Consider the following 143867-nt stretch of genomic DNA (forward strand, 5'->3'; position numbering starts at 1 on the left):
ATTACTTTCATATATATTTCTTTTCTCAACAAAACGGATCTTTTTTTTTTCACCCCCTCCTCTGTAGGTCAGATGACTTGCATGTGTTTGATACTGAATGTGAGGTAATAGAAACTGCAAGAATCATACCTGGTGATACCTGGTTCAAAGTAGGAAGTATTGCTCTTGTCCTTAGTGGATAATATCATATTTTATTGTATTATACTTAAGTGAAGACTATCAGACCTATAAAAGTATTTCTCTCTCCTTTCACTTTCACACATAATCCCTACAACCCCAAGCTATTGTTCATGCAAATAATTTCTACTTCCTGAGTGTTATTATAAAATAGCACATGAGTCATATTCTTGAAGAAAAAAACAATCATTGTAATACTTCAAATTCTGATGTTTTTATTGTTTAACCTTTAATTTCACAAATATGAAAGTTAAGGTTTGGTATAAGATTTTTTAAAAAGAAAACAAAAAAAATAAAAAGAAAAAAGAAAACAAAAGGTAAAAGACCTCAGAATATGAGACTAAGGCAGTCACTGTTGTTGATACTAGAGATTTACATTTAATTTGGGGTAATTTTTATTAGTAAGAATGTTTAATTGTTCCAAACTTTAAAATTTAGGTTTCCAGTTGCAAGATTCTTTAATCCTTTTCCTTGGTTCTAACTTTTCCCTTCTCTTCTTAATGAACTATTTCTGCAAATCTGACATTAATTTTTAGTTCATTTTGACCCATTGCTTTGGGGACAAACTACTTGAGCTCAAGTCCACCTCTTCTGACTAAGAAAGTGGATGAAATAAAACTCAGGGAAGCTGCCTCACTGACCCAAAATGAGTCTCAAAATCTGAAAGAGATTGTAGAGTTGGAACATATTATTTACTTATGGTTATTATTAATCCACTTCTAGAAATAGAATCAAACCTTTCTGGAGCTTGCACATAAGGATAGACCAGGTGCCATTTAAAGATTTATCTTGAAATAACCCAAAGGAACTCTGAAGCCAGCAGCCTCTAGCAGCTGCAGAAAGAGTCAGGCAGTTCTCAGAAAACTGCCTGAGAGGGAGTCATCAATCCTGGTTTTCTGGGAATATCACATTGAGTCAACGTGCATGTGTGTGCTCAATCGCTCAGTCGTGTCTGACTCTTTGTGACCCCAGGGACTGCAGCCTGCCAGGCTCCTCTGTCCATGGGATTCTCCAGGCAAGAATACTGGAGTGGTTGTCATTTCCTCCTCCAGGGGATCTTCCAGACACAGGGATCAAACCTGCGTCTGCTGCATCTCCTGCATTGGCAGGCGGATTCTTTACCACTGGGCCACCTGGGAAGCCCATTGAGTCAATAATTCAATTCTATTAGGGTTTTGGGGGACCCATATATTGAAATAAAATTTCATGTTGGAAATAATATTCCATAGCTTGGGAGATTCCCTTACACCTCAGAGTTCATTGGTATAATCTCCCAGAAAGATGAGGAGTTGGTAAGAATTGGAAATTTCCAATCATAAGTCATTTATGTGTAACACAACTAAATAAAATCCTTGTCCTAGCTGATTCTATATATAAAACCAAACATTCCTTAAATGATTCCATAGAAAACCAGTTTGTTCAGATAGCCCCTATACTTGAATTCTTATATGAGATTTGGTGTGTGTGTGTGTGTTTCTACTGTATCAACTGCCCAGTGATATTTAAAACCTCTCATGCCGTTAGTTCAGCAAGGAGCCAAATGGAGTTGGGTTCATTCCATTCTCTCCAAACATAACTGCCTCCTTCTGGAAAGCAAATGACAAAATGTAATGAATAATGAAAATTAAAATGTAGGCAGAGGGAAGTGAGTTCTCCACCCAGAGTCGCCACTGAACACCCACACAAGCAAGAGTTTGGCATTTGCCTGTCATCTGCTTTTCTGACCACAGGGAGCAGCTCGAGTGACAGGCACCCAGATGGACGCCTTGTGTGATTAATGGCATCAACCAGGCCTGGTGGTGAGGATGCTGGAGATGGCGACAGACATGAGCTCGTCCCCTTTTTGGTTTAACAGTCCTTCCAAGGTTTGAAGTTGAGAGGGATTAGGAAGAATTCCAGCCCCATTCTTTTTAACTAGAAAAACCTGAAGGCACCCCCTCCTTCTTTCTCCAGCGTCACTTGCCAAGACCAGACCTTTAGTAGGGAGCTATACCAGCCTTCAGAATGGCCCACCAAAATTACATTCTCCTTCCACTTCCTTCCTTAATTTCCTCCTTCCTCTCTCTCTCTTTGTTTTTTTCTCCTCCCATCCCACTTTTTTTTTCCCCGCCTCTTTCTCCCATGCATTGTCTCATTTCAGCAAGCTCAGGATACAAACTAGTCCAGCAGAATGGGCTCTCCAAAATCTCTGATAAACGTGCAGATTTGAGCAGGGCCAGAGTGGGCAGCGTGAAGCCCTATCATCACTCCCAACCTAAGACCTTCTGACTCTACCCCAGCCACCTTTGGTCCAAGCAGGTGGTTCCTGAGCATGGCTCCTCTGTTGCATCAAGAATACAGGAGACCAGGACTCCACCATTCAAAATAGGCCATAGCCCCAGGATCATACCTAAAGTTGAGAATTCTTTCCTTAGTCACTCAAATGTGTCCAATTCTTTGTGACCCCATGGACTGTAGCCTGCTAGGCTCCTCTGTCCATGGGATTCTCCAGCCCAGTTAGTGGAGTGGGTAGTGATTCCCTTCTCCCCGGGATCTTCCCAACCCAGGAATCGAACCCAGGTCTCCAGCATTACAAGTAGGTTCTCTACTGGCTAAGCCACCAGGGAAGCCACTATTCTTTCCTTTACTGGCTTTTAACTTTTGATTTACCTTGAATAGACATGCAAAAGGTAGGACAGGGAAAAAACACTCCCTCCTGTCTCCCGGTCCCTCCCATCCAAACTCACCGAAGTCTTTTTTTAAATTAATACATTTTTGGAGGAATTTTAGATTTATAGAAAATTTGAGTGAACTGTATAAAGAGTTTCTGTATATCCCTTCATATCCCTTCCCAACCTTGCCCTCCTATTCCCGTCTTGCTTTGGTGTGGTTCATATGTTGCAATTGATGCTCCAACACTGATTCATTATTATTAGCTAAAGATCATGGTTTACATCAGGCTTCACTCCGTGTTGTATGTTCTGTGGGTTTTGGCAAATGCATAAAGACATGTATCCACCATTAGGCATCATAGGGAATAGTCTCACTGCCCTAAATACCCCCTGTGTTTGGACCTCGGTGTTCATTGCAGCACTCCTTACCATAGCTAGGGCATGGAAGCAGCCTAAATGACCAGCGACAGATGGATAAAGATGCCATGACACATATACACAATGGAATATTACTCAGCCATAAAAAGGGACACGTGTGAGTCAGTTCTAGTGAGGTGGGTGAAGCTAGAGCCTATTATACAGAGTGAAGTAAGAGAGACAAATATCGCCTATTAACACATACATATGGAATCTAGAAAGATGGTACTGATGAACCTATTTGCAGGGCAGCAGTGGAGACGCAGACACAGAGAACAGACTTACGGACATGGGAGGCGGGAAGGAAGGAGAGGGTGGGAGGAATGGAGAGGCTGCCATGGAAACATACACATTACCACGTGTGAAATAGATGTCTAGCGGGAATTTGCTCTATGACTCAGGGAACTCAAACCTAGGCTCTGCAACAACCTAGAGGGGTGGGAAGGATGGGAAGTGGGAGGGAGGTCAAGAGGGAGGGGACGTATGTCTACCTATGACTGACTTCTGTGGATGTGTGGCAGAAACCAATGCAATATTGCAAAGCAATTATCCTTCAGTTAAAATTAATAAATTTAAAAGTGAGAAAAAATTAAAAAAAGAAAACAACTGTGTTCTACCTATTCGCCTTTCTCTCCCCATGAAGCCTCTAGCAACATCTGGGGTTTTTTACTGTCTCTGTAGTTTTGCCTTTTCCAGAATGTCATATAGTTGGAATTGTATACAGTACATGTAAGTTTCCTCCATGTCTGTCTACGAGCGCATTTCTTTTTATTGTCTCATGACATTCCACTGTCTGGTTGTTCCATGGTTTGTTTATCCAGTCACTTACTAGGACAACTTGAAAAGTACCAAGTCTTGCCAACGATGAATAAAGTGGCTATATACGCTCATATGCAAAGTTTGGTGTGAACATAAATCTTCAATTCATGAATAAACATCATTGCTAGATAATACAAGAAGAGTGTGTTTAATGTTATAAGAAATTGCCAGACTGTCTTTCAACCCATGTGTCTCTTGTAGTTTTAAATGGTATATTAGTTAGGTCCTGTTACATAATAGGTCCTTAAGTAAATATGGAGACCTAGGCACTGCCAACAGCTCCTGGTGGACCCGAAGGAAGACGGGTCATCCCCATTAGGAGGAACAAAGAGTCTCTCTTAAGACCATTAACAAAACAAAACAAAAAAAAGACCATGAACTTGATCAAGCTACAGGGCTGTGTGTCTTGCCTTTGTGACTTACTTGCTCTGTGACCTCAGGTAAGTTACTTAACCTTTCCAAGCATCTGTTACCTCAACTGAAATTAACTTGGTAATAGTACCCAAATGCTAGGTTCAGAGGATTACCTGAGCTATCTCATGCATGTCTTAGTATCACTTGGTAAAAATGCTCAATAAATGTTCGTTATTCCTATATCTTATTAGGAAACATAGGGTCTCTTCCATCACTACCACCACCCCCCAGTGTATAGCCAGTATATTCTTTAGTGATGGATTTGTGTAACACTTCAGTCAGGTACACCAAAGACAGAACAGTGAAATCTCTGGTGAGGGAAAAAAAATGCAGCTGCTAAAATAAAAGGAAACCAAAACTAGAAAGGAAATATCTCTAAGTGCAGAGGTTTTGGTCCACAGAATAAATCCGCTCATTCTTCCCTAGCCCTTGACTCCCAACACTGTCTTGTTGGCTCAGAATCCTCTCGGGTAAGTTCTTGATTATGAAATGCCCTTTCTCTGGTGGCCTGCCAAAGCCTGCTCTGCAGACTCCCAGGCTACCCTGGCACTGCTGGTGGTGAGAAGCCTTCTAACCCCGAGGGCCTGACTAATGTGTGTGCATGTTCCTTTCTCAGACAGTTCTGCAGGCAGGCAGGAGGAGGGCCATTAAGCAATCCACGTGGTAATTTGTTTTTTCTATTTCTTTGGGCAGTTCTTCCAGGATGACATAATGATATGTGCTAACAATGAAAAATAAAGGCACCGCAGCTGTATCTCTTCATACTTGGGTTTACTTTGGAAATCAACAAACAAACAAAAAAGAAATTCTCTCCTGTGCTTTCTTGATGAATAATCCATGGCTCCCACAATGCCCTCACACCAGTGGAAATGGAAACATTTGAGGACTTCTACAAGCTGATTTGCCTTCATGATATCAGATAACTAGTTTTCCTGTTTTAACTGCATGAGCAGGGTTTAGGTGTCACGAGGTCGGAGAGCATGGAATTTTTTTTTAAACTTAGGGTAAACAATGAAACCCGATAACTTAGTCAGGGCATATGGCTGAAGAACAAGCAGTCACTAATATGAGTCATATCGCATTAATAAAGCATGACTCTAAGGGCATATTTGGATCAAAATATTTCAGAGAAACTGTAAAACTGAAATATAACAACAGAGCTCAGACTCCTACTTAGGAATTACTAAGAGGTAGGTTTGAAAAGTTGAACCGTAGGACATGTGGGTCTGCTGGAGTCTTCCACAGGGATGCCTACAGCCAAGCATTAAGTCTGTTTAGCGCATCAGTCCTGTGGGAAGAACAGGAAGAAGGCAGAAGATCAGAATGCGCAGAGTCTTTCTCAGTCGGCCCTCCCACACCCACTCAAGTGTCTTGCAGCGCCTGGCCGAGCTTAATAGAGTCATGAGAAAAAGGAAGAACAAAGAAAGAAGGAAAGAATTGGCCCCAAGGAGTGCTCTCCCACTCTAAATTTGCTTTGGATGTTCTGAGGCACAGGGAAATCTTTCTAGATTTTCTAGAACCTTCTGTGCTTTAAGGTCCGGCCTGGTGAGTTTGGAAAATGATTAACAGCATGGTATCAAGAATCAGACCATAGAAAACAACTTGAAGTTCTGGTTCCACCCTGCACTAGTCCCATGACACTGAGCCATTCCTCTCTAAGCCTGGGCTTTCTTGGTTGTGAAACAGAAATAATCACAGCAACGTACCTCCTCCAGCTGCTGTAAGGATCACAGAAAATCACAGTGCATGGCACAGTCTCTGATGCATAGTGAGTGCTCAATCTAGGTCGTTACTGCTCTGTTGTTGTCATCATTGTTATTTTGAGTCAACTACCCCAGTTATGGATACTTTTATATCTGGAACAGGAAATAGGCAGGAAAGAAGTTAGTAGGAGCAGGGTTCAGGCATGGACACACGCTGAGCATTTCAGCATCCTTAGATGCCACCAGCTGTGCTTGCTCCATTATTTAATTCGGTTCAGCAAGTGTGTTTTGAGTTCCTTCTCTGTAGAAGATTCAGGAAAAAGTTCTAGGAGTATTCTGGGATCCAGGGGACACGGTAATGTTCCTGCCTCACAAAGGGGTATTTCACAAATGTGTCTGTTCAGTTAGTGATGAAATTGGACATAGTCTTTCAAAATATCAGATTGGCCTTTTTGAATCTGAATTAACACACACATGATCCTGACCCCTATCCTCCTTCTCCCCCAAATATAGATAGATAGATATAGATATAGACATAGTATTAGTATGAAAAGTGAAAGTGTTAGTTGCTCAGTCTTGTCTGACTCTTTGCGACCCCATGGACTGTAGCCCCCCACCCCCAGGCTCCTCTGTCCATGGAATTCTCCAGGCAAGACTACTGGGGTGGGTTGCTGTTCCCTTCTCCAGGGGATCCTCTCAACCCAGAGATCAAACCTGGATCTCCTGCATTGCAGGCAGATTCTTTACCGTTTGCGCCACCAGGAAAGTCCATTAGTATAGTATTAGAATCATAAGTATAGTAGAGTAGGATATTATAGCTAGTATTAGTATAGTATAAAACAATTTCAGTTTAAAATCCCTTTTAAGTTAAAATTTAAATATCAACTACCTGCATTAAATATGTCTAAGCAAAAGAGTTTTTTTCCCCTAAATATCCTTTGAGAAAAACACGGTTCCAAATGTTTAAACACTATATCAACCTAAAGTTTCCCTGGTGGCTCAGACGGTAAAGTGTCTGCCTACAATGTGGGAGACCTGGGTTGGGAAGATCTCCTAGAGAAGGAAATGGCAACCCACTCTAGTACTCTTGCCTGGAAAATGCCATGGATGGAGGAGCCTGGTAGGCTACAGTCTATGGGGTCACAAAGAGTCGGACATGACTGAGCGACTTCACTTTCAACCTAAAGCATGAAGACCCTAGTCCCGTTCTGCTTGTCTCTGTACCTAAAGTATTTGTCAGCCTCAGTGAGAACATGGATGAATCATGCTTCTTTAATAATTTGGCATATAACTTCTGCTTCAATTTTTAATTTTTTTGGTATGAAAATTTTGGCTTTAATTTTTTTGATATAAAAGAATATTAAGGTCAGAAACTGAATGGTGGTCTAGGACCCTACACTGAGTCTCCCAACCAAATTTCAGAATATATTCTTACATTTGCAGACTAGAACCTGTATCTTAGATATCTCTCCTAACCACTTGCCTTCATTAGGCCAAACAAAAACAAAATTAGGGGATCAACTAAGATAGACAAGCAGGTCGGTAAACTGAGATGTTGAACTCATTCATGAAAAGTATATGGAAGATGACGGGGGCTCAAATTGCCTTCCTGATGTCGAGTGAGTCACAATGCCACATGGCAGAACTGTGCTGGGCTCCAAAGAGGCCTAGTCTAGAAAGCTGTCTTTTCCACTTGAAGCTGAATGGCCCTTGGTCTCCTGTCAGTCATGGGGACGTGGATGGATGGATGGAGATGCACTGGGCCTTTTGTCTGCAGGTGCAGTCAGAGCAATTATTTTCTGCACCAATGTGTAGATGGGCAGGGGGATCTTGACTCTGACCTCTATTTTTTAAATATTTTATCTTTAATTGGAGGATAATTACAATATTTTGATGGTTTCTGCCACACATCAACATGAATCAGCCACAGGTGTACACACATTCCCTCCCCTCTTGAACCTCCCCCTACACCTCCCTCCCCATCCCACGTCTCTAGGTTGTCACAGAGCACCAGCTTCGGGTTCCCAGCAAATTCCCACTGGCTCTCTGTTTTGCATATGGTCGTGTATATGTTTCAGTGCTGCTCCCTCAAATCATCCCACCCTCCCCTTTCCCCACTGTGTCCAAAAATCTGCCCTTTATGTCTGCATCTCCTTTGCTGCCTTGCAAGTTGGATCATCAGGGCCATCCTTCTAGATTTTATATATATATATGTTAATATACAATATTGGTCTTTCTCTTTCTGACTTAACGTCACCTGTATGATAGGCTATAGGCTCATCCACCTCATTAGAACTGATCCAAATATGCTACTGACTCTGATCATTAATTTCCACTCATCAAAAGACTGATCCTCCCCCTGTGTGGGAAAGCGAAAACGTTAATTTTTATGACTGCCGTGGCTTTTACCAGCAAAAAAAAAAAGGTTTGCAAGTTAGAATGAAAAGTACTACATACCTGGAAAGGTGTTTTCTGTGGTATCTCTCAGCTGTATGGGCCTGATGCCGAAAGGAGTGCCTTTAAAGAAAAAAAAAAAAAAATCTCTGCACCAAGTGAACCTCTGCTAGTTTCCAGAGAGAGTAAAGTCCATTACACCCAGCTAGTCTGCCCATATCCCATATTGTGGTCCCTATCTAGGGAGGGGGATGCATGGATATAAATGTTTGGTATATTCTTGAATCTCTAATGTCCTCTTTTCTTAAGTTCTGAAGCTACTTCAAAAGACTATTGTAATTATTTGAGCTCAAACTAATCTTGATGAGATTTAGGGAAAAGAACACCTTCTTTTCCCCAAATAGCTTCCCAGGTACCATCTTTCCTTCTGTTTCCAAAGCAGCCGCTGGCCCCCTGAGCCCTGGTGTCCTTCCTCAGGAGTGAACTCTTCCCTGGAACCCTTCCCCCCAGCCCTCCCCGCCCTGCCCGCCTGGACTTCCCTCAGCCTGTCTGCCACAAGCTCCGTCTGTTTCACAGATGACCTTTTCTCTTCCAAACTCAGTCTTTTTCCGGCTCACTTCTGCACATCCCTTGAGCATCAGTTTAAAAACGGCTCCTCACAGGAAGTCTTCACATCGTGGACGGTGGCTCTTCACCCATGCTCCCGATTCCTGGACGATGACTTCTCAGGCCCTTCATGCAATGCTTCGTGACTGCAGTTTTCCTGCTCTGTTCAGAGACTATTTCTGTTTTACTGTTGCATCCCAGAACCCAGCACCATGTGTACACATGATAGGTGCTCAATAATCTTTGATGGAAATAAAAGAGAGAGAAGATAGGAAGAGAGAGAGAGAGAGAGAAAGGAAGGGAAGGACGAATGTGAGAGAAAGGGCAAAAGAGCATCACTGCAGAGGCATTCCTGGTTTGTCATGCCTCTTCCTCTCTCATCTCCTCCTCACGGAACAGCCATTAAGTAAAGAAAAATTAAAATCATCCTTGCCTCAGTATGTACGCCAATTTGATACTTTTTTTTTGTGATCCTTCTAGGTCTTGCCTCCATGATTTAAATATACAATTTCAAAGCCAATTTACTCAACAAGCACAAAGCATCTTGTCTCTCTCATATACACCTCAGTAAATAAATGACAAAATATGTTACGATACAGTTTTTTCACTTAAGGTTTGAAAGTCTTACACAAGTTTTCTTGTCATCAGGTAAGTCCAGCTTGACAGTGGCATTACAAAACTAAGACACTAGAAATAATATTATTTGGGGGTGCAGGTGGAGATGATGTGTATCCTGGCAAAAATCTAGAGAAAAATGTGGAGTTTGAGTAGTTATACATTGTATTATCATTTGATTTGACTAGTAACTAATGCTTGAGGTCTCCATTTATTTAAAGAAATAGATGCCTAGTGTTTTAAATAAAAAGAAAGCTTGACACCGCCCCTCTCCCTGGCATGGGATGTAGAAATTAGAGCAAAGATGTGTCAAAGCCCCTATAGATCATTCTCTATAGGATTAAAAAAAAAAAAATCCCAGGGTGTATAACGCTATAAAAGAGAATATTGCACTGTCTGTGGATATGAACTAGATAAAAATTTTTCAAAGCAACTTTTTGTTGTCTTTCATGAATTTCCCTTTTTTGTGTGCAGAGAAGATAGATATGAGCGAGCACAGTGCCACAGCATTGTGGAGGAGAATCATACACAGCCATCTGTGATATCGTCTCTATTTCTCACTTTCTCACCTGCAGGCAAGTAGTTCAGGGAAGGTAGAGCGCCAGAGCAGGGCAAGAAACTGCATACTGGGTAGATTCACTCATGATGAGAGATTTCAGAAGTTAAAATTACAGAGTCAGGGCTGGAAAGTAAGAGAGATTTACTTAGGCATTAAAGATAGGTGCTGGGCAGTAAAACTGATAGATCCTTATTACATTGTCCCATAAGAGACTGGGCCACTCGGAGAAGTTAATGCTAAGGAAATTTAAAGCAAGTTAGAGGAAATACTTCTTCACCTGGTAGAATTCATTCTGAGGAATTTGCTGCCAGCAGCAGTCATAAAATCAATCACTGGGTTGCATTTTTCCAAAGGGTAGAATAATATATGGCCCACTCTTCTGACTAGTTGGGGAAGATAAAAGCAATCAATTCACCTGCTTCTAGAAGATCACAGTTGATTACAAGTGGGGTCAGCAAAAAGATGTCCCCCACACTTGATCAGGATAATTAAAGAGTGTTTGCCCATGCTCACCTGTCCTAGAAGAAATGTCGAAATAGGATGCAAAGCTCAAATGACCTGATCTAATATGACAAATGTTTGTTGACAGGGACAAAAAATTAAACAATGAAAAAAAAAACTATTCCAGGAACTAATTATAGATAGTCCTAAAATATTTTTCATAAAAACATTTTTCTGATACTATATATATGACATGATGTTTTTGTTTTTGAATCTGATTTGCTTGACTAGTACTCTCAGAATAAATCTGCCAAGTTTGAAAACAGTTAGCAAACATGACTTTCTTTTTCCCAATAGAGCATAGTTTAGTCAGAAGTTATACATGCACTGGAAATGTTAGCAAGGCAATGCTAATTCCGAGGTTGTCATGTAAAATATCAATAACAAATCCCCTGGATAAAGGCATCTCAGTTTAAAATTAGCTTCTTTTTTATGCAATCTGCTCCATTTTTTAAACTTTTTTTTTTCCTTGAAATTGTAGTGTATTCTCTAGAAATTCACTTTTTGCTACAACCCATGTATTAAAAGTCGTATTGTAACTTTGACATCCTCACATATGAACTTCTGAACAAGACACCTAAAAAGGCATTGTTGGAAGTATGGCTGGAGCCTGCATTTTCATTTGGGGACAAAAGTGTGTAATACAATCTAAAAAAAAAAAAGAGAGAGAGAGAAATTGTGCTAAAAACTGCAAAGTAAAAGAAAATCCTGAATATGTCATAATAAAAGCAGATCTTGAATTTCAACAAAGTGTAGCCATGCTGAAAAGGCAAAGAAAAGTCATCATTGTCACCTCCTGGAAACCAGGAAATGTTACTGACTTTAACGGACAGTGACCTGTCTAGTTTCATTACTCATGTTAAAAAAAAAAAAAAAAGCAAAAGTAAAGATAAAAGGTGTCTGGAAGTTCTTTCATGATAAACCTCCATAACTTGCAATAATAGTTATAAGTTGAGCTTAAAAACATCATTATTTTCATAACCAGGTCTTATTAAAACATTGTCCTGACAAAAAATTTCAACAATGAAAGAGTAAATGCCATATATGAATTTCAGGAGAGCTTTCTAGAGTGGCCATGGCACTGCTGGAAGCTCTAGAAGAATTCCTGAATCAGCTCACGGGACAGCTTACTGCTACAAGCGCTCCTTGTGGAAGGGACATTCCCTGGAGCCAGCCTCCCTCAGATTCAGTCCCAAGGAAGCCTTCAGCTGAGTGCCTTGGGCAGGTCATTTCTCTCCCCTTGTCTCAATATCCTCATCTATAAAGTGGGGACCACAGTAATGCCTGTGCCACAGGATTGTTTAAATAATCTAAAGTAACTAAAACTGTGCCTGGTATGTCACCGAGTGCTCAGTGTTATTTTCTTTCAATCCCTTGAAAATCTGGGTTTTAAAGGGAGTCATCTTTCCCCTGCTTCCCTTGTAGCTCAGCTGGTAAAGAAGCCACCTGCAATGTGGGAGACCTGGGTTCGATCCCTGGGTTGGGAAGATCCCATGGAGAAGGGAAAGGCTACCCACTGCAGTATTCTGGCCTGGAGAATTCCATGGACTGCATGGGGTCGCAAAGAGGCGGATATGACTGAGCGACTTTGACTGCACTATCTTTCCTCTGGGAGAGAATGGGACATCAGAGGTCATTTCTTCCTTTGTGGAGTTGGGTGTAGGAATGTGGAAGTTTCCAAGGTTACACTCTCTCCTCATTCTGGTCCCTATCCTTTTTTCTGCCTTCTCTCCTGCTAGTGTGAAAAGTGAACGTGTTAGTCACTCAGTCCTGTCTGACTCTTTGTGACCCCCATGGACCGTAGCTTGCCAAGTTCCTCTGTCCATGGAATTCTCCAGGCAAGAATACTGGAGTGGGTAGCCATTCCATTCTCCGAGGGATCTTCCTGACGCAGGGATCAAATGTGGGTCTTTTGCATTGCAGGCAGATGCTTTACCCTCTGAGCTGCCAGAGAAGCCAGCTTGCTCCTTAAATTCTGAGCTCCTTAATCCTGATAGATTTGCTCACTCCTCACAGTCCTTGCATCTCCTCGGCCCAGAATAGTTGCCTCTTTCCTCCTCCCACCAAATCCTGATATGGCTGATCCACACTCCTCCTCCAGCCCTCTCCTTGGATGTCATCACCCTGGAGAGTCCCCCCCACACCAAATCTGCGCTCGATGCTCCCGTCCACATGCTCACAGCCCTGCTCTCTTAGTCACCGCCTCTTATTTTCTGCTGACTCTCTGCCTCCACCATTAGACTAGAAACTCCCCTTGGCAGAAAGTTGGCCCCGCCATGGACCAGTGCTCTCGTCACTGAGCTCCAGTTCTGACACCTTGAGATGAAAGAAAGCATCAGGACCAGCAGGAAAGCCTGCCCCCTTCCAGGAACACACTTCCTATTTCCCTTCGCGTTTACTTGACAAAATCACTTGCTGATGAGGCTCTGCTCAAAAGAAATGGATGTTTTGGCTATCATACTCAAAGCCAGGTTACAGAAGAACCATGTTGGGGCTGCATGGAAATAATTGGCCTACCTTTATAAAACAAACACTGGGGAAATCTATAATGCAGCCTGAATTGGGACAAGTTCAAAACAAAGTAAAAGGGGAGAAATAACTTTCTTTGAGGTTTATTTAGTCTGAAAAACAGGACTCCAATGGGTGGTAGTGTTGTTTACATTAGTCTAAATTGATCATGTTGTAGAATTTATATTTATCTCCTAGAATATGCAGGATAGTATTAACCCTATAATCTGTTGAGTACAAATAACAGATACTTGGCTTTATAATGGATGATCAGAAAGGCAAAAAAGATAGATCAAGCAATTAGATGCAAGCATGGTGAGAGGGTAAAGCGTCTGCCTGCAATGAAGGAGACCCGGGTTCAATCCCTGGGTCGGGAAGATCCCCGGGAGAAGGAAATGGCAACCCACTCCAGTATTCTTGCCTAGAGAATTCCATGGAGGGAGGAGCCTGGTAGGCTCCAGTCCATGGGGTCGCAAAGAGTCCGACATGATTGAGCGACTTCACTATGTCACTATGTCACTATGTCATTATGGTGAGGTAAAAGACTGATTCAGGCAATTTGCTCTCCTGTTTTAGCCTTACCTAAAAGATGCAGTTAACAGAGGCATAAGCATGGAGCAATCCAGATGAATGAGTCAAATCTTTATTTCTCTTTGTGAATGAAGGTTAAATAAGCATTTAGAGATATAAGATGAGAACAATACCTGGAATATTGAAGCATGAATTTACATACAGAACCTTTGCTAAGCACTGTCCACGTAATATTTTATTTAATCATCACAAGAATCCTATGAGGTATGGAATGGTTAAAACAATACAGTTGAATAATTTGAGGCTAAATGATTAAGAAACTTGCCCAAAGTCATACAACAATCAGCGGTCAGTCTTAAAACCCTTGTTCACTTGACTCCTGAGTTTTTTTCTTGAACCTTCCAATGAACACTACAGCCTTCACCCAAATTCAGATGCAAGATGTAGTGGGAAAAACCTGAGGTCTGGACTCCAAACCTCACAGTAGTCATCAGTTTGAGCAGATCACTCCATCTCTGTTTCATTAGTTTTGATAGGAGAAAAGTAATATTCTTATCTGTCCTTCCTGCCTTCCAGAGCTCTCATGATGATCAAGTGAGATGGTGTACATGCAAGAACTTAAGAAGCAGGAGTGTGCTATACAAGTATCAGTTGATAGAGTTTATTTACAAGCATAGCCTGTTGATGGATTTGTATCACTTTACTTGGTATTTAAGGAATATTTTATGTATGATGGTTGCAAATGAGTTCCACCAAAACTAGATATGACAGGTAGATGAAAATGATGGACTTTGCCCACAGAGATAAATGGACATGATTTGTAGAAGGAAGTGGTTGTCCCATAACTGCACTCCAGGCTTGGGGTACCAGTAACTGGCATTTTTAGAAAGTTAGAACATCAAAGATAAGCTTCCTCTTCTGAAGGCAGTTGTATTTGGGATCAGCACTGCTTACCAATTAAGCAAAGGTAAATCCAATTGAATAACAGGGAGCCTGGGGATTGAAAAGCTATCTTATCTAAAGCGTAGACCAGCATCTCCAAGTTTATTTACCTGAAGAAGACTGATCACTTACAAACTTTTTTTTTTTTTTTCCATTTATTTTTATTAGTTGGAGGCCAATTACTTTACAATATTGTAGTGGTTTTTGCCATACATTGACATGAATCAGCCATGGATTTACATCTTACAAACTTTCAAAATTTTGTTTTATAGCTTATAGACATTCCCTCCCCCCAATATATTTTTCTATTAAAAAAATTGTGAAAATTATTATCAACTTCTATTACATGTGTAAAGAAAACTTCTATTACATCTGGGAAACTGTAGTGTTAAAGAGAAGAAGGTAAGTTGAGATCTGATTTCATCTATCAGATTTTTCCACCTGTCCTTAGCATCCTAGCTCTCTTTGCTTTCAACATAAAATAACACTCTTGGCGGTAATAATCTATGTTTCTCTCCTGCATTGGTTGAGTACTCGAGAATACAGTTGAGTACTGGAATAGATATCTGTAATTTTTCTCTGCGCAGCATCCATTCCTTCTTTATGTAATAGAAGCTGGATTTTCTGTTAAGATAACACCTCTTTTCTGTATCTCAGTCCTTAAGGTTTAAATAGAGCTGACTCCACCCACTGGGTGCCGTTGACAGATAACTGAGACCTGACCAATCAAAACAATGGTGACTTTTCCAACGCTGGGCATGAGACTCAATCAAACCTATGGTTATTAACCCTGAAATGTTTGATGCAACTACCAAGACAAAAAGAAAGCTAAACTACAAAACTATAATCTTTGAGGTACTAGTGGCCATCTTTGCTGCCACTTGAAAAGAATCTACTTGAGAATGACGTCAACACAAAGAAAAGCAGAATCAAAAGATAAAAAATCATTTCCTAGGGGTATTAGTTGCACACTTAGCTTTTCCCTCCTCTTTTCCATGACTGGAGGTAATATATTCTTTTTTGATCAAGCCAGTTTCTACCCTGGTTCTATTAGCTGCAACTGGAAGCAAGCATTATTATTTCTATTAGTTGCAACCATTAGCCCAATGTTCTATTCAGTTCAGTTCAGTTCAGTCGCTCAGTTGTGTCTGACTCTTTTCGACCCCATGAACCACAGCACGCCAGGCCTCCCTGTCCATCACCAACTCCCGGAGTCCACCCAAACCCATGTCCATTGAGTCAGTGATGCCATCCAACCATCTCATCCTCTGTCATCCCCTTCTCCTCTTGCCCTCAATCTTTCCCTGCATCAGGGTCTTTTCAAATGAGTCAGCTCTTCGCAGCAGGTGGCCAAAGTATTGGAGTTTCAAGGTTCTATTAGTTGCAACCATTAGCCCAAGGAGATGTACCAGTTGTACAAAATTTCTACATATGACATATACTGTCTATCAGTACTTCGAAAGCTTCTAAGGAATAGAAAGTAGATATAGAAAGGGAATTTGTAGAGCTGAGTTTACTTCATTTGTTTCATATTCCTTCTTTGCTCTTGATTATCCCAGAATATTGAGTAATAAGTAACAGCAAACATGCGTATAGTATATGGAATATGAGAGGCATTCTTTTAATCCCATGTCTTAGTTATATTATTATTCCCAACTAAGGTAAACAGAGCAAAAAAAGTCTTTGTATTTCAGAAGAGTATTGGAGACATAAGTTGAGCCTCAATGTAACACCCTCCAGATGTCAGGGTGTGTTATATTTTTCTCAACATAAGAATCTAGAAGAAGCATCCGAGGTTAAGAGTCAAATTATGCTCCTCTTCCTACCACGGAAAAGCTGTTGAAGCTTGGAGAAAGTAACCTGACTATTTATTTTACACCAGGAAATCCACAATGCTAGGAGAAAGGATGGAAGCAAACCAGCTTGTGCTTCAGTGCCAGTTTTGAAAATCACAGCTTTGAATTCTAGTCCCAGGGTCACCACTCACTGGCTGTGTGAGCTTGTATGCGTATTCTCATTGCCTTGGGTATCTGTAAAATTAAGTCAGTGACATGCAACCTCCTTATTTCTCATACATTATGTGTAAAGCACATGAGAAAAGATACTTGAAAATAACTTCAGAAGTTTCTGTCTAAGTACATACAGGATATTGTTACTACTTGAGTGTAAAAAAAAAATCATTTTTGCTTAAGAAAAAGAAAACTCTCTGCTAGTGAGATGTGGCCTGGAACTCCTCTAAGCCACAACCAGAGAATAAGCTTTGCCTGGCATATGATAGAAAAGGATCATTTAAAAAATCACAGCAAGGTCATCATTCTCCATTCACACCTGATGATTTACTCTACATGCGCTATGTGCTAAGTCACTTCAGTCATGTCTAAATCTTTGCAACCCCATGGACTGTTATCCACCGGGCTCCTCTGTCCATGGAATTCCCTCCTCCAGGGGCATCCTGAGGGTACCCCTGGATCCTGCCGAGGCTGGAGCCCGGCAGAACCCGTGTCTCCTGCGTTGGCAGGTAGGTTCTTTACCACCAGTGCCACCTATCCGTGTGCCATTATTTCCCACAGAGGAAGGAGTTAACTGCTGCAAACATAACAGCAGAAATAATAGCCGGTACCAAAAGAGCTGAGTTCTAGTACTGACTCTGTCCCTGGATTATTTTGTGACCTAGGACACAGCCCCTGCTAGTCCTTGGTTTTCTTGAAGGGATTAAATTTGTGATGTGGTAGACAACACGGACACTCACCAATATCCGGCTTTCTGCTGCTTTCCAAAAATAAAAGACTATATTTTCCAGACTCCTGGCAGTTATGCTTAGCCAGACGACTAGTTCTGGTCAACAGGGTATGAGAAGAAAGACCAAATGCTACTTCTGGTCATGAAGCCTTTCAGTAATCTCTTCCCCTGCTGCAGCCACAGAGGATGCCATTGATTCAAGTGAAAGCGTTAGTTGCTCAATTGTGTCCAATTTTTTATGATCCCATGGACCGTAGCCCGCCACACTCTTCTGTCCATGGAATTCTCCAGGCAAGAACACTGGAATGGGTTGCCATTCCCTTCTCCAGGGATTAATTCAGGGTGGTCCAGCAATAGATAGTAAAGCGTCCATCATCTTGGGCTCTGTGTAGGTACGTGGAACAGAATCCCCTTGCCAACCTGCCACTGATATGTAGAAAAAAGTCTTTGTTCTGTTAGATTACTAATACTTTAGTGCTAATTTGTTACAGCAGCATAATCTAGTTTACCCTTACAAATAAAATTATTTCCATGTTTCCTCTAAACTCTCATTGATACAATTGCCATGCCATATGTTTTTAATGCTGAGATAATGGATTTAGAGCAAAAAGAAGCTATGAATCCCACAGATCTTCTAGGATATTTTTCTTTATAAGTTGCAAGGAGAGATAGATTTATAAAGATAAGGAAAGGCTCCATGGAATTTCTCTACCCCTAGGAGGGGGCATTCTACAGAATTTTCTCGATTATGCTTTCCAGTTCCTCCCACCAGGACTTTTAAAAAGTTAAAAGGTGTGTTTTATCTTGCTAAATATCTAAAACAAATGGGAATCAAACTTGGAAGACACATGTTAATATAAAAGTGAACAGAACAAAAAAACAAACAAAAAATAATGAACAGAACAGAAATGTAGCTTTAATATCATTAGACGTTACATTTAATTTGTTCATCATATTTATTTGCAGATGTGTCCCAAAGGGCTTGAATAATATTCTAGTGGGATCTACCTATAAACTCACTTGTTGGGCAAATTCCAAAGTGCCTCTGCAGCGGAAGCACATAACAGGAGTAAGAAGAGAAGAAAGGAGGAATCAGCATAGCTCCAGGCCCATTCTGGGTTTCCTTCTCTCCTCCTGGCATTGTCTCTCACTAAAGAGCCTTGAAATCTTCTAGCTGAACTATTTCTGCAATGGTCCAGGTAGCTCAAACCTCAGAATGACCGCTTAGAGATATGCAAGACCAACCATCAAGGTCACACTGATGGTCCAGGAGGAGCCTCCAAATGCATTTGGTCTCTTCAAGAAACCAGTTAAAAGCTAGAACCTAAGAAGAAAGAACACCTAAGCAGAAAGCCACATGGAGCAGAAAGAACAGTAGCATGCGTGTTCAGCATCTTCTGTAGTGTCCATCCTTAAAGACTGTAGATGTGTCCAGGCTCCCTTTATCTCATCTTACCAGGCTCCTCCTAGAGTAGCAGATGAATCCAACCATGTCCTAATTATACTCCGTGACTCCACATTTTCAGATGACCTCAACACATCACACATAGTAAAGAACCTCATAGGGAGGATCATGTGAGCAGGAAAGAGGCCTAACCATGCAGGAGACATGACAATTCATCATAAGAAAACGAAATAACAATTCTTGAAGGATTTACTACATGCCAGGAAGTAGACTAAACCTTTCACCTGTTTCATATGTTTTAAAATCCGAGTCATACTCTTTGCTTGCTTACTGTGTGGATGAGATTTCAAAGGATTGAATGAGTTCCTTAAGTTCTCACAACTGGTAAATGGAAGAGGTGGGGTTCTGAGCCAGGTCATCTGACCCAAAAGGCAGCTCGGGGCACACCCACACCCCCCTCACTGTCCACACTCACTGTTGAATGTCTCACACTATTTATATCCCTCCGTTCACTGACGGTCTCATTCTCACCTATGAATACCTTGAGTTTGTCAGTGTAGAGATAACTGTTGTCCTCCTCCTAATCCTTCAGTTTTCTTGGTGACTTGTGTCTCCCCAACCCCAAACCTAGTTTTCAACTGTTTTAAACAGAGAAATTCCACAACCACTTCTTTTTAAAAGCTTGGCAGATGCTCCAATGGGCTCACAATATTTCACAGTGAAAGAGTTGTTCATTGACAAACAGTAACAGCCATGAATATTTGTTGAATGGCTGAACTTTTAATAATTGAAGAGACCCTTCTTAGAAACACTCTGGAGCTAGTCAAAAGGTTGTTAAATAATAGGGAATGCAAGGAAGGATCTAAATTCAATTTTTCATTTATTCATTTTAATTCATGCACTCCACAAATATTTTTTAGGCTCCTAGACAGCACCAGACACTGTGCAAGTTACTTCTGAGTGATGTACAAGCTATCTATTGTTGTATAAAATTAGCCCCAAACTTGGCAAGTTGCACAAACACTTGTGATCTCACACAGTTTCTAAGACTCAGGAATCTGAGAATGGCTTAGTGAAGTGGTTTTGCTTCTGGATCTCTTGTGAGGTTGCAGTCAAGCTATTGGCTGGAGCTCAGGTCATCTTAAGACTGACTGGAGCTGCAGAATCTGGCTCCAAGTTCACTCTCCTACTTGTTGGCAGGCTCAGTGGTTCACTGGCTCTTGGCAGAGACTTCAGTTCCTACCCTTGTAGACCTTTTTGTAAGGCTTCCCAGAGCCAGAGATCCAGAAGAGAGAGAAGCCTGCACCCAAATCAGAAGCCACGATTGCTTTTCATTACCTAATTTCCAAAGCAGTTCTATGTCATTTCTGGGAAATAGGTTCCATCCTTCAAAGACGAGCATCAAAGAATCCATGTATACAATTTGAAAACCATGGAGGGGTTGATTAGAAAAGAAATTATTAAAAAGAATTTTTTCATAACTTTTTAATTTTTTTGATTAATTACAATTAACAGATGCTATTTTGTAACTTCAGTTCAGTTTAGTTCAGTCGCTCAGTCATGTCTGACTCTTTGTGACCCCATGGACTGCAGCACGCCAGGCCTCCCTGTCCATCACCAACTCCCGTAGCTTTCTCAAACTCACGTCCATTGAGTCAGTGACGCCACCCAACCATCTCATCCTCTGTCTTCCCTTCTCCTCCTGCCTTCAATCTTTCCCAACATCAGGGTCTTTTCAAATGAGTCAGTTAATTTTCTACTAATAAACTATATAAAGCCATGTAGTTTCAACTTTTTCATAGGAGACCAAGAAAGTATCAATCCCACAAGATATCTGGTATCTTCAGATAAGAATATCATTTTCCATTCATGTGTCAGGAATTACACAGACCCAAAGTTCTAGTTCCTGGAGGATGGCCTGGCAACCCACTCCAGTATTCTTGCCAGGAAAATCCCACGAACAGAGGAGCCTGGTGGGCCACAGTCCATGGGTGGCAAAGAGTCAGACGTGTCTGCAGCTACTCAGCATACATGCATGCATCTAAACTTCTAGTCAGGCACCTCAATAGCTCAAAGAGAATGAGGAAAACTTAAGATGACATAGAAAAAGCTATCAGAAAGATCATCAGGGAACCTAGAAGCTGCCATCTAAATGTATTTCCCAGTGAAATTCATTTAACTTTTCAGTGGTCTGATTGTATTTTGACCCACTGCACTCTTTCAAAGATTCAAATTTTCACCATTATCTTCCACGTCAAATAATGAATTCTGAAGCAGAATTTCCATCTGTCGGTTTACAGAATGCTGCATCTCATCTCATCTCTGCATTGAAATCAAGTTCCCCTCACCTTTCAACAGCCAAAGCACCACTTCATCGTCAGCAGTGGGGAAAGCCACAAATCAATTAAACTCACCGTGGATTTGAGAGTACCCATGAATTGCACTTACAGTGGTCGGACAAAAAAAGATGGCAGCACAGGGTTCTCAGCAAAAGCACGCAAGTCAGGCAATGGCACATTTGGGGTCAGTGACACTTTCCCTCTTTGTCCTGTCTGTCACTCGAGCAGAGTTCTTCATTTTTTTTCCCTAGGGCCCACTGCCACATCAACATTGCAGTAGTCCACATCGCTTTATTTAAATCTAAGAAGCAAACCACATGCAGGTTTCTGAAGAGCCGCGTGTGACTAAGAAAGCCTGGTGTTGGAAGGCAGCGCCCGTAATCCCCTCCCAGAGCTAGAGAGGAAGCTACTCCAGAGAGGGTTCCAAACACAACAAATGCCCCTTCGAGCTCAGTTTTGCATTTCATTTTCTGCTTTAAAATCTCTATTGGCTGCACATCTGAGAAGGCTTAAGAACATAATTTATTCCATATAAAGTTCCCAGTAATTTATGCTCACTAAGTTGGCAGCATGGGAAGAAATTTTTCATTGGCTACCATGGAAGATTATTACAGACCTTCTCGTGGAAGTACAGATAGCACCGGCAGCCATACTTTATTATGTGTCTTCATTTACTTTTTTATTGAAGTTTAGTTGATTTACAATGCTGTGTTAATCCCTGCCAGACAGCAAAGTGACTTAGTTTTGCACATATATACATTCTTTTTTATGTCATTTCCCATTATGGTTTATCCCAGGATACTGAATATAGTTCCCTGTGCTATCCAGTGAGTTCTCGGTTGTTTCAGTTGCGTTGGATTCCTTGTGACCCTATGGACTCTAGCCCGTCAGGATCTTGTGCCCATGGGATTCTCTAGGCAAGAATATTGGAGTGGGTTGCCATGCCCTCCTCCAGGAGATCTTCCTGATGCAGAGATGGAACCCAGGCCTCCTGTGTCTTTTGCATTGCAGGCCGATTCTTTACCACTGAGCTACCCAGCACCACTGTTCTATACAGTAGGACCATTCTATATGTAATAGTTTGCACCTTCCGACCCCAAATTCTCAGCCCTTCCTTCCCCCACCCCCCTGCCTTGGCAATCACAAGTCTGCTCTCTATGTCTGTGAGACATAGGTTCATTTGAGGCAGCCATAATTTAAACAAAAGGAAATGTGCTAGCATCTCAAGTTTTAATCAAATGATTTTTATGTTTTTAATCTATAAATTTATAATTTCCCTCCTTATTAGTTCTTAGGAATGCACACTGAGAATAATAAATCGATATGTTAGTTGTAATAATTACTTAGATTCCTCTCTGTAGGGATACGGATGTGAAAACAGTTCTCCAAGATGGAAGAGGTTACTATAACATATTGGCTTTCTATCAAAATCTCAGAAGTGAAGTTTCTACTTTCTATAATCTTCACAGAGCCACCAGAATGCCAAGGGCTGGCAACTGACCTAAAATTGGATTTCCCATCCTTTGCATTTGTATCATATAATCCCATCTGAATCTCTCATCATGGGTTCTCTGGAATCATATTTTGATATTGCTAATAGGAGAGTTTGACACTCTCCTTGCCCTGAGAGGTCCACAGCCCTCAAAATTTTGCCTTTGTATGCACAATGTAATCAAGGTTGGATGATACTTGTATTGTACCTCAGCTGACTGGGTACCAAGACACGGTATCACTGAGATGATTATCAAGGATAACATAGCCTCCTCAACTCACAGCAAAACAAAACAAAACAAAACTATAAACTTCTTTACTGAAATATTCTACTGCTCCATTGAGCTAGGAACAACAATGAACATAGTGCTCAAAAATGTATTCTATTTCACTTATGAATTTCTTTGCACTTTGAATTCTAAAAAGAGAATTCACAAGAGAGAAGGTGGTGGGGAGGAATTTTTTTTTTTTAAAGGAAGAGTGTATTTAGAAAAGAATGAGAAGATGTCTTGCCACTAAGCCAGTGGGAATTTGAAATTACTCCAAGCCAAGGAGCCAATAGACTGGCTAAAACATAAGGTAGAATTCAGAGGGAGCTGATCATGTTTTGATCTCATTTTATGCTTTTCTTCATGCTTGTTTCCAAGATCTAATATGTTGGAAAATGTTAACACAGAGCAGCAGTGCAAAAGAAAGACATCCAAACATCTTTGATTAATGCCTCTTCCAACATAGATCTTGCCCTCTCCCTGAGTAAGTGGCCATAAGATATTGACTTTTAAGAACCCAGATGATTGCCATTCCTTGGATCATCTAAAAGTTATACAGAAACCTTGGGAAGAAGACGGTATCTTAACCTTTCTTTAGTCCAGCTATGAAAGTATCTTGGCCAATGTACAAGTCATACATGAGATGACAAAAACAACAACAGCAAAACCTATGCCAAAAGTGAGTTTTGGTTGTATGAAAGTTCACCATGACTCTGAACAGTAGGAAGACCAGCTCAGAGAGAACAGGTAAGTCAAACTGTCACGCTGAGAATAAGGAGAGCAACAGATTGGACGATGCTGATGTGAAGACTCTAGTACAGTGGATTTTCAATTTGTGGCTCTTGAGTGTCTTGTAAGTGAGTGTCCAAGGTCAAGGCAGGGGGTACAGTTTAATAACTATTGTGCTCAAATCTTTTACTTCAACAGGCTAGTTCCACCATGAATAAAAACAAGTTATTATCAGAACTAGTTGTTCCAGTGATTACTCTGTGCAATCACAATTAAAAACCCAAAATGATAAACCTAAAAAGATATTCAGAGTCTCCATCATGAACACCAACTAAAAGCCAACATCCTTACAGTTGCAGCATTCATTCATTCAGAATGGACTGAGCTCTTTTTATGTGCCTGGCGCTGTGCCAGGAGCTGGGACCGTAAGTGAAACAGTTCTACTCCCAGCCTCCGAGGGGCTTCCAGCCCCAGGGGAGAGAGAGACACACAGAGCTAACCAAAACAGCATGTTTCATCTGTTCCGAGAGAAGTGGAAGCACTGAAGAGGAAGCCGATGGTACCCACACTTCTGGCACTCAATGCAAAGTTAGGAATTCATTCTGGCAGGATTTTTTTTTTTTTTTTTTGTCACTATCCTCCTTATACTAATCTCCTCTGATATTTCCACAACCTTGTCCATGTCTGTGTGTCCTTCTCTCTGTCTTAAACCTTCAGGTAAATGCCCAAGGGACAAGGAGTTCAATTTATTCACTCAATTTATTCACTCCAGAAGGATGTGGCTCATCAGTTAGACTAAAAAGAAAATCATCTCAAATCCACTCCTTTCCCCATGGAAATGAAAGGGAGGCAGAAGACCCACTCTACTTAAGAACTATGGGAGAAACCTCCAGCTTCTTTATACAAGCCCCAGTAATCCAAGGAACAGTGAACCTGATTGTCCACCAGAGAAATAAGAACCCTGGTCTGACCTTCCCTACCTTTACTCTGTGCCTCTTTCCAGCTGAAGTTCCCGTTTCTCTCTCCTCCTTCTCCTTGCTCTGCCCTGCCTCCCATACTTTTTGTATACCAAATGAAATCACCTACACTGGACATCTGTCCCAAGCAGTTATCTTTCAAACTTCCAAAGCTCCTTGTTCACATTGTCAGAGAGTATTATGCCCTGTTCGCTTGCCTCGCTGCCTGCCGCAAACTTAAAAACTCCTCCAGGCCAGGGCCCATGACTTACTAATCTTTGTGTCTACAAGTGCCTCATACCACGCTGGGAACATCCTACCTGCTTAATAAGTGGGTTAACACCCACTTATTATGGGGTAAATGCAAAAGTGAGAAAGTTTCCATGGTGAGAAGATAATCACTCTTCCTCCTCCTCCAGGATTCCTGTATTTTCCATGCTACACTCACAGCCCACCCATGATCCCACCTCCTCCCGACACTCATGACCCACTTCCCAAGGCAGGAAGCACTAAATTCAGGAAACTGTAAATGCAGAAGCCTGCAGTGTCATCATAGAGGCACAGCTGATCCTGACTTAACAATATTCCCCCAGGACTGGCTGACCCAAGCTGACCACCTCCTTCCAAGTAAGTAACACACACGCGATGGTTCCTTCCTACAAGCTGAAGACATGAATATTATCTGTCATTTTTCTGTTTTGAATTTTTAAAAAATGACTACCTCAGTACACTGATTTTTTTCCCACATCGACCTTAAAACTATTGGATGCTTAGACTCATGGAGATGTAACTTGTATATGTGTATGGAAGGAGGGAAAGTGACATTATGGAGAGCATTTCCTTAAATTCACTTCACCCTCATGAGAAAACTGAGAAACAAAAAAAAAACTGAAAAAAGAAAAGGTGAAGTCAAATACTACCTACACCAATTTGACAGGAAAGTTTACGGTTCTCTATCAACACTACTATGTAAGTTTGTTGTGGTTATGCTTAAAGCATAGTATGCTTTCCTAGATGAAAAAAAAATAATCAGTTCTAAAGTCTGATTCCTCATGAAATGCGTGAAAAGAGCATGGAAATAGACTAAAAAGAAAACCAGGGTTAAGATGCTTTCCTTAGTGACCTGCAGTTGTTCAGTCACTAAATTGTGTGGACTCTGTGACCCCGTGGACTGCAGCACGCCAGGCTTCCCTGTTCTTCACCGTCTCCTGGAGTTTGCCCAAACTCATGTTCATTGAGTCTTAGACAACTCTCTGCTCTACCCTGACAACATTTTCCTGGGATCCCAAGAGGAAATGGGACTTCTTAGTCAGAGGGAAGTTCTCGTGACTGTGTTCACATCACTGTCTTTCCCCATCAGAACAGGGAGCGTATCAGAAAGTTTGAAATGAAACTGTTTATTCTGATGTTGCAAATCGTATTGTTTCCTGCCACCAACCTGTACTCCAACTCCCAAGATGAATATGCCCAAGTACCACAGAGGTTTTTTTTTTTTTTCCTTTTCTCCCCTCCCCGCTCCCCTGACAAATCCAAGTGCTCTTTTAATAAGCTCTTTAAAAGGGATAACGATCCCAAGCTTCTTTTGTGGGCACACATAACATAGCAAGCACCCCTGGTTCACCTTTGAAATACATAAAGTGCTGGGGGCATACTGTCTCCCGTCGCCAGAAGCAGCAGGCTGTGCCTTGAAGGGGAATCGCTGGCCCACCTGCTTGCTACCTCTCAGCTGAGTGGTCCACGGGCTGGAGCCTGCTAGAAAACCCTTTCCTGGCCCCCTGGGCAAGGAGAGATCACCGGGGGAAGCACGGCTTTGTCCCCGAGAGCAGCTCCATCTACCCTCCAAGTGAGCAGCTTTCTCCCCTAAATCCAGTGTGGAATGGAAGCTGGCTTCCAACAAGTTGGCCCGGTTCCATCCAGGCCTGGTCTGTTGCTAGTGGGCTCAACCTAAGGTTCTTAACTTCCCTGAAGCTCAGTTTTTTAGCAGCAGAGAGGAGACAAGGGCAGTTCCTAAGTCCGTGGGGAGGTGGGGTGGGGCGGCTTGTGGGAGTGTTAAGGTGCGATGCCTAGCCGCGGGGCAGGGCTCAGGGTTTGCTTCAGTCTTATTTCTTCTTCTTCTTCTTTTTTTTTTTTTGGTCCATGACTTTCCCTAAAGAATCTTTCTAGCTGTTGGCAATCGACTTTATTGCGCAAAGGTCAATATCCGGCGAAAATCACGCCTGAGCGAAGACTAGAGATGGGAGGGTCAAACCTGCAAAGTAGATGGATTTCAACTGGGCTTCGAGAGCAGATGGAACTGAACAACGCAGCGGAACTCAGTCGCTCACCAGCCCAGCCTTGGCTGAGCTCCCAGGTGAAGGGCAGTCTCCTACCAGCCAGACCACCCCCCTCCCCCGACCTTGCTACCCACCCTGGGCGAGCAGAACGAGCGCCCTTGACGCGCACCCTCTTCCGGCTCGCCTCGAAGCGGAAGGAGGCAGGGGCGCACCTCTTCCGTCTCCAAGATGCAAAGCGCAAACCTAAGAGCCCGTGGTTTTCGGCAGAGAAAAGCGGGTACCGGTTACAGACACAGGAGGTACCCGCTTTTCTCTCCTGCCCTCAACTGAAGCTTGAGTCCATTTACTCCCAACACTCCCGAGCCTCCCCCTCAAGTCACTTTACCGAGTTCTTGCAGATTTTTATCCCTTCCCCAACTCCACCCCAAACTGTTCTCAGCTTCAGGAGGCCATGGAGGACCAGGAGGCAGGGATTCGCCCCACCCCATCTCCTGCCCACGCAGGAAAGCCAGAGAACTTGGTTCTGCAGAAAAGTAGAGGTAGGCGGCTAAGGGTTGTGTGTGGCTGGGGGCAGGGTCATGCGAATGCGCCCCCACCTTGCAGGACCACAGAGCACATTCCTGCTTCCAAGGCTGGATGCCTCCAGGAGCAATAGACTTTTGGTTCTGGAGGGAACATTGAGTCTAGCAAGCCCGGGAGGGAGCTGAAGATTTCCCAGGAAAAGAGAAGGTTAACTGGAGCCACAGTGATGAGTGGCCCCTCCCCGACCATGAGTCCCTGTCACCATTACACACACACACACACACACACACACACATACACACCTGTTCAGTGAATCCCAAACTCAGGCCATAAAGCTTTCCCCACCCAGTGGCTCAGGGCCAGACCCCACAGCATTCCTCCTCCCTCGCAGGAGCAGTTTCTCCTTCTACACTGTTCTGCCCACTGGTTTCAGTCCCGATTCCTCCTGGACAGCCCGTTCAGCCTGATTCCCACCCTGCACAGCACTGGGTGGTTGGGGGGGCCTAGCGTGGCCACTGGTATCTCAGTTTCTCTGGCTGACCTGGGTAGACGAGGCTCAGACCCCTGGGTTAGCAGCCCCGTGCGCTAGTCCCACCCAGCCGCACTGGGCTCACCTCCCAGGGCCTGCTGAAACACAGCCCAGCCTCTAGTTCACGCCTTTCTCTTTGCCTAGTTTCTTTAAGCTAGCCATAGAGGTCTTACACGGTGGGTAAGGGTCGGGAGATCCCCTTGCACTCCTTCTACACACACACATACTTACGCACACTTCTATCAACCTGCTACTGCCCAGACCACCGAGCCAAAGGCTGTCCTGGAGCAGAAAGGGGTGGGGAGGAGGAGAGAGGGAAAAACCAATGAATCAAGTTTGCTGTCTCCACCTAGAAAGTTGTGTAGCACTCAAGAGAGGAGTCAGCCTGGAGGGAAGGGTACCAGGGAAAAGAGTTGGCTGGCCCCGAGGTTTCAGCAAGGCCACTGCTGCGGGGTAGGAGAGACAGGAGAAGGGCTGGAGGGATCCACCTCGGAAGAGGAAGGAGGCCAGGGCTGTTGCCAAGAGACTACAGGAGGGTGATGAATCCTGGGGCCTCCTAGGCTTTGCCGCAGCCCCACTTGGCCAAAATCGGACGCTGGGGAGGTCATGGGAGTAGGGTTGGGGGGAACACATGACAGGCTGTCTCAGCACGGGCCCCCAAACTCGGGTGCCTAGCCCTGGACAGGAGAGTTTCCTCTTTCTCAGGGCAATCAGGTACCCAGAGATGCCAGGCCAAGGCTGGGGGAAGGGCAGAGGGCAAAGGAGCACTGTCTGAACCACCCTTAGCTGCAGGCAGCGCCGGGAATCCGAATCCAGTGGAAGAGTGAGGGCAGAGGTCTTGGTGGCGCCCAGATTTCTCTGGATCGCAGGTTGCTTTCCCTAGTTTCTACAGTTCCAGGTCGTGTCCTCATCTTTTATTCAGACTAGGCTTCGGGCTCTGGCCCTCTCAGGGTCCCTGGCAACCTCAGAGTGCTTGCTGGACTGGGGACGTGCCCGTCCTGGGCTGGAGTCATCAGGGCCCGTGTCCCCAGTCCCCGAGGGGCAGCTCTGCCCGACGGGCGGCTGGTGGTAGCAAGAGCAGGAAAGGCAGCTGCAGGCCATGCACAACTTTTTTTGAAATGCATTGCTGTTCCCCTGAAAGGTGTTATAACAGCAATTCAATTACTGTAAATGGCGCACAGCGTCCTCGCAGCTGGAAAGTCGGTAACGAACTGTGGCCGACCGGTGCAAAGGAATGGGGCTAAACGCACGCTGTTTATTTCCCTCTCCTCTTTCTAATATCCCCTCTTTCCGCCTTTTCTTTGCTGTGTACTAATCATAGGTTAATTAACTACAAAGAGCTTAGTCTATCTGGACAGAAACACACTGAGAAATTGGCAGGCGATCCTAAAAACTGGAGGTGTGATCAAAAAGATCACCTGAAATTCCCTGCGTTTCCCTACAGGTCTGCAGCCTTGCCTTCAAGGAACAGACTTCCAGGCTCTAGTGGCAAACCGCCGGGAGTGTAGTCACCTGGGCGTGTGTGGAGTAAAAATATTCATGTCTGGGCTTAGATCGAGGAGCCGTGGGCACCAGGAGAGGGTGCCCACGAAATCCCACGTGGCATGGTCTGCAGGCACCCAAGGGGACGTGGGGTCTGTTGCTGGTGTGTCGCCACTTACAGGCCTCTGGAGACAACCCACACACTGGCCATTTGTGTCCTGGCCCCGTGCATTTCCGGCTAAACTTTAAGGAGCGGTCCATGAAATTAACAATATCAACAAAAATGAGGCAAAGTGTTGGGGGAGGCAGGAGGCAGGTGGGAAGAGCTGCCTGCTTTCCGGAGTGGCGCTAAATCATTACAGTACTCCATATGTTAAAATCTAGAGGGAGGGCCGGAGGAGGGGGAGAACCCCTCACAAGTCAGCCTGGCAACCATTTAAATAAAGGTAAAATTAACATTTGCTCCTTTGAAGTTAGAGAACAGACAGCTTAAAAGCAGATTTTATTTAGTGGATGTCATATCAAAAGAGGAAGAAAGGCGTTGCCTCGCCTGGAGTTTTTAGTTTCTTCTTTTTTTTTTTTTTAAATCATTTTTAGAAAAGGCCAAGACGGCAACGCGGGAATTCGAGTACTTTCTCACCGCCCCGCGGGGCCGGCCTCTCCCAGCCACCACGGGAGGTTTCCAACAGTGGAAACGCTGAGCTTTCCGAGCTCGTGGTAACACAGCCAGAAGATGCCTCTGGTTGCTCCCCTTTCCCCACCCAACTCTCGTGAAGGTTTGCATGTTTCACTCCTGGAGAGGGCAAGAGCGTGCAGCCTGGCAGAGGGGTTGAAATGGGGCCCCGCCGTGCGCGCCAGCCTCCAGCGCCGCTGGGCTCCCCCTCTGAGCCCCGAGCCCTCCCTGCCCTGGGCAGCGACCCCCAGAGCCACCCTGTCCGGAGGGGTCCAGCAGCTGCAAACAGGGGTGCACTCTCAGGGTCTCCTGACTCGAGGCAAGACAGGCCGAGGCGCGCGCGGGTCCCAGCCCAGGGTTTGCCGGGGGATGATCCTGGAGCAGGGTGCTCCGCACACGCGCTATCCTGGACGTCCCGAGCTCTGGCTCAGGGGCTAGCAGGGGCTCTGGGGTGGTTTTCGGCTTTGTTTGCTTTAAAACCTAGAGGCGCGGGTTCCTTTCCCGCTCCCTGAAGCCTCAGACCTGCACTTTGCAGTTCTCCGCTGTGTCGCCCTTTTTTTCTCCCCCAAGGCGAGGCCAGGACGGGTTACTCCTATCCACAGCTCCCAGGGCTGGAGACCTCAGAACGTGGGGACCCGGAGGTCACCCGCAGCCCGTGGTTTGGAGCGACCACCCTCTTCGCCATTCCTGAAGTTCCTGTTTAATAGGTTGCGGAAGGGGCAGTCCGCGCGGGTCCTTGGCGGGGCCGACACGCGGGAGTTTCACCTCCCCTCCAGGCCCTCTGTGGTGGGCAGGGCGGGCGGTCCTCAAAACCGCGTCCTCGTGGCGTCTCTTGATGGAGCCTCCTGCCAGCTCTGCATACTGCAGGGAAGACCCCCGACGTCCCGGTGAAGGCGCCCCAAGCCCTCTCCGGCCCTGGTGCAGCGGGGATGGCGGGCACTCGGCGCGCCCGCCGTGGCCTTGATCCCCGCCTAACCCTCGTCCCGCCGGGCCGTCTCCCCGCTGGGGCCCGGGCGCGGCTCCGGCTCGGAGGCGGCGCCGTTTCCTTTCGGCCGAGGGTGTTCTCCAGCCTCCCCGGCTTTCTGTCCGTTAGCCCGCCGGCCCTTTTTCCAGCGCTCCTCCTGGAAGCCAGGACAGGGCCCCGCCGTATTCAAGGACAAAAGCCCGGCTTTTAAAGCCCGGCTGGGAGCCTCGGTCCCTCGTAGGAGACAGAGAAAGGGCGAGATTGCGAACCCAGGGGGTCGCCCTCTTGCAAAGAGAAGGCTCCCCTTCGTTTGCATCTCTGGTCAAGTGTTTAGAAGTTATACTCAGGGCTGCTGTCTATTCCTTTCCTGTGGGTCTGGAAAATAGATCCAGACATATATATATATATATATATAGGACATGCCGATCTAGAAGAGCCGCCGCCCTGTAGATATAGGGCCGCTGACTCCCAAACCTCCGGGGCGGGAGGTTCTGCCCTGATAACCTGAGTGTCTGCCAAGGGTCTGGATGTGAGATTTGAGGGGCACTCTGCTTTTCCCCCGCCTTTCTTCCGGAACCCCAAATCCAGGGGGCCCGAAGCCGAGTCGCCCCCTCGGGCTGGTACAGGGGAGACTGTGCCTGCAGCGGAGGCCTGTCCCCCTCCCCAGCCGCCACCGGGGTTCAGCGCCTGCTCCCCAACTAGGAGGGGCCGGCAGCGGCCGCTGGGGTGGACAGAACCTAGAGCAGTCAAGGATTTGAACTTGTACAACCAGTTAGAGCAACTCTTAACACTTTTCCCTTTCTGCCCACCTGTTAAAGAACACATGTTTTTAAACGGTTTGACTTGGTAATTCAGAGAACAGGAGACATTCTTTACTCTGGCCTCCTCCTCCCCTGTGAGGTCACCGCTCTTAACACATGCACTTAAGAGAAGTTCTTAGGAATCTAACTTCTGCTCATCTTGGTCTCAGACTTAATGAAACCCAACGATAATTTAGATTATTTCCCCAAAGTACCTTGTTGTTTGTCTACGCTAGCTAGGTAAATAGGAAAACTGGCAAAATGATGATGAATTAGCCGTTCTTTTTTATCTTCCTAAAGTTGGCTAAACTAAGAGAAATTCATTTTAGATGACTCCCATTTTAGCATAGCTGGCATTACTTCTGCTTGTTCACAAAGTCTTTTACAGCCCGGACTGTCAAACCAGCTTCTTTGCGTCTACTCAGCCTGGTCCCATTTCAGAGTTCCTTAGAACTGTTCTCATAGGACCCACCCTCCCTGTTCCTTTATTTTCTCCCTGCACCAGCCATGGATCAATCAGAGAGACAATTGATTTTCCTGAGTCCTGTTTGAACCAGAAAATGCTGACATCTTGAGGGGTTGGATGCAATTTGAGGGGGCACGAAATCCCACAAAATATGAAGCAGCCAGGCCAATCTCCAGGTTTAACAAAGTTGTGTGTGCATATACATGTATATGTGTAAGTGTGTACTTATGTTTATCTATCCGAACTTGTATAAGATTGACAGTGGGAAGAAATTTAAATGTAATGTAGGGGCACAAGTTGAATGAGAAATCATCTTAATAATCTGGATAAATGAAGAGGAGACCCAGACCTAAATGTCTAGGAGTAAATCGCTAATTATGAAACCCAAAACTCTTTTGAGCTAGGGTCCTATGCTTGCCAGAAAATGGTCATTTTTTTCTCTCTTTTATTGGAAATAAGATCCTAAATTCCTTTTGACTGAAAAGAAGTTACGAGACAAGATGCAATTTTCTCTTTCTTTTCTGACAACTCTGTCATCCAAAGGATCACAGCCATGTCAGGGTGTCTGTCTTGGAAAGAAAAAAGGGAGGGGGAGGAGAGAAAGAGTGAGCTAGTGAGAGAAACGCTGCAGCCCGTGGCCATCTTTGCATCAAATTTTTCCAGACCTCTATTTTTGATTGTGATCCCACTGATCTGAGTTTGAAATGCAAGCACAGTGAAGCCCCTAAGCCTTCAATCGTGTGAAATTTTCAAAAGATCTCTAGAAGCAATCTCAGGCTGCCTGACCCCTGACAGGCGCCGATCTCTTTATTCCTCTCTCTGCCGGCACTTCATTTGTTGGAATATCTTTCAGATTTGCACCTCCAGATGACAAACCTGAGTGTTTATTATGTGTACATGAATCGGAAATCTTCAAGCCCGCACAAAAGCACCATCTTAAACATAATATTTAATTTCCCGGCCTAAGTGCCTGCTTCTTTATTTGCTTTTCATTAGCTTAAATATTTTTTCCAGGTCTCCCCATGTGTCACTTTGATATTTAGATGATTCTCTCTTTTAATCATCATTTCCCCCTTGAAAAAAAAAAAAAAAATCCCCTGTCGCCTGTGTCTGCGGAACTCACACTGCCACGTCACTGCGCGGCGGGCAGGGAGGCCGCGGAGCTGGACGCAGAGCGGATCGGAGTCTGGGGGGCGCCTCTCCGGGCGGGGTGGGGGGCAGCGGTGCTACAGAGAAAAGCTTGCTTTGTAGCCGGCGGCCAGGGCTGGGCTGGGACCGCTGACCACCTCGTGTCTCATTCCACCTCTTCTCCAAGCTTTTTTAGAGTCTTCTCCTTTTTTAAGAACAAAACAGAACCTCAGGTGGCATGGAAAGGTGTTGCTTTCAGCCGCCGGCAGTCGGGCCCGCAACTATGTCTTGAGCCAGAGCGCCGAGTTTAGACATCTCACCCCAATCATGCGGGCACTCCTTCCGGCCCCGCATCCCCTCCCACCAGGCCTTCTGTGGGCCCCAGATCCTGGGGGTTTGAGGGCGCTAGAGGCAGAGGGAGTGTGGGGGAGGGCTTCCTGGGAGACGATTGCTTTGTTAAACTTCCCTCTGTCGAATAATTCCGCGGACAAGATTTTGGAGTGGGGACGTTGCCCACCCTTCCCCCAATCTCAGCCCCAGAGTGAGCTTGAGAGCCCAGCCCGGCACCCAGGTGGACCGAGAAGGTACGGAGACTCACCCTCCCCTGCATAAGCGGGAGGTTGAATCGCCACCCACAAGCCCAGTCCCAGGTCGCGGAGGTGGAGGGCTGAAGCCTGAACGCCCCTCCCTCTGTGTTTGGATAGGCCGTGTTGCTATGATTAACTTATTAAACCCCCTCGTAATTATTTTAATTCGACTCGAAAAAATACTTTGGGCGGCAGTGGCGATGTGTTTGTATTTATCCATCCCCCCCATAAAACCTGTGTTAAAACAAATGTTACTTTTCTCTCTCTGTACATAGACCCTCCCTATTTGAAATAGACCGCAGGGACTGCCATTAGATCGAATGGCAAGTCTTTATGGAAAGTGTTTTGCATAATTACATACCAAAGCCAGAACAGTCACCTCCACATTTTATGGGTCACAAACCATCAACAATTGCCACATTATTGTCCAGGAAACCTTAGTCCCTTCATTGATGGAGCGGACTCCACTGCTAATCTAGAACGGGAAAGGATGGAAATTTCTTCTAATAAGAACCCGAGAAGATTATGTGCCCACTGACAACGTGTTTACATATAGTTATAAAGTTCAGAGGACCGACGGGGGAGAGGAAGGGAAATCGGGGGAAGCCTGATTAAGAGCCACGCATTGGTCTAATATAGATAGCGCATCAAAAGGAGTGTCTGAATGTCCTCCCCTTTTCAGATCCGACCCCTTCCTACCTTTGTCATGCAGTAATTAAGATATTCTTATTTAGACAGACAGCGTCTCTAGTAACTGAATAATATTAGCTCCTTTGATGTCAAACTTTTGACAGTTATCACACGAGCACTGGGCAATTTAGCACAAATTCCCTCCTTAAAAACACTCACACACATACACAGAAAACCCCCATTGGCTTTGAAGAAATCTAATAAGTGTGATCCTTATCACCAAAGATGTAAATCGCTGCCGACAGGCCGCTCAGCTATAAATTACATTTGGTGTTACATAATGAAGCCAAATTTGGGTTTTAGCTCATTGAGGCAGTGTTGGTGAAAACTGGGACGGCCGCCCCCGCCCCGGAATTCCTGTGTCCCCATTCCCGACTCCCAGAGCCTCTGTCCACTGTAAGAGCAAAACCTCACAAAATCGAAGGGTCAGGGCAGAGATGGGGGATCAGCCAAGGTGCGGGCAGCTGCGGGCGCGGAACTCAGCACCCTCGTTTCGGCTCCAGAGCGCAGGGCAGGTTCAGCCAGCCACCTACGCCCGGATGCCACTTCGCCGTGGCTTTCAGAGCTTGGGCGCCAAATTTGGGATTTGCCAGATGGCAGGATTATCTTCGCGTCTGTTATATTGTGTGTGCGCGCGCGTGTGCTTGTGGAGTGTCTCGGGGTCGGGGCGAGGATGGGGATGGAGAGCAGACACCGATCGGCCTTTGCCGGAGCTGCCTCTCGCAGCCTCGACCCGTCCCGGGGCTCGGGGCATCTCCGGGTCGCCCCGCCGCAGGCAACAGGCGGAGTCCCGCCACCCCGCCCGTACAGACCGAGGCCCCGAGGCCCTGACGCGCGGAGCTAGGGGAGGGGTGGAGAGAGCGCTTCCCTCGGAGGAGAAACGGGGGGGGAGGGGGGGGGCAGGCGAGTTGGAAGTGAAGGGGGCAGAGAGGGCGGGTAGAGAGGGCTGAGTCGGCGATGATGACACCTGGAAGGCATTGTCCTTGCGAGCGACACCTGTCAATCTCCGCTCCGGGGTCCCGGGGCCGGGGGCGGGGAGGCTGATGTCATCGCAGAGTCCCTTCCCGGCCGAGGGCGGGGAGGACTGGGGGGGAGGCGGGGGCGAGCGGAGCCAGGCGGCCTGGGAGACGGGTGGGGGAGGAAAGAGAGAAAATAAACAGCGGTTGCTCTCTCGCCGCGTGCTCTGCTCTGAATTTACACGGCCATCAATATTCCAACTTTAGTTATTATTTCTCATCTCGAAGGGCCTGCCTTGCCTTGTCGCTGGGGGAGGGGGAACAGGTCCAAGGCCACACAGCCTCCTCTATACCTGGGAGCACCCCGCCATCCCAAAAGCCTGGAGGGGGGCTGGCCCTCCTTCCAGACCCACCTCCCTCTTTGCCCGGCGGCTGTTCCCCGCCGGAGGCTGCGGGCTTAAGGAGGAAACACTCGGGATGAGTTGTGGAAAGTCTTGTGAGATTGCAGGGGGTGAGGGGAGAGTTAATTAACGTGGGGCTGGCTCTGCGAGTGGGAGAGCGGGCGGCGGCGTGGGTGGGCGGGCCGGGTCGAACGCGGGGATGCGCTCGGTGCGGGGGGCTTGTGATCTGGGGGCCCAGCTTGGAGGCCTCGGCTGGAGGGGGGTGTGGGGGGCGGGAGGAGCGATATGAGGGGTCCTCCGCGGGGGCTGCTGGCGTGCCCCGCGGAGCCTCCGGTTGGTCCCGGGGAAATTCTGATCTCCCACCTACCGAGCTGGCACCCCCACCCCCCTCAGCGCTTCTGGACTCTCGCTCTGCCTATTCTTTTCGGCCCGAGCTAATTAGCAGCCTGCCAGCGGCCTGATTTATGGAAACGCTCGGGCGGGCGGAGACGCGCGGCGAGCCGCGGTCGGGTGCCTCGGGGCGGAGAGGAGGAGGAGTCTCAGCGGCCCCCTCCGCCCGGCCGGAAACTGGGAGTTGCTCTCCTCGCTACCCACCCTCCAACCCCGGCGGGCCGGGCGCCCCCGCGCCCCCCGAAGCCCGAGCCTGGGACGCTGGGAACCCTGGCGCCAGAGGGGCGGGCAGGGGGCGGTGGCCGCCCGGCGGCCGGCTGGATCCCCGCCGCCGGGTTCCAGCTCGGCTGACCCGGAGGGCGGGCCGAGCGCGCGGAGAGTGGGAGACTTGTGCGCCCGGGTGGGGCACCTCCTCCCCCCACGGCGTGGTCTGCAGAGAAGGAAAAGGGACAGGAAGGGGGGAGAGGCCGCTGCACCGGGTGGGCAGCAGGCCCCCTGGCCGCGGGGGAGGGGGAAGCGTCTCAGGTCCGGGTGGGCAGCGTGGAGCCACCAGCCCAGCGTGGCCCCTACGTCGCTAGTGACTGTCCCCGGGAAGGGCGTGGTTCCTTTCCTCTCCCTTTCACCGGGTCTCATCTTCAAAGTCGTGCGAGTCGGAGCCTCCAGACTAGAATCGGAATTTGGAGCTGGGCGAAGGCTGGGGAGCGGGGAAGCACAGGAGAGGTCTAAGAGCCGCCCCCCCCCCGCCCCCGCCCCGGGCACTTGCCGGCAAACTCGGGCGCTGTCTCCTCGCTGGCCTTGAGTTGCGCCCGCTGGCCCCAAGAGAGAAGACGGGAGAGGTGCTCCCCAGGCTTCCCAGGTGCCCCCAGAAGTGAGGATGGAGAGAGCAAGGGGAGGAGGGTTCGGGGGACCAAGTGCAGGGACCTGTTGCTGGCGCTCCAGCAGAGTGGTGCCTCTCCCTGGGGGACAGGCTTCTCCACGAAGCAGCATCGCACAGGGGCAGAGGGAACGGGGGAAACCTCTGGGCCCTCCTCGCCCGAGAGAATTGTTGGAGGCAAGAGACCCTGGCAGACCTAGAAGGCTGGAAGCCCCTGGCATGCCCCTTCAGAGTTTGCGGGGCGGGGGTGCGGGGAGGGCGGGGAAGGGACTGGGGGTTGAAGTCCCTGGGAAGGGGACCAGTCCCCCCAAACCTGGGCCCAAAGTTGCTGTTGGGAGGAGCTTGAGATCTCCAAGAAAATGTGTCAACTTTCTTTTAAAACACCCTACCAGTTCACCTTCCTTAGAACTGTATCTCCGACCCTCTAACTCGGGGAGATGCAGAATTAAGACCTTTCTCCCCATCGCAAGACCTCCGGATGCCTGTCCCGAGGGTCACTGTCTTTTCCAGGTTCCCTCCTAGACAAGGCCATTTGATGTCAGTGAGAACCGGAAGGGCTCCCAGCACCACCCACCCAGGGCCCCTGGGAAATTTAGCTTTCTGCTCTTCTTCACCTTCCAACTTCTGCTACCAGTTCCAAAGGGTTAGTAGTATCGGGGGTCCGGCAGGCCCTGGTCTTTCTACACCTTGGCTGGAGGAAGTTGACACCCTCAGCCTGGGCTGAGCACCCATCTCTCTCATGCATAGCGTTTAGTCTCCTGGGTGGGGGTCCCTCTGAATTTCTAACCGTACTGAGGGCTGAAGTCACCTGCCCAGACAAACCGCGGTGGCCGAAATCTGCCCAAGTCTAAGCGTAAAGAGAGACCCATCCCCGTCAAAGTGTTGCCTTCAGGCAGGACTGCTGGGTCACCCAAGGGCCAAGTTTCAGTCTGAGGGCCTCACCAGGCCATGGCTCCCAGGGCAATCGCAGGCCGATTTCAGAATCTGCAGCCTGCCCAGCAAACGCTGGTGGTTAGGCGCCCAAGTAATATTCTTCATTCGTCTTTTTCAAAGTTGATTTATCGCAATCGACAGGTTAAAGCCTCATCTGACTTCATTACTTTTAAAAGCTGTCTATTTCACAACTGTCACTTTTCATCGCTTAACTCAAATAAATACTTGAAGAAATGAATTGGAAGAGACTTTTAGATCATGTTTATAATTCTTGGTCGCCACGTTAACATTCTAATGACCTGACCCTCTGAGTTTCTGTAGACTCCTAAATCGGACTGAAATTTCCTGCATTTATACCAGAAAATGCCAGGGAGGGTGAGGGAGCCGGAAATACGGACTAAAAGAAGTGCAGCTGGTGACAAGTTGGCAGCCGGGTGCAGCTTCAACAGAGTCTCCCCGATGGGGGCCAGGGCCTAGGCCAGGTACCCAAAGCCCCTAGGTAAGGGGGCAACTCTCCGGGCAGGGCTCCGGGAATCGAAATGGTGAAAAGAGGGCCCAGCCTACTGTCTGCGCCTGGAGCCCGGGTCCCAGAGAGCCCGGGGCAATCCTCCGAGGAAGTTCAGGCAGGATAGAATTTCTTTTCACCATGACTATTTATGACTATGATTATTTCTGACATCGTTTCCAAACTGGTTCTAATGGGCCCCACAACCGCAGGTTGAGAGTGACAGGGTGAAAGGCATTTCCTGCCCGTCGTCTTTGACTTAGAGCTGCGAGATACCCACAGAAGGCAAGTGTGGAAACGAAATCTTGTGGATGGGAATAGTTAAATAATTTGAAATAGTTTCTTCTTCCATTTTGCTATCATTTGCCCAATGCTGGGTCTTCTGGAGCTAGTGTTAATCTCTCTCTCACCCACCAACCCACAAGGAACCAGCTCTCAGAAGTATAATAGGTTGGGGGAAAAAAGAAGGGAAAACAGAAAGGGGGGGGGGGACACCAAAGGCGAGAAAAGTTTTCTTAAAAAGAGAGAGAAGGAAAAGAAAGAAAAAAGAAAAACTATCAAACTGGAAAACTGCCTAGTTTGGGGACAAACCAATAAGGAGAACATTAGATTTTCTTTCCTGTATTTTTTTTTTCTTAAAATATATGTATATGCGTAAATGAAGAAGAAGAAAAAGAAAAAAAGGAAGGCTCCCGAGCCCGGGAAGGAGCTGCCTAACCCTCCAGAGTGTCCGGGCCGGGGCTGACCCCGCGCGCGCTCACCGGGCCAGCGGACCCTGCGCCGCCGCGCCGGCCCCGCCCGGGTCCCGCTTTGAATACGAACTTCGCGGGCTCCCGGGACCACGGCGCCCTCAACGCGCCCCGGCGGGGCCCCGCCGCGCTCCCCGACCCCGCCAGCTTCGCGATCGCGGCCCTGGGCCTCTGCCCACCCCGAGAACCCGCAGGCCGAACGGGTCTGAGCGCTCCCCGCCTTTTGGCGCGGAGGCGAAAGGGAGGCGGCGGGAGTGACGCTCGCAGGCCGCTGTCTCTGCCGGAGCGAGGCCGCGGCGCTCGGCGCGGACGGCCGGGCGCTCTGCCGCGCCCTGGAGCGCCACCTCGCTGCGGAAACGGGAACTCCTCGGCCGCCCCGCGCAGCCTCCCGCCTCACTGGACCGTCAAGAGTTTTCCCTGCATAACCTAAACTTGAAGACAAGCCGAAACGCACAGGCCGCCTTCCCACCGATCTGTGACCGACATACCCCGCAATGTCTGCACTGGGTGAAAGGGAAAATCATAGGAGAAAGAGGAGCAAATATACAGCTACAGCATCACCGAGTCTAAGTGGTGATGTTGCTTTCATAGAAAACATGAAATAAATGAGCGGTGTCTTCTCGGAGGCCACGGATTTGGGCCGTCGTGTGTTCCAGGGTCACTCAGCTGTGGCGGCTGCGAATATCTCCCAGGAGGCGGGTGCTTATGAAGTCAGACCTTCCCAATTACGATTTCCACCCACAATCCACTCATTCTCATCAGATGGACATAAAGAGGGGCTGTGTCATGCCTGTCGCCAGCCTACTGAGACCTTGTTCCTCACCAACCCTCGTCTCTGCTGACAAAATAACCACAAAATGCCGCCCCTGACTTGCACGCCTGTAGGTCAGTGAAAACAGGAAAGGCAAGAAGTGCAAATCACAGCATTTCTCTTCAAGGTGCAAGTTTGACCCTATTTTATCCGGTTGGTAACTTAAGAGTTTTGTCCTACCCTTCAGCTCACACGACTAAAAATACACAGAAAATTTAACTCACTCACATGTGTATTTGTTCAATTTGGTGTTTCAAAGCGCACTGCCCCAGACACAGGGTGATTAGTAAAATATTTCACAACACAAGATTTTTTTCCTGTTAAAAGTAGAGAGTATTTACTTTAGGGGCCCGTGAAGATTTGTGTGGTTTCTTTGTTTTGAGGCAGGTACAGAACCTGTCTCTAATTGAGTTTTGACTGCAAGTTTGTTTTTGTTGAAAGGAACTTGGTGGGTCCCACATAGAATGATGGCTGGTCTGGGGACTGCGGGTGGGGGGAGACTGTGCTTGTGGTGGTGGGTAAGCCCTGGCATTTTCCTGCCCAGGCAAAGGCAACATGGAGAGTCTTTCCCGGAAACTCTGCCCTCCCTGAGTTGGCAGGGTGAGTTCTCAAAGGGCTGGAGGGAAAGGAGGGAATGCTCCTTCTCCCTGTAAGCAGCACTCCTCAGTGAAGATTAGGGGGCTCTCTGAGGGCCCTTGCTCGCAAATTACAGGGCTGCATCAAGAAAATAGCCACGTTGGCTTGCTGGGTGGTTGTTCCTTCTCCATCAAGCCAGGGAAGATTCCTGAGAGACCCGATGGGAAAGAGGCCCCAATTTCCTAGCAGGACTTGAATGAGGATTCCTCACCCCAGCCAGCTGAGAAGGGGTGGCCCAGCCCCTGGGAGTTCTGGGGCTTTCTCACCAGAAGGGATGCTACGTTGGGGTCGAAGGGAATGGCTGAGAGACCCTGGGAACTAGGAGACAATTCCTATCAGGGTTCAGGAGTCCACCGAGGGACAAGGATGAAAACAGGAGAGGAAAGCAGAGAAAATGATAGGCTTGAATCTATGTGCCTCTAGTTCTGAGAAGTCTCTAAATTGGAAAGCTTTTTCTTCTTTCTCCTTCCCTCCTTTTATCTTCTCTCTCTTCATTTCTCTCTCCACCCCCTCGGCTTCTCACATTCAGATTTTCTGTTGTTTTTTTCCCACTGAATAATGCCTGGAGATGAAAAATGATTTTTATTGCTATTACACTTCCTACCGCAAGATGCAGTGCAAGGCGGCAGAGTTTGTATTACAACTATGTCACAATGTTTCACTGATGCAAAACATGTAGCCAGAGGGTGTTGCTAATGACTCCTGGATTAGAGAGAGATTGAGACTGGGAGAAGGAGAAAGAGAGAGAGAACAAGAGAGAGAGGAAGGCAGGAGAGAGAAGAATTTCATTAAAGGAAAGGGGAGGGGGATGTCACCATATAATCAAGTCTAATAATCTCATCAGGATATTTTCAGATTTCGAGGTTTTAAGAGTGTGAACTAGAGAGAGAGAGCAGTATCCTTTTAAACACCATAAAGGTTGCCTTTTTTTTTTGCCTGTTAAACAACTATTAATTATGTTTACAGTCAGTTAAGTGAAGAACTCTCCTTTGGAAAGAATCAAACTTCGGAAAACCCTTAATATCAGATTAAAGGCTTTTCCAGGAGCCGCCCCGCTTGGAGGGAGGTGGGGACCCGGTAGTCACCCCGCAGTGTGCGGACCGCCGCGGGGCCTGCGGAGGCTCACCGCCCTCGCCCGCGGTCATGCACACACTTGCGCACCTGCCCCGGAAGGCCCGCCCGGGCCCGGGGCTCAGCCTCCGCTCGGTCTTGGCCAAACAGTCCCTCCGGGCTCGGAACTCCCCGGCGCCCTCCCCCGACACCCGCTCTACTTGGGGAAGCGGGAGGTTTCGAGGTTCCTACCGTGGCCCGGGCCGGTCCCACCGCCCTGCGGTCCGCTTCTGCCCCCCGGGGCACAGCGAGGAGGGCATCCCCTCGGGGCCGCGGCCCTTTGAACCCGTGAGCCCCGGGCTCCCGGCCGGCGGCGCGGAGCTCGCTCGGGGCCCGGCTGCGGAGCGGAGTGTGGGTGGCGGGCGGGGTGGAAGGGGAGTGGGGGAGGCGGAGGGGCGGGGGGCGGGGGCGGGAGCCGGGCGCTAAGCCTGGAAGCTTGGCTGTTTACCCAAACGATTTTCCTTTCAGGCCCGAGACACCAATGAGACAAGATCAAGCTCCCCTCTTCGGGATGTGTGTGTGTGTGTGTATGTGTGTGTGTGTGTGTGTGTGTGTGTGTGTGGCCTCCTCCAAGCGGGGCTTTGTGAATGGGGGCTCCGGGGACGCCGACGGGGAGGGACCAGAGGCCGACCTGGGCGCCAGCGCCTCCTCCCGGGGGCTGGGGGAAGCCGGGAAGAGGGCGAGGGGTCTGAGCGCATCGCAGGCGTCCCTGACGCTCAGTGGTCCGGATCGAGGGAAGCGAGCGACGGGGACACAGGCCGCGGAGAACCAAGGACTGCATCCGCCGAGGCCGAGCCGGGAGGCGCCTGGTCCCGCGCGCGCGCGCGCGCGCGTGTGTGTGTGTTGGGGGGAGCGGTGAATAATATGAATCACATCCTCCTTCTAGTCCCTTAATTTCCGATCCCTCCAAAGCCCCAATCTAGCTCCTTAGGCCACTGATTTCTTCCCGACTCCCTCGCTTGAGATCTATTAGCTGTAAATTAGGCCAAGGTTTTGGCGATTACGGTACAACGCAGGCCGTGTAATCCGCGCCGCTGGGCTTGCGCCTGGGTCCCTGCTCGCTCCCGGAAAAAAAAAAAAAAAGAAAATTGGAAAGCAGGAGGGGAGGGATGGTTTGTATTGACAAGGCATTTGTCATTTTTAAAGGGCTCCACATCCAAGGATATCCGTCAGCCTTGGGGGAGTGGGGAGGAGGCATGGGACGCGGATGGGGGCAAAGTCCCGGGCTCCGCGCAGCAGGTGAGCGCCTTCCTGGGCGTGGCTCCCGCTGCAGTTCCAGGGGACATCCGCCGCCCAAACGTCGTTTGCAAATAATAACAAGAATATTAGAGGTATTATTGATAATAAGAAGAATCAGGAAGGCGGGGTGATATTTAATTGGGGTCGTAAGATGAAATCTGGCCTGAAGGTGTCGTGTGTATATTTAGTGGCAGGTCTCCGACAGCTCAGCCCAGGCTCTCAGCCCAGGCTCCCAGCCCAGGCCGATGAAAGGCTTACCCAAGAACGTGTTTCTGGATGCAAAGGGTGTCCTTCCGATGCTTCTGACTCAGCTATTACTGCTCCTCCTGTCTAGGCCTGCCCCTACAACCCCCAAACCCCACACTGAAGATCGTCATTTTTTCTTGTTTGCTTTAAATATCGCCCCCCCCCCCAACATTTCCAAGGAAGTTCTTATTTAATAGAAGTTCCCATCTCCTGGCGCTGACCCGGGCAGAGCTTAGTAGAAACCGGGTAACACTTGCTTCGGGCCTCAGTGTCTTGGGTTCACGGTGGTTCAGACCTGGACAAACACGCTCCGAGAGGGAGGAAGGGCCGAGGCCCTCGGGTGCTCTTCCCGGGTGTTAGGGGTGGACGGCTGTGGCTCTGGGCTCAGAGGGGCCAGAAGCAGCTGTTGGGCATCTAGGTACGAGTTGGGGGCTGGGGGCCCGCGGCTGTGCTGTGGTTGATCTGGACTAAACGTGTATGAGAGAGGTGATGCTCACGGAGGAAGAAGTGCCCGACGATGCTAAGAGCCACAGCTAACAGGGACTGAGTGCTTACTGTGTACCAGACACTGTCCTTCCCCTGGGACACCCCGGAGTGGTCAAGGGTAGGCCGCAGAGCAGGGGGCCGGAGGGAGGGAGCAGGCAGGTAGCCAGGGAGGCGGGACCCCGAGGCGTCTTCTGCCCGAGAGCAGGGGTCGCGCGGGGCAGCCAGGCCCGGGCCCAGCCGGCCTCCCGCCCCGCCTGTGGTCCTCCCACGTCCGGCCGGCCCCGCGCGGCCACGCACTGAGCGGGGCCCCCACCTCCGGCCGGGGAGAAGGAGGGCTAGGAGCTCCATTGATGTGCCCACTTCTTCCTGCTGGAATTCAGGAGGCAAGGCGACTGGGCCGCGAGGAGGGCGAAGGCCTGGCGACGGCCGGGGCGAGCGCGGGGCGCGCGGAGACTAGGCCCGCGACCAGGCCCGAGGCCTCCTCCCGCCGCCCAGGCCCCGGGCGCGGCGGCGCTGCGGGCGAGGTACGCCTCCCTCGTGGGGCCGCGGGCGCTGCACCGGCTCCGAGGCCTCCGCCTTCCTCGCGGCCCCAGGCGCGACCCGGGGCCGGAGCTGGGCGCAGGCCCGGCCGCTCTCCACGCCCCACCCCGCCGGGGCGCCCCGGCCTCCGCTCCGAAGCGGCTCCGGGAAAGGGTTCCCTGGCTTCCTCCTGCACGGCCTCCCCTTCCCAGCCCCCCAAACCAGGGGCTGAGACTCGCCGGTGACCCCGTGCCGTGCCCCGCGAGGGTGGAAGAAAACAGACGCTGCGCTCTGTCTGCAGACAAAAGGCCTCCGCGTGCAGGATCGGCCCGAGCACGTTTCGCACCCGTCTCCACCTAGGCGGGGCAGGTGGTCGGGGTGGTCGGGATAGAGAGCCCCGACTGATCCCAGAAACGGAACACCTCCGAGGCCCAGGGAAGCGGCACGACCCGGGCACCTGCTCTCGAAATATCCAGTCTGCCCCCACCCGCCCCGATTGCCCCCACCCAGCCACTCTCCTATGAAAGCCACTCTCCATTCGCTCTTTTTTTCGGCTTCTGGTCTCATTGCGAATCACCTGGCAGCTCAGAAACACCGGCTCCTGATATCGACCAGCAGAGGTTACTTCTTTTTCTAAAAAGCGACTCTAGCTTCTTCTACTAGACCCTAGGGAAATTCACATTAAGAAGAAAAAAACAAAACAAAACTTTAAACCCTTTCTGGGTGCGAGATGTGGTGGGCCGCGCAGAGCTTCCGGTCTCCCAACGCTGACTCACAGCCGCACCTGGAAAGCTCGTCCTGAGAAGAAGAAATAGTCTTATCCTGCAGTCTATCATTTTGGTATTACAAGTAACAACCGTGGAGTGAGAAATACCCCCGGCCTAAGAATATTGATAGATGATAGTAGCGATATTCACAATCGATCCTTTAATAGGCAGACGTCATAAATCATGTTCAATTCCCTGACAGCACAGTACTTCACTTAATAATATAATTAAGATGAAAACTCCAGAGGTATTGGAGGCAGCGGGTATTGATAGCTTCAAAACTTGCATTCTGAATATGATGATGGAAGGGAAAAGGACTTTTGGAAAATATAAACCCCTTTCCCAAAGGGTGGGGTTTTCAGGGTGCTCTCCTCTGGGCAGCCCTTTTGACCTTTTCAACCTCCCAACGCTCAGCATACACCTTTTCCCCCCAGCAGCGATCCCTATCTCTGATTGGGTGGACTAGGGGTAGACCAGGTCTTTCTGAGAAAAAGGGTAGAGAAAAATAAGGAGAAATTGGGCTTGGCCTGGGTGAATGTCCTGTGTTTAGGAATCCTATAAAAATCCATTCCTTCAGCCTGAATCTGGAGGGAGAAAATGTTTAGGAGAACTAGGAAATGAGGCTGTTTGGTTGTCTCAATAAAATTAATTTCCTCAACAACGTTTTCAAAATTACACATAAATCACTGAACATACGCAGGTACCGTCCCCCCATCCACTCCATTTCTGCCGTTTAACTGCCTATGAGCTTTTCCAGCGTTGCTTTCCAGTCAGAATCATGGAGCTCAGGATGGAAACCACAACTTCACTTGAAAAGTAAAAGCAGAGGGGCGAGGTCCTGTGAGAGTGTGATGATTTGCTCCCTGCTTCATGAGTAGAGCTGATTGTAAGCGAGGCTAAAATTATTTCAAAGGACGGAATATTAATCAAATCAATCAGAGCTGACAAATGAGAAATATTTGAAAGTCAGGGGTAATTTACAACTTTGTTATTAGTTAAGAATCGCCTGCCTTGTAACAGTAATTAATAACACTTAGGAATGATTTGGAAATCCCCCTCCCATGCTCTTTATTTTCCTCTGTCTCTTAAGGAAGGAAAGAGAAAAAGGAAGCAAATGAGTGATCACTAGAAACAGGAAAAACACTGAGTCGTTTGTGGGGAGAACAAAACTGGATAATATAAAAGAAAAGGAAAAAAAAAAAAAGATTAGCCCCATGGGAGGCCATCAGGAAATAAAGAAAATACAGGAGGAGGGATAGTAAATCAGAAAATGAATTCTGTAACCATACCCCATGAGCAGGCTGGCTAAAGGTTGAATTTCAAATGGCCCAGAAACCCCATCAAAATGAACAGGGCTGCTAAAAAATCTTGAAAGTAGCTCAGCTCTGAATCAAGGCAGAGCTCAAGGCATTGTCTGTTTTGTTGTTGTTAACAATGTATTTCTTTATAGCCCAGGAGCAGACGTGTGCAGGCTCTTTCCCAAATTCTATCCCCGGAGACCAGACTGGCTTTCATGTTTCTGATGTTAACTCTCCTCTTGGTGCCTGGCAATCCCCTCCCCCCCCCCCCATCTTACATGGATTATTAGATTGTCTCAACCCCACCTAAACAACACACCAAAATAATGACTTGTTGAAAAACTATAAATCATTTCAGTGTCTGAGCTCGGAAAACCACTTCAGTCAACAGGCTTGCTGCGAGAAGGTAAAGAAATCCCCAACCTTCTGCTTAGGAAAAGCTGCTACTTCCCTGAAGTTTTATTTGTTAGATGGGGGAATTTTTCACGTTGGTTAAAAAGAAAAAAAAAAAATTGGAGAGGGGGGAGGAAAAAAAAAAAAAACTTTGGCAAACTTTATCTGGTCTTTATTATAAGCCCCAGTCTTGTCTCACTGAGCTCAGGCTGGGTCTACACAAGGTAGCTAGAGATTGAGATTTATTGGTCTCTAAATGAAAAGATTCATTTGATATAAGAGGTTAACTCAAAGTTTCTATACCGTGACTAGCTTCGGCAAATGTCTCTGTCGAGTCAGCACAAAAGCAGTTCAAAGAAATCTGAAAAACACACACAGATATAGACACACAAACACACTCGCCCACTTAAGCCGCAAATGCAATTCGCTTTTGTTGTTTCTTCTGTCATTACAAACCTTCAGCTTCTTTCTAGGTGGCTGGGATGGTTGGCTCCCCCCACCCCACCACATGCAGCTGAACTTTGCCATTTTGTATCTTTTGCTTTTACTAGCCCTGAATGAAAGGATAAGGGGAGGGGGAGAAAGTAAAAGAGGAGAAGTGAACTAATTCAAATAAAGCAGAATCGGTTTGTAAATGAGGTGCCTAGAGGAAAGAGAAAGAGGGGGGCAAAGAGAGGGGTGGATGGAAGACCGGGGCTCTAGGATGAAAATAGGCAAACTGTCTGAAAATGGATGAGATGGGTTTTCAGAGATTAGAGTCCATGAGCCCAATAGGAACCTGGCAGAATGTGAGGTTGTGAAGAGAGGTCCAGGAGAGCAAGCGAAGGTGCCAGAGACTTTTAGAGGGGAGCCGGGAGGTGACACATAGAGGACCCGAGCTCCTGGGCTAGAAGCAAACTATGGACATGCTAATGAGGGAAAATTAACCTTTGGGTTGGGTCTGTGACATGGGCCCTCTGCTGAATGCCTGACCCAGGGGCTGCAAGCCGCTTCGCTCTGCACCAGCGAAATGAGATAATCGCCCTGAAACCCACCAGCCTTGGTGCACACAGGCGCGGAAACACTGTTGTGGACAGGGCAGAGTAGCCAGCAGCTCCTCCAAAGAAAAGGAAAACAGAGGAGAAGCCACCAGAACCATGGCCAGGCACAAAGAGCAAACCTGCAGACCCTAGGTGCATCTGCTTAAGTCCCAAGCCCCTCTGGGCTGGCACATGGAAGAAAGAAAGGAGCAAGGCCTTCAAAAATAAGAAGTGTCTTTCTCTCTCTTGCTCCTGTCACCAAAAGCCCCAAATAACTGGGCCTTGGTGAAGCAACACAAGGGAGAGATGGACTTCATCTCCAGGAACGTGGCCGGTGGGCCCGAGGATTACTGCTAAGGCCAAGGAAATATATTGGGGAGGGAGGGGGCAGGGATGGAGAACAGGAAGAAGTTGCAGAGGACAGACTAAAACAGACCAACAGAAAAGACATGCAAAGGGACATTTTTAAAGTGGAGTGGCTGTGGTTACACGTCACAGACACTGAGACAGTAAAACACAGGGATTTTATTAAACAAACAAGCCAACAACCAAACGCACATCAAAAACACATTGGCTCCTGCTGTCACAGGGAGAGGGGATTTGAAATGATTGCGGGGTTCTGGTAGGGACCCTTATGGCCTTTACTGCAGTCTCTCTCTCTCTCTCTCTCTCTCTCTCTCTCTCTCAGGGTGTTCCAGAAACCCTGAAAGCCTCGGTGGAGAAGCGGCCTCCCAGAGGCTACGCAGGGAGGACTCCCCGTTGGAGGCGGAGGGGTCGTGTTTCCAAGTAGAGACGTCAACAAACCGCAATCTTAGTGACACTGACAGCGCAAAATTATGTTTAATGTTGTGAGGGGGAAAGGGGAAATATAAAATTAGCACAGAGAAAATGTTTCCCAGACCTTCCTCACAGTTAGGGCCACGGCATGGGGGTGGGCGCAAGGCAGGGTGGAAGCGGGAGGCCCAGGCGCCGCAAGGCCACATCGCTGAGTCCAGGCAAAGGTCCCTCTCTGCTCCGGGAGGAGTCCTCACTCCCTGGGAGGAAGAGCAAGGCTTCTGCAGGGAGGCTAATGGCATCCTGTCCCATCCCTTCCCTGGATTCAGAGCCTTTCTTTCGGAGAAGCGGGGAGGTTCTGGATGTCCCATCCTGGTGGAGATGACAGTTCAGGGACTGGCCTGCTCAATCCCAAGAGCCACAGGGTTTTCAAATCAGTCATGAAGCTGGCAAAAAGCTGCCCAGCCTAGAAAGCAGAAAAGAAAATGGGCGGGGGTGGGGTGGGGTGGGTGGACAGATGCAAAACCTCAGACACCCCCCTCCTTTAGAGAACCTGGGGTGTCTGTAAGGAGAAGATGCTAAGGGGAAGTAAGAACTATCTAATAAACTAGCAAGCTCCCCTCTGGAACTCGCTAGAAGCCCTGCCTCGGCTGCACCGTACAGGTGAGCTGGACCTCCCACTTTCTCAGGATGCTCCAGGTCTCCATAGGCACCCCCAGCCCCTGCCAGGTCCAAGGACAGGCAGACTGCCACCAGGTAGTCTAGGGGATTGGCCCAGAGACAGCCAGGGAGGTGGAAAAGCTGTCATTTTTAAGAAGGAAGCAGTTTCTGTTTAATGCAGATTATTTCCTAAACTGCTTATTGAAAGAGACAGAAGTGTGAATGAGAGACTGAGAGTAAGAGAGAGATAGAAAAAGGATGAGTCCCCTCTTCTCGTCATGTTGTAGTTATAAAGAACATAATTTTGTCTTTGTCTGGAAACCACTGTATTACTGCGGTTATTAAACAAGCCAGCTTCCCTTCTTTAGTGTCAAGGCAAGGAGAGAGGGATGAAGAGGGTGAGCAAGACAACTCATTTTCAAATAATACAAATTAAAAGTAAATGTGTTTTTTTAAAACTAAACCTGACTGATAAAGGCAGGAGATGTGAGATGGTAGTGAGAGAGAGAAACGGGAGGAAAAAACACGGAAAAGAACCTGAATTTTTTTAAAAAGACCAATCTGTGCAGAGTAATCAGGAAAAACAGCCTGGAGTGGAAAAAAGCAACTGCCATTTCCTATGTGGTAGCTCCATGACCTTAGGAAAAATGGAGAGGTAGCTTTACCTTGGGGTGGTGGTTTTACACTTTGATTTTAGCAACAAGTATCAAAATATCTAAACTAATTGATTGTCGAGTTCCTTGGCCCTTCTCCAAAGAGCAATATAGATTTAATTGTATGTTGTTTAAAACTCCATTTCTCGAACAGTGTGAAACATGTAATAAAAGTCATAAACCGTATCGGAGATTCCCCCCCCCCAACTCCACTAGCATAAATACCCGACTGACACTTGGAAATCTTAGCTAATACTTTTAATAGGCTAAAAAAAGAAAGAAAGAAAAAAAGGGCATCTGAGAGGGGTAGCCACATAATAAAATCTAAACTGTTAATCCATTTTAACTCATTCAAAAAGAACCTGTGGTTTTTGCAGAGGAGGGGTCGGGGTGAGGAGACCCCACGTCAGACATCTGATTTGTTCGAACTCGGTTCAGCTAAACCACACTACCCTGAAGCAAAGCAAGTAGTGAGTGGCCTTCCAGAAGACAACAGAAGGCTCTCTACCGGGGAAAACGGAGCTGAAAGTTGCCAGCGAACTGCCTGGCCCGAGCTCCCCTCTCGCTCACCGAGGTGGAGAAGCCGGTCGGCGGCCGTGGCTCTCCGCAGGCCTGGGCCCGGCTTCCCCGAGGCAGAGAGGGGGGCTGGCGGCAGGCAGGAGCGCTCCAAAGCGGCGCGGCCAAGTCCCCCCGCGGCCCCTCCCTGGCGGCCTCCCCGCATTGTCCGCGGTCATCCCCAACCCCCCCGGCGGCTGCTCCGGTCCACAGGCAGCCCCGGCGCCCCCCTTCCCGGCCCGGGGCATCTCGGAGGAGGGAAGGGAGAAGGGGAGAGCCCCGATCACGCCTGCGATGTGCTTCGGGATCGGCCGCAGCCCCGGGTTCGCGGCCGCCATGAAGCCGGCGGCGGCGCGCGGGGCGGGCCGGGCCCTGGCGAGGCCACGCGGGCCTGCTGCTGGCGGAAATCTGCAAAAATCCACGTGAGCCGCCCCCTCCGCCAGCTGCCCGCGGCCCCTGACACGGCGGCATTGAAGCCGGCCCGGAGGTCCCCGAGGTCTCCGAGTGTGACAGTACTCAGCATAGCGGGTAGATGGCACAATTTTCTAACATTTAGAGAGAGGAACCCACGCTGGGAGCAATAAGTCCATTTAAAAGCCCTTTATTTAAAAGGAACAAAGATAACTGACAAGCGAAGTACAGAGACATCTCAATGAAATTTCCAAAGAAGAAAGAGAAATCAGAGGCCAGAGCAAATGCGAACCGGGCTTGATGGAACAGGCCAGCACTTTTCCTCCCCTCTGGAGAAGAAAGATAAAAAGACAAAAAGAAAGAGGTGGTGGTCACTGGGGTTTGTGCGCGTTAATGATCACAGTCCAAACCAAATTCTATAAAACCCACAGCCACAGAAACTTTAAAATGGCCGGGTGGGCTCTGCCAGGGCAGGTGGGAGAGAAGCCAGACCTGTTCAGGGGAAAGACACTCAGAAGTTTTGCCCTCCGCCTTGGGGGCTCCATCCTAACCTCGGAAAACAGCCGCCTCTGCTTTGGCTTGGCTGGTCTGGGAGCCTGGGGACGGCAGGCCCGCCGGGCACCCACTCTGGGCACACCGGGGCCCTCTGAGGGCCTGGCAGCCCAGGCCTCTGTCCTGGAGCCGCCTCTCCTAGAACGGTGTCCAGGGCCCAGCGAGGATCCGAGGACCTAAGATGTGCTCGAAGGCTGGGGACTCGAGAGCCCACTCGCAGGAACAATTGCTATCTCTTCAAAACCGAGAGGAGCAAAAGGGCGCTCACTGATGTCACCTGGCAAAACCAAGACAGCCCACACTTCCTCGCGCGCTCTAACACTGCCATCACCCACTCCCCAAGCCCAAACCTGCAAGCCGGGTCCCCCGCTCGTCCCAAAGGCGAGACCGAGACCCGCAGGCCCGGAGGAGACAGAGGAGGGGCTAGAGGCCAGGAGAGGGGCGGCGCCGGCCTCGGGCGACCCTAACCACCCCACCCCCACCCCCCCAAGCAGGCGGCGGAAGAGGTGAGGTGGCTAATGCCCGCAGGGGGTCAAATGATTGTATTTGGGTGGGTGCTCGCCGACGTATTTGCTGAGTAAACCTCCCTTGCTGTGTTGAAGGCGAATCCCCGTTGATAAATCCATCATTACCGTTTGGATTCAGGGAGGCAGCCGCGCCACTAAATTCATCTTACATTTGTAGCGCTTTAATAGACATTTATTAAATGCTTTTAGAGAGAGGCATGGGGCGCGTGATTACATCCTAGTTATAGACAGAACATAAAGACCCACGTTAACACCCATTTGCAGGAAGGAAGGAAGAGGTGGGGAGGGGGGAGAAAAAGCAGAGGGATGGGGCGAGGGGAGATGGGGCGGGCGGGGGCACAGCGCCTGGGCGTTATTAGCCGGGGCTGCCTGGCGGGGAGCGAGGCGGGAGCCGCGGGAAGCCTCCGGCTGCGGGGCGGAGAAGCCCCCCGCTCGCCTCGCAGTTCCCTGGGCTCCTGTTTGCCCCGCACCCCGCCCCCCGCTCCGCCTGGGGGGCTTGTGTTCTCAGCCGCAGCGCAGGGATGCTCGCGCTGACTCCGCTGACCCTCTGCGGACCCCAGCCTCCAGCTCCTCCTTGACTGAATCCCAGGCCTCTCCAACTGACACTCCTTGGAGCAAGCACCGGCAGGGAAGCCCCGGCACTTCAGGATTCCGAGAGCGCCTTCAAAGCGTCCCCTCCGCCCCACCCACCCCCCAACCAGTTAGCCAAAGAGCTGAGCCAGGCCTCCCTCAACACAAAGCAGACAGGCGCCTCGGCCACGGGGCGGGAGAGCCCCGCTCGCTCCAAGGCGTCTCTGGCCCGACCTGCTCGGCCCGTGGAGCCCTCCTCCGTCCGGCGCCAGGAGGGAGCCACGCCACCTTTGCACCTCTGACCGTCATCCCGCCTGGGGGCCTGCCCCAGGCTGGCCTCACGGCCCTCGACCTCGATCTCAGGGAGCTGGGCCTGCGGGAATGCCTGGGCCTCCAAAGGGCCTAACCCTTCCTGAGAGCCCCAGGGCCTCACCTAAAGGCCCAGGCCCCGGGCTCCGGCAGTGCTGCGCGCCTCCTCGCTCCCCGGGGACGCGGCCACCAGCCCCGGCCGAGGGCAGTCTCGGTCAGGGCTCCTGGCCCTCCCGGGCTCTTGGTGAGGAACACTTCCGCTACCTCAAAGTTGCCCTAAGAAAATAAATACAAGTGACACTGTGCTGGGCCAAAGCTCATTAGTTCGTTGTCCAGGCCTAATAAAGAAACAGAAGCGCAAATTACAGAGTTCAGCTTCCACACACGCTCTGTCACCCGATATCAGCGGCCGGCGAGCCTGATTCCAATTGCTCCGAACTTGCTGCGCAGTTCGCCCCCCACCCCCTCCTCGCAAGCGGGAGGTTGGGTGGAAAAATATAGTTCCAGAGGGGGTAATGATCAAGCTTTTCCTCTCGGAAGCCTGCGCCACCTCATTTCCCATCAGTAATCCCAATAAAATTAACGTCGTGGCTGCAATTGAAAAGAGGAGGGCCCGCGACACTCCTGAAATAACACACTCTCCCCCAGCAAAAGGTAAAAAGCAAAACGGTCCTTTGTTCAGCTAATTAACGAAGGCCCAACTCCGAAAGCAGATGTGTTTGCTTAGCTAATCACAAGCATGTTTCTTTCAAGGAACGTCATTTCGAGGGGGCCGCCCCAGGGAATGGGAAAGGGGGACAGAGCATCCCCCCCACCCAGGTCCTCTCTGTCTCAGGGGTCTCTCACCCCCAGACTGAGATCCAGAGGCTAAAACCAGGCAGCCCATCTCTCACACCTCTCTCCCTCTTGGTCCAACCCCAGAGGCCCACTAGGCACCTCAGGGCTTGCCTGAATGCCAGGCCTGCAAGACGCAAGGGGGAAAAAAATGGAAAAGTTTTAATGACACAGATGCCATATTAAATGAGGCAGTTTTACAGTTCACTTTGAATAAGACGCTAACTTATTACAAGTCTGTTATCAGAAAGACGATAAGATTTATAACTCCAAGAGTCAGCTTTTCCCCTTAATGACAATGGATGTTAAAGAGAGGAAATCTGTTCTCTATTAGAGGAGATGAGAGTCCCTTCCCTGTTTTCGGGCATTTACAGATGCGTCCAGGAGGGCAGATACCAAGTCCCTTTGTGTCTCCTTGTGAAAAATTCTGCCTTTCCCCTTTAGCTATGAAACTCGGTCTCCTGGCTGGGTTAGCACCTCGCTCAGTCTTTCAGCTTGAGCTTGGCAGCAGGAAAAAGAGCGAGCGAGAAGGGCAGGGAGATAGATAGAAGTGGGGATGGAAATGGAGGGGGTGGGGGGCAGTCTCAGGCCTCCACGCAGGAAAACTATTTCCCCCTCTTTCTTTGCCATACAAAAGATAGCTTTCTCCTAAACCAACACAGTAAGCAAACTTTAAAAAACTGGGGTCCTATTACAAACCAACGCCCAGCACTAACTGCTTTAAAATTACTGCATAATTAGATTTAGTTGAATTTCACCATTAATTAGGCAGCCGCACTGCAGGGAGCCTTTGAAATCTGAGAAAATGGGAAAAAATCATCTGAAGCACGTTTTTGAAACCTAACTTCAATAAATCTTGACGAGGCCCGGAATTCAGAGAGGAACCTCGCTCCCCTCCCAGGAGGCTGAGGGTAAGGGTCTCCAGGCCTGGGCTGGAGCTGCAGTGGGACGTTCAGGGGCGATTCCCCCCGGCGGCGGAGAGCTCAGCCCGGGCCCAAGCCAGAGTCTCTGCAGAGGCCCTCGGGAGACCCTCTACGGGCGGCCGGATCTGTCCCACGGCCGACCTCCCCTGCTCTCAAACCTGTTCGATAAAGGAGATCCCCCCCACCACCACCACTGCAGAAGCGCTCCCGTCAGGGGTGCCGTCCACGCCGGCTCGTGCGTTTCTAGAGCCTGCGACCCCCTCCCCCCTCGCCCGGAGCCTGCCCTCCACCCGGAAAGCCCCCTTTCCTCCAAGTTTGCCACGGAAGGAGCAAGTTAGCTGTGCCCACGTCCTGCGGGGGGGATGGCCGACCGGTCCCCACACTCCACCATCCCGGCCCCCCCCCACCCCAACAACTCGGAGGGGCTCGCGGGGCGACCCCCCAGCTGCAGCCCCTACATTAACGAGCGCGACGACTGACCGAGGGCTGTTCCTATGGCCTCGCCCCCTCCCCCTCCCCCACTCATTGAAGACCAGCGGTTGCGGAGGCCGACTTTCTCTCACTCGGCCCTTGCTGAGGGGGCAGACCTGGAATAACCTCTCCCGGTCATGAGGGGCGGGGGGCGCACGGAGAAGGGGGCCACCGCGTCACCAGCGTGTCCCCTCGCAGTTCTGCCGCTCTAACGACAGGCACCACCGAGGCCCGCACTCACTCGCCGGGGAGAGTTTGAAAAGCGGGTTCTCTGCCTGCAGAAGCAGCGGCCCTTAGCCCCCCCACCCCCACCCCGCCCCCGTTTTTCTTTTCCCCCTTTCGGATACCCAATGTGTTTCCCATTAGCCGGCCCCGCCGCGCCTGGCAGCCCGGCGCTCGCGGCGCGCTGGGAGACGCCATGTTGGCTCCGCTCACAGGACCCAGTCGGGAGCGGGGCTTCGCGGCCGAGTTTCGCACGCGCGCGCGCCCCCCGCGCGCGGCCCGCCGCCTCACGCGCGTCCCGGGAGGGCGGCCCGGCGCGCCCGGGCCTTCCGGGGGGCGCTGACGGGGCCCCGCCGCGCGTCGGCGGGGGCCGGGGGCCGGGGGCACCTCTCCTGCGGCTGCTCCCGGCCCCCGGCCCGGCGGCCGGCCGGATGCTCGCCCCGGCATCCCGTCTCCGCCGGGCCGGCCCCGGGCGCCGCCTGCGAACTTTGAGCCCCGGCCCCCGGCGAGAACTCGCTGCTCAGGGGCCGAGGCCGGGCGACCGCGAGCCGAGCGCACGGGCTAGGATTCCGCAACCCACCCCCCTCCACCACCATCACCACTCCCCTCCCCAGCTTGCCCCGGGTTTGTTTGAGAGTGGCGAGAAGCAGCGGTCGCCCCTTTCTCTCTCTCTCTCTCCTCGGACCATTGTTGCATTTCGCGTCTAACTAGGTTCTCTCACACACCCCCCACCCCCGAGCACCAACAGGAGGAGGGGCAGCGGGGTTGGGAAAAGAAATAAAGCGAGCTCAGATCAGATGGGGGGGGGGGGGGGGGGGAGAAAAAAAAAAAAAGCAAGGAAAAAGAGACACTTAAAGGGAAAGAGTCGCCATGTTTAGCAGCTTTTTAAAAAAGATCTCGTCAATTTCACACAGAACGCACTCGCTGGGTCCCAGCCCTCGTCTTTTGTCCAATTCAGTCGCAGCAAAGATCTTTTGTTCTAACTCAGCGTGAAAAGAAAAACTTTCTTTAAATGCTATAAACTTAAACCAAACTCAAGACTCTAAACAGATCCTCCTCCGGCCACTCTAAACATATACAAGGGGTTTTGTTTTAACCGTTTGAAAAATTGGGGGTCCTGTTTTTCTGCCTCGCAGATCCCAAGCTACATTGCTGAAACTTAGAGAGAGAGGGAGAGAGAGATTTCCAACGTCTAGAACACATGCTTAAAGCAGAATAAAACAGGGACTGTCTTTTGCTTTGAAAATCATAAATTATAATTTAATGCCAATAATAATTTACAACAAATGGCTGTTTACAATAAACTAACACAAAACAAACAGGGCAAAGGGCCTGTGTTTTACTTATTAGAGAAAACTTCACACACTCACATGGATAGCACTTGCAAGAGGAGAAAATAAACAACAACCTATGAAACCTCAATCTGGAGGTCAGCAATGTTCTGTCATAAGAACATACTTAGATTTATGTATGTATATATCTACAGAAAGAAGCTGAGGGTCAGATGGAGAACTCTGCTCAGATGCACAAATCAGACAGATTTTTCTGGTCTACATGTATTGACTGGAACTGAGTATCAAAGTTTAATACACTTTACAAAATGATCCCTTTTCTTTCACATCCCCTTACCCACCACCCCCTTTTAAAATCAAACCACAACACAGTGATGTATGATGGTGGTGTGGGTGCTGCAAAGCCTCAGTAAGAACAAAAATTGCAAGCTCCCACACACTGAGCTTCCTTCAAACCAGGAAAAGAGAAAGAGGGAAAAGAAAACAACAACAACAACAAACAAACCTCCAAAACAAAATAGTTAATACTTCCAAATCCACACACCCTATAAAGTTTCCTTCTTTCTTTCTCTTTTTCTTTCTCTTCTTTTTCTTAATTTGGCTTTTAAGGACAAAGGATCCCAAGAGTAGTACAGATTGTATCTACACAATCTGAAATGTCAGAATGTCGCTGTGTTTTTATGTACAGAACTCCAATGGAAAAGATTCCCTTGACCTGTGGGCATGCTCTCAGAGAAGGAACGTACAGGGGGGAGGGGAAGGCAGGCCAACTGCAAGTTATCATATATACATTAAAAATAAACCCTTCAGCCACTCTAAGCTACATCACTGAATTTGAAATCCTCTCAACAACCACCCTAGATGAGAACCACAGAATATTTTTAAAAATCACACCTACTTAAGGAAAAACTCATTGCAAACAACTGCCTTCTATTGACAAGGCTGGATTTGCTTGCTTGAACCATCTTCTGCGTAACTGTCAGAAATGTACAAAACAGTATTTTTTCCTGATCATAAAATAGATACTGATCTCAAGATTTCTAATACTTTTCACAATACCTTCCCTAAGCAGGCACTTAAGTGTGACAAATATAAGGGCCTTTTTTTTTTTTCCTGGAAAATCCATTTTTAATTAAAAGAAGGATTAGGTGAATGGGGGTGGTTTACTATATCAGTATGGCACTTCCTAAACCATAGATAAACCATTAACTTCAGCTCCCCCCACCCCATCACACCCAAATTAAACAGGCAAATACACTAGTCTACCTTTGAACAAACTGGCTGAGGGAAGTGAACAAATAGAGCGAGCCCCTGGCCCAGCTCAGAGAGAGCTAGCTCACAGGGGCTTCTCGATGGAAAGACAGTGGGGACAGCCAAACAGGTTTCAGATATCAAATAATATTTTAATTTCTGAATACTTTCAATTTCCTTGGAATATAACACACAAAGACTCGACCAAACAGTTCAGTTATTATAACTTTTACAGTATACAGAAATGTTGCACTTAAAAAAAAAAAAACCTTCAGTTTTTTTTTAAAACACAAACTGTAAACTCTAAGATACTGAATCAATCACGTTACCTATAAGTGCCAACAGTGTTATTTTGTCATGCTGATTTCAATGGTATTTTTTAAAAAGGGAAAATATCAACAATTATAATACAAAGGGTTTGCAAATATACAAACAGATATAGGATTTTCATAACAATTCAAGAACTAAGCGGGACCCAATTCAAATTACAAAAGTTCACTTTTTATTCAAAACCTCAGCATGTGTCTTGGACACATTCCTTGGCTGCCAATAAATTCCACAGTTCATTCTCTTTCTTAAAATATTTTTAAAAAGCTAGGTTTGTCTTGGTGTCTTTTGCGGGGGGGGGGGGGGGGGTGTCAGGGTAGGGGAAGTTTTTAAGTGTTGTATGTGGTTCCTCCAGTTCTCAAATTAGAGTGCTCAACTTCATCTAAAATTTTTGGTCACCACTTGTAAGTGCGTTTCCATCATCTTTGAGTTGCCTTTTAAAGTTTTATGTCTTCCTATGATATTTTCATGGACTCAGTTTTAATTCTTGCAGAACATATATTTTAAGGATACACAGTTTTTAAGAAGCCAAGATTATATCAAAACTTATTATAGAACCACAGAATAAACTGGTTTGGAACCAGAAAAGTACAAAAAAGAACAGCTAGAGGTACATAGACACAGGACAATTAATAATTTGGAAAAAAAAAAAAAAGACTTACTTTCTCCATTCTGCTAATTTTCTCCCAATCTCCTTAAATGCACTTTTAGCAATATTTTTCCAAAATTTACCAAAAAAAGAAAAAAGACTAATTTCCTTTTTATACAAAAATGATAAGTAGCAAGTTGTTCTGACCGACACAGGAGTTTTTTTTTTTTTAATGCATTCTGTAAAAGTTCATTCGACAGTCTTTTTTTTTTTTGGAAATTCACAGTCCATTAAATTCTTCCCCTCTCTTCTTTTAGCAAACTTGTAACATCCTTTTATATCCTTTCTTAACAGAAGGAATTTAAGCAAACAAACCAGTCTTTTGCCTTTTCTTTCTCTCTGTTTCACTCCCCCTTCTTATTTTGATTGATTTATTTATTGAATTGCCATATACGGCCAGTTAAAACTGCTGCCAGACAGTAACATATCCCGGATGAGGGTTTCGATGGGGGTTTTACCTACCAAACGGACGAAAAACAATTGCTCTATGACTGAGGAGGAGACCGTGCGGAGGGAAGGGAGGCGAAGCAAAAGCTTTCCGAATCGTGTTGGTTGGTTGGGGTACTGGCTCCTAACGTATTCTTCCAAAGCACACTGGGACTTTTCCTGCAAGCTTTCCACATGGGCTACATCAGAGAGACCACAGGCATCTGGAAGAAAGTTTAAAAAAAAAAAAGAAGAAGAAGACGACGAAGAATTCAGTCATCAGATTAAGAGGTTTGAAATGGGTCACATGAAGTGTGTGTACAGTGCTCTGTCAAACTGCCCCAACCGGAGCTGGAGCAAATGCCTACGGACTGAAAACTTGGGGGCTGGGGAGGGGGCCACCGTGTGCGACGGTCCTGGAATATTAGCTTTAAAACAGAGCACAACTCAGCGTACTGCAGGCTCTCCATGTCCCAGTCCTCAGGCTTGGTGACCGGGAGGCCCAAGCAAAGTGCACTGGGTGAATCTAGCTCAGGTCAGTAAACAGACTGACAAACAGATGAAACCAAAACTACCAGTGCTCCGCCCCTCCTCCTCTGTAAATAATAGTTTGGCTTATAATTATATAGTGGGGGGGGGGGTGGGCAACAACCTGGCCCAGCCCCGGTAATGGCGCCCACGACCCAGACTCAGATTCTCCCCAAAGAGGGCGACTCATTTTTCTTCAGTCTTTGAAACTGATTTAAGTGGCCCTTTAAAACTGATCTTGTCAGTTTAGCCTATTGAAGGGCAGCCATGCAAACTGTGATCTCTCTGTTCATTTGAGCTGTTTCTTTTCCCTCCTTTTCTTCTCTCTCCCTTTTTCTCCTACCCACCCCCCTGATTTTTTTTTTTTTTTTTGTAAACCCAGGTCCCTCCGAGAAGAAACCCCCTCCCCGTTATCTTCAGGAAAACACGTTTCTTTTTCGGATATGTGAAAATACAATAAGTGCCTTTGAAATGAGAGGCTTCTCAGTGAAGGCGGTGCAGGTTGTGACCTGACCTTTGGGGGCTCCTCAGGCAAGACTGGGGCTAACACATGCATATTGTCAATCCTTAAAGTAGATATTCAAAAAAAGCCGCCACTGCGTCCACCCTAAGAACCAGAACCCACATACAACCTCCTCATGTGTGGCTCTAGGGCTCTGCATGTCTACAGAATGCATAGGTGTCTGTGATCAGAAATTAAAAGATCTGTTTGCATTGGACTCCTTCTCTCCACAAGCGCACTGTCTCTCTCAGAATCAGATAACAGGGACCTTTATCTCTTTGTGAGGCGATCTGCATTCTCCACACAGGCCTCTACATTTTACAAACACTAATAAATTAAACTGTTACAAGAGTATCAGGCATTTCTTTCCTTGGAAGACTAAGGTAAGTCTAAGAGCTAACAATGAGCTCAAGAAAGGAACCACCGCCTGGATGGTCTGGGAACATGGGCTGGGTGTTGGGTTGCAGGAAGGGTTGAAGGTGACTCTGGGTTAGGGGACGATCCTGTCTGTACATTTGCATCAGGCAACCATTCTAGTTGTGACAGGTCCCCCGAGAAAAATAATCCAGATCCAAGCCTCTGCATAGAGCCCTTCCTTGCCCAGACACTGCCCTTTAATTGATTACCTAAGGACTTTCAAAGGCAGAATTTGGGGGTGGCAGTGGAGGGGGTGGATTTTATGCAAAAAGCAGCAATATATACAAGAAAGTGGGTTAAGGACTCAGAACCTACAACCGACTCAGCTCAAGACGTGGGTCCCCAGATTTCCTTGGAACAATAAGGAAGAGACTGTGGATCTTTTTGTCTGCTACAGGAACTCCTCAGCTCTCCTGGTGTCCTGATTACAAGCTGCAAAACCTGCAGTGGGTGACTAGGTTCCAAGCCCTACCCAGGTCCAAATTTTGTTATCTTCAACTGGGAGCCCCCTTCCTCTCTCAGCCATGACAAAGGGGGTCAGCTGACAATTCGGAACAAGCATGTGGAAGGGGTGATTTCCACCCACCTGGGCTCTGCTGAGCTCAGCCTGGGGGGCCAGTCAAAAGGCTCAGGTGTGGCCCAAAGTGGTAAGCCAGACACCTTCCATGATCATTTGACCTCCAGAGTTAATTAATATTAGATCTATTACTCACTCAGGTTAAACTGCCTGCAAACTAATTAGATTTCATAATGCAGTCAGTAATGGTTTTATATCTCTGGCAACACTCATATTCAGCCCAGGTTGCACACACTTTGGGGTGTTTAAAAATTGCCTTAAGTGTTTGCCTGGGCAGGGGAAGTGACAGGCCTGAGTCTTGAACCCCCTGCAGACATCCTGAAGAGTGATGATGGCCCCTTTCTTCCTCCTGCCCCTTCCTGACAGCTCTTTCCCCTCTCTGGACAGTCTGCATTGTTTTAATAAAAAATATGCTTTTGAAAATTGCTGCCCTCAGGTTGGCCGGGCCTGGAGCTCCAACTCGCACTGAGTTAGCAGGCAAACTTTTCCCCCTGACGCCAGGGGCAAACCTTCCCCTGAGGGACTGATACCAGGACTGTTCCAGTGCCTACAGGCATCTCCCGGAGGCTCAGCCCGGGTGACAGAGAGCGCCATGGGGGTGGAAGAGATTCCCGCTCAGCTGGCCCAGAGTGCCTGAGGTGAGGGAGGAACAGGAGCGTGCAACCTAGTCTGGTGGAAGGGCAACAGGCCTGCAAGCCTTCCCCATGGCCCATTTTGAGAGAGTCAACAGTCTGAAGCATCCTTCCCGTGGCCCAGCCTTCCTCTCCTCTCCCCAGGACAGGCCTGCCAGGGCCCCACCACTAGGCAGAGTTCCCATTCCAAGTTTCCCTCGACAGTGTGGCCTGGGCCGGCTCTGGGGGCTCCCAAGAGTTTTAGGCCCTAACTCTGAGCTAGGAGCCCGGAGGCACGAAAGAGCAGGGCTCCTTCCTACCTGAGGTGAACAGGACTATGGCCTTGAGGCAGCTGTACTCGGCGGAGTCGACGTGCAGCGCTTTTAGCTTCTCCACTTGCTCTTGGAAGATCCGTATGTGGTCCATAAAGGCGACCACCCGGTCGGCGGACATGGGCGAGGCGTGGAGGCCGGCGGCGGCCAGGAGCGGGGCGACGTGGAGGGGCATGGAGCACTGGGCCGCGTTCAGAACGAACAGCTCGCTCCAGGTGAGGCGGAGCAGGGCCACCTGGTCGGTGATCTGCAGGTCGGGGAAGAAGGGGATGTTCCGGGCCCACTCGACGGCGCTGAACAGCATCCGCGCGGCCAGTTCGCAAATGTTCTCGATGCCCATGATGTTATTGGGCTGCATGCACTGGCTGCCGAAGCGCGACGTCGGGTAGGGCTCCGCGCGCAGCAGCAGGGAAATATATCCGGACAGGTAGGAGTGGCAGTTGAGGGGGTCCCCGTTGGTCAGCGCGAACTGCCCGTGGCTCGGCTGGGTGGGCGGCATCCTGCCCCTCTGCACGGCTGCCGGGAGGAAAGGAGACACTCCGCCGTTAATGCCCAGCCTCGTTTCCCCTGCTCCCCCCGGCAGGGTCGGCCCCAAGCCCGCCCCCCGCCCCTCACAACCCCCGACCCCCACTCCTCGCGGCGCAGGAACCCGCAGGCCTGTCCCTCTCTCCCCCGCGCGCCAGGGCCACCGACCCGAGGGGCGCCGGGGGCCCAGCCGCCCTCTCCTCCGACCACCACCCAGGCCAGCTCCGGCAATCAGGGCGGACCACTGGCCTCGGAGGCCCGCTCCGGGCCGGGAGGCCGAGCACCCAGCATGGACCACTTTGCTTCGGGGTCCCCGGCATGGTGGGAGGGATGGAGCATTGTGGGGGGCTTCTTTCTTCTTTTACTGCTGAACGGCTGATATATATATATTTTTTTTATTGATTGGAGGAGAGGGAGCGCGCGGGGGGGTGGTGGTGCCGAGGCTGGGGGGAGGGGGAGACGCTTTTGCAAAAGACACCGAGGAGCTTCACCCGGGACGGCCTGTGGCCACCCCAGCACCGCTCTCTACCCGCCCCCCCCGACCCCCAAGCCCGCAGTCCCGGCCCCGCGGGCCACCCCTGGCGAGAGGCGAGCCGAGAGCCAAGGTCTGGCGGCAGCCGACTCGTGCTCGCAGGAAGAGAGAGGGCGGAGAGACAGGCCGGCCGAGGCGAGAGGAAGCCGGGCGAGAGGCGGGGAGCCGGCGGCCGGCGGCGGCGCCGCCCGAGAGGGCCGGGGAGGGCCGGCGAGGGCCGGCCAGGCTCGGGCACGAGCGGTTATCTGACGCCGGACGGGGAGAGTCGCTCTCGCACAAACACAAAGAAACCCGGGCGTTCGCTCGCCGCAACCCGGAGCCCGCGCCCGGCGCTGAGCGCGCCATTGGCCGAGCAGGGCTCGCGGCGCTCGGCGAATTTCATATCACAAAGACCCAACTCGCGCAGAGCGAAAGCAGCCGCCCCAGGCCCCTCGCCCACCCTGCTCCTACTCCCTATCGCGCTCTCCTCCTTTTAAAAGTGAAAGGAAAAAAGAAAACAGAGGTATTTTTTTTTTTTTTTTAGCCGAATGTTAATCCACGGAGGGTCACATGAGCGCTGCCCGGGCGGCAGCGTTAATACGGCGAAGTGCATAAAATTGCCATTTGTAATTTGAACCTCCTGTACAAAAAGTACAATCTCAGGTTGATTTTTTTTTTTTTTGAGAGGGTGGGGGCTGGAGAGAGGGGTGGGGAGGAGGGACATATGTTGAACATGCAGGGAAAACAAGGAGAGAGAGAGAGAAACGGAGAGGAAAGAGAAGTAAACCAGGCTTTAAAACCACCACCACCACCACCACCACCTCCCCATCCCTTGCAGAAAGGCGAACTCGAATGAACTGGCCATCAACGCAAAGGAAATGAAAACAGCCCGAAGAGAGAGTTGAGGAAATCAGTCGGCCAAAGCATGCGGATTTGGGGGGGGTCTGGGTTCCACTGCAGAACTTGCTTCTAGTATAAAAACCCCCTTTCAGCTGCAATACGAAGAGCTTGGGGCGTCTGTGTCCTTACCCCGAGCAGGCTAGCCAAACGCACCCAGGGCCCCGGGACCCCGGGCGAGGGGAGGAGAAATGAGAGGCCGATACCTTCCCGTCTCATGCCCACTTTGAGGCACTTTTTGAGGCGGCAGTACTGACACTGGTTGCGGTGGTGCTGGTCGATGGGACAGTTCCGGTTGGCGCGGCACGTGTAGCTCAGGTTCCTCCGCACGCTGCGCTTGAAGAAGCTCTTGCAGCCTTCGCACGTGAACTGGCCGTAGTGCTTGCCGCTGGACTTGTCCCCGCACACCACGCACTCGATGTGCTGCTGCTGCTGCTGTTTGTCGCCGCCCGGCCCGCCAGGGCCGCCCTGGCCGCCGGCTGCCGTCTGGGCCGGCGTGCTGGCCGGGCCCCCTTGGCCGGGCGTCTGTGGCGTGTGCGGGGCGCCGGGCGGCGGGCCGGGCACGGGCGGCGCCTGCGAGGCCTGGCTGCCCTGAGAGCCGGGCACCTCGTCCTGGGGGTCGCGCCACGTGCTGACTACCATTGCCATATCTATGGGGGCCGCGTCCGGACTTCCTGCTCCCCTGGCTGCGGGCGGCGGCGGGCTCCCGGGTCTCGGGCTCCGGCGCGCCGCCTTTTGTGTGTGCAAAGGGTGCGAGAGGGCGCGGGAGGGCGCCCCGGGTGGCTCGGGGGGGCTGGTTGGTTGAGGTTGGTTAGTTTTTCCTTTTTTGTTTCTGCTTTATGCAAAGTTTTGTCGATGGCTCGTCTGGCCCGGTGTGTTTGTTTTGTTTGTTTCTCTCAGCTCAGCTCTGTTGCTTTCGGGGGGCTTTCCGTCGGGGAGGGGAGGCGAGGGGATGGGGCCGGGGGAGAGCAAGTGGGAGCAGAACGTGTGGAGAGAGAGAGAGAGAGAGAGAGAGAGAGAGAGAGAGAGAGAGAGAGAGAGAGAGAGAGAGAGAGAGAGGGAGGGGAGGGAGAGCTGCAAGTCGATTGTCTGGCTTCAAGACAGAAGTAGGAGGCAAAAAAAAAAATCTCTCCAAAGATCTTCCTCGCTCACTCTCTCCCTCCCTCTCTCGTTCACTCTCTCGCTCTCAGAGCTGGTGTGTAGCCGAGGAGTTGGAGGAGGAGGAGGAGGAGGAGAGGCGACTGTCCGGGGGCCAAGTCCAGGGCAGCCCACAGTCAGCCATTCAGGAAAGCCATCGAAATCGGGAGGACTCGGAGAGCAGAGGCGCCGGTCTCGGGCGCGCCCAGAGAGCCAGGCAGGCCGGGGCGGAGGCCGGCGGCCCGCGGAGTGGCCGGAGCGCTGCCCGGGTCCGGGGGAATCAGCATGAAAGTGGTCCGCGTCGGGCGCTGCGCGGCGTCGTCCTGGCGCTGGGCCGCCGCCGCCGCCTGCCCCGGGCGCCCCGGCGCGCGCCTCGCTCGCTCCGGCCGCCGCCGCCCGCTTTCGCCGGATAGAGGCCGCTCGCTGCTCCCTGCGGGCCGCCTGGGCCGCCGCCGCCGCCGCCGGAGCCGGAGCCGAAGCCGCCGCCGCCGCCGCCGAAGCCGCCGGGTCGGGCCCGGAGCCGCCGCGTCTAGCGCCGCCGCCGCCGCTGAAGCCTCTGCCGCTGCTGCCGCTGCTGCCGCCGCCGGAGCCGCTGCTGCTGCCGCCGGAGCCGCCTCACACACATAGGGAAAGAGTCAACTCGCCGGCGGCGGGGGAGAAATGATAAAAGAGAGAGAGGAGGGCAGATCACCACCTAGAAGCACATCCTTCGTGCGCAGAGGGGGGAGAAAAAGACGGAGAGAAAGAATGAAAGAGGGGAAAAAGGCAGCACGGCACCCGGAGAAAGAAGGCAACTCGGGGAGAGGAGGAGGAGGACGAGAAAACACACACGCGCGCACGCACACACACACCGCGGAGAGAAAAGAACAGAGAATCAAAGTGATCAAATATGCTAAAAAGGGGGGCGCGGGAGGGAATGCGATTTATAGGCGCCGGGGCTGGCAGAAGTGGCTTCTCCGCGATCAGCTCACTGAGCTCTCTATATAGTGAACTTTGACACGACTGCTGCAACTTAGCGCACGTTGCCATGGCGACGGCGCGCCTTATAAGGCAGCCGCCGGGGTTGGCCTGGCCAGGCGCGCGCGCGCCGCCCCCTCGCCGTCATTGGCCGGAGCGCGGCGGCCCCGCCATGGCGGCCGCGGGCTCAGCCCGGTCCTAGCGCGAGCGGCGTCGCGGCTGGGGCGCGGGGCGCGCGGGGGGCGGGGGCGCGGGGCGAGGGGGGGGGCGGGGCGGGGGTGGCGGTGCCCCCGCCGCAGCCAGGCGGGGGATGGGCCCGCGCCGTCCCCTGGCGCGCGGCCACCGCGCTCTGCGCACCCCGCACCCGAGGTTTCCGCCCCGGCGGGGAGACGAGCGCGGCGCGCGCGGAACGACGCCTCTTAAAGGCTCCGCGAGAGGCTTTGGATGGAATCGGGGACTTCGATTCTCACAACTTGGCAATGCCACCGGATCCGCAGCTCGCGCACCACCCGGGACTCCCGGCGCATCTTGGTGCCCGCGGTGCCAGAGAAAGAGAAAAGTTGCCCGGTTTCTTTGCAGAGGGGTAGTGGGTGAGGATGGGAAGGTACCTAGAGCCCAGCTGGCAGGCATTTTCCAAACGAACCAATTGGTCAAATCCGGGTGCATGGTAGACCCTTCCCTTACTCAAGTCTGATCACTTGGTTGGTTTGGTGGTTTTTTTCTTTCTTTTTTAAAGAAAAAGAGCCGTTCAGTGGTTCTTTTTTTTTTTTTTTTGTCCATGTAGGGTTAACATTTCACAGGTATGTGGCCTGACATTTTAATTGCTCAAATAAAGCATCTCAGATGCTGAGAAGCCGAAGTAGACTTCATCTCATTGTCATGACGCAATTAAAATCAATTTTCTTCAACTTTATTCTCTCTCGTTAGTTTCAGCTAACTCCCAAGCCAGCGAGCGTCCTGCCACACACCCAGTCGTGGGGAGAGGTGAAAAGACCTTTCTGCCGGCTGATGGACAAGTGGACGCAGCCTCCAGCGTCCCCTGTGCGTACCCTCTGTACACACATGTAAGCGCACATGTATCAGATGCGCATTTGTCAATGTACACAGACAAAGACTTCAGCGACTATGCTCCTAGGTCATAGAACAGTTGAGTAGGACTTCATTGTTCCTCAAGTTCCTTTTAAGCATTCATACAGTCATTAAAACACACACAGAGATTCTGCCCCAAATTGGCAATAATACCAAGTACAATTCACAGGAATCACTGCACAAGCCATATTCTACCTCAAGAGATTCGCTGCAATGCCTGTGCCATTCTGCTCAATGTGCTAAAAATCATCAAGCCGGTTGTATCTCTGAATTCTGGAGCATTTGGTTTTAAACATCAAACATCTAGAATTGTCCCCCAGAACACACTATACTCCAACACAGTAATCTTTCTGTTCGCTTTTGACCAGCTAGTGGATCATGACTATTCAACATTTATAGAACAAAATTGCGACTCCATCGTACACTCTTTGCACCAAGAGAAATCTATAGACTGGTAATCCAACCAGGTTTATGAACAAGATATTTTACACGAAGCATGCTGAGCCTCAGGAAACATGAACACACATAAAGAGTAAATTAATGACCACAGGAAAGCATCCTTGATAGTTTTAGAAATCGAGGCAATGAAGAATTTTAAAAAATAAATTGTACAAATAATTGACATGTGTAGATTGTACTTTGTATTCAACACCCTTTACAAACACGGGCAGAATAGAAGGTAAGTACTAAAGGAAGATATAGGCGGAGAGGGGCTTGGTTTTAGGGCAGGAAAGATCCTCCTTGCTTCATTCTTGAAACCTTCTTAACCCTCACCCTTTCTCCGCTGAAATCAGATATTTCACTAAAGCTGCAGGTGCTGGGATTATTTGGAAGTTTTTTTTTTTTTTTTAAACCTCCAGTGAACACTGAACTATCATGAACCTGGTGGGTAATGAGATTGCCGTAGAGCGAAGCCAGGCAGCAAATTTCAGGTTGATTATAGATACAATATAATTTTCTTCTAAAGAGGACAAGAAGGATGGAAAAGAAATCATTTCAGAGAAGGTTGTGTCTTTTTCTTCCTTTTCTTTTCAATCTCTATGATTTGAGGAGGAATTGCCTAATGCTACAGATGTCAGTAGATTAGGGACAAACTCAGCAAAGATGTGGTAGGGCTGGGGTTGAGATAGAAAATCTAATGGGCATCCTTATCTCAATTTAATAGAAGATAAGAATAATTGATTACAGAGAAACCCTAAACTCGCCTCTTGGGTGTAGGCACTTCTATGGCAAGATAACCTTCTACAAATATGCAGTGGGAAAATTTTGAGGAGCAAGAGTTCCCCCGTCCACTTTGAGATTTTTGGTATTTGAAGTACGCTCTGATGGTCTCAGATTTTAAATGAAGGATTTCCCAACCATCTTCAACAGCTCTGGAGTCTGCTAGGAATATGACCTCAGGGCTGCTATAGAGTCAGAGGTGTTTTACTCTGTATCTTAGGACTCATTGAGTTATGGGGGTGCTATTAAAAAGCCAAAAAACAAAAAGAAAAAAATGACTATCAATTGTAGTTAATTTTATTGTATAGAAGAAGAGAGAAGATTGCAGACTGAGAATGAAAAAGAGGGGAGCAGGTCTTAAAATGTCTTCTTCAGAGATGCTCATATTCTTTGAATAAAACAGCTCTAAGGCTAAAAGATAAATATCAATATGTTGTCATTTTTTTTAATCCAGCCCAGTCCTTTATTGCAGATGTAAATTTATTTTAATGAGAAGAATGGCAAGCTTTAATTTGGCCAGAGAAAGTTGAAAAAACATTTGTTTAACTGTAGGGGGGGGGACCCACCCAGGAATATGATTTTCTTGCAGAAAGTGGCTGTAATTCTCCACAAATTAAATCACAATATGAATACAGACCCCAGCAAATCTGAGTTTAACTCTGAACTCAGTAGAAACCAGTTCTGTCCACCAGGATTCATTGAAATCCTCCTTCCCCTCAATCTAGTCCGTGTGTGTTTTTCTCTTCCACCACACTGGAGCTCCATGAATAGGGAAAGGGGCTTCCATTGTGTCTCTCTGAACTTCCAAGTCAATGCAATTTTTAACCACTGGCTTGTGGTACTTTGAAAATCACCAGGGGCTGTCAGAGTTGGGTCCTCTGAAAAATTTACAGTGCTAAATCAGAGCATATGCTGGGAGGGAAAAAATTGCTTAAGATTGGAGCTAGTACAGTATCTGTCTGCCCCCTAGTGTAAGAGTCCGCGCTGCCTAAAATTCAACTTTAAAAGAAAAGAGCTCTTAAAGGGAAACGACTTTGAGCTCACGTAGGCATAGCAGAATGAAACTTCTGTACATTTTAATCTGAATAATTCTTCAGGATTTAAAATTAATTGGCTTTGACTTGGTTGGACCGGACTCAGATCTCGCTACCTCTGCGTTTCCCGATTCCCTGGCGGAGAGGTGATGATTTTTTTTTTTTTTTTTTTTTCTTCCTGAACTGGGTTTATGTGCGTCCCCCTCACCCCCTCCTCTCTTTTTCTTTCTCTGTCTCTGTCGTCTCTCTCGCTGGCTTTTTAAAAATGAGGAACCGTTCCTTGAACGTTCTGGATAGAGCACAGAATTGCTTAAGTCAGCCCGACGCGGTTGCAATAGACAGCAAAAAGGTAAACGTTTGCCTGAAATTCGCACGCCAGCTCCACCACCCCGCCCGATGGTGAGTACCCTTCTCTTCGCGATTCTCCTCCTAGCTTAACCGAACGCTCGCCTCCCCGAGCCGCGGCCGAGGGCGCCGGGCAGCGCTGTCTTCCCTCCCTGCCTGGCTGGCTGTCAGTGGCACAAGGTTGCAAAATGCAGCGCCGAGGCAAATCGAACAGTAAATTCTGACACTTAGTGCGAGCCTAGCAGCTCCTTTGCTAGAAAACCGAGTCGTCTGATGCTTGGAAAAACACGCTTATAAGGACTGGCTTCTAGTTTGCTCTAGCGAAGGAAATGAGTTTGAGGAGATGGGAGGCACCGCAGTCTTTACGCTTCGGTTTAATCATATTTTGGCAGCTTTGCAATTGTATATTCCCCCTCTTCCCCCCTCCACCACCTCTCCTACCACACACATGTAATAAAATATGGCAATGCATTGAATTGACTGTCTCCCCTTCCCCGAACCCCTTAAACCACAGTCCTAGGCATTTCATACACGTTAGCAATCCGATTTTTTTTGAAAACCCCCAAGTCATCCCCAACCCCACATAGCACAAGGAGAAAAGTGAGAAAGGAGAGAGAGAGAGAAAAAAAATACTGTAAGTAAACATACCAAAACCATATTTGCCTTGTTCAAGGTCCCAAACCGCTTGCATCTTCCTTCTAAACAGGAATAACTCTCCTTTAGTTTGGCGGGTGAAATAAACCGCTTTGTTGGCCCCCTGAAAAGATGTGTCTTTGATAATTAAAGAGAATCTCCTCCTCGGTGTTTATCTAAGCGATTGTGCAAACTGATAAAAAGTAGGCACTAGCCTTCAGGGAAAAAGAGGAAAGGTGAAGGGAAAGATCTTCCACCTCAAGGAAGTGCTTCCCCATGTATCAGACGCTCTCAGCCTTGGAAAGCCCTGCACGGTAACTTTAGAGAGACGAGGTTTCAGGGAGCTTTGTACATAGCTGCTGAGGAATGCAAGCCTCGCCTTTAAGAAAAAAAACCCCAAACCGTAGGTAGGAGATGTCTGGAGTGATCCTTGTCTCTCATCTCATTCCTTAGAAGGAAGAGTGCGTTGTTACACCTTGTTTGGGGCTGGAAAGAGGAGACTTTAAAAACACCCGTCCAATTGAAAAAAATCTCCCAACTTAATGAGTTTAGTCGGAGGCTGGGGCTAACGGCTCAGCCTCAGCAGAAAACCGCCAACAACTATAGGCGATAGTGCAGAGCAAAGACGACCCAAGGCACAGCCAAATTCCACTGTTTGGGGTCGAGAGGGATGGAGACTAATCCTAAAGCAAGTTGGGAAAAAAAAAAACAGAGGTGGGAGAGGAGGGGAAAACAGCAGCCTCACAGACTGGCAGACAGGCTCCCCTCACCCTGGATCAAAGATAGAACTTGAAACAGGAGGGCAACATTTTTCCTAGGAATCCGTTGAAATCCTCATTTTCTACTTTTAACTATCCCCCCCAAAGTGATTTTTCCCTCTCCCCTGCACATTCATGCCCCCCCCCTTTCCCAGTTCTGCTTCTAGAACTTTCCTGAAGCCGGAACCTATTTCTTTGGGGGGGGGAGGGGTTCCCCACTCCGAGTCTTCAGATAATGAATGCTTAATTCACCCCCTCCCTCCATCCACCTCCCAAAATGAATAAAGGAAGCAGGAATACAGTAACTAGCGAAAAATGAGAATCAACTATGTTGCCTCTCAGAGTTTAATGCAGTTTTAACTAATGGATTTTTGTTTTGTTTTAAGAGAAGAATAATGAGGGAAACACGGATCTTTTATTTTAGGAAACTGTTATGGTAAGATGTATGTCAGAATTAACAAATGGAACTAACGCTCTTCGGCTGCTTCTTGTCCTTGTCTTAAACAGGAATTAAGTTAAACACAGTGCTGAATGTTAATTACATGTTTACTGGCTAATGAAAATTACAAATGGTTTTGCCACCTCAAACAATGATGAAAACTCTGAAGACACTGTAATTATATACTTTGAGGGAAATAACTCAGAATATTGATCATAAGAAGTGTAAATCTTTTTTTAACTATTCATTAATACCATAAATATGGGCTACAGAAGTTTTTCCTTGCGGTTTGTCTCATCAGTTACACCGAGGGGATGGATGGTGAGGCTCCTCTGGGGAGGTGGTGAACTCATTCTCTTCGAGAAGGAGGCCACTTGTGTAACTGGGGGTGCCCCCCTCCCTTTCGCCCCCGCCCCCTTTAACCCCAGCAGAAGGTCGAGGGATAGCTGAACAGGGGGGCCGGGCTCAGGGCAGGTGAAGGTGATCACAGCCCAGCCTCTTCCTCCCCTCCCCTCTCCTCGCCCTCACCTCCCCTCGCCTCCCCTCCCCTCCTCCCTTTCCAGCCAGGTCTGACCGGTGACCGCCTTCCCCAGCCAGGGCGCCAGTCGGGTAACCAGGCGTTGAGCTCCTAATGGAGAACAACACATCGCAACCCAGCGAAGCACCCCTGACAACCCAAGTTCCCTCCTTTAGAGGTGGCTAGGGCAGTTCATTGCAAAAGAAGAAAGAAGAAGGGAGGGGGAAAAAAAAAAAAAGTTGAGGGTGGAGGTGTTTATTGGGTAAGATGGTTCAGGCAACCGAACCGGAACTGGTTTCTCTGGGTTTGGGAGTAGAGACATATTTTGCTCCTTGAACTCCGGCCTGAGATGTAGCTGCACTCCGCAGTGTAGCAGGGGTCAAAGGTGAGGTCTGCAGTAACCCTAAAAGGCTGGTCTGGCCTGGCCAGAAGGCCGAGCCGGCGGAGGAGTGGGCCGCCTGCCGCTTCCGAGGGGATGCCCGTGAAACCCGCACGCGGGGGACACAGAGCTGAGAGCGGGTTTTCAGTGCAATATTGAAGATTTCTCAAAAGTGCCCTAGGCTCGTGGGACTGGAGTCCTCTTTTCCCCTGAGAATTCCCAAGGCGCTGGTCTTTGTCTTGGAAGGAATGGAGTTTCTGAATGGTGTGAAAGCGACAGAGAGGGTCGCTTCAAATCGATTTTACTTGTCCTTTCTGTCTTTTCGGATCAACGCCCTTCAATGGGCACAGAGGTGCTCTTTCAACCAAAAACTTGTGCTACATTTTCTGCCTGTATTGGTGCTAAATACAATAAGCACTGGGCAGATTTTTTTTTCTTTGCTCTCCAAAGCCAGAAAGCACCCTAATTAAATTGTTTTATATGGACAGTCAAGACGGACCAATTAAGTATGCATTAGTATAAAGATATAGTCTGCAGATAAGGCGGTTTAGAAAATCACGTGTGGGACAAAGGAGAGAGGGCTAACACTGGGGAGGGGGTGCCTGGGCCAGCAAGGTCGCCCACCTCTCTCCCTGGGCTCCGGGGGATTTGAGGAACCCGGGCCTCAGGTGAGAGGGGGCCAGGGCCGATCACAGGTGGGCCGTGTTGGAGCTTTGCAGGCCCGCGCCCCCGACCGGAGAGCGGAGGAGCCCAGGGGCTTGACATCTCTCACCCTCGGCCCGAGGTGGCGGTCCCGCAGGAGCGGGCAAGGGTGGTGCTGTGAGTCCAGGTCGGGCCCAGGGCTGGTGTCTAGATCGTGGGCGCGGCCCTGAAATAAGGAAGGCGTGTGCACCCCGGGGAGGCCTGCGGGACCTGGGGGGCGCGGACAGAGCCGCGGCCGCAGCCTTCTGGCAGCCGGGATGAGGGTAGGAAGCCCCCTTCCAACTTGTCCAAGCCACGGGCTTTCTCTGCTTGTGAGGAAACGGGAGTTTCTCGGCGAGCAAAGTGAAGTTACCGCCCGACGCCAGCGGCCCAAGGGGCGTCGAGGGCCAGTCGCAGAAGTGGGGGAAAGACCGGGGGTCGGAGACGAGGGCGCCAGGACAGTAGCTCGCGGGCCGGGTCCCGCAGCCTCCACGGGCCTCCCCACACCCCCTCCGCCCTCGGAGGTGTGGGCGGACAAAGTGCAGCGCGCCCAGAGGACGACCTCCCGGGCCGCGGCCTGCGCTTCCCCGCGTCGCGGCGCAGGGCTGCGATAGGTGGTTCCTGGGGCGCGGGAAGGGCGCGCGGGGCGCACGGGGCGCCCTGGGTCTGGGTGGGGAGGGGGAAGTAGGGCGAGAATTAGAGCCTGGGGAGGCGGCTGAATGTCAAAAGTAAAAAGGTTGAAAAGCCAATTTTCCCGGCGCGCTTTCGCCCCCACCCCCCTCCCCTTTGCTGGTTGCTGAGGCCGTAAATCAGCGGCCGGCGGCGAGGGCGGGAGGAGCCCGCTCGGCGCGGCCCCGCCCGGCCCGTGCGCACCTCCCGGTGGGCCCCGGATCGATCCGAAGCCGAGCTGAGGATGTCACCGCACTAAATATTTACTGATCACACACAAATAGCCGGGGCTCCAACGATTTTCCTCTGTGAGGAGAGCTCAGAGAGAAGGGTAAATCATTTTATTAGTGTGGATAAAGCCCAGAGCACACTCCGGGCTGGAGTGTTTTAAGATGTGTCTTCAACGGGATGAAAAGAGTTAGGGAAATCGATACGGAGTGATTAGAAGCCCCCGGGGTGACCGAGGGGGCCGGGGCTTTCAGGGATTTGGCGAGCCTGAGAGGTGGGGAGCAAGCCTCGAGGGGGGCGGCCCGAGCCCCGCTGGGGAGCTCGCGGGCGCAGGCCTGCGTCCCTCCGTCCTCGACGGGAGACGCGAGGGCGCAGCCCGCGGCCCGGCGTCCGCGCGGCCCGGCTTGGCTGGGCCGGCGCGGGGTGAGCGCAGAGCCGGCCGCCGCGGGGCCGAGGGCTTGGGCTCTCGGGCTGCACGTCGCGCGGGCCGGCGGTCAGGTGGCCGCGGAAGGGGATCGCAGGCCCGGCGCCGGGATGCTGGCAGGTTGGCCACAGCTCGAGCGCTCCAGGCAGCCTCCTGGAGGAACCGTGTGGCCCAAACGGGTTGCGTTTCCCCTTGCCGCTCCACGTAGCATCCCCGAGCTTTCCCCTGGGTGAATTTCTGGACCTCCCCCCCGCCCCCGTCTCCCTTAGTGTTCCCGGAGAGGACGCAGCGGCCCAGCCCCGCGGGCTGCGTCTCCTTCCCACCCACCCATGGTCAAGGGCAGCCGCCGGGTGGCGGGACCCGCTGCGGACTGTAGGGCGAGTGGATTCGGGGTTCGGGGCTCCTGGGCAGGTGGGGGGACGTCTGAGGGCGAGCAGACAGGCAGAGGCGGGGTGGCACACACCAGCGACGCCCTAAGGAGGTATCCGTCCTCTCCAGGGCTGGGAAAGCAGCTTTGGGGGGGCGGGGGTCCCAAGCGACGGTCCAGCGAGGGAAATGGGTCTGTGGCCCCAAGGCGAGATGCAGGGGCCTGAAGTGCGAGGGCGCAAAGGCTTGCGGGACTCGCTGAAGTTAGGGGGGAAGTTTGCTGGGAAGAAGAGGAAAATCTTCTCCCCAAACTCAAAGCAGTAAAGTCCTGGAGTTTAAAAAAAAAAAAAAGGGCTTTTCACTTCTGGAAGCGGAAGAGGCATCGCTCTCTCCTGTGGACAAAACTTGAGGTTCCAAACAGCTGCAAATAATCAAGAAGGCACAAATTTCGGGGGGAAAGGGGGGAGACAGAAGGCGAGAAAGGGAAGAATCTCTTTCGTTTCTTCGTCCCTTTCTCGCTCTTAACCTTTCCCTAACAATCTGCTCTTCCTGAAGATGCTGATAGCTTGCTGGCTTATTTATTTATTTACTTTTCTTCTCCCCAAATTTGCTCGACTTCCTTGGCAGCTTGAGGAATTCAGTTCAGGCTGCCCTACTTGGCTCCTCGGTGCAACAGGAAATATAACTGCAGATCCAATTAACCGTTTTTCAGAAGGGAGTTTTTTTTTTTTTATATGAATCCCAGTGGATTGGAGTGATGTGTTCAGGTGTGAAGCGATTGGTGCCTCGAATTCCTTCCTCGGTAATCCTTTAATTCCTGCGATGGAAGCTCGAGAGCATCGCTGACCTGCAGGCTGTCAGGAGCCGGGTCTCTATTAACCCTTCTTGGTCTCGGCCAGAGCGAAGGTTAACTACACTAATATACCAAAGGGGCTGTAGCAAGGAGGAAGGAAGGGTGGAAGGAAGGAAACAGGGAAGAAGGGAGGGAGGGAGGAAGGACAGAAAGGTAAATTCACTCTAGCTGCAAGGATTTTTAAAGCTCTCACTGGTCCTCCCCCACCCCCACCCTTCCTACCAAAGCGGGTTTCCACTGAGACAGACAACAGTCTCATCCATCAAGGTACCTCACTCCACCGAGATGGACTTTGGGGAATAAGAAAACGCAATGTCGTGAAATATTTTCTTCTATTTAACTGACCACCCAGTTCACTTTAAAAATCATTCTAACATGTGAGCAGCAATTAATTATTTGGGGAGGGGTTAAGCACCCCCCCAAATCTTAATACATATTTTACCTTCTTTAAGTAAAAGCTAATTTAGAATCTTGTCAGTAGTCAAATTATAGCCATAAAATCCAGATGAGATTTGGAAAATACATTCTGCAGTTTTCATACCTGGTGGCCTTTTAATGAGTAGTTATATAATAGTTATGTGCATGAAGGTATATGCACATGGGTGTGTATATATTCTTAGGGTGGTAGAAGTTCCATGATGGATTAAAGGTTTATATACTCAAGGACTAGATAGAGGCTGTCACTCATGTGTATATGCTGGGGTTCTGGGGGAAAACAGTACAAAAAAGAGTTTTGAATGAGTTCCTTGGAATCACTATTGTTGAAATACAAGCTGAAGCAACTTAGTATTGGTGAAGCTATTGTGCCTTGCAGAATCATAGAAAGATACTTCAAAGTAAAAATGTCAGTTTTCAGTTTGGTAGCTTTGGCAGGGCATTTAAACAAAAGATGAGCATCTTTTGTCTAATATATTTATTTAAAAATTCAACAATACCCTACTGTTTATTTTACTTTTCAGTGAATTGAAGAATTAAAAGAGAATAGGCTCTAGCTAGAGATGATAGCATAAGGGATTTGTTGCCCATTTAACCAAGTCTGATGTAGTCTGTATATGCTTTTAATATTATTTTACAAGGCAACTCCTGTTGAAAAAGTTTTAAAGACATCTAAAGCCATGCGGACATCAGTTCTTATTTAGAAGTGGACAGAGTGAAAAAAGATTGTCTGATTCTGTATTTTTTTTTTTTTCTCTTAAGAGACTGGTAATGAATTCTTTAAAATGACAGTTCATTTTTGGTATGTCAAAAAAGGCATTAATCAAATGGTATCAAGTGCCAGTCATTTAAATGTGAAGGTGTTAGTAAGGCAAATATCCAGATAAATTAATATTGTTAATTAGCTGCATCAATGTACTTAGAGAAAATACAAAATAAAACAACAGAGGGGATTTATCTTGTTTAATTTCCTTTAGCCACAAACTCAAGTTGAATTTCAGAAGGAGAAAATAATATAAGGGCTAATTTCCATTCTCTTGGCTTTTAGAAGGTTGAAAAACCCCAGTTTTAGTACAAAGCATATAATCAGAAAAGTAAGTAAATGGACAAAGATATACTGCCATAATAGAAAAGCATAATGTATGAATTTAGAAAACATAATTAATTAGTTAATTATCAACTGTACTTCTCTTAAAAGGATGGTTTCTTGAAATGGTAAAGGTATGTATTAAGAATAAAGGACTACTGTGCAAAATTAAGAGGAGGCTGTTTAACATGATATTCAGTTTTATTTTTTTGATGGTAGGAAGTATTGCTTGAGGTTTTACAAGGTGTGATTAAATAAAATTTACACTGATCGTTTTTATTTTGAATACAGAATAGAGAAAGGTGCCTTTCCTATCTATTACAATTTATAATAAATTAGTCAACCTTATCAAAGGGATTACAATGTGCTTGACTGAGGCAAATTGACTGAGATGATATCACTTAAAATAGTTTAAAGCAAAAGTGAAAATGTAAAAGGAAGAGAATATTGACTTCAGTGAAAAATGTCACATTGGGTATTTCTTGACAGGACTACATTACATCACAGGTCAGGGAGAAGCTAAAAATTTAGGCACTCCTATTTCTCTGCAGAATGCATGTTAATAATAGATTTATTGACTCCAAAAGTTATGGTGGAAATTTTTACTTTTAATATATTTTGTTGTCATATTGCCATCCAAATAGAAAGAAGTGAAATTTAAGTGAGGTTTAAAAAATCTTAATATTTTTCTTTATAGTCTCCAAGAATTATGCTTATTTACTCATTGACTTTTTCCATATGATTTTGATTAATACCTTTTAAAATCATGTGATTTTAAAATTAATCATTTATTGTGATGAATTCTACATTGTTTTTACATTGAAAACAAATTTAAAGGCATCAGATCTTTCTCAGAAAGTGTAATTGAATATTCAGTTATTAAAGAGCTACTGTATAAATTTCCCAGGTTCTAAACACCTAAACTTATTCTTTCCTACCAACTTTTAAAATTACAACTGGCATGGCTGTGGATGAATATTTTATATAAGAGCCTTTATTTCTCTTCTTGTTTATCTGGGAAATGCCTCTAATTTGTCTTTTATGCTTAAATACTTTAAAAAAGCATTAGTCCATATGCAAGAATTATCCATCCTCTTGAAAAACAGTGAATAAAATTCTAATTATAGAGAAAAGGTGTGATGTTTATTCTGAAGTTTCAGGAACATGTAAAGTTTTCTTCATAAACTGGAGGAAAGTCTATCCTAGATAAATTTAAATAGGGCAGCTGTTGGGTATGGTTTATATTCGTGTCCTTCTGCCTTTTTGCCTTTGGCACTAAGGTATCTGGGCTCTTGTCTTCACACACTGTCTGTTGTTAGCAGATTTTGAGATTAAAATATTTTCAAGTTGTCTTTATAGCTCCATACATTATTAAATTGGAAAATAATATTCAGTTCTGTGTTCAAATTTGTATGTCCAGACAATAATGAGGACTTGAGTCTCTGCACTTCTCTGCCCCAAATCCAACAACAACAACAAAATCATTATATACACAAGTTAAAGAGGAAAAAAAAATAAATCTTAGGATTCAGTGTGTTGGAAATATAGAATCATTGTTTTTACAATGGAGGTCTTTATAAGACTTTTTTCGTCTTAACTATCTCCCAAGATGGGATACTTCAGTTTTATATATAATTTTTGAAGTCTGAGCAACTTTTAACACTATATCAAGTTTTAACAACGTATCACAGGCTTTTTGAACTGAAGGAAGATTTGAAAAATAAGCCTCCAAAGTAAAAACACACACACACACACACAGGTAATTGACAGGGCATGAGGCTTGTCTTCGTTTTTAGGGATGTTATGAAAGTTTTACTTTAAAAAATTACAATAACATGCTTTCTCATCAGGTGCAAAGCAAGTTAATTATAGGGAAAAAAGAAAAGATTCCCTCTCATTCTTTTCCACCAAAAAACCAAAGCACCAACAAAAGCCAAAACAAACCGCAATCCTAACCCCCACATAAGAAGCCCCTTACCACTTTAGGGAAAGTTTCTGCGCTAACTGGGGTCCTGCCCGAGCTCCTGGCTGGTCTACTTTTAAACTCGCCAGGCAGTGGTCACACTCCAGCCAGGAGCCTGGCAGCCTCAAAAAGGAGGCAGATTCTCTGAGCTCACTGCAGATGACCTACCACTTAGAGGGAAAGTTTGGAAAGCAACTGTTGAAAGTTAACCTCTCCTTTCCAAAGAAGGTTTTCAGAGGCAGGACTGTGAGAGTTGATATAACCAACTTTATTATTTTCTAAGGCATTCCTAACTTTTATGATTCCGCCCCCCCCCCCCATCCCCCTTCCTTTACTATCTGTCTTGTGCCTCCAGGGCCAGTGAAAGAGCAGGGTAGATTCTAGATTGCTTTCAGAGTTTGCCTTCTCTGATGATGGATTACCATGTCAATTTAAACGGCATAGGATTAATTTGTTTCAATGATTTCTCTTTAGGCTGAATGCCAGCCGTTTTTCTATCTCTCCCTTTGCTCTTCAGAACCACCACCACCAAAAAAAAAAAAAAAAAAAAAAAAAAAAGCCTTCTTTCCATATTCTAAGTTAGGAGACAATAATAGAAATAGACAAGTTAGGTGTAATGTTGCAACACAGTTATAGGTCTAAGTGTTTTTATCTTTGTCTAAGAGGCTGAAACACAGAGTCAGTCACTTTAAAATGAAATTGGACTCAACATTTATTCAATAAATACTTGTAGATAATCCAGTGCTGAGTGCTTTTGACACATAAAGACTTAATTTGTCTTGGATAACAAGTTATTAATATGGCACATTTAAACTTGCCGCCTACAATAAGATTTTTGAGATCTATAACAACTCAAATGATCATTGTGAAAAATAATTTGTGTGAGGGAAGGAGATCTTTTTGAGAATGACTATTACATGTGAATATATGTACACATACATATATATATGTAGCTACCTATACACACACACACACAAAGTAACACATATACATTTCAGATCATATGCAAACAAAAAGGCTCAATAAATTTAAAAAAATCCATTAAATATGCAGGTAGATCTAACCCTTCCAAACTAAGAATGTCAGCCAGTTTTCTCTTTTGATTGATTTCTAAAGTGCACAAGAAAAATGCTGTTCAAATGCACCTTCCTTGTAAGACCAAACCCATTATAAGGATGAAACGGCACAAAAAAAGCACTTAGGTGCAATCCAAAATCAAACACTCCCTCCACATTTTTCACCTAGACTAACCTTGCAGCTAAAGAGAGCATTTTGCTTGTAGATAGAGGCAATTTAAGTAAAATAATCTACCCCTAAAGTGATTATTGTATTTCTTTCCTAACGGAGGTCCTCCCGCAGATGCAAAGGAACAGTAGAGGGGTTTGATCCTATAGCTTGACTGTGTTGAGTACATGTGGCTATTTCAAACGCTGGGCCTCTTTTTCATTTTTTGTTCCGTTTTCATAATAACATCTCCTTTTCCCAGCATTCCGCTGCGCTGAAATTAAGCATCACAGTTCAGGAGACTGCCTTGAATTCCGAATATGAACACAGTGGCTTTTCCAGCCTTGCTGTTTTCCTCCGGCCTCTCAAGGCACTGGTGGCTGTATTTGAGCAGGACATATGTCCTTTCTAAGGACATACGCCATCAGAGGCCAGTGACTGTCAGAACTGGAATCTATATGCAATTTTAATTCGTAAAAAAGTTGTTGGTTGTTAACCTTGAGATTGTGCATCTCTAAGAAGCCAAATCTTTGAGTGCTCTCCCTGGGAAATGATGTTACACATGAGCAGAAAATCCAGGCAAGAAAGGCTAATTGAATGAAGAGAGAGAATTAGGTTAAAAAATAGAGTACAATCTAGTATCACATTTTCACTAGTGTGACTTGAAATGAAGGTGTCTTCAAGTCGCCAGTGATACCAGAGTGTTTAGATGTTGGCCACAGATGGGAACACCTATTGAAATGTGTCTGAAGAAGATTAATAGGGCTTGTCACTGTTGGGAAAGCACTGCTTTGCTGTAAATTTCTACCAGCACAAGATGAATTACCGATGAATGCTCACTTATCAACCCCATCACTATCGTTCGACAGTAAATCAAATTGAGAAGTTATCTGCAATCAGAAAATTTCTTTTTAAAATAGACATACACCTAAAGGCCCTGACTCTTTACTAATCCTACTCACAAAACAATTATGCATCCCATGATGCTTCTTTAGCTTAAACAAAACTGTATCTTAATCATGTATATACTTTTAAATTCACATGCAATGGACAGCTGGTCATTGGCAAAGTTTCCCAGTATTTTAACAGTCATGAAGCCTTCTTGGAAGTGCTCAATGAATATTTCATAAAGTATGTTTTCTTTACTTTGAGATATTTCTTTCTTTCCCTTACTTGAAAGGCAAAGAAGAAAGTGCTGTTTTCGGTGTTCTAAACCCCGTCTCTGTCACTTCAACATCTCCTAATTCCCTGGTAAGATAAAATTATGAGAGAATTACAAATTTAAGTAGAGAACAGTGGAACAGGACTAAGTGGATAACAGTGATAATTGAGGAAATGCATTTTTTCTTTTTGATTTCATGGTGTTGCATATATCTCATCTCTAAGGTGATTTATCTGAGAAACAAATCAGTGGCATTAGTTCCTTTATTACCTGTTAACCGGCTCGAAGCATCGAGAGGCCTTGTGACCTAGGAATAATAATGTTTTAATAAAACCATCAACCCTTGCATTTTTATAGGGCTCTAACTGTTTACAAAAGTTATCCTCACATGCATAACTCATTGGATTTTTTTACCAAAATCCTGCAAGACTGAGATTTTAAATTCCCATTTTGCTGATGAGTAAACTGAGGCTCAAAGACTTATCTAAGGCTATGGAGCTAATAGGGACAGTCAGAATTCATGCCTTGGTTTCCTAGGATCCTTTCAGGGCTTTTCACTACGTAAATGAAGAAAATGATGGTGATGCTAACAGCAGTCAACATTTACTATATATATATACACCAGAACTATGGTGAGTATAGACATGGATTATTATTATTTTTTAAATTAATTAATTTATTACTTTTGGCTGTGCGAGGTCCTCACTGTTTTCTCCATGGGCTTTCTCTATCTGCAGCGAGCAGGGGCTACTCTCCCGTTGCCTTTCGTGGGCTTCTCACTGTGGAGGCTTCTGTTGTTTTGCAGCACAGGCTCCAGGCACATACATGGGCTTCAGCAGGGGCTCAGTAATCATGGCACATGAGGTTAGTTGCTCTGTGGCTTGTGGGATCTTCCCGGACCAGGGGTGGAACCCGTGTTCCCTGCATTGGCAGGTGGATTCCTAGCCACTGCACCACAGCGAAGTCCTACACATGGATTATTTTATTTAATCTCTTATACAACTCTGAGGGAGATACTGTTGCTAATTTCCATCATCCATGAGAAAACCACCACAACAAAAGCAAACGGACACTAATGGAGGTCAGGAACTTGCCTGAAACTCACATTGTTAGTAAGCTGGGACACATCATTCAAATCCAGGAAGTCTACATTCAAAGCTGCTGCCCTAACCTATGTTCTTCTTCCCAAATGCAAGGAGTCTTCAGTTGCACTCCAGTTGAGTTCAGTCACTCAGTTGTGTCCGACTCTTTGCTAACCCATGAATTGCAGCACGCCAGGCCTCCCTGTCCATCACCAACTCCCAGAGTTTACTCAAACTCATGCCCATCGAGTTGGTGATGCCATCCAGCTATCTCATCCTCTGTCGTTCCCTTCTCCTCCTGCCCCCAATCCCTCCCAGCATCAGGGTCTTTTCCAATGAATCAACTCTTCGCATGAGGTGGCCAAAGTATTGGAGCTTCAGCTTCAGTATCAGTCCTTCCAATGAACACCCAGGACTGATTTCCTTTAGGATGGACTGGTTGGGTCTCCTTGCAGTCCAAGGGACTCTCAAGAATCTTCTCCAACACCATAGTTCAAAAGCATGAATTTTTCAGCGCTCAGCTTTCTTCACAATCCAGCTCTCACATCCATACATGACCACTGGAAAAACCATAGCCTTGACTAGACGGAGCTTTGTTGGCAAAGCAATGTCTCTGCTTTTGCACTGAGTAGTCACAAGAAATTCTACTTTTTTGGTAATATAAAAATTCCTCAGACTCTTGAGGCAGTGTGTTTTACAAGAATAGATCTTGGTTTGGAAATAGACCTGGGTTTAAATTCCAGCTTTGCCAGTTACCAAATATTTGACCTCCACTGCTTTGGTTTGATCCCTGGGTCAGGAAGATCCCCTGAAGAAGGGAATAATTACCCACTCCAGTACTCTTGCCTGGAGAATCCCATGGACAGAGGAGCCTGGTGGGCTACAGTCTGTGGGGTCTCAAAGAGTTGGACTTGACTGAGTGACTAACACTTTCACTTTCATTTGACCTTTACTTTCTTCATCTCTCAATGGGGTGCTTTGGTCACATGAAACTATGGGCATTGCTTTTGGGTACTTCCTTCTGTCTTGGTCTGTAAAAGGAAAGAAATGAGGAACAGAAAAGTGACAGGAGGAGGAGGAGAGCTGGGACCAGTGACATTCGAGGTACTTTGAGAAGGTGTGACTACTCTCTCTCAGACACCAGCAGTGGGGATGCTCAGCATTGGACAAGGTCCCTATTTTCTTCCTCTCTGCTGCCAGAGAGCACTGAATATTTAAGACAAGGATTTTGTTGTTGTTGTTTAGTTGCTCAGTTGTGTTGGACTCTTTTGCAACTCCATGGACTGTAGCCCGCCAGATTCCTCTGTCCTTGGGATTCCCCAGGCAAGAGTACAGGAGTGGGTTACCATTTCCTTCTCCAAGGGATCTTCTCCACCCAGGGATCAAACCCACATCTCCTGCAGGTGGATTTGTTACCACTGCGCCACCTGGGAAGCCCTAAGACAAGGACAGTTCTTTACAAAACCTTAGAATTTAAAACTTACAAGGAAAACTTTACCTCCCTTATTTCTCAGATAAAACCAAGAAGAAAAACCTTAGGTCTGGAGAAGCTGGGTGACTTCTGTAAGTTCTCTTAGCTGATTGGTGACAGGGTTGAAATTTGACTCCTTGTCTCTTGGTTCCTAAACCAGAAATCCACCCTCCTCCTATATCTTCCAAACACTATGTTCCTATTCATAAACAAAACAAAACAAAACAAAACAAATCATACTTTAGATGATCTGGTCATGTCCTTATTACAACTATTTCTCCGTTCTATTTCGATATGATAATTTGTGTGGGTTAGTACTGGTTGTAACATGAAATCTTCCTAGATCTCCACCACAGTAATTTTCCATAAAATCTATTAAGCTAGCCAGCCAAAGAGTTGAAGCTGCAATGAAGAATCACACAATAATAAAAATATTCTATAATCTCCATTAGGTCACTATAATATCCCAATCTGTATTTATTACAGCCCTCCTCTGATGCTTACATAACCAAAATTGCTAGATTTATATTCTCTAATGGTTCCCCAATGGGGAAAACCTGTGTTTTTTATCTTCCTTTTCCTGTCCCAAATCACCCTTCCACATACATTGGCTATTTGGGAAAACCCGTCTGGGTTTAATCAGAAGTTGCAAGACAAAATGTGCATTATTAAGAAATATAAATATTTTCAGAAGCAATCAAAGGGATGAAAGATTGATTCAGCATGTAGATTGGACCTAATTCGAAGCAGCTTTTTTCTAATGAAGGCTACTGGGATACAGAGTCAGGAGTTCTTGTGGCCACCAGTTGGAAACGCCGACCCATTAGAATAATGTCTGGATGTCTCCTGCTAGGTACAGTATGTTGAAATACTTTTTGCAAGGTGTATTCTTTAGTCTCTGGGCTGAGCCACCTTTCTTGCCACCCTTAGGGACTTGGAGTAGTTACCTTTGAGAAATTATGACTAATTCCTTCTCTTTAGAGTTTAGATCAGCAAGTATCTCCCTTTTTACAACTCGGAAGTTGGCTTTGCATTCACTTTCATAAGAACATTTTGGCCTGGAGGCATCTGTATTACAATCTCTTTCTTGGCTTAATAAAAGGTATCACATTATCTACCTGGTCAATCTCTATGAGCTTTCAAAACAGAGACATGGAAAAACTTAATAAGCCTCATTAAGATATCTGCTTTAAAAACAACAGGCTGCCTCATTTAGCGTGTTGCTTTGAAATGTCCCAGCAGAGCTGGGTGGTCATTGCTTGCATATAGGTATTGCTAATTTGGGAATTTTGTCAGTCTGATAGCTCTGGGGAAAAGAAAAGTCTAATGCGTAGGTAGAATTTTAATATACAAGGGATCAAACCCTGATTGTTGTATTTTGTTTTTGTTTTCTTTTTTTGTCTCCTTTAATCCCACTTTTTGTCCACAGGGCGCTATGTGTGAGAGATGGCTTGATTTTCTTGATATGGTTTACCCATCCACAGATGGAATTCCAAAGAGAACTGAAAATGTCTTTAAAATCAACACAACTCAGGGAACCCGAGTGAACAAGTTTTCCTTTGTTGTAGGGTATAGTATTATTGGCTGTAGGTTTTTTGATATACATTCTAAATTAGGCCTGCAAAGGCATGCTTCATCTTTAATTCATCACTCTCAGCTGAAAGAGATTAGCAATGTCTAGCACGCACCCCTCGTATGGTGCTGACCTCATCAAGTATGGCCTGAAATTAATTAGCCTCATTCATTCCAAATGGAAAAGGATAATGGAGGAGCATTTTAGAGATGACCATCACAAATTGTATGCAGCATATTTTAAAAGGCTCCTATTTTCAGTCCATGTAGATTAAAATTCTTTCCAGCGCTTACAATATGCCAGAGTTATCAAGGACCCAGAGCGAAACCCGAGCAGGTTTCGGGTGTGTAGATTTGTGTGTGCGCATGCGTGTGCCAGCGTGCGTGCATGCCGTTTGTTGTGTGAGTGTTCCAGCTTGGGTATAGATGGGTCCATATTTAGCTGACTTGCTGTCTAGGGTGATACCTGGAATACTTGAGCGACAAAAATCTGATGTTTCGTGCTGTTTTAAATGATCCGGTAATAAAATATGTTAAGTGGATTTTTTTTTTTTTTCCTTTTCTTCTTGTTACCATGAAGTGGGCATGCCAGCACAAACTTGCTGCTATTTTCCAGTTAGATGGTATTCATCCTCTAATTTAGAAACCAAAAGCCTCTTAAAGAGATGCTCGATGTTTCTATTCGGAGTTATTTTTGAAACTTTCTTTGTCGTTTCCCAGTCTTTACTGTTTGATCATATTTCAAAACACGATTGAGCACTAACTTGGATTACAGATTCACTTAAATTTATCATCTTTCTAAGATTAGCTGATTTTTTTCCCTCTTGGGGATTGACTAAGGAAGGCTAAATTTTTGAATATCAAAATTGCTTTCTTTTCTAGCCAAAATAATCTTTACTGGGGTTCTTTGGGATACTGAAAGATGTTGTAAACTTTATTTTTATGACCCGTCATTTGGCGACTACAGATCAGAGGAAGAAAAAAACCATGACTTTCTGTGTATGTATTTACAGGTTTGTTTTTTTTTACATAATATAAAATGTGATTAATTTATGAAAAGATATCAGCAGCACTTAGAGGAAATTTTATCTAATGCACAGTTCTTTAGGGAATTTTTTTTTTTTTTAATCCCAAAGTGACTTTGTTTAGTTCCATTGAAAAGTAGGTATTCCAAGTAAGGCAATTGCAAAGCTTCTACTTAACTATTGGAGTGAAAAATGCACTTTGAGGCGATCTTTATAGAGCTCATTGATATATTAGTCTCAATATGTAAGTTATTTAAGATCATTTTGCCTTAAAACAGAAACTGGAAGCATGTTACCCATATCTCTGAAAACGTAGGATTTGGAAATTCTCTAAGCTCACTCTTGCTTAATCTTCTCATCCCAAGGCCCCTTTATTTAATGGGTATATATCATTTATGTGCCTAGGATCATCAATCACAAACTGTGAACCTATCATTTTGACATAAAAGGTCTATCCTTAAATCCCCCCAAACATCTAGCATATAATTTGAGGAAATTAGCTAAAGTCTGGGCTTCTGACTTCTGGGGAGAAGATATGTAAAAATGGAGAAAGCTTATATTATACAAATTTGATTTTAAAGTCATGGTTTAGGTGAGCCAGGGATTAAAAACTGATGCAAGTGCAGATCTTTAAATGTTGACAGAAATAGATAATTTTGTTAATTATTATCTGGTCAACTTGGAATTTCATGGCTAATGAACACAGTATGAAATAAAGGAGAATATTTGCAAAAATAGCATGACTCATTAAAGCATATATTACCAAAACTATATTTTTCTCACAGTTATTTATTATTGAGACAAGGAAATTCATATGCTCTAAAATATTGCAATTTGCTTAAATATTGAACAGCATGTCTCAATTTTTATTTTAAAAATGTTTTTTATCAACTGAGGTGAAAATGGCAGGAAAACCATAAATATAAGGATTAAGGCTGCATGAAATTTGAGTTCATTCAAATGACAAACCCAAAGTAAAACTCAGATGAACCTACCAAATTTCATTTGGTATCCACCTGAAACTATAAATCCTCTTTTGGCATTTGAGAGTAGAAAGGAGGTTCACCTAAAATTCAAACCAGGTTTTCCTAAAGCTAACCCAGATTCACTCACTTTGGGGTAAACTATAGATGTATTTTGTGTTCATAATAAAACTTTCATCCCACTTTAGCTAATGATGAATAGATGATGGGCTGAGAAAGAGAACTAGATGTTTCTGGAATTACTGTTTTGTCTTATTTTATTTCATATTTCCTGTAAGGTTCTGAGGTAGGGGAGAACAGTATGCGAAGCTCATTCTCAGTGGTACATGTGGAGATATGACCACATATGAGAGACCAGAGGGGAATCAACAGTTAAATACATATATGATTTTTTTAAAAAAGGAAAATCTAAATGAAATATCAGTAACTTACATTTCTTGAGTGCTTACTATAACCAGGCACCATTTTAAGTACTTTGCATGTGTTAACTCAGCTGACCACAACAGTACCAGACAAACACTATTATCTCCATTTTGCAGATAAGGAAGACTAGGCACGGGGAAATTACGTAACTTGCCCAAGGTTACACTGCTCCTAAAAGGGATTTGAACCCCAGCGTGTTGGGTTCTGGACTCTCTGTCCCTAAGTACAGTGCTTTCTTGCCTCCCTGGAAAAATTGTAATTGCCATGTTGTTTGCAAAACAAACTGCTACAGTCATACGTGGCAGAAGTGTTTTCCCATTTTTAACTGCTGAAAACAGTAGTAAATGTAATGGCAGAAACCAAGGTAGAGAAAGCTCATTCTTGTCTAATCTCCTTATCCCAGAAGTAGGGAGGGAGTTGAAGGCTCAAATCTCCCTGAAGTCTTTGCTGAGCTTTCTACTTGGAATGCTACATATGTAGAATACTTGAATGCCACAGAGATGGAGATAAATGGGGTGGAATTCAAAGGAAAAAAAATGACAAAATGACAGGGTGAGAGGATGACTGGGGAGAGAAGATCAGAAGAACTAAAAAAGGAAAACTTGGAAAAGCAAGAGTTAATCTAGAACTCAGTAGCACTCTAGAGATATTTAGAAGAAAAACCAAGGCCTACAAATGTCACCAGGGAGATTAGAAATAGGTGAAGAGGAAGGTCTGAGAGAAAACAAATTAAGGGAACTCAGTTAGTTAGATTTTGTCATGTTCTTGAAAGACCAGTAATGAAAGCTATATATATTTTTTGGAATACTAAAGCCCAAGCCGGAAGTTTCACAGGAAAACAAAAATGTATTCCCTGCCTTGTGTAGGTTGAAGCAGAACGATGTTGCTGTTTAGCCACTAATTTGTGTGCAATTCTTTACAACCCCGTGGACTGTAGCCCTCCAGGCTCCTCTGTCCATGGAATTGTCCAGGCAAGAATACTGGAGTGGGTTGCCATTTCCTCCTTCAGGGGATCTTCCTGACCCAGGGATCAAACCCGTGTCTTCTGCTTGGCAGGCAGATTTTTACCCCTGAGCTACTGGGGAAGCCTGAAGCAGAAAGGTAGGTGTGTGTGTGTATATATATATATATATATATATATATATATATATATATATATATATATAAATACTGTTATATATTACTATGGTAATATATATACACACTATTACTATTATATATACTATTAGAACATAAAGGATTTTTAAAACCATATATATGGATTTTAAAAAGTGCTTGACATCACAATCACATGTAGGGAGTGAAAGTCTCTCAGTTGGGTCTGACTCTTTGTGATCCCATGGGCTGTAGCCCACCAGGCTCCTTTTTCCATGGAATTCTCCAGGTCAGAATGCTGGAGTGGGTAGCCGTTCCCATCTCCAGGGGACCTTCCCAACCCAGGGGTTGAACCCAAGTCTCCCTCATTTTAGGCAGATTCTTTACCGTCTGAGCCACCAGGAAGCCCAGTCATATGTAGCCTGCCCCATAACCTTTATATTCACTTTCCCATTTAATCCTCATGGTCAGTTTGTCAGGTTTACATTATTAGCCCCATTTTGCAGACATGAAAACCGAGGCCCCGGGAGGTTGTGTTACCTGCCCAGGGTCCTGCCCTGTGGTCCCCCCACAGTATCCCAAGCTTTGTCTCTTCCCAGAACATCACACACTGTCTTCTCTCACACAGCATCCCCAGGACTTCTCCCAGAAGATGATGTCACAGAACAATTGGTTTTAGGCCAAATTCACTGCGGGGCATCACTCCCGGGGCACACACTGATAAGAACATACTCTGCCGGAATGGGACATAGCCCGGTTTCTGGCAGACATCCTCTAAGAGCTGGCCTGTCTGCTCAGCTCTCACAGAAGCTGTGTGTGTTAAGTAAACCCTCCGAAGTTGGCTTGGATGGGGGGAGCAAACGATAGGTGGACGAACATTCGAACGTGGACTGGAGCGCTCCAAGCGGACCGCAGGCCTCCTGTGTTTACAGGCCCCCAAATGAAATCACCTGGCTGTTTATAGGAGTCTTAGTGCTGATGAAAAGGCTGAGTTACGCTCCAAACTTTTCCCTGCCAAAGGAGAAAAGTTCCAGGTTCTTTAAAAAGTATGTAAAGCATCTGATCTGAAAAGTGGCAACAACATTTGGGACCAATTACTCAGATTAAGAGGCAACAATGCTCTGTTTACACTTCGTAGCCAAGAGCCATTTGGCTCTGGCCCACAAGCTGGAGATTGTAAATTATAGAAATTTCAGCCTAACGTTGCTGTCTCTTTTGACCTGTGTGTCTGAGGGTAGAGAGAATCAGCTAGAAAAGCCCTGTTGTTACTTGCCTTAAAATGTCAATGAGTGGGAAACTGAATGTTGTCTTCCAGGTAAGACGTTTAACATAGATCCTCTGCGAGGAGAGCATGCATTTTCTCACTCAGGGAAGGGTCTAATTGACTGAGCATGCTGTGTCAGGATGTGGTTTTTCGGTTTGCTACTCCTCAAAAATTATTTTTGCAAAGGAAGTTAAAACTAAAGGCTCTCTGACATCTTTTGCTTCACTACCATTGCATTCCACTTTAACACTGTTTTCCAGTATGCCATAGATTAATCATTAACAAATGGGAGTTGGTGGCATTATGACCACGAGAACGCATAGACACAGCTCATGTGGGCAAAAAAGAGGCCTTAGTTGGCCAAAACGTGGAGGCTGAAAGGAGTTGGAAGCATTTGGGACTGAGATTTCCTTTTCTCCCTTCACTAAGGAGGCCAGCCCCCATTGCATGTAATCCTGATGATTCCAGAAGTTTGGGGAAAATTCTCGTCTTTCTTTTAACGTAATCCTGATGTTAAGGGCTTGACCTTGCCGGGGGGGAAAGGAACCACAGAGGTCAGACAAGAAGAAGAAATGAGAGGCATCTATTCCTGAAGCACAGACCTGTGGAAAAGACGAGTCATTATTTTACCAATAGCTGAAATGCACGTGTGCAGAGGTTTATAATTTAACCACTTTCAATATCACATTTAGACCATCAAGCTGGACACATTGCAGGCAGTGGACTCGCTTTTTGAAGTTCTACAGGTTGGATAGTTGTTTAGGTTAAAATGTGATTGGGTTTTGATTGTGAAGTATTATGGAAATCTTAGGATTGGAAAACTTTTTTGTTTTGTTTTGGAAAACATTTGTACCCAAGAATCCAGTGTCCACTTCCTGGAGGACTCTCTTCAGAGGCAACTGATATTTGAGGACATTTCAGTCCCCTTGGATGTCAGCATATATATGTGTATCTTTTATAAAAACCGATCAACAATCAACTGTATTCATTTTGGATTCTTCTGACCCTGGCTGGTCTATCTCAATAATTTACCGTTTTCTGCAGTGTCAGAGCTTCCTGACATCTACAATTAACTCACAAATTAACTTAGAAATGATAGTAAGCGCTCAGCCAAATGATATAGTGGCCACTGGGGACTAGGCCAATTTTCTAGAATAAGGTTAGGACCAAGTTACTCTGTAACAATGCTAAGGTTGGTTGTGTAGGAGTAGTTCTTCAAATGTGAACAGGAATCTAGGTGTGAGGGGGAGATGTTATCAGCCTCTAATTCTGTTGGTTACTCAGCCCTCTGATATTTCTTCATCTATGAAACAGGGATAACTGGTTTTTAAAATGCCATGGAAGCCTTAAATGAAGGCTCCATAATGGAATCAAGAAGTCACGGAACAGTTCCCTTGAAAGGAAGCTTGGAGAACACTGGTCCAACTTCCCACTAAAGACAGACATCTGGAAATGGGCAGATGGGCAGGCAGACACAGAATTTTAGGACTTGTAAACTCAAGTCAGGTCACATAAATATGTGAAGATCTGGGTGAAGCCTGCCAGTTAATCCTGACTGACCACCTAGACAGATGGTGGTCCTTTTTCTGAGGCTGCCACTACTGGGGGCTTCGTCTTTAGAAAGTTTTGTTCCTTCTATGGGAACCAAAGGGCTTCCCAGTTGGTGCAGTGGGAAGAATCTGTCTCCCAACACAGGAGATGCAAGAGATATGGGTTCGATCCCTGGGTCGGGAAGATCCCCTGGGGCAGGAAATGGCAACCTACTCCAGTATTCTTGCCAGGAAAATTCTGTGGACAAAGGAGCCTGGCGGGCTACAGTCCATGAGGTCACAAAGGGTCCACGGGGTTGCAGAGAGTTGGACATGACTGAACACACACAAATGGGAACAAAAACCGTGTCCCTGGAGCGTCTTTCTACAGAGTTGGAGTCTGTCCTCAGAAGCAGTACAGCTGAACCTCATCCCTATAGCATATGGCAGATTTTCAAACCCTTCAAGGTAACTTTCATTCTTCTCCCATCCCCTTGGCTAAATTCCCCAGTTTCCCATATGATATGGACTCAGAGTTTTGTCTTCCTGAGTTGGCCTTAGTTTCTGAGTCTCTTAAGAAGCATCCAGAAACAAAATATTCAGAAGTCTGTGTCCAGTTCTGTGTACCATGCCAAGTGACTTTAATCAGAACCCTGGTCAGGGAGGAATCCCATACTGTGGAGTCAGATCTCAATCATCAAGGAGCGTGTAAGGAGGGATTTATTGCATTTAAGAATGTCTCATGTTTATCCCCATTAAATTGCATTTTGTTTTGGCTTTTTGGTGGCTTTTAAAGTCTGTCCCTCTCATCTTTTGTTCCTTTACAAATTGCATTAGCATGTCTCTCACAGTTTTGTTCAATCATTGATCTGCATATTACAGAAGCCAGTGTTTCTGGGGTTTCTAGGTTCTTTGATGTCACTGGTAATTATGTTGAAAATAGTTAGAAAGTTTATCTCTTCGACTAGCTCATAAGCAGTGGTTAACAGTGGGACCTCTGCAAACTAGATTTGCCAGGATTTAAATCCTGGGTCTGCTGATATACCAGGAGCGTGGCCTTGGGCATGTTGATTTGACTGTGCCTCAGTTTCCTCATCTGTAAAATGGGCAGATAATAATATATGATTGTTTTGATGATTAAATGAGTTAATATATGTAAAGCACTTGGACTAGGTGCTTTTTCAGGTACATAGCATACACTGTTTATTTATTTTATTTACAATGAAAATAAATCAAGACAAAGTTCCTAAAGACAGGGACAGTTTCTCATTGATATCTGTATCTCCAGAGACTAGTACTGTGCCTAGAATATACTTAGGGCTAAATAAATTGGGTATATGGACGAGTGAGTTTCCATAGTGTTCTGGACACTAGATGCAGACAGATAATATAAGCAACGCTATGGTTTCCAAAGCTAACAGATTTTCAGTTCCATTCAGTTCAGTCATGTCTGACTCTTTGCAACCCCATAGACTGCAGCACACCAGGCTTCCCTGTCCATCACCAACTCCTGGAGCTTGCTCAAACTCATGTGCATTGAGTCCGTGATGCCATCCCACCATCTCATGAAATTGTACACTGTTCAACCTCGGGCCATCATCGGACTGGTTATTTTGTTCCTAATTTTTCTAGGAACGATCATCATTGTCACCAGAGTCTTTACTGATTCTAATCTGTCATGTCTCGGAAGCTTTAGCTTTAGCTCAGAAGACCAGAAAAATCAGACACTGAAGTTTACTCTCAACTCAGAAAAAGGGCAAGGGTACTGTTAAGTTTTGCGTGCACCAGTGGGAGAGGGGACACTGTTTTTAGCATGTAAAGTCTATTAACCCAAGAATCCTAATGCTCCTCACTCAGATCTTTGTGTTTAAACTTTTGTAGATTACCCAGCCATAGGGAAACTCATTCCAAAAGACATGCTAAACAATTTAAACGATTGAAACGGCATCCACAGCCACAGTGGAAGTTTCCGCATACTGCGTACCTTTCCATTAACATCCACAATGAAGTGCTAACCTCAGGGTAGGTCTTGATTTAAGTGCATAGCAACATAATGCCCGCCCCTCCTCCCGCCCTCCTCCCCCTTTCAGTTTCCGGGTGTTAAACCAAGTTCTCCTCGGGTTGCAAATTTAAATCGTTCAAAGATACCTTTTACAGGGAGTTCTCTTTGAACTTCTGTCCAGGCTAATTCAAACCCGTTCGGTATTTTCCTCCTTCTCCATTAATACAGTGGAGCTCAAAGAAGCAAATTCACCAGTGTTTTCGCCTTTGTACGTGTTCAATAGGTATCCCCGCAGCAATAACCTGGAGGAGGAGCCGGTCTGCGAGAGCAGGGGCCACTGGTAATAGGATCCGGGGTGGTTGTGTGTGTAAAGTGCTAACACTTTTGACAGCCACCATCCTAAAGGGGTGTAGCGAGTCATTGGGAATTTGTACACAGACTGCCCTATCCATTACGCATCGCGCATATCATACCCATAATCTCCCAAGGCAGAGATGCTATTACACTCAGCGGGCCAAGGGCTGCCCGCGCTTAGATACACACAACTCCCACTGACTCTGTGCTACCGACGAACTTCAATGGGACTTGTCAGCGGCATAAATTTAGCTCAGTACGGTCACCGCCGCAGCGGGCGCAGCCAAACAGAGAGACCAGGCTGTGTGTTAAAAAGGCTGAGGAAGAACAAAAAAAGCTGCCAGTTTTCATAGGGAATCTCATCCCGAGAGCACGAAGCACTGGAGCCTGACACCCGCCACACCACCCTCATCCCGCAACCTGCCGATTCCAGCCTGGAACTTGGAAGCAGCCGAAACAGAGAGGGCATAAAAAAAATAAAATAAAATAAAAAATGGCCTGCTACAGGGCATAAAACTGTGCTTTGCATCCAACCTGATTATGTGAGGGAAAAATTCCCCATAGATGATTCTCGGAACATTTATCAAAATTTCAAGGAACATCTTGGAACAAATGACCCTCTTTAAATAGAGAATATTTAAAACACATACCACAAGGTCACAAAGATGGCCCGCTCTTGAAAGCTGCCGGTCTATTTTGAGTCACACACAGGTGTCGTGGGCCTTGTGGTATATAGTATAGCATTTCTTTTTGGCCCTTTCATAATGTTCTTGCCATGTTATCTAATGTAATTCTCTGAGAGGTCTGTCTTGGCTTTTCAGACAACCCCAAATCATACCTGGTAAGTGATGAGGGTCATTGACCACAAGGCCAGCCTACAGTAAACTCCAGGGTTTAATCTGCATTCTGAGCCCTTGCCACTGCAGACAATGAAGTCTATTCATAATCACAGAAAGTTTGGCTAGCAGGGCCCGGGTGCCAGTCCATGCTTCGCATCACACTAATTGTGTGTCTTGGACGTATCCCTTAGCATCCGTAAGCCCCGGTTTTCTCACCTGTGTAGAGAGTACCAGAAAAGATGTGTGAAACAGCATGAAGCTCCATCAAATGGATGAATCCATGTGTCATACTGTGTGGTACACAGTCATACTGTCTGGGCTTCCCAAGTGGTGCTAGTCATAAGGAACCTGCCTGCCAATGCTGGAGACATAGGAGACGTGGGTTCGATCCCTGAGTCGGGAAGATCCCCTGGAGGAGAGCATGGCAACCCACTCCAGTACTCTTGCCTGGAGAATCCCCATGGACAGAGGAGCCTGGCGGGCTACAGTTCGTGGGGTCACAAAGAGTCGGACACGACCGAAACAGCTTAGCACACAGCACACAGGTACTCAAGAAAAGCCTCCTCCTCCTATTTCTTTTTCCTCTCTTCTTCCCCAAGACAGTCTAAGAAGTTACTGCTCATGCAAACCCAGGTCTATTAAGAAAAATAATGCATTTCAAGAAAATAAATATTACCCCACGAATGATAAATGGTCACATATGTAATAGAGCACATTTAAAGCTATCCTCATCCTTTGATAGTTGTTACAGAACAGATAAGAATAATCTATTCAAAAGGAAAATAAAAAACTAAAGGGTAAGGAAACAAATTAGACATTTACTTAGGTCTGATTAGTGGCTCCTTCCAGTGGTGATTTGAGCTGAGTTTAGGATCCCTGAACTGTTAATGTGCACTGCTGAGAGGTGACCATACTAAGAAGCTGAATGCATAATTCATTCAAAGTTCACATAGATTGTCTTAGTTTGGGAAAGAACAAACTCAGGTGCAATTCCATTAATGCAGCACAACTAGTATGTTTCATGATAACAAGTTTAGGTATAGAAAACTATCTTTCTCCTAGACAAATTTAGTTTCCTTGTCATTTCTTCATTTTTTTTTTCTTTTTGTTTTTTTCAATATGAGGACCCTAGTTCAGAGTAGAATTAATCATGTTAATCATGTGTTAAAAAATTACATCACTCCAAAAGACTTCCATTCACTCTAAAAAAGGTGGTCTTGGTCAGATTTTTATAAGAATGCATTCTTGAATAGGAAGAAGGGCGCTAGGTTAAATTCAAAAAGTATGAGTAATTCAGGAAAAAAATCATACATTTCTTTTTATGTTTTCCGATATAAAAATATTGCTCTACCTTTGTTAAGTAACTCCCATTGGCACATTTAACTCTCTGAAGGCTCTGATGGGAGATGCAATATCATGTTTATTAGAAGAAAGTAACAACTGAAGTTTAATAAGTTTGGAGAGAGCACACGAAACCAACTTTTTTCAATAATCTCTGGTTTGAAGTTTTGTAGTTAGAAGTGTTGAAAGTGAAAAGAAAAATTGAATTTGCACCACGTTCAGGGGATTTGAAGAGCTCGTATGTAAAAATTTGGTAGTGGTGGTGACCATGCAACCAGTTCTATTTGTGTAAGAAAATCAGCAGAAATACAGCAAGCTTTACTCTAAGTATAAGCTGAGGTCGTAAATCAGGCTGTAAATGGAAAATAAGATGGATATACACACATCCAAATATACATGATAAATTCTTTAAATTCTCTTTGTCTCATCAAAGAGAATAGAAAAATAATAATAAAATTAAGCTGCCTTCTGCCTTCCTCCCTTCATTGTAATAGTGGCCTCTTCAATCTGGCTAAACTTTGTGGTTAGTAAATTTTGTTTAACAGAAATTCTTTTTAAAAAACAAGGTCTGTCCCCCGTTCATGCACATTTGCCTCCCTCTGACTGATCCCTGCCGTCCGTCTCAGGCAGGTCAGGTCAAAGCATCACATCAGCCTGCGACGAATGGATTTAGGACATGAAGCATTTCCTCAAAAATAAAATTCCCTGTGAAAACTTTGCTAGACCAACAAACACATCAGAGACGCGTTATGGGAAAGAGTGCCAGAAGTCAAGCTAAAATGAAGGCCGAATCCTTGAGATCAGGGAGAAGGGGAAAAAGGTCAGACAGAGAGAGAAGTGAAAGGAAAAGCAGGGCAGGAGGAGAGAAGGGACCCAAATTAGAACAAGAGGCGATGCTTATTAATAACCTTGCTGACCCACGGGCCCCTGACACAGAATGCATTAAAGTATTGTTGGGACACTCTGCTCCGTCACTCACAGGAGGAGTGTGTGAAATGGTGTTGGAAGCTGCAAACTCTCGACAAGAGCCAAAAAAGCCAGGATAAGGTAAGGGCGTGGACTCACGGGGTTGAGAGGTTCCCTTTCTTCTCCTGCAGCATCCTCTCTGGGCAGCCTACCTCACACCTCCACGCTTCCAGCCAGCTAGGATTTAAAACACACACAGGAAACCATGTTTTTCTTGAATGCAAAAAATAGCACACGTCCTGGAATTCCCTGGCGGGCCAGTGGTTAGAAATCCGCGCTCCTACTGCAGGGGCCCTGGGTGGATCCCTGACTGGGCAACTGAGATCCCACAAGCAGAGCAGTGTGGCCAATTAAAAAAATAAAAATAAAATAGATACACGTTCATCGCAGAGCATTTGAAAATTACAGAAAAGCAAGAAGAAGTCAATAAAAATTCTTCTAGTCCTGCCGCTTGTGTATAATCATTGTCAGTATGTGAATACACATTTTCTCATCTTTTTCCTCTGCTTTCTTGTATGCATATATTCGTATGCTGAAAAAGTACAATTGAGGCCCTGGTGCCATCCACTATTTTGGAATCTGGTTTTCCTATCTGACTAGTCCTAAGAGATCTTTGAGAGGGTTATTAAAACTATTATAAAACACGATTTTTCTGTTGGCATCATAATTCCTTATTTGATGGTAAATTCATTTGACCTCTAGTTAGATATTCATGGAACATTGTAAATTTTTGCATTTTACAATATTTGTGTGCATCTCTGTTCACTCTAGAAATAACTGTGAGTGAGACTCCTTGGTCAAAACCTTTTTGGGGGGGCTATAATTTGCAGAGTTGCCCTCTGAAGTATTTATGCCAGTTTATATTCCCACCTGCCGTGAAAGAGAATCCAGAACTCACAAACGATCATTAATGCTTCACAAACTGAGATAAGAAACTTTGAACCTACTGTGATCCATATTTCCTTGATTATTTGTGATGCTAACTTCGTGTTTATTGGCTGTCTTGTTTTGTGTGCATGTTATTTGCCTGTTGTTTTAATTTCTATGTATTTAAAATTGGAAAAGTTGTATTTAATTTTTTAATGGGGTTAGATCTTTACATGTTAAGATGTAAAAGTTCTTTGCATAGTGCATTTATTAACCCTTACACTCTTGCCCATTGCAAACATTTCTCCATTCTGTCACTCGATTTTTTAAATTGTTAGTGGATTTTTAATGTATATGTTTATCAATTTAAATACATACCTATTTTCATTTAGTCTTTCTTCCTTTGCTTTTGTGCTTAAATAGGCCTTGCACATCTCAGGGTCAGAGAAATATTAACCTGTATTTTCTACTAGTATTTTTTGTGGCTATTGTTATTTAAAAGAAAAAAAAATACTTAAATCTTTCATATATTTGGTCTGTATGATAAGAATCTATTTCCTCACTGATCTAAACATTGCTATTTATTGGACCTATTTCTGTATTTTAGAATCGTATTCATTATCTTTCTGTCTTCATCACTTCTTTTGCCAAAACCCTCCTTTTTTTTTTTAATCACTATTTAAGGATATGCTTTCATATCCAGTGATGCAAGTTTTTTTTTTTTTCTTCCTCTTTACAATTAGTTTTCTGGGTTATGCCTCCCTGTTTGTTATCCCATAAGAACTCATCAAGTTCAAAATGTAAGAGGAGACAACTGATACATCAGTGTGTGAGGATTTGAAGTCTTTAATACTGAGTTTTCTCATTTAGAAGTAAAGTATGCCTTCTCATTTTTTTTTTCATGTGAACTATTGTTAAAGTTGTAGTTTCTTCATGTATTTTTCAATGTGCATGGTGTCAAATTTTTTCACTGCTATTGTGAATACAATTTCTCTGCTAAATCCTGTAACTGTTTTCTGAGGAAAATGACTTACTTATGCATTTTTATTTTGTATTTTCCTACTTTACTGGTTTCTTATTCAAAAGAATTTGCCAATGGATTCTTCTGAGCCATCTAAGTAACTATTATCATCTGCAGATAATAATTTTGTCCCTTTCCTTCAAATTATATAATTCCTTCATTTTCCCAATCTTTTTACAAAAGAGTCAACTTCCACAGTATTTAAATTATTCTTTATTCAGAATGCCTACAGTATTTTACTACCATGTATGATGGCCTGAATATAACGTATTTTGGAAGGGCTCTGGCTTTTAGAATGTGTTCAAGGCTTCAAGTTTCGATCTCCCTTCCTGAAGCTTCTGTCCACTGGTCTCACTCTATATCTCCCAGCCCTCTCTGCTCAGTACCGAAAAAGTTTTACACAAGTCTTAATACACAAGTGTTTTATCTCTATATAGACAATCTCATCACTTACCTACCTAGTCTAAACACCCACATTTCACTGTGGAAAAGTTCATCTTCAATTCTCAGACCAATACATCTAAACCACTGTTGTTTTACTTAGCGCCTCCCATGAAACTGCCAGGCTATTTTCTGCCAACTTAGAAGTTACGGTCTTGTGTAAGGTTTTTTTTTTTTTTTTTTTTAAGTTTGCATTTAAAGAAAATGCTAAACTATTTTCTTACATAGAAATTATCATTTCATTTGAATTTGCTGACTTTTTGCCAGTGAAGAGTAAAAATAACCTGGATTTTGCATATGCCATGCAAAAAGGCTTGGCTCCTTGGGTTCCACTGGTTAGAACAATGTGTAAAAATAAGAGTGAGGAAAGGAGGAAGAGTGATAGTTCCGGATCTTGCCTGGGGTTACGTATGGGGAGCACTAAGGGTGAGTCCCTGTAAGGTGGGAATGGAGCTGGTCTCTGAATCACCTGAGACTTCATTTCTTCAACTCTAATTTTGGGCCATCAACTGCCTTGCAAGCGAATACGGGAATGAGAGACAACATGTATAAGGCGTTTTGGAGGACGCTTGGCAACTAGTGGGCAGTTACTGAGACAAACTGTTGGCTTCTGGCTAGGTTTGAAGTGGAGGATTTGGGCCACATTATAGGTAACAAAATGGGAAGAAGATACCCTTCTTTGCTATAAATTTCTACATAGTTAACCCCAAGTCCACTCAAGGACTTTAGGATTTAGCAAACAGTCAGTGCTTACCTGGGAGTGCCATCCTTAAGCCCTGCCTGCCCACCACCACCTCCCAAGGAGACAGACACTGTTACGCGTTTCTTCTCTGCTGTCTGGCGTGGTCTTTGCCATGAATGCCAAATATCACCGGAATCACGCTTTCATCCCACCTCGATGAACCTGGGGCTCCAAATGTTTAGATTTCCTCTTCCACTAAGGGGGACCAGAAGGGCTCCTCGTTTTGATAATACAGTAGATAGCCCTTGTGGCCATGTGCCTGGCATTTAAGGACTTCCTTGTCAGCACACCTTCGCTTTTCCAATTTGTTAGCCTAGAGAACATGCTTATGAGTATCAAACTTAAGCCTTGCCAAGGCAGAGTGAAAACTTTCTTCTATCTTTCCCTAAGTGAAGCTAGAGATCTGATTTTTTTTTTTTTAACGTGGTGGGAGGTTTCTGTATTATTTTTGTTTAAAATCAATTTCCTTTACTCCATATTCTTTTCCTGTTGTTTATTTTATCTGTCCCTCTCTCCCAGAGGAGCAGCATTAAGGCCCCCATTTGGTTTTTATTAGTGTAATCAGTTAATAGCTGTTCTATAATGCTTTACTTATTGTGTTAATTTTCTGTACTTATGTCCAGAGGCAGCTTCCTGGAAGACCACATTTAAAAAAATAGAAGATCTAACTTACTTCTTCTTTAATGGGTCCAGTAGCCATTTATAGTTTCAGCTAAGGTTACTGAATACTGTTGATTTACAAGGTCGTTGAAAAGATATATAAACTGCAGCTACTATTTTAAATATATCTATAGGAAGCCTTAAAAACCCACTAGTTTGGTAAAGGTACAGACACTAACCTCAGTGTCTCTGTCTCTATGATTCCACTTCTCTGCCTTTGTCTTGAAAAAGTCAGAGCTCTGGGTATATAGTGTTCTGTGTACTTGTCAGTTTCCATGTTTTAGCCCAGTGCTTGGTGGGACCCAAGACCTGGGAATGGAGATTCTATTCATTCTCTGCTCCTCTTTCCTGAGACTCCTCCAATCTCTGTCCCTTGGGGCCCATGTGTTTACTGTGCCGGTCACTGCATGCTAAACTCTGGATCCCAGGACTACTGTCTGATTGTTGGGGATTTTAATGGAGTGTACCTTACATGAACTTTAGTATTCATGGGACTAGTTCTCAAATTAAAACACAAGCTTTAAAGTGGAGTGCAGGGACAAACTAACTTACCTGAAGGATGACAGAGGAGATATGGGTAATCCACGTGACAGGCTGGGCTCCCGTGTTAGGCTGCAGTCGGAATTAGGTGGAGGCATGGAAGTGAACACAGGTCAGTGATCAGCATCGTTGGTTCTGGATCTGCCTCTGGGGTGGAATTAGCTTTTACAGTTTTTAAGGGGCCTCGATTTCCTCCTCTGTAAAACAAAAGTTGGGAAGAAAGTTCTAAGGTTCCTCCACTTACACTCTAGGCAACGTCCAGTCAGTGATCTGACTGGGCATCAACTCAGGGAGGATGGATTATCAACAGGCGATTGGATCAGTATTAGACTGCTTCCCATTCATTGCTGAGTCTCTGTCTTTGATGGGCAAGCTCTTGGCACAAAACGGAGCCCATCCACACTTTTATCGTACGTTAGTTTTTATTGTGAGGCCAAAGTAAATTTCTATTTGAGACATGGTTCCTACAGTACTATGACTGTGAGTTGCAGAGGGGAACACTCTAAGGAAGTCTAAGTGCTAACCGTGTGACCAGGGGAAGTCAGCTCCTTTCTCTCAGTCTCTTCTCCTTCATCTGTCACATAACGTGTTTGGAGATGAGTCAGCAAAGAAGCTTCAACTAAGAGAGTCAGTGACCTTGTAAGAATTGCCTGTTGTGTTAAACAAGTGCAAAGGGTTAGATGTGCCCCAGCATCTGGTACCCACAGCCGGCAGAGCATGCTACCCGTGATTCAGTGCTCCCTGAGAAGCTGTACATCGCTAGAGGACAGGCTGAGGAAGAGAGGATGGAAAGGGGATCTGTAGGCAAAGGGTTGACTGGGAATTCTAAACAAACAAGGAAATGACACCTCCCGTAATTGCCTGTTTTTGAGCTGCAGAATGTATCAAATACTGTTTTTAAATCAGTACAGTGCTGGCTCTTAGCACCACGCCCCACCGGTTTTGTCTGTCTCTGTATCATGCAGGTGATGGTGATGTTTGAGGACTTTAGGCAACCCAGCAAAGTCAAAGCAAATTCAAAAGAAAGAGGGGAAAATCCATATACATTTCAATGGAAGTACTTTAAGGCATTTCAAGTAGGAGTCTGAAAAATAATTACAAAGTTTAAAAAGAAGAATCTTAACTTTGATCTGATTTTCTTCTGTAAAGCAATTAAGCACATCATTTTTCAAATGTGAAACTGAAAAAATTCTAGTGGTTGGACCCAAATGCTTTCATTTGTGTCTTGGGATTTCTATAATTCCCCCCTCTCCCCACCAAAAGTTAAAAAAGTTATTGAGGTGATTTTCTAGAGGGATTAATACATAAAGCATTTGCTGGTCAGCTCTCATAAAAAACTATAGCAGCAATTGACTAGCTAGATTCAAATCATGCAAGCGTCCAGTTAACTGCACCAAACTAAGAAATCTGTAAAGTTAATTTGATGGAGATGAACTGTCAAGGTACAATTGGAATATTCCCTTCCAATCATTGTTGGGGTTTTAATGGGAAGACACTCAACATGGACTTTAGAAATCCTGGCAGTAGTCCTCAAATTCAAAGAGAGCTTCAAAGCAGAACGTAGGGACAAACTAACTTAATTAAAAGATAACAAGGGAGCTAAATACAAAAAAGGAATGTGATAGATTGAGCCCAATGTTAGGTTATTTCTTCTCAAAACTTTAAACCCTAAATCCTCCATGAAAAGTGAAAGTGAAAGTTGCTCAGTGGTGTCTGACTCTTTGCGACTGTATACTCAATGGAATTCTCCAGGTCAGAAGACTGGAGTGGGTAGCCTTTCCCTTCTCCAGGGGATCTTCCCAACCCAAGGATTGAGCTCAGGTTTCCTGCATTGCAGGCAGATTCTTTACCAGCTGAGCACCAGGGAAGCCCAAGGATACTGGAGTGGGGAGCCTATCCCTTCTCCAGGGGATCTTCCTGACCCAGGAATCTGACCAGGGTTTCCTGTATTGCAGGTGAATTCTTTACCAGCCGAGCCACCAGGGAAGCCCGCCGTAGTTCCTGTATATAAATGCCAGACTGTCAGTTCCTTGATGGCAGATAAAAGGTCCTGTTCTCTTTTTGGTTCCTACCCAGGCTTCCCTTGTATCTCAGCTGGTAAAGAATCCACCTGCAATGTGGGAGACCTACGCTCGATCCCTGGGTTGGGAAGATCCCCTGGAGAAGGGATAGGCTACCCCCTCCAGTATTCTGGCCTGGAGAATTCCATCGACTGTACAGTGCATGGGGTGTCAAAGAGTCGGACTGAGCGACTTTCACTTTCACCCAGCATGTAGTTCTTCGCACATAATATATTCCTGTTAAATGTTTATGAAATAGTGGAATAAAAACACTGTGTTAAAATTAAAAAGGTGTGGCATATTTCCCCCCCAGTAACTAGATGTATTGACCACTTGTGACCCACTAGGAATCCGAGCAGAGTTGGCCTCTAGGTTGTTTGGCCAGTGCTTGCCTAACCTTCAGAAAGGGAGAAACTTCAGCTTCACACAGCAGTGTGGGTTTCTGGACTCTTGTGACACCTGAGACGTGGCAGGCTTTGGGCCACAGCTGCACGTGGTGACACTTAGCTGAGGCGCGGGAGCAGCTGCCCCCATTACTCAGGGTTCCTTCCAAGTTGCCACCATTCCCTAGCATATGACTCCAGGCCAATTTCACTTTTCTATTTACCAGCCTGGTCCACGGGACAGGCTCTCGGATCAGGAGGGAATTTTTGGTCTGCTTTGCATCAATGCTAGTTTCAAATGGAGTTAAAGATCTGAGTGTGGGCTTAACTGTTTTCTTGAGGTCCATGAAAAGAGAAGGCGCGCTTCTAGGTACTAGGCTTGGAGGGTTGGTCTTTCCTACGTTCATTGCTATGACTTCTCTGTGCTCCAGGGGCATTAGAGTGGTCTTGGAGTTCTGGATAATCCTCATGGTATCGGATAGGAGTCCACTGGGGCTCTAGTTTGTCAAAGCATATTAAAATGCAACATCCTCACATCATCAAAAAGCGCACAGCAGTCCATCTGTCTATGCCTTTCCTTTTGATATTACGTTTGTGTGGGAACTTTTCAAAATTACATCTGTTCTGTTATAGTGAATCAAAATGGGGAAAGAATGGAGAGTAAGTCAGAATAATGCCCATTGGTGAAAGTCCAATAATTGAAATCATTATTGCTCAAGATACCATTACTTTAATCAGCCCTATCATAAATCAATGCTTTTCACAAATGAAGGTTTAAAGTAAAGTGCTATTAAGTCAGGCCTCTTAAAAGGCATGATGCAATTGGGAAGCTCTGGAAAATGGCTAAAAAAGTGGTTTCCGAATGGATCCACTGGTTTGAGCATTTTATCTTCCACTTAATTAAAAAAAATATTACCTGGTCCTTTCTTAGAAATTACATATTGGAGGTCTGTAATGGCCAAGCCTTTAACCCATTAAAAAAATTTACTCCCAGGAACAGTTCATATTTGACATGTAATTGATTTTTCTTGGAGAGGAAAATATGTTTCTCTCCTTCCTTTCTTGATTGACTTTTCAAAACTCGCCTTGTGAGCTGTAAAGAGGGAGAGGAGTAATTGATTTTCAAAAACTCAAGTGCACATACACATGTACTCACATATGCATGTGGACACACGTGTGTATGGACATAAAGCGAAGTTGCTCAGTCATGTGTGACTCTTTGTGATCCCATGGACTGTAGCCTACCAGGCTCCACTGTCCGTGGAATTTTCCAGGCAAGAGTATTGGGGTAAGTTGCCATTTCCTTCTCCAGGGGATCTTCCCGACCCAGGGATCAAACCCAGGTCTCCGGCACTGCAGGCAGACGCTTTACCCTCTGAGCCACCAGGGGAGCCCGTGGACATAAAGATCTCCCCTAAAGTGGGAGCTGACACTTTCCTGATATAACTCTGCAAGGCCGGTGTTGCTGTCTCCATTTAACAGAGTAGAAACAAAGGCTCAGAGAGGTTCATTGCTTGAGAAGGATCACACAGGTAGTATTGATGGGAGGCTGAGTCTTTATCCCTTCTACCATGTTGCTTGCGTTTGGGTGCACTTCATACTCAGGTGTGCCGGCGTCCATGCCAGTGATCCCACCTTTGGAATCACTAATCCTTTTAGCTGTTTACCCACACCAGATTCTGGAATTTAACAAATAATGTTACACCATCTATAAACGTCAAAAGAGCCCAACTCTGATTTGTAGTTTTTCTGTGAATGTTGCATTGTGAGTGAGCCAGGAGATGCTGCTGAACTAACCTCCTAAGTGATAGCGTCTTAAAAGAGATTTCTTGTTGAAGAGTTTGGTGTGGATGAGCAGGGAGGTCAGATGTTTTCTTGTTAGAACAATGCCCACACAGATTTCAAGTGAAACTTGGGGCTCCTCAAGATTTGTTTAAAGAGAAACAGGGTGTCAGCAGGGCACTGATGTGGAAAGGGAAGAAGAAGTCTCTATTTGGTCCCCTTGAGTTAGAAAAGTTCCATTTCGACGTTGTCAGTCCCTCAGCTCTCACATGCAGTAACTCGCCACCAAAGGCCAAAGTAGTCTCTTTCTTTTCTTGCCTCTCTTCCCACAAACCCAGCTATTATGTAGTCTCTAGCAAAGCTGCACAAACCAACTGTTCCTCCTCAGATTATCCCTTTCAAGGCTCAGGTGATATGCCTCCTTGGATTACACCTTCCAGGTTTTGTGGTCAGATGGGGGCTGTGCCACTGTCCAGTATGCCACCTTGCAAGAAAATATTTACATATGAGTCTCACCAGGTCTCATTTCCTCTGGGAATGGTCCTGCGTGTAGTGCCTTCCTGCTAGTGGCGACAGCTGAATCGCTGGTTTTCATGGGACCACTGGACAGCTGGCAGGAAAATCAGGAAACTGCGCCTTCCCCTATGTGACTTTGCTCAGCCTAAAAACTACAAGGTGTGTGACTGTGGGCTGAAAAGTTCCTGAGAGGTTATATGCAACACTTTGAGAAAACACTTGGAAGGAAACTCGCTGCTGTTGAAGCAATGGAAATTTGTACCATTCACAGAATATTTATTTTCCGAGATCTGGAAACACTAGAGCTTGCTTGTACAGAGTCTTTTCATTATTATTTTTTTTTTTTTCATTTTTGTTACTGATAAATAGTAATTCCCATTGTTCACCAAAGAGTTGTGAAACTGACACTTCTATATGGCTGAGATGGGGGTATATTTGCAAAACCCCATTTGGAAACTCAATTGATCATATGTGTCAAGAGCCACTGGCTTTTTAAATAGCCCTTGACTAGATAATTTTACTTCTGGGAGTCTGTTCTCAGTACCAAAAAAATAATGCTTGAAGATGTTCATCAAAGTATTGCTTACAATAGTTAGAACCTAATATAAACCTACCAATATGGGAAATGGAAGTATAAAATATTTTCTTTATATTTACTGTTATGCAGCTGATATAATAATATTGAAATAGGATATGCATTCTTAATGATTACAAATAGGTAGGCAAAATATCCACAGTTATAAAGTAGATGAAATTTATTGTCTGCTTAATATATGATAGGCAATGTGGCAAATGCTTTATAGTCATGTCTCCTTTATCTGTTCATCAGATTAAGCCAAATATATTATAGCTCCAATTTGCAGATGAGGAAAGAGAGTCATAGAAATTGGTTTATCTGAAGTAACATTCTAGGGTGAAATTTGAACCCCATCCTAGTTGACAGCAGACCTTCCACAACATATAATTCCTTGTGCTATGCGATTAATTTCAGGTAAAAAACAAACATGAGCCACCAAAAATAGAGGAAAAAACACCTCAAATCAAAAACAACCCAACAGCAATAAACAAAAATCTGACAAGCCCTATTCTTAATGGTAATCACATGAAAAAGTAAGTAGGAAAACCTGAACCAGGAGAAAACAGCCAAACTTGAAAAGACTCATCCTGCACTAAATAAAATGACAGATAGCTGTCTAAAACAACCCTTAAATGTTTAAGGTTTTCCTCTGGGTGGGAATTAGATCTCATCTGTCTGATTTTCTACTAAGAAAATCTAAGTATTAATGATTGAATGTAAGGAAGCAAATCTTATGAGAGCAACTTTTGTACACAGATGGAAAAGATTGTGTCCAAAGTGACTTGAGAATTTTCTTGTAGGGTGGGTCCTTGTGTGAGAACATATTTGAAAACACTAATGATAACTACAGTCCATCTCTGATTCTCTCTCTCCAGAAAAAAACCACTAATATAGTTGTTTCTCCGTCTCCATCTGGGATAGTTTCCTGGATTTCTGAGGATACCAAAATCTGCAGATGCTCAAACCCCGTATGTAAGATGATGTAGTACAATTAGCCTTCCATCGCAGTGGGTACCAAATCCACAGATTCATCTAACTGTGGATCAAATTTTGATTGAGTGAACACACAGATGAGGAATCCGTGAGTAACAAGATCCCATTGTATTGCCATATATACATTTTATTGTATATCTATCTACTCTTATTTAGAGATCTTTGAAACCTTTTGGGTTCATTTCTGGTTTGAGGATTTAAATTAAAATTACCCTTTACGTTTTGGCTTGCAGAATGTTCTTTGTCCCGCAATATGGGAGGTATTCTTTCTTAAATCATTCAAACACTGATACCGTTTCTTCAGAGTCTTGTCTACACCTGCATAGCTAAGATTTGTAAAGTAAGTTAGTATAATGAATAATTTAGTTTTGATGTTTTCTTTAATGTGATCACATGTTATTAAGGAGACTTGTATTCCAATGCATGGCTGACAACTGCCTTTTTGGTTTTCCATGTTAGGATGAAGAAAAAACGGAGAATATGGATTTTAAGGGGATTCCCAAATGGCACTAGTGGTAAAGAACCCGCTTGCCATTGCAGAAGATGTCAGAGACACGAGTTCGACTTCTGGGTTGGGAAGATCCTGGAGGAGGTCATGGCAACCCACTCCAAGGTTCTTGCCTGGAGAAACCCATGGCAGGCAAATCTGTAGGGCTGCAAAGAGTTGGACACTACTGGAGCGACTTAGAGCACTCGCATGCATGCATTATAAGAATTAAAGGAAGTGCCTGGCAGTGTAACTGATTCTCTAACAAAGAGAAAAGCTTCACAATATGAGTGGACTGCGTTATGAACAGCTTTCCTCCCACGTCTGCAAAAATGCACTTTCATTAAACACATATGTGTTAAGTGCACACGCAGAAGGCGTAGTGTTAGATGGCTGTGAAAGATGGATGGATGATGCCATTTTCCCAGGACTCCTGCTGAGGTTTGGAATTGCACAGGTAGCCTCCTAGAGCTGTTGGCTATGCCACTAATAGGATTACAGCTAGAGTATGATTTCATTTTCTGAGATAGTTTCATCATCAAAAAGAAGAAAGTTATTTTTACCTTTTCTGTTTTCTGAAGTTGAAAATTTTTCAGGTACAAATCCCCTCCAAATTTATGTGTTTTCTCTACCTTCTATTCAGGACTGTATAACAAAAATACAGAAATAACCATGGTAAGAGGTCATTGGTCTGACTTCTGCAGAAACTTCCCCTGGGCAGTGGTCTCTACCCCTGTTACAGAAGACTGCAAAAATACCAGCCATTGTGCATCTGGCCAATTATGCAATGCTCTATCACAAGGGGAAATTCCTTCCTCACCCCAGCTGGTGAGCAGTTATGCCCTGGAGCCCAGGACGGACATGCCTTGTAACTTTTTAACCTAGTTAGTGTAACTGCCAATATTATTCCTATTCATATAAATGTCTAATCCTTTCTTGAATCTTGCTAGACTATTTGCCTCAATAATATCCTGCGGCAGTGAATTCCACAGGTAGATTATATGCTGTTTTAAAAAAGTGTTTCCTTTTATTCATTTTAAATTTGTTACCTTTTAATATCACAAGATGGCCCTTGTTCTTGCATTAAGTGGTACAGTGTACAGGCATTTCAAATTGAGCTTTAATTCTTCCAGGTCCTTTCTCCGCCATTATTAAAATCCTGTCTTCTTCATATACTTTCTATTTAGATGTGTAATATTGATTAAATTTTACGCCCCCTCGGACTGGGGCTGAGGCAAACAGTCTCATACTGCTTTGGACACATAGTAGGCACTGGAAAAAGTGCTCTGTGATTTTCAGTGTCATTTATTGCACAGATATTTTTAAGCACCTATTCTGGGCAGGAACTGTTTTAAGTGTTGGAGAGACAGCTTTGAATAAGAGAAGGTCCTTGCTCTGAACGACCTCATTTTCTAGAGAGAGAGAAGACAAGTAGTAAAACAGTGGATAAAGATAGAATCTACATCATTTCCGATGTCTTACACATTCTGGGAAAATTAGACAGTTGTCACTAGGAAAGGATGCCAGGGGCCACTTGAGGTTGTCTGGCCAAATATCCACCTGCAGAGGGGACATTTGAGATTGACCATCAAGGAATCATCTATGTGATATCCCCACGTAGGTTAATTTCAGCTCCTAGATCAAGGCCTGGCTCTAGTTGAGATTCAGTTGTGGCTGAGTGAAAAAATGAATCAAGACTAAGAAGGGAAATCTTAGTTACAGAAATCATCAGTGTATTACTAACAGACCCAGGAGGAACATTTCTTGAATCTCTGGGTTCAGTAACTCCAAAGACTATTAGAGTAGAAGGAACAGGGGATTTAATCAGATAGACTCAGCTTTTAAGACCTCTCCATGTCCCTAAATAGCCAACTGTATGACTTTGGCCAAGTCGCTGAATTTCTCTCATTCACCGTGTTCTCATTCATACAAAGATGACTAAACCTTCCTTTCTTCCCCAAGTCGGGAGGATTGGAGGTCAGGTTAAAGGACAGCCCTTTATAAATGGCCAAATGGTGTGAACATGTGTCTCATTCTTTCGGAAGCCCATCCTTCGAAGCACTCGGCTCTCTTTCCTTCTTGCTCTTATCCTTCTACTGTTCCCTATTTGGAGTTTTGCCTCTACCTAACGCTCATCCATGGCATCCATGTACTTGGCTTTCTGCTCCAGAGGTTAGCTTAAGAAAAGAGGAGGGGGGTACCTTTCTGACATTCTTGTCTATATTTTAAGGACTTTAAAGACAGAAGAGGATGGAGCTGGTTGTTGTTGGGACAGAAGACTGGAGGTGTATTGCCAACAGTGATTATTTGTTTTTATTTTGTCTACAGCTTAATCTTCTAGGGTCAGGTTAATCAAACTTTTGTATGTAAAGACAGAGGCCTTGCCTGAATTTCTGAGGACATCTTGCCCCAGAAATGGTGACTTTGCTTGAGGATGGTCTGATTACCTGCCTGTAGCTTCCTTTTGTGTTCCAGTCTGACATTTCCTGTTTCCTCTTGTTACTTTCTAATTGTCCCTTCATTTGTTCCCCCCTCTGACTGCCATTCCCCACCCCTTACCCCACCACCCTTTGGGCAATTTGAAGTAGAGGCGTATCCAACTCTGCATAATGATGTATTATAAAGGCATTTCAAGGAATGAATGATTTGAATTGTTTACATGCATGGTTCAGATTTACTGGCAAATCGCTCAGGCCTTGGTTTTACGATGTCGCTGCCAGCTAGCTTCCTTCTGGGTAAAACTCTGAAATAGGAGAAGTTTCCTTTTGGTATTCCTCACCAACACTTCCTTCGCCTTGTTCCACTCCTTTCAACACCTCCCTTCCTTTCCCGCCCCCACATAACTCCGCCGAGCTGTCAGGCCTTTTACACCTTCATGTGAAGACATATGGGTGCCCGGGTCCCTGCCCCCACCCAGACTGGCCCCCAGGGAAAGTGAGGTGTGCAAAGGAATAAATCTTCCATGGTATAATTTTAGACCCAGCGGCAACTGGGGAGGGTGGCTATTTTGGGCTGTGGGTTTTCTCCTTGACCTGAGATGATATTACTTTGCCTGCTGCTGGTGTGCTGGGCCAAGCCTGCACGCGCTCCTCGTGGCAGCGTGTTTGCCATTCCTGGGGGTGGCTTTTTCCTTTCTCTGCTGGGCCGCCCCGTGCACCTCCGGAATCCCCGAGCGTGCCTGCAGCCACACGGCTCGGTCGGTGTGCGCGCACGGGGGATTCCCGTAGGAGGTGTTTCCAGGTCGGGGCGCGGGCTGCTCCTTGGTGGGCAGCGCAGATGGACCGCACACCCTTGCGCACAAGGGGCGGGGGAATCTTCTGGTCTGGTTTGTGCCTATCTCTCACTTCCATTCCTTTTCAGCTGTTCAGTGACCGTTCGGGTGACACATTCAGTGCCTCCCCGGGTCAGGTGAGTCATCTCCAGATTACAACCTCTGAGCATCTCTCCTATGAGACCCCTTTGTAAGCGGCACTCAGCATCCTTATCACAGCCGTTCTGACCACCCCGCTTGCTGCCTTCCCCCTCAAGCTCCTCATGGGGCTGCTGCCTGCAGACCCCCTGTACTGCCTGGGGAAGCGAGCTGGGACCTCTGCAGCCGACAGGTGGGACAGCCGCAGGACGATCCCAAGGTGGCCAAAACAGCCGAGCTTTCCAGGTGTGGGTAAGGCTATAACCAAGAGCATCATGGCTAGAATAGCTTGTTCCTAATCTTTACAACCTGAAATGTACACCCAAGACTCAAAGATCATTGGAGAAGGAGGAATAAAGTCAGCAAAGAACAGGAAAAGGAGAACAGTTCTTTGTTTTGTTTTTTTTTAATAAAGAATTTGGGCTCTTTTACTCCAAAAGAGGGCTTCCCTGGTGGCTCAGACGGCAGAGAAGCTATCTGCAATGCAGGAGACCTGGCTTCGATCCCTAGATCAGGAGATCCCCTGGAGGAGGGAATGGCTACCCACTCCAATATTCTTGCCTGGAGAATCCTGTGGATAGGGGAGACTGGGGGGCTATAATCCATGAGGTCGTAAAGAGTCGAATATGACTGAACAGCTAACACACACACACACACACACACACATGCACGTACACTCCAGAAGAGAGGGGGAAAGTCCTTTTATAGGTATGAAGAGAAGCCTGACTTTCTGGATGCAGCTCTTTTTTCCAGAGGGAAAATTGTGGATTTGGAGAGAGAGAGAGAGAGAGAGAGTGAAGATATAAGGAGAGCCTGACTATAGAACAGAAAATAATGGAGAGTAAGACAAAAAGGGAGAAAAAGATCAAAAGACAACGTTGCTGTCCCTTATCTGCTGTTGAATGAACTGTAACATGTGTTTGTTGAGAACCAACAGTTCCCGCTCCAGTTATCTGTTTCTACATGACAGGTTCACCCGGACATAGACACACATAAAACCACAGCAGACACTTTATATTATCCGTCATGGTTCTGAGCGTTTGCTGGGTTCAGTGGGGTGGATCTCAAAGAGCCTTCCAGAAGGATGAGATGGCAGAGACTGGAGTGACTGCTGAGACCGCCCCGCTCACGGGTGTGATGGTTGATGCTGGCCCTTCTCCGCTGCGTCCTCCGCTGGGACTGTCAGCTGGAGCGCTTGGTCATTCCATGTGACCTGAGCTTCCTGACAGCATTGCTCTTACGCTCCTTTCCTGGCCTCTCAGGGTTCCAAAGACAGCATCCCAAGAGAACAAGGCAAAGGCTGCAATGTCCATCACTGGTCCACCAGTCACTCAACTCAGCTCAGGTTCAAGGCGAGAGCACATAATCCCCGTTTCTAGATTTGAAGAGGGTTAGAAAGCTTGTGGACACCTCTTAAAATTGCTGATCTCTCATCACAAAGTTCCAGTCTTCAGGAGCTTCCTGTCTAGTTGGACTTATAAAAGGTTCAATGAAGTACTTAGTGAAAAGGAATGAAATATTTATTCTCCAGGTGAGCAAGGTGGTAGGGAAACAGTTACCAGGTGATAGACAAGATGAACACTTGCCTACAGAAAGGCCACCAGCACAGCATGATTAGGGAGGCCCGTGGCAACGTACAATTTGGGGAGAATTGAAAGATAAGTAAGACAGCAGTGGATAACATTCCTGGGTGTTCTTCCCAGCTTTATTTCAGCCCAAATGTTTGTCCTCAGTACTTCATTCTCCGGTTACTTTTCTTTTCTTCTCCTGTTCCACCGTGGTTCCACAACTGTCCTTTCTTTCAAAGACTTCACTTTTCTGTGTACTATACCTTCTGTGGTCCTGTGATGTCTTACATTCCGTAAGACATTCGGGCCTTTCTTCTCTGCTCTGTCTTGACTATCCTAGGAACCATTAGCTCAGTGCGTAGTTATGGAACAATGGCCTTGGTGCAGTCAGTGCCTAGCATCTCCATCAAAAGAACAGCTTTTGTTTCTTCTAGAGATTTTTTTAAAAATTTGAACCATTTGTAAAAGTCTTTTTAAAATTGAATTTGTTACAATATTGCTTGTTTCACATTTTGGTTTTTTGGCTGCAAGGCACATGGAATCTTAGCTCCCCAACCATGGATCGAACCTGGTCCCCATGCATTGGAAGACCAAGTCTTAATCACTGGACCATCAGAGAAGTCCCATCAATACAACTTTACATCTTCAAGGTGAGGTCTTGCTCCACATGCGATGACTTTCAGGTAGGGTCTGCTGTTCAGCTATAATTTGTATCTGCTGTAGAAAACTTAGAATGCATAGAGAAACAAACATAAGGAGAAAAATGTACATTTAAACATTGTTAATACCTTGATGTGGATCTTTCCCATCTTTTCCCCACATATTTATGGTTTATGGTTTATAGTTACAAAATATAGAATTATTCCTTAGATGGGCAGTGGGTTCCTCCAAACCATTTACTGTTCTGCGGATCAGCTGTTAGAGAACTCTAGCCCTGGACCCCAGCTTAGTGGACAAGGGGGAAATCTCAGGCCCCAGCTGGGTTACACTGAGGTGGGATTACAGAAGAAGGTGGTTTGCAAGAGACAAGTAAATGAGACACAGGGTGCGAAGCAGAGGAACAAATGGAAGGATGCGAGAGGTACTCCTTGTATCTGACACTGGCCCTGCAGTGACTTTTGTGAGGTAGCCTTTCTTCTCACTTCAAATCCTTCTTCAGTGATGGAGCAGTGTCTGACAGATTTTGATATTTTCCTCTAACAATGCCAGAGCAAGATGAACCTTTTTTGTAACCTGCATTTTCCACTTTACATAAGCTTTTTCTGTATCATCCTATATTCTCCTAGATTATAATTTTAGTGACTTCACAGTGACCACAATGGATGTCAGTTATTTATAGGAGAAGGGGAAGATCCTGCTTAAGCTCTGGTATTGAATAAGCACTGAGTTCAAATGCCTGTGCTATGTGATTTGGACCAATTACTTAAACACTCTTGTGTCTCAGAGTCCTCATCTGTAAGATGGATACAACATTATGGTTAAGTGATAAAATGAACCCAACATTCCAAGTACATAGTCTGCCACATAAATAAGAGTTCAATAGATTTCACCTATTGTTAATAATAGCCATTAATAACAGCAAATTATTAGCAATAGTTTATTAATTAATAAATATTAATAATAGTAAATCCTCTATTACTGCTCATGTAAGAATTCATACATTTTTTCAACATTATAAACAAAGCTGCAGTGAATATACTTATAGCCAAGCATTTATGCATGATTATTCCCTGGTGGCTCAGATGGTAAATGAATCTGCGTGCATTGCAGGTGACCTGGGTTCAATCCCTGGGTCGGGAAGATCCCCTGAAGAAGGGAATGACAACCCACTCCAGTATTCTTGCCTGGAGAATCCCTTGGACAGAGGAGCCTGGCAGGCTACAGTCCATGGGGTCACAAAGAGTTGGACATGACTAAGTGATTGACACTTTCACTTTTCATTCCTTGAAGTAAGGACCTCATCAGATCCAAGACTGTGGGTATTCAAAAAGTTTAAAAAACACTGTCATTGCTTTTGCTGAATCTTCTGAGTTGTCCACATCTCAGTCTTTAACATTTTCTTCTTATCTACAGTTTCAGAGACAGCATGTCTCTGACCCAGCATTTGCTCTCTGATCACCTTCCAACAAAATTAAGACAGTGTCATGTCTAACCCTTGAGTGGGGGCTCTGGCAGGAAGATTTAGCTCATTCATTGAGTTATTCACTCACGTGCCAGGTACAGATTAATTTATATGTAGTCTGTGTTTATAGACTAGGCTTATATTTTCAGGGCTGATTCCAATGTTGCTAATCATGGAGTAGACTTTGAAACTTTGTAGGAAGAGTCCCAGACAGTTCTAAGGAAGTCAGATACTGACCGAGGCTGATGATATCTATAAAATCTCTTCTCTTTAGAAAGAGGGACTTTGGGAATGGGAACTCCTTGATTCTTTGACCTGCCTGGAACGACCTACCACCTGCAGACCCTACCCTGTCTTTCAGGCTTAGGAAACATCAATGTTAAATACTCTGAGATGCTTTTATGAGCCACTTCTGTAGGCATTGGAAAGATGAAGAACACCCAACATGTTCCTTGTCCTTCTTGGAGAAGTAGGTGTGCTAACAATTATAGGCAAAGAACGGAGGTGTGCACCTGTAAGGAAATCTCTAAGTCTGGTGACTCAAGAGCCAAGGTCTGCATACAGTTAGCCATTTGGTTCCCAGAGGGTTTTTTCCGGCCCGAAGTTATAGCATTAATAAACTTTTGGCGTGTGTGCTAAGTTGCTTCAATCCTGTCTGACTCTTTGTGACCCTACGGCCTGTAGCCCTCCAGGCTCGTCTGTCCATGGGATTCTCCAGGCAAGAATACTGGAGTGGGTGTCCATTTCCTTCTCCAGGGGATCTCCCTGACCCAGGGATTAAACCCTCATCTCTTCTGTCTCCTGCATTGGCAGGTGGATTCTTTACCACTAGTGCCACCTGGGAAACAAAAATCCTTTTAGGTGTCAACAATTAATGACTGGGGATTTCAGGTGAAAATGTAGGTTTCTTTCTTCCCTTGAAGCAGTGGAAGTTTTGGCAATACTGAATGCTCATTTTCTCATGGCAACAGTGAGGAGTGGCTGACCCTTTAGCCAGGGCAGGGGTTCTCCTTTTTGCCACAGTCCCCACCACTCCCTACGGCATCACCTTGTCCTGCTTCCCTTAGCTATGCTATCTGTGTGCACCCTGAGTTTGCAACCACTGGCCTCATAAAGGGAACACTTTATTTTTTTTTTCGTAGGATGTCAGGGAAGACAGAGAGATCTGCTAGAGAGCAGGGTCAGCAAGCATTGGCTGTGTAGGTAGGTGGAAGGTGAGGCATCCATGTCAGGCACGGTACCCTGTGCCAAGGTGCAGGGGCTGAAGCCCAAAGGCCTCTTTGGATGATGATAAGCAGACAAGGATGGGAGGAGAGTTGTGTGTTTGAGGGAGGGGATGGAGAGAAAGAATTAGAGAAACAGGCAAACACCAGCTCCTGAGCAGCCTGGCACTCCAAAATAAGCACACTAGATTTTGTTTTTTAAAAAGCTGGATCTGATGATTGATAGTAGAAGAGCTAAAAGAGTTTCCACCAACAGAGTCCTGACTTTCAAGCACATTCTGCGCAGACTTCATCAATTCCCGACACCAAACCCATGAGACCTGCACTTTGGTTATCCTCGTCCTACAGATGAAAAAATACAGGTTTGAAGAAAGTTGGATAAATGAATTCCTCAAGGTCACAACCAGTAAGTGACAAGGCAAGATGCGGACCCAGGCCAGACTAGAGAGCTTGCAACTTAACCAGCTTCCCTGATAGCACCAAGGCTTCAGAACCCCTGCCCTCGCAGGAAGACTGATGCTGAAGCTGAAGCTCCAAGACTTTGGCCACCTGATGCGAAGAGTCCACTCATTGGAAAAGACCCTAATGCTGGGAAGGGATTGAGGGCAGGAGGAGAGGGGGTGACAGAGGATGAGATGGTTGGATGGCATCATTGACTCAATGGCCATGAGTTTGAGCAAACTCTGGGAGACAGTGAGGGGCAGGGAAGCCTGGTGTGCTGCAGTCCATGGAGTCACAAAGAGCCAGACACTAAGTGACTAAACAGCAACAACCCCAGCAGCAAAATCAGGGTTATATTGGGAGTGGGTGGGGGGCGGCTGAGGGCAGAACTGCTGGGAGACCACTGCAGTGGCAAGCCAGAGAGCTGGAGGCCTTCACCAGGGCAACACTGGTGCATGCAGAGGAGGCAATGGGAGGCCTAGAGCAGGATAAGTCAGAGGGATCCTCCTTCATGGGACCTGCCAGCCCTAGGGGTTTTCTTGGCCTCCTTTAAGTCCTCAGAGTACTGTGTGTCCCTTTCCCAGGGCCTGCTTTGGCTGTGTCCCCATAACAGCTGTATGCATCTTATCACATCTTGTATGTTTAAGTTCTTAAAGGGCAGGAGGAATTATGCCTTATTAGCCTTAATAATGTTTTTTTTTTTTTTCTTTTTTGCATTGGGGGGCACAGGGCTTTCACAAATTCCAAAATTATCTCTTTCAGATCATTTCCCCTTCCGTATGCAGTTTAGTAGTTCATGGTGAGTTAAACACTTTTTCTTTAAAACTGAAAATAGTTTCTTTCCACGATCTGCTTTAAAATACACGAGGAAAAGGAAAGATTGGGAAGTTGTTTAAAAGCAGCAAACCCTTTAAGAGTCAATGTCACATTTATTGCTATAAAATATTTTTCTCTCTCTGTTAGACATCTGGTTCCCATTATATACAGTATTGGGTACTTGAGTTCACCAGCCATTTTGCATACCAAGCAGCGTGTCTGAGAAATCCCAACTGACATCAGCCAGTACGTATGTGCAGCGTACACTCTTGCTTTCCATTTACAGACAACCCTTCTATCACCAACTTCATTCCTACCTATATGCTTTAGAGGTTATTTCATTCTTCTTAACTCAAGGACCAAGGTGCCTATGTCTGAGAAGTGAAGAACTTCAAAACCATGGAATCTTTGCTTTATATTAATATTATCATATGGTTCAACTATCTCTAATCTAGCTCTAAAGTCAATGAAACAGCTAAATCTTAAGTCTATATTTCCTAATAACATTGACCCAGAAATGAGAAACAATATGGAATGTTTGCTAATGAGTCATGAATTTCATGATAATTGCTTCCACATTCAGGAGAGCTCCCTTAAACCATCTAATCTTGACATATCCTGCAACAATCCCATGTGTTGTAAATGATTTTGTTTTATTTCTAAGGTTACTGTTAAGGGCTTATTTTATGGTTCATTTCATTTTCTTAAAGAAAACCACACACATGTACACACACACACACACACACACACACACCCACACATCCCACAGGGGATTGTGTCTCAATCTGTACTTTTGAAATAAAATAATTACAAAACCAAAAGGAGCCCTTGTCATTTGGTTTGGAAATAAAAATAAACACAGTTAGGAAGAAAGTGGAAATATGGTCTATTTTAGAGTTCCAACTCAGACCTGAGAATGAAAGCCAGGGTGGAGCAATGCCCTAGCAAGTGGCCGTCCGTCTTCTCTGGACTGGAGACTCTCTAACTGACTGTATGGACACAGCTAGCATTCAGTCCAGTGATAATGGAAAATTAAATACGACTTTTAAAAACTGCTCGCATTATAAAGTGATCTATTAGCATTATATGACTTCAGCACTTAAAGTGACTGATTCTAATTGCACAATTTGGCCCATGGCAAGCATTAAAGAGCTGTAGAATCTTGCGGGTATTTTATCTCTTTGGGGATATTTTAAAGTGGATTTTCTTTGGAATAAAGCTTTGTTCCCACCACACAAAAGATTGTGTGGAAGAAATCTCTCAGTTCTGATAGAACCAGAGATAATTATAGGTTCTTCTTCTTTGATTCATGAAACAATAAGCCAAATATTAAAAACATTCTTGGATTTTCCCCTCCCTTTCTTTTATTAAGTGAAATTCTGTCTCTACAGCATGTGGCTGTTATCCTGAAGAAGTAAAGATGGATGCCCTTGTCTAATGAGCTTTTCCAGCCATCAGAGAGGCATTCTTCTTCTGTACCTGGTTTTCATACACGGTCCTTCCGCCTCTTTTCCAGGCAAGCCTGTGGGTTGCTAAGATGATGTCCCAGTGCCATCCCTGGAGCTGAACTTGATTTAAACAGGTTATCACAAAACCACAGGGACTTCTGAGCAGGTACTCTTCTTACATGTACCTATTCACAGGTTTTCAGTTTTCAGAAAAAAAAGAAGGATGAATAAATGGGGGAATGTCATTTATCTTTGAATTTGACTTTATGTTTATGGTATCTACAGGATTTTTCATAATTTTCATCATATGGATTTCTAGGAAGCTTATTAATTGAATGGTATTGGAAATTACAGATTTTTAGGCTGGGGAAGTTCTTGTTGACCTTCCATGTTTAAGCAGTGTAAGATAAACTGCAATTTCACCTTAATCTGTGTACACAGGGATTTCTTATTGGTGGTTTTCAGATCTTCCAATAGTAGGAAAATTGCCTACCATGCTTCAGATTTTTGCAGTCATGACCCATATTGTTATCCATGTAACTGACAGTGGACACTTGAAAATGTAATTTAAAAACTCCAGGAACACCATGAGAGTGTACACACTAAACATATTTGTTTAAAACATCTTTTTCTAACATTGACATTTTTTTTCAAAGAACGGTGCTCAGCAGAAGGAAGTTTAAAGGCACTCTGGCTTCCTGTGAGTTTTCCATGAATAGTTCCCTGTAGTCTGTAATTGCTCTCTATCTTCCAAAACCGGGGCTCTGCAGAAGACAGATACTTGTTATTGACCTGACTTAGGATAAAAGGAGAAGAGGAGAGAAGATCATAGCCGTCGGCACTTTGTTTATGAAACTACCATTTCGAGGATATGCTTAAATCAGGCAAAAGTAATGCTTCTTGTTCCTCTCCCAGCATATTTTAAATGCCAACCTGTCAGGACCAAAAGAACAGTGCCCAGAATTAGGGCATTATCTTTCCTGTTTGCTGGTGTAGTGTGTGATAGCATCATTTAAATCATTACATTTTTCTCAGCTATGCTCAAAATAGATATAAAATTAAAAATAAAAAATATAAAAATATATAAAGAGGTAAAGAGCAAAAAAATTAAAATTTGTTTTTTGAGTCATTATAATCTATTTTAAAACTGTTTTAAACTCACAGGAAATTGTGAAACGAATTCAGAGATATCCCCTGTTCCCTTCATTCAGCTTTCCCAAAGATAACATCTTATGTAACCACCATACCTTGTCAACACTGGGAAATTGATTCACTACTATTAACCCAGTTATAGACCTTATTTGGAGTTCAGCAGTTTTTACATGCATTCTCTTTTTGATTGCATATTAAAATGTAGAAATGCATTAACCGTCAGTGTTAAGGGAGCATCTTTCATCAATGAATACCGATGGTATGTAGGATTCTAGAGAGAAGGTTGGCATTTGTGAAGTACCTTCATATTAATTACTTTATCTACGCATTACTTAACAATCAATCCTATATCAAGTGCCAACTGGAGATGCAAACATGGTGACATTGCCCTCAAAGAACTCACAGAGGGAGATTGAAAAAAAATCCACAATGGCAACAGAGTGTTGTAGAACATAATACAAATGAAACAAACCAACATTACCGGGCACCTACACGTGTCCAGCACAGTATCAGGCCTGAGTGATCAGTGGTGCCTTAAGATCCCTGCTTCTCCTGCTCTGCAGATCCTCCTGCTGTGTGGAGGAAACAGACCATTAAGAAGCCCTGCCAGCAGAGTGCTCTGACAGGGAGATTCAGAATGGGTAGGTCCTGAGCAGTCAGAGGGTGCAGGACAGTGACTCAGGGGGATGTTATGTAGCCCAGTCAGCGTTTCAAGATTCTGAACCTGGCCGCTGATGGATCTTGGGACCTGTTCTCATCCATGTCATTCAGAGCCCGTGCATCATCTTCCAGGTTTGCGGCAGCGTTTGAGCAACTGTCTTGCTCTCCTGAGAACAGTCACTGTTTCTTAGAACGGACTCCAAAGTCAGTCTTTGGTGTCATCCCTCCTGGGCCAGAGCTCCTCCGTCAGCACTGGGACCCTGCTGCTGGGTTCACACATCAGATAGAGGGCTGTTTTCCAGCAGCAAAGAGGGCTGGAGAGATTGGAGAGGGCTGTGTTTTCCAGCAGCAAAGAGGCAGTGGTTCCCTAGAGCTCAGCTGGTACCAGGGCTAGAGAAACAAAACCACCGTGTGTTTCTTTCTTAACAAAGTGAGGTGTCTTGCTCAAACTGTGACATCGTCACCAAAAGCCCCTCCTGCTTAGAGCCCCTCAGTCGCTTTGCACTAGTTGAAGGTAGCATCCACAATGCTTTCTGGGGTCTACAAGCTGCTACACAGACTGCCTATGTCCTCAGCTTCAACACATCCTTTCCTTCCAGTTCTTAGTGGTCCAGTTGTGCCGGCCTGTTCAATGGCCCTTTAACCTGCTAAGCTGTGTTGTACTCCTGGGCCTTTGTTCATTCTGTTTCCAGGAATGTGTCCACCCCTCCCCCCATTCCCTAAACATTCATCTATAACCTCATTCTTCAGGCTTCTGTGTAAGACTTTCTATAAGGAAGCACTTTTCTGTATATCAAGATCCCACTATGAGTCCCCATCTTATCCCCATTTTATACTTCCCGTGTGTATTATAGAGTATGCAGTCTTGTCTTTTGGTGTGATTATGTATGTGTCTCCCTCACTTAACTGTGAGTTCCATGAAGGCAGGGATGATATCTGTTTTTGCCCTTGTCTCCTGAGGACTCAATAGTATTTGTTGGATGAATCATTGAATGAAGGGATAAATGACTAAACGAAATGATGACACATCCCCTCATTTCTCCTATAAGGTCAGGTAACGTCACATCTGGGATTTGGACATCATACTTACACATTGTTTGGGGATCCTTTGTTTTGGGCCCATTTCTGGTGTCTTCTCTTTCTCCCAGTTCAGGCAGGGATAGTTTTTTCCATAGGAAATCATGGCTGGTGTGATTTTATCTTTGACTTTTGCCTACTCCCGTAGGCTTCCGCTTAAGTAGTTTTATTTGAGAGAGTTGTCATCTCAAGGCCACTTCTATAAGTGGCAAGCCATTGGTCAGGTGCCTGTCTCTTATCAAACTGGTGACCAGTTTCTCTCAAAGAACCACCCAGAACTGCCTTGCTAAGCTCAGGGCTCTGAGTCATGAGCGTGGCATGTTAGGAGGGCAGGAAACAACAGATGAGTGAGGCACGCCCTTGAAAGAATTTGTATTTTCCGGATTCTGGGATGTAAATCCCATCTTCACTGGCTTCAGGGTGGAGGAGGCCTTTACTGGGATGGATGAGGCTTGCTTGCTGAGATCAAATCAAGGAGGTATTTGGAACAAGGGTAGAGATAGAAGTCAGTCACTGTTTCGGAAGGGAAGTGATCTTTGAGCTGATTCTGGAATGATGGTCAGGGTTGAGTTAGTTCTGTGGGAACGTGTAGCAAGGGATAAGGATGGGGCAGAGGGCATGTTCAAAGGCCATGGAGAGATGTTTGGTGAAAAGACTCGACCTAGACTTTGGAAAATTTGGATGCAAACCAATAGCTCTTAAAAAGAGATCTTTTGCCTTTGACCTTTGCTCTATGCCTCTAGAATTATTATCTAGATAATTATCTAGATAACTACTTCAGTTTTGTGGCTGACATCTCTCCAGTCTCAGCATATGTTTATAATGAAATATAGATTATTTATCTTAAATTTAGGTAGGGAAGTAACCGTGCAGTATGAATTCTACTCTTTTCTTTATTGGTGTTTATCAAGGGGTGTGTGTGTGTTTACATTCATTTTTCAGTCTTACGCAAGTATAAATAAAGATCGCAAGTTTTGTTTATGGTAAGAGCTATGAGATTCTGAAGAGCTGCTGCTAACGGCGACTTCGCAGCCAGAAAAGAAACAGCGTGGCCTGCCAGAAGGTGCTCAGATTTTTGGTGTTCAAGGCATGGGGACAAGGACCAACTTTGCATTTAATGATTGGTAACTTTTAGGCAGATGACTGAACCTCTCTGAACTTCACTTATCCCCCCTGTAACTTTGGGGTATTAATGAAATTATTGCCTCATTTATCTCAAAGCATTATTTATATGGTGTAATTTATATGAAAGAACTGCAAAAGCTATGGAGCAAGGTAAATATAAGTCATTATTGTTATAGAATAAACATACTCTTAAAAAATTGTGACAAGTTTCAGCAAGGAAGTGCTATGGAGGAAACTTTCCTAGACTTAATGCCACTGGAAAGTTTACAATAATCTATTTCCAACACAGCAGCGATGTGGCAGCTACACAGTCAAACATTTCAAGGAGCAATGAAAACGTGCATTTATTATGTTTCAGGTCTGTATTTTACACAGAGTTCAATGTTGTAAAAATTAAGGAGAAAACCTCCACATAAGGACTGATATGAACTTTAGATTTTTAGCAAGAAAGGTATCAAGTAAATTTTTCTGAAATATTTCTGAGTAGCTCATTTTGTGGTACTATTCAAAATTATGTAACATTAGTATCACTTTACAGGATATAGTAATAAACTTTCCCAAAAGGTTTTATTTAACCAGGAACTGGGAGGAAATGCAAACACATTTTATATGTAACAAAAGACTATCACAAACATTAATTTTAAAATATAACAAATCTAAATGTGCATGTCCACTTCAGCATTAAGAAGTCAGTGAGATCCTTTTGCTATAAAAGTGATTTTTTTTTGAGAAAAGCAAATAAGGTTCCCATTAAAAAGGGGAGGGTTGGATTGGCCCAGACTACACAAGCCCAGGAAGTGTTTGGTGGGTTATACAAACTGGGTTATTGATGAATGGCAGGAGATTGGAATGTGGAATTGAGACAGAAATCAACCTCTTGGTAAGTAACCCACCATAAACTATTTTCAACCAAGATAGATTTTTGTCTTGTTCTGTTTTTCCTTCTTTTCTCTTTCTGTCTTGCCAGTTGGGACACTTGTTTCTTCCTTTACTCCTGAGACTCTCATGAATGAAATAAAATAAATATTAAAATATTGCAACTGGAGAGCACAAACAGTTTTGGAAATGCACCAGCTGCCTTCCTTGGCTCGCTGGTCAAAACCTTTGTCAGCCGGCCTGTGTAGGAAGTTAAAGAATATTTTCTTGACAACTTATGACAGTTTAGCAACTTGAAAAGACAAGACTTTTTGTTGAAGGGGGGCTGCAGTTCACTTAAAGATGGTTGTACAATGAAATACATGGTGTAGGGCTAGCTTTAACCCTAGCTTTAACTGCTCTAACCCAGGAGCCTAGACTGAGCTGGTGTTCCAAAACCAAGCGGGGGAGATGAAACCCACATTTTGGCCACCTGGACGCTCCCTGGACACAGTCACCGCTGGACACTGTGCCAGGCTGTCCCGGCGTCTTCACTGACTCAGTGCTTCCAATGTTACCACCTCACCCACCTCAGAGCCAGCAGGCAGTGAGTCCCGCCCTCACCACTACCTGGGAATTTCTCTCCTCTTTAGTAGAGTTCTTTCCGTGGAGGTTAACCCAAAGTCAGGGGTTGCTTACCTCAAGCCTCAGAACGCACACACTGCATCTTTAAGAAATAGTTCACTTGTGAATCAGTAAATGCCCCAGACAAAGCATCCATTACTTATGCATTCCTGCATACCCGGGAAGGTGAAAATAATAGAATAAACATCATATACTTCATTATGATATCGGTTTACACTTCCAGGGTACACAAAAAGAGGCCATTTCATCAAGCTAATTGCCTGAAAGTAAAAGAGAGAGAACTTTAGCTATTAGTCTATTATGGGGCTTTTTTCTTAATCACAAATAGGGGCCGTGTGTCCCTGGGGGGATGTGTATTCTAATTTACAATTGAACTACAGATCAGAGCAATCAATCTTGGGCAGCACTTTTACAGTGTAATTGCTGCAACATAACAAATAAAAAAAAAAAAAAAAAAAGAAAGAAGAAGAAGAAGAAGGCCTGAGCTGCAGTTTGAGGTGGAGATATTTCCAGGCACTAGTTCGGGGTGGGAGGGAGAGAAGAAACGCCACGGACATGAATATGCAATGAGGGCTCATTAGCGGCCGAGTGTTGCCATGACGAATGGCATTATCCCCGGCCTGGTGCTGCCTAAACATGAATTTTATAACGACCCATTTATCATGACTTGTCATGGGCTTCAGTACTGTACTTTCTTCCAGCTCACACACCTTTCCCTGTTCTGATGGTGGAAAGCGTCCCTTTTATTATTATTGTTTCCTTTTGCATTGATTTCTGGTTCTTCACAGCAAGTGTTCATCACACAGAGCCACATGCTGATGAGAGGTCCGTGACTTCAGAAAGTTGAGGAGCTAAAACCCAATTCCTCATTCCACCTCCTCTATGGTCACATATTAAGAAAAAAGTTGGACTCAACTTTGAAAGAAATTTCTTAACGTGGCAGCTTTTTTGTACTGTGGTGTTCTGACGCTGTGGATTTTTTTTGTTTTAATTAAAAGTAGCCAGGTTTGTCTTCCTTGCATTTATTTTCTTCCCTTTCTTGGGAAGGACCCTTCCGTATCTTAAAAGTAGAACCCAAACGTTTTGAGGTTTTTTTTTTTCCCCCAAATCTTGGAGTCATGACAAAAAAGTCTAAGATTAGAATGCTTGAAAGGTTTTTAGTGTTTAGGGTTTTTACAAATGCATGAGCTAATTTCTCACTTAGAAACCTCTTCTATCATAGCAGGAAGGTTGGCCTATTCTTTGACGACAATTTTTCAGAATGCACGTTTTGCTAATAGCACAAAATCGTAAAAGCCTTCTCCCTTGATAGAAACCATGATGTCTGTTTGAATATTTAGCAGCCCACAAAATTACTATATGCAGATGTTTGAGTCTTTGCATTAGCCAGGAGGGTCGGTGAGTCCATTAAAGTTAAGTGCAACAGTGGGTCAAGAATGCGGTTCTAGATCGGCAGGAGTGCCCTATTGTAGTAGAGACCAAATCAATGGGATCTAGAATTAGTCTATTTAGTTACCTAAGAGAATATCCCTACAATTATTTCTCCATTTACCTAGATGAAGTGAAGGAAGGGTATAGACACACAGAGGAGTTTTAACTTTGCAGGGAGGAAGCCAATCTGACTCCACGTTGGAAACTGTTTCTTTGACTTGCTTTTATTATTATAATCATACTCATGGCTTGCCTGGAGGACCCTGCCCCTCTGCTTGACTATAAACTAAAGTGCCTTTGTTCAGCTCAAGGAGAGACAGTTTGTCCCTGCCCTGTGAATAGAAGAGATGAACACACCCCTTCTGAAGGCTGGACATCCCCTTGGAGATGTTTCACAGGACTGAAGACCCTTTCACTGTAGTTCCCCTTGCATCTCCCTCACTATTCTGCCTTCTGACTTTAGTTCCTCATTGCTTCTTTCTCTCTGATCTGTAAAAGAACCTGGCATCCAGACCCCAATAAGATGGTTATTGTGAGGCACTAGCCTGCTGTCTTCTGGGTCTTCTGGCTCCCCGATTAAAGTCTCTTCCTTGCCTCGACACCTTGTCTCTTGGATTCATTGGCCTGTCGTGAGGCAAGCAGAGAGAGTGTGGATTCGGTAATGTAATCTAATATTGTTTTGTACACCCAAGAATTATAGTCATTTCTGTATACAATTTGGAAACTGTAAATAGTTAATCAGATCTTTTTGAGTGGGTTATCTTTACTGTTCCCCTGGATTCCATATTAACAATGACAATCATTTTACCTATTAATACTTAAACACTGCATACTAAGTGGCTTCAGTCATGTCCGACTCTTTGCAAACCTATGGACTTAGCCTGCCAGGCTCCTCTGTCCATGGGATTCTCCAGGCAAGAATACTGGAGTGGGTTGCCATGCCCTTCTTTAGAGGATCTTCCCAATCCAGGGATCAAACCCGCATCTCTTACATCTCCTGCATTGGCAGGTGAGTTCTTTACCAGTAGCACCGCCTGGGAAGCCCCACTTAAACATTAGTAATACATGAAAATAATTATAAAATATTTTATAACTAACAATAATTTGTACCTGCGAAGCATTTTGCAGTTACAGATTTCTTTCATTAGATCCTTAGGTTAACTGAGGGAAGGGTTATTATTCCCATTTTAAAGAAGAGAAAACTGAGGCTCACAGCTTAAATGATGAGGTCAGGGTAACCCAGTCAGAATATGGAAGAGTTGAATCTCAATGGCAAGTCTTTCAAGTCCTAGGTCAGAGCTTCTACATTCCCAAAGTCACCAGAGCAGAAATTGTTCCTAAAATGTCATCTCTTCTGGGATTTGGGAAGTTGGGAAAGGAACCCATTGAAAAGATGGCCATCATTTACACTTGAGAGCCTGGGGTTCTGTCTCCTGTATACTTACTAGAATTGAAATTAGCATGTACCTGTCAATTAAAATTAAGTTGTCATTCCAACCATTTAAGCTGAATTGTCTTTCCTTATTTAAAAATGCAGATGGAAAGTGTTTTGCAACAAAAAGACTTACTTGGGCATCATTCTGGCTGGTGGTCTTGTGTTAAGAGTCTTCTGGCTGTTAAATGTTTTACTTCTTTGTGTTTTCCCCCATGAATGAATTAAACAAAAATTTTAGAAATAATATGGTGAAGAAAGGATCCAAATATTGGTAAATGATATTAAAGAACACTGTGATTACGACTGAACAGATTAAAAGTGTGTCTATATGACACCAAACATCTGGATGAAAATGGGAAAAAAAATAGTAAAAAACCTTGATGTTTTGTTTACTTGACACCATACATCTGGATGTTTAAAAACATCTGGGCTTTTAACTCATTTTCTCCCAGGTTTTATCTGGGTATTTGGCATCATGTACAGAAAGTTGAACAATTTAAAAAAATTAATATGGTTATTACTGAATTAGAGAAAATTATTGTATTTAATTAATCTGCAGATATTAACTAATTATTCTGTTTAGCATAACATTTAATGAGTAAAATTCTCCACCGGGCAAATAAATACAGAAAGATATAATTAGGTGATTTAAGAATAAAACTTGGCTTCATGCACATTGAAATCTTGGTCATAGTTTACTGACAGCAGTTTCCTTGGGTAGAAATCTTTTTAGGTCCTCAGACAACAATTTTCTCTTCTGTGGAGTAGTTTCCATGTGTTATGAGAATCTGTTAATTTACAATGTGTTTTGACAATAGTAAGATTTCGTAAACACTTAATAACATATGAGATACATCGAGTAATAGACGTTTGCTTTGCCAAGTGAATTACCCAGCCTGATAAAATCAGTGTAAACCCACTCTCTAAGCAGCCTTCTGACATGCCCGAGGCTGAACCCGAAGAGGAATCCACTGAAACGAACTTCAAAGACTTCATTGCAGGGAAAAGTACCTTATGTGACTGACATTTTTTTGTGATCTCATCTAAAAAAAGTTATCATAATTATTGAACATTTCCTCTGTAGCTTATTCTCAATCCAATCAGTTATAATGAAAATAGTCTGCTTGCTTTTCAGATTCTCAAGTTTTCGAAATGATTAGTGCTTCCTTGAGATATCCCATTAATTGGACACACAACCCAGATGAAAAGCCTGAAACCCAAGAGTATATAAAAAAACATAAGGTTGTTGCAATTTAAGTGCCTTCAAAAGATCTAATTTGATTTTTAAAAGCAATTCTGCAGATGTGAAAATTAAAGGCAGGCAGAAACAAGATATGGTTTAATGAATGTGTAGGTTAAGAAACATTTAGAGGTTTCAGTAGCCTTCCTCTGAATTTTTTTTTTTTTTTTTTTTAATTTAGCTGTTAGGTTGGAACGATTGGTCCCACCACACAATAGAAATTGCTGAATTTTACGATTTGCTATTTCCTTACCAGTTGCTCCATTTTTCTCACCCAGTGTATTTCTGAAGCAACATGGTTTTTCTGTGTACAGATGTTCAGTTCTCCTACCTGTCAATCAGATTTCAAGTTCTAATAAAGTTAAAGGCTCTCTTCACTGGGTTCTCCTTGGCTGTTTCATCTATGTCCCCATCCCCCCCCTCGCCCCTCTCACCAGGAGCAAATTGTGCACTTATTCTCAATAAAAGAAGGAAAGAATGAAAGAGAAAAAAAATTACAAACCCTTCTACTGGTTCTAATGACATCTTCAGTCATTAATGAGTAAATAAAAATCTCAAAGTCATCTGGGGCTAGATAAGAGGAAGAAAGGAAAGTATTGTACTGTAATGACAGGCTCCCAGACTGCCCTCTGAGATGTCATGAGTCAGTCATGTTAAGAATGCGTGCGTCCAATCATCTGGTGATTTTTATCAGCAAGCCCTCCAGCGGGAACTGACAAGGGCCAGTTTGGGAGTGACGATGAATAAACAATGACTTTGGGGATTGTTGGGGGCTGTGGGATAGAGTGAGGGGTTTATGTATACTAAAACATGATGACATTAGCAATCAATATACCAATTACCAGACAAGTTATTGGTCGAGGCATTCACGGGTCCTCGGCCTCCGTGCACTTTGAACAGGCCCGGGGCACGGAGGCTCCGCGGGCCAGACAGGCGGGGCGCCCAGGACCCAGGGCCCTGATCTAAAAGGCAAGCCCTGCTTCTCTGGCTGAGGTAGTCCAGGCCTGGATGTTTCGAATGGCTTTGCAGCGTTTATTATTATACAAATACAGACTCTCAGGTTTCCTTCCTAGAGATGCCATCTCTGGAGTCTGGGGTAGGGCTGCTCTTTGGTGTTTGCAAGAACACCCCCAGGTAACTGATCAGGCAAGTTGGGGAGTTGTGGTCTAGCTGGAACTCCCCCAGTGCGGTCCCAGACCAGCATCGCCAGGGCGCTCCTTAGCCCCGCCAATCCTCAGGCCCGTGCTCAGACCCACTGACTCATTTCTGGAGCCCTTGTTATTTCGGTGTACAGACATTCAATCAATCAGACTCTGAAGGTGTGGCCCCAGACCTGTTTTTTTTTTTTTTTTTTAAAAACACAGCCTCCAGATGGTTTTGATGCTTCCTCACAGTTTGTGAGCCAAGGCTGTCCAGCCAAGATCCTTGCCAGGGGTTTGTCACCTAGCGCTATCAACCATCTCCTCTCAGGCACCTCACGGGTGATTTTCTACCCATACAAGTGAGGAGATTGAAGTGTGCAAATGGTTTACTTAAAAGAAAATTAAATGAGGGCAGATCCAACTTCTCTCCATAATCACTGTCACTATCATTCACTCCCACACACCACTGGGTTTTCTTGAATGATCTTGATGTCTGAGTGACTTTGATTACAGAAAGGAAAGGAGAAACACTGGCTTGTGGCTTATATCTAAAATAGAACAGGGAAGTGTGTTTATAAGAAATCTTAGAAAGAAAAATCAAGGCATGTGAAGGATTTATTTACTAATAAATACAACAAATATTCACCTATATAGCATATTAAAAAGCAGAGACATCACTTTGCTGCCAAAGGTCTGTCTAGTCAAAGTTATGGTTTTTCCAGCAGTCATGTATGGATGTGAGAGCTGGACCTTAAAGAAGGCTGAGCACTGAAGAACTGATGCTTTTGAACTGTGGTGTTGGAGAAGACTCTTGAGAATCCCTTGGACTGCACGGAGATCCAACCAGTCAATCCTAAAGGAAATCAGTCCTGAATATTCATTGGAAAGACTGATGCTGAAGCTGAAGTTCTAATGCTTTGGCCATCTGAGAGAGCTGACTCATTGGAAAAGACCCTGATGCTGGAAAGATTGGGGGCAGGAGGAGAAGGGGACGACAGAGAATGAGATGGTTGGATGGCATCACTGACTCAATGGACATGAGTTTGAGCAAGCTCTGGGTGTTGGTGATGGACAGGGAAGCCTGGCGTGCTACAGCCCATGGGGTCACAAAGAGTTGGACATGACTGAGTGACTGAATAGCAATAGTCATCTGGGCATTCATTCAGTGCCCACAGGTGCTTGTGTAGATTAGTCAGATCTACTTAAAAAAAAAAAAATAAGGACTTCCCTGGTGGTCCAGTGGTTAAGAATCCACCTTCCAATGCAGGGAATTCGGGTTCAATCCCTGCTTTGGGAAGTAAGGTCCCACATGCCTCGGGGCAACTAAGCCCGGGTGCTGTAACTACTGAACCTGCAGGCTCTGGAATCTTTGAGCCACAACTAGAGAAGGAAAGGAAAGACTGATCTCAAGGAGAGATCCTGTATCCTGCAACTGAGACTGGACAGAGCCAAAATTTTATATATCTATACAGCCACGCAACTGTGCCAATTAGGAGAGGAAAGTGTGCATGATTCAAGGCTGGTATATGGCAAGGAGGAGGCCTTCTTATAGTGAGGTTAGAGATTTCTCTTATTTTGCTGGAGAGTCTTACTGAAGGGGCATTCCAGAACTTGTTAAACTTTCAAACGAGGTGGCCCAGTCTGCCAGATATGCAGTATGTTTAAATTAGTGTTTCCCACAAACAGCAATTCCCAGGTTCTAAGCTTAATACAAAAAATAAAAAAATATCTCAGGTCAAGTGAGAAGCTGTAGGTACACTGAATAGATAGGATTGTTTGCAACAGGGGTCCTAACACTTTCCTGTGTGTTACGATTCTCCCAAAGAGTGTTGCTTCCCTGGTGGCTCAGTTGATAAAGAATCCACCTGCAATGCGGGAGACCTGGGTTCGATCCCTGGGTTGGGAAGATCCCCTGGAGAAGGGAAAGGCTCCCCACTCCAGTATTCTGGCCTGGAGAATTCCAAGGACTGTATAGTCCATGGGATCACAAAGAGTCAGACGTGACCGAGTGGCTTTCATTTCAATGTATTTGATCAACAAAACCCTTTTTATAAAGAATGTGTGTGTGCATGCTTGCTAAGTCACTTCAGTCATATCCCGCTCTTTGCGACGCTATGGACTGTAGCCTGCTATGCCTGTCTGTCCATGGGATTCTCCAGGCAAGAGTACTGGAGAGGGTTACCATGCTGCCCTCCAGGTTTATAAAGGATAACCTTGTAGAATCAGTGTTCTAGGGAGTAACCTTTAGGAAGCATGCATTCACATCTTCTAAGATGGCTCACACCCGTGGAGAGAAGCTAGTTATTCTCTGTGTTGTATAGTAAGGAGTCTCTTTGTTATAATTTATTAAACCCTGTATGTCTGGCATCAACATTAATTATGTGGTGGCTTGAAGCCAACAAGAAGGTTCATGTAGCCATCACCAAAGAGTTAAGTAAGTTGTCCAGCTGTTGATGGTCTGGTTAAATCATCTCTGAGTTGTTGGCATATCTCCCAGAACAGGTACTCATTAAAAAAAAGAACAAACTGGATTTTACTGCTGAGATCACACTGTGTTTTTACAAATGAGGGGTAGTTCCATTGTAATTCCTTGCCTGTACCCAGAAATGTCCCACAAAAGCAGATGTGTACCTAAGCTGGTGTTGGAAAGTCCTGTCCTCCGCTCCTCCCCCCATTCCCCATTGAGGTGTGTCTTTGCTCAGTTGTGTCCGACTCTGCGACCCCGGGGACTGTGAGATTTTTCAGGCAAGAATACTGGAGTGGGTTGCCATTTATTCCTCTGGGGGATCTTCCTGATCCAGGGATCGAACCTGAGTCTCCTGCACTGGCAGGCTGATTCTTTACCACCGGGCCCCCTGGGAAGCCCATCCCATTGACAGCAGGCCCTACCTGCTTCCCACCACACTGAGGTCCAGATGGTGGTGGCTGTGGCAGATCTTGGCTCCTCCTCTGGCTAATCATGATGGTGACAGGAGGTTGGGGGTGTGTACCACAAAGGTCAGCCCAGCAGGGATCTTAAACATACCCTTGCTTATAAACGTCTCCTCTTGAAGCTCTTTCCAGAGCTGTGCATTAGTGCCAAATGCTAATTCTTGCTGGGGATGTGATGCCTTATAAACGTTATGAAAGAATATCATCTTTCTTGTAGAAGTGAAGGTACTTTTAAGGCCACGTTGGGCAAAGGATTAGTTTCCCAAGTCACATCGATAGGTCACGTGGTTGCCTACCAGTGGCTTCTTTGCTAAAAACCCCACCCCGTCCCCCTCTGGTGACACAAGAGTTGGGAGAAACTCTCAAATGGAAGAAAGAAGAGAACTGACATTTGAAAGATGGGGAGAGATGAAATACACACAAACAAGAAGCCTAAACAGAAAACAATCCCATCACCCATGCTAACATTTGTCATCTTTTCTCCATAGTCCTGCAAGTCTGGCCAAGACACGGGACTCACTGGGTTGTGTCTCTGAACTAAAAATAATAGAGCGGATTCAACTTTGGGAGGTCTCAAAGCCTTTTTTTCTCATTTCCTTTGTAAACATATTGTTGACACCATATGCGTTTCTCAGCTTTGCAACTACAAGGCGTTTAGCCGGAGGGAAGGGCTTCAATCTCTGCTCTTGGAGGAGAGAACAGAAGTTCAGCAGAGTTAACCAAGGTCTACCCACCGCTTGTCTGGTTTGTTATGGAGTTGAATATTTCTCCCCTCTCTATTCTTTGAAATGTTTTGAATTAAAATAGCTTACTCAAGGTCACTGAAGGCATATGGTCCTGCTCAAAACTTTAAACAAAACATTAGTTTTTACAACCTTTTGTAATTTGGTATTGTATACAACATGGTTATATGCAGAGTTTCTGTAATCTTTTCAGTGGGTGACAGAAATATGAGAAGCAAATTTATAAGCCATTTAGTGAAGCATTTAATCAATTTCATGCATAGGAAATAACTCCGATGGCTTTGCTTTATCAATCTTTCTCTCCAGGAGAACTCCAGTCCACATGATCTCCAAACGCCGGCTGGGGGTGGAGGTGGGGGCGCGGGGGTGGCAAGGAGCAGGGTCAGGGCTGAGGAGGGGAGGGAGTGTTCGCACATCTTGTGATGCTCTTCAAATGTCAGGGATGTCTGAAGTCTGCCTAACAGCGTTGCCAGCATCTCAGCTTTCTGGAGGCTGTTAATGTATTTCCAAAAGTAAGCACAGGTCTAATGTTTAGAGGAAGTTTTCAAGGCCTTTTACTGCAAAGTTATTCATTAAACACCCTTTTCCCAGAGTGACCCTCCTGTGCTCACAGCCTGGCAGACTGTTCAACTTTTCGGCTCAAAGAAATATTCAGTGGCGATTACTTTCAAACACATGAAAAAGAAAACAACTTACATGAAAACTTACTTCTGAGACTTGAATGAGTCAAAGCAAGGTGACCAAAATAACTGAAGACCCACTAAAGTGGACTGTTGCAGTGGAGGTAGTCGAGCATTTTTCAGAATACTTGAGCTGTCTTTTAGGGTTCAAGTTCTGATGCTCTTTTGAATTGCTTAAGAGATTAATCCAGCTCTTGGCTGCATAGTGGGTTGATATTTTCTTTTCCGTTATGTGCTAGAATCCCTCTTACAACACTTTACCATAAACACCATCAAGTTTTTTAACTGAAAAAGTCCTAAGGGATCAAAAGAAAATCTTGTGATAATCACTATCTGCTAAACTATATTAAAATTGCATCAGCTCTACCTTGTCCTCAAAAATTAGAACTGATTGAAAGGTACTGTAGATGTAGTTTCTAATTTGGAAAATGATTTGCTTCCACTTACTTCTAAACCAAGAAAAATATTTGAGAGAATAAATTCCAGTCTAGATTATTTGGAGTTGATTTCAAATCAGCTCAATTGCTGGATTTCATCTCAGGAAGAAATAATATTTCACATTCCCTTTTAAATAGGACATAAATGAGGATGTTCCTGCATTGACGATTCAGTGGCGTGTCCTTGGATGTTTATTTTGCCAAATTATTTAATCCATGGCACCTGTACCATTATTTTGAGAGCTAATTTGGTAATCCTATGTACATTTGGTAGCTCTAACAGAGTCTGCCAATGCGGGTTCGCTTGTCTATCATCTGTTGCTATTCAACCATTAACTCCTGGATTATACCTCACTTGACTTAAAAAAAAAAAATGAACTATTTTAGAGGAAAAGATGTCTTTGGTATAAAACATTTGTCATATTGTAAATATCATTATGCTCTTGATTTTTTCACTCGTCAGTGTGTTGGAGAGATTACCTTGTTAGTGGACAGATACAGATCATTCTTTCTGTTTCTAGAGCCCCATGTTATGACTAGTAAAATAGCTGTATTATTCCCATATATTAGAGGTAGATTCCCTTTGATATTATAAACAGCCCTGCAGTGAATATACCCGCACACACTTCCTTATGAGTCCAAGTATTTCTCCTGTGTTCCTAAGCATATTATTCATTTGCTATGAGTATTTTTCTAGCATGGCTACTTAGAGTGAAATTGCTGGATGTGCATGTTTTATATTTTAAGTTACTGGCAAATTACTTAGCAATTTTAATTTTCAGTGAAAGTCCTACCAGAATCTCTGATACAACTTTTCTCAACTCTATTTAAACCCACATGTACTCAGCTGCTTTCATTTTTCCTTTGCCTTTGCTTCTCCAAGAAGATGGAGACTCTCCACAGTGCCTTTCACTGAATTTCCTGTCTTCTAGGGCAGGTAGGGCCAGGCAGCTTAATCACTGTTGCCAGATGTTTAGTAATAGGGCTGTGCATGTCCACTGAGGTGACGAGCCATTCAGAGACTGGGCAGCATCAGTCAAAAAACCAAACCAAATCACACTGTTGGCCCTTTTCAAATATGGTCACAAAGTCAGCGACACATTTCCATTTCAATCACGACATTGGTGCCCAGGTTCAAATGATTGTTTCAGCCAGTTTTATACCTGAGTCTTATAGACTTTTGCTATTTTAGAAGATGGCTTTGTAAAATCTGGTGTTTGCTTAGGACATAGGGAAGGAGATTGTCCAGATAACAACTTTCTAAGAATAACTCTCCCTGCCTCCTTCACCCAGTGATTTTTGTTCCTCTCTTATTCCCATGTCCGTTCCTTTCTTAACTGCCGCCTCTTTATCCAGACCCTTCTCACCAGCTCTTAAGCATTTGTAGCTCCGTATTTACTTAGCCTTGGCAGGCCCTTCTCTCTTCCATCCACTTCACCGAGCTAAATCTTTACAGAGCACAAATCTGGATCTGATTTACTCTTGCTTAAAATAATCTCTTATTATCCAGACTCTTTGTCCTGTCTTTCAAAGTCCTCTGTGACAAGGGCTCCTCTGGCATTTTTTGTTTGTTTGTTTGTTTGTTTGTTTTGCTAAGTAGAAGATCTAGGCAGGAGAAGGAGAAAATAAATTTTAAAAGATAGCTTGTCCCCAACCCCAAGTTGGGCTTGTGTGGCTTCTGCTGTCTCCCTCATGCTCTACCAAAACCAGTGTCATTGTCATTGGTGATCGGGCGGAGGGTGGGGGGACAAGGACAAGTAATAGAATAGAAAAGGGAACACAGAAGTCAGATGTTGGGCCAGCTCACAGTGCGATGGCTGGATTGAGTGTAGTCAAATAAAGGTTAAACAGATTTTAATGTGTTTTCAATTCTACAGTCTAAAACAAAAAGTGAGAATGCAATCAAATTACAGCTGCATTACAATGTTAGGCTGCAGCAAATCTCTAGTTGGCTCTACCCAAGTGAAGGCATCTAAGCAGGAAGTGGCCGACTATCTAACCCATGAATTGTTTGTAACTCAGAACCTTTCGGTGCAATGAAGCCAACCCTGTATATATTAATAACATACTTCATCTATATTATTTATAGTAAATCGTACGTGAAAAATGATACTTCTGGGTCTCTTAGTAGAACATGTACATTCAGCTGATTTTTAAGATAAAACGGATCCATTTTATATAGTTTTCTTTATACTTTTCTGCCTGGTCGCCCCTGTGACTAATGATATACACTTATGAGTAGGCTAATGGAAGTTAGCAAAGTAATCCTGGCCTTGGGCCAGCTTCTTCTTTTCTTTAAGGATAATTGTTCAATATTGGGATTGAATCTCTCAAAATCTCTAAAATTAGCTTTTAGAATGTGTTTCTCAAAATGAAAAATTGGAAGCCAACTGGATGTCCAAGAGAAGTAGATTGATTCCATATACATAGACTATCAAGATTGCAATGCAAGGCTACGAAATCTGTAGCCATATTCGAAAATGCGACATACTTTTGAAGAAAGTTAAAAAGCAAATCCATATGTAAGCTTAGCTCTACATGTATATGGACCATGAACTTGTCAGGGTGGTAGACTTGAGAGCAATTTTATTTATTTAAAATTTCTCTTAATGTTTTAATAATGAGTTACGCTAGCTATGGAGCTCTTAGTTGAGTGGTGAGAATTGGACCAGTGGAGGATAATTCCTTCTTCCCTTATCCCAGGATGGAGGCTGGAGGGGTTTCCCCAAGTAATTGCAAGCAAGAAACTTCCACCGGTGCCCTTATGGAGCCTGGTTTAAAGGAACACTTGTATGAGAAACCTGAAGCTTCAGCATAGGATAGAACTCATCATAGCTTCCTCAGATACTGTGAACACACCGGGCTCTCTGAATCCAAAGGATTGATTGTCATATAAGGGGGCAAAGAAAGCCAGCAGATGGGATTGCCCAAGGGCTTTACTTGGCAAGAAACTGTGGCATTACTGGGAAGTTAGAGGATTACTGGGAAGTTAGAGATGTGCGTGTGTGCACGCTGTCACTTCAGTCGTGTCCGACTCTTTGTGACCCTATGGATTTTAACCCACCAGGCTCCTCCGTCCATGGGATTCTCTGGGCAAGAATATGGGGTGGGTTGCCATGCCCTCCTCCAGGGGCTCTTCCCTACCCAGGATCGAACTTGCGTCTCCTGCATTGCAGGTGGATTCTTTACTGCAGAGCCACCAGGGAAGTCTTTAGAGATGTGCAAATGATGATTTACTTTTCAGATATTTCAAAGGTGAATTCGGGAAATGCTTGAAACTCTCGATAGTTCATGAATTAGATATTGAATTTCAACCAAAGTTGCGAGAATATCTGAGTTGGTATTTTATAACCCTTGACCAGAGGGTGATGGACATGGAGAACATTAGACTGGGAAGGAAGGGGGAGAGAGAAGTTGGGCCGGCTTGGAGTCCTTTTGGGTTCACTAAGAGCACTATACCATATTGCCTGGTTTTCTCTGATAAGGTGAAGGTTTAACAGGAGAGGGATATTGTAGACCTGTGCTCTTCAGACTTGAAATGTGGAGAGAACTAACTTAGGGATCTCCAAAGTTTCTGATTCAATAAGCATAAGGCTATTTTCCTCCCAAGATTCCTCATTAAATTTCTTATGCAGTCTCATAAAAACAAAACAAAACAGCAGCTTTAGACATTGCCTCACCAATCACAAGATTCTTAGAGTTTTGATTACAACCCAGATATATTTGCAATTAGCTGGATCTAGATGAAGTTAATTACTTCCACTCCTGTACAACAGAGTCAGACATGACTGAGAGACTGAACTGAACCGGACAAGCTCCATACCCTGCACGGACTTCTATTGTTGCATTTCTCAGTTTCTATCCTTGTGTGCCTTAGTTTCTCCTGCCCACGCCCTCCTCACCCACACACCCACACTAGGCTTTGTATGCCCGGTTTCTCCTTAAACACTGACTTGTCCTGTGTTTCTGACCTTCAGCTCTCATTCATCCATGGACATGGTATTACCTTCTCCATCTCCTTCGGCGAGGATGAAATAAGAAGCCTGGAGGAGGGTCCAGACTCTGATGTGAACTGGTAAGCTTAGGTTCTGGGCTGTTTTCTGTTAAACCTGATGTGACTTCACATCAGTCATCTGAGGTCTCTGACTCTCTCTGTCTTTCACCGATAGCAAAAAGGTTTTTAAAAATTATGAAATGCAGGGGATAGCATGAAGGGAATAAACTAAGAATTTGGAGTTATCAAATATATATTCAGTTTAGTTCAGTTCAGTCGCTCAGTCGTGTCCGACTCTTTGCGACCCCATGAATCGCAGCACGCCAGGCCTCCCTGTCCATCACCAACTCCTGGAGTTTACTCAAACTCACGCCCATCAAGTCAGTGATGCCATCCAGCCATCTCATCCTCTGTCGACCCCTTCTCCTCCTGCCCCCAATCCCTCCCAACATCAGGGTCTTTTCCAACGAGTCAACTCTTTGCATGAGGTGGCCAAAGTATTGGAGTTTCAGCTTCAGCATCAGTCCTTCCAATGAACACCCAGGACTGATCTCCTTCAGGATGGACTGGTTGGATCTCCTTGAACTCCAAGGGACTCTCAAGAGTCTTCTCCAACACCATAGTTCAAAAGCATCAATTTTTCGGCACTCAACTTTCTTCACAGCCCAACTCTCACATCCATACATGACCACTGGAAAAACCATAGCCTTGACCACACAAACCTTTGTTGGCAAAGTAATGTCTCTGCTTTTTAATATGCTATCTAGGTTGGTCATAACTTTCCTTCCAAGGAGTAAGCATCTTTTAATTTCATGGCTGCAGTCACCATCTGCAGTGATTTTGGAGCCTCCCAAAATAAAGTCTGACACTGTTTCCACTGTCTCCCCATCTATTTCCCATGAAGTGATGGGACCAGATGCCATGATCTTAGTTTTCTGAATGTTAAGCTTTAAGCCATCTTTTTCACTCTGCTCTTTCACTTTCATCAAGAGGCTTTTTAGTTCCTCTTCACTTTCTGCCATAAGGGTGCTGTTTTCTGCATATCTGAGGTTATTGATATTTTTCCTGGCAATCTCGATTCCAGCTTTTGCTTCTTCCAGCCCAGCGTTTCTCATGATGTACTCTGCATACAAGTTAAATAAGCAGGGTGACAATATACAGCCTTGACGTACTCCTTTTCCTATTTGGAACCAGTCTGTTGTTCCATGTCCGGTTCTAACTGTTGCTTCCTGACCTGCATACAGGTTTCTCAAGAGGCAGGTCAGGTGGTCTGCTTTCCCATCTTTTTCAGAATTTTCCACAGTTTATTGTGATCCACACAGGCGAAGGCTTTGGCATAGTCAATAAAGCAGAAGTAGATGTTTTTATGGAACTCTCTTGCTTTTTCAATGATCCAGCAGATATTGGCAATTTGATCTCTGGTTCCTCTGCCTTTTCTAAAACCAGCTTGAACATCTGGAAGTTCTCGGTTCACATATTGCTGAAGCCTGGCTTGGAGAATTTTGGGCATTACCTTACTAGCGTGTGAGATGAGTGCAATTGTGCAGTAGTGTGAGCATTCTTTGGGATTGCCTTTCTTAGGGATTGGAATGAAAACAGACCTTTTCCAGTCCTGTGGCCACTGCTGAGTTTTCCAAATTTGCTGGCATATTGAGTGCAGCACTTTCACAGCATCATCTTTCAGGATTTGAAATAGCTCAACTGGAATTCTATCACATCCACTAGCTTTGTTTGTAGTGATGCTTTCTAAGGCCCACTTGACTTCACATTCCAGGATGTCTGGCTCTAGGTGAGTGATCACACCATTGTGATTATCTGGGTCGTGAAGATCTTTATTGTACAGTTCTTCTGTGTATTCTTGCCACCTTTTCTTAATATCTTCTGCTTCTGTTAGGTCCATACCATTTCTGTCCTTTATTGAGCCCATTTTTGCATGAAATGTTCCCTTGGTATCTTTAATTTTCTTGAGATTTCTAGTCTTTCCCATTCTCTTCCTTTCCTCTATTTCTTTGCATTGATCACTGAGGAAGGCTTTCTTATCTCTTCTGGCTATTCTTTGGAACTCTGCATTCAAATGGGAATATTTTTCCTTTTTTCCTTTGCTTTTCACTTCTCTTCGTTTCACAGCTGTTTGTAAGGCCTCCTCAGACAACCATTTTGCCTTTTTGCATTTCTTTCCCATGGGGATGGTCTTGGTTCCTGTCTCCTGTACAATGTCATGAACCTCTGTCCATAGTTCATCAGGCTCTCTGTCTATCAGATCTAGTCCCTTAAATCTATTTCTCACTTCCACTGTATAGTCATAAGGGATTTGATTTAGGTCATACCTGAATGGTCTAGTGGTTTTCCATACTTTCTTCAGTTTAAGTCTGAATTTGGCAATAAGGAGTTCATGATCTGAGCCACAGTCAGCTCCCGGTCTTGTTTTTGCTGACTGTATAGAGCTTCTCCATATTTGGCTGCAAAGAATATAATCAATCTGATTTTGGTGTCGACCATCTGGTGATGTCCATGTGTAGAGTCTTCTCTTGTGTTGTTGGAAGAGGGTGCTATGACCAGTGCGTTCTCTTGGCAAAACTCTATTAGCCTTTGCCCTGCTTCATTCCATACTCCAAGGCCAAATTTGCCTGTTACTCCAGGTGTTTCTTGACTTTCTACTTTTGCATTCCAGTCCCCTATAATGAAAAGGACATCTTTTTTGGATATTAGCTCTAAAAGGTCTTATAGGTCTTCATAGAACTGTTCAACTTCAGCTTCTTCAGCGTTACTGGTTGGGGCATAGGTTTGGATTACTGTGATATTGAATGGTTTGCCTTGGAAACAAACAGAGATCATTCTGTCGTTTTTGAGATTGCATCCAAGTACTGCATTTCGGACTCTTTTGTTGACTGTGATGGCTACTCCATTTCTTCTAAGGGATTCCTGCCCACAGTAGTAGATATAATGGTCATCTGAGTTAAATTCACCCGTTCCAGTCCATTTTAGTTTGCTGATTCCTAGAATGTTGACATTCACTCTTGCCATCTCCTGTTTGACCACTTCCAATTTGCCTTGATTCATGGACCTAACATTCCAGGTTCCTATGCAATATTGCTCTTTACAGCATCAGACCTTGCTTCTATCTCCAGTCCCATCCACAACTGGGTATTGTTTTTGCTTTGGCTCCATCCCTTCATTCTCTCTGGAGTTATTTCTCCACTGATCTCCAGTAGCATATTGGGCACCTACCGACCTGGGGAGTTCCTCTTTCAGTATCCTATCATCTTGCCTTCTCATACTGTTCGTGGGGTTCTCAAGGCAAGAATACTGAATGGTTTGCCATTCCCTTCTCCAGTGGACCACATTCTGTCAGACCTCTCCACCATGCCCTGACCATCTTGGGTGGCCCCACATGACATGGCTTAGTTTCATTGAGTTAGACAAGGCTGTGGTCCTGTGATCAGATTGGTTAGTTTTCTGTGATTGTGGTTTTAGTGTGTCTGCCCTCTGATGCCCTATCGCAACAAAGGAGCAGCGGCTGCACTTTGCTGGAGCAGCCGTGAAGAGATATCCCACGTCCAAGGTAAGAGAAACCCAAATATACATTACTGTATATAAAATAGACAAACAACAAGGACCTACTGTATAGCACAGGAACTCTACTTAATCTCTTGTAACCTGTGAGGGAAAAGAATCTGAATATATTGAGCCTGTGGCTCCCACATTGCAGGCAGATTCGTTACTGTCTGAGCCACCAGGAAAGTCCTACATATATTATATATGTATATGTATATATATATATATGTATGTGTGTGTGTGTATATATATATAAGTGAAACAATTTGCTGTATACTTAGAACTAGCACAACCTTGTAAATTAATTATACTTCCATAAAAACAAAAACAAAAATATGTTCCCAGGTGGCACAGTGGTAAAGAATCCACCTGCCAAAGCAGGAGATGATCCCTGCGTTTGATCCTGGGAAGGTCCCCTAGAGGAGGAAATGGCAACCACCTCCAGTATTCTTGCCTGGAGAATTCCATGGACGAAGGAGCCTGGAAGGAGTTGGACACGACTGAGTACACGTGCGCACAGCAGCTCACAAACTTGAGAGTTTCATTATTAGTGATAAGAAAATATATTACTGTTTTGTTTTGCAAAATTAACACCCCAAATTAAT

General features: G+C 45.6%; 1 protein-coding gene and 3 long non-coding RNA genes across 6 annotated transcripts; 2 read left to right on the forward strand and 2 right to left on the reverse strand.

Moving 5' to 3' along the window:
* Positions 1-5232: 5232 nt before the first annotated feature.
* Positions 5233-42576, reverse strand: LOC133068340 (uncharacterized). The gene is made up of 4 exons (XR_009695495.1): positions 42437-42576; positions 8639-8698; positions 6185-6334; positions 5233-5766 (listed from the first exon to the last, which is right to left on the reverse strand). It is a non-coding gene; the product is annotated as an uncharacterized LOC133068340 (long non-coding RNA).
* Positions 42577-58346: 15770 nt separating this feature from the next.
* On the reverse strand, positions 58347-71499 carry NR2F2 (nuclear receptor subfamily 2 group F member 2). Of its 2 annotated transcripts, none has more exons than XM_061158615.1 (3): positions 70949-71499; positions 62573-63100; positions 58347-59841 (listed from the first exon to the last, which is right to left on the reverse strand). In XM_061158615.1, exons 1-3 carry the CDS (start codon positions 70989-70991, stop codon positions 59567-59569), a joined length of 846 nt encoding a protein of 281 aa, XP_061014598.1. In that variant the 5' UTR covers positions 70992-71499; the 3' UTR covers positions 58347-59566. The 2 variants fall into 2 exon arrangements, with proteins under 2 accessions (XP_061014598.1, XP_061014597.1); XM_061158614.1 differs by lacking the exon at positions 70949-71499 and adding an exon at positions 64724-65972.
* LOC133067745 (uncharacterized) lies at positions 69920-110304 on the forward strand. Of its 2 annotated transcripts, none has more exons than XR_009695389.1 (3): positions 69920-70101; positions 108529-108734; positions 109106-110304. It is a non-coding gene; the product is annotated as an uncharacterized LOC133067745 (long non-coding RNA). The 2 variants fall into 2 exon arrangements; XR_009695388.1 differs by lacking the exon at positions 69920-70101 and adding an exon at positions 70155-70354.
* LOC133067746 (uncharacterized) lies at positions 74662-82667 on the forward strand. Its single transcript, XR_009695390.1, has 3 exons — positions 74662-74707; positions 82137-82207; positions 82656-82667. It is a non-coding gene; the product is annotated as an uncharacterized LOC133067746 (long non-coding RNA).
* Positions 110305-143867: the final 33563 nt, after the last annotated feature.

This window comes from Dama dama, chromosome 13 (assembly GCF_033118175.1).
Source record: "Dama dama isolate Ldn47 chromosome 13, ASM3311817v1, whole genome shotgun sequence".
Classification (NCBI taxonomy): domain Eukaryota; kingdom Metazoa; phylum Chordata; class Mammalia; order Artiodactyla; family Cervidae; genus Dama; species Dama dama.

Bases quoted from the DNA above. Each gene is read 5' to 3' on its own strand.
- NR2F2 (XM_061158614.1), bottom strand. From the start codon at position 65,165: ATGGCAATGGTAGTCAGCACGTGGCGCGACCCCCAGGACGAGGTGCCC. The intron at 63,101-64,723 runs GTATCGGCCTCT...TCCTCCCGGCAG, and splicing joins AGTGGGCATGAGACGGGAAG to CCGTGCAGAGGGGCAGGATG. The intron at 59,842-62,572 runs GTAGGAAGGAGC...ACTTTCTTCCAG, and splicing joins CATAGTCCTGTTCACCTCAG to ATGCCTGTGGTCTCTCTGAT.